At 38.3% G+C, this 131,274-nt stretch overlaps 9 protein-coding genes and 3 pseudogenes across 9 annotated transcripts; 3 read left to right on the top strand and 9 right to left on the bottom strand.

Annotated features, from left to right (window-relative positions):
- Positions 8,887 to 10,497, top strand: LOC102171084 (olfactory receptor 5D18). The gene is given in 2 exon segments (XM_013969859.2): positions 8,887 to 10,007; positions 10,010 to 10,497. Coding segments are annotated over 2 exon segments (939 nt in total). The 5' UTR covers positions 8,887 to 9,439; the 3' UTR covers positions 10,381 to 10,497.
- LOC102171357 (olfactory receptor 5D13-like) lies at positions 18,369 to 19,317 on the top strand. The gene is given in 2 exon segments (XM_013969848.2): positions 18,369 to 18,481; positions 18,483 to 19,317. Coding segments are annotated over 2 exon segments (948 nt in total).
- Positions 25,387 to 26,318, top strand: LOC102171632 (annotated as a pseudogene).
- On the bottom strand, positions 34,200 to 35,144 carry LOC102190875 (olfactory receptor 5W2-like). The gene has a single exon (XM_005701884.2). It carries the CDS (start codon positions 35,142 to 35,144, stop codon positions 34,200 to 34,202), a length of 945 nt encoding a protein of 314 aa, XP_005701941.2.
- LOC108637623 (olfactory receptor 5W2-like) lies at positions 47,568 to 48,497 on the bottom strand. Its single transcript, XM_018058950.1, has one exon. It carries the CDS (start codon positions 48,495 to 48,497, stop codon positions 47,568 to 47,570), a length of 930 nt encoding a protein of 309 aa, XP_017914439.1.
- On the bottom strand, positions 54,132 to 55,067 carry LOC102185741 (olfactory receptor 5W2-like). Its single transcript, XM_018058949.1, has one exon. It carries the CDS (start codon positions 55,062 to 55,064, stop codon positions 54,132 to 54,134), a length of 933 nt encoding a protein of 310 aa, XP_017914438.1. The 5' UTR covers positions 55,065 to 55,067.
- Positions 70,128 to 71,048, bottom strand: LOC102174139 (olfactory receptor 5W2-like). Its single transcript, XM_018058887.1, has one exon. It carries the CDS (start codon positions 71,046 to 71,048, stop codon positions 70,128 to 70,130), a length of 921 nt encoding a protein of 306 aa, XP_017914376.1.
- LOC102173320 (olfactory receptor 5W2-like) lies at positions 80,936 to 81,865 on the bottom strand. The gene has a single exon (XM_005690235.2). It carries the CDS (start codon positions 81,863 to 81,865, stop codon positions 80,936 to 80,938), a length of 930 nt encoding a protein of 309 aa, XP_005690292.2.
- LOC102174411 lies at positions 87,548 to 88,583 on the bottom strand (annotated as a pseudogene).
- Positions 107,285 to 108,223, bottom strand: LOC102174678 (annotated as a pseudogene).
- On the bottom strand, positions 113,298 to 114,266 carry LOC102174954 (olfactory receptor 10AG1-like). The gene has a single exon (XM_005690237.2). It carries the CDS (start codon positions 114,258 to 114,260, stop codon positions 113,298 to 113,300), a length of 963 nt encoding a protein of 320 aa, XP_005690294.2. The 5' UTR covers positions 114,261 to 114,266.
- On the bottom strand, positions 123,652 to 124,620 carry LOC102175227 (olfactory receptor 10AG1-like). Its single transcript, XM_013969901.2, is given in 1 exon segment — positions 123,652 to 124,620. A coding segment is annotated over 1 exon segment (951 nt). The 5' UTR covers positions 124,603 to 124,620.

Raw genomic sequence — 131,274 nt, 5'->3', positions numbered from 1 at the left:
GAGAAAAAGTTAAATGTATTTCTAGGGAGAATATGATGATTACTCAGTGATAAAGCCCAAGTTAAGAACTGCTCTATTTTCTCTTCTTCTGACAATTACTCGTTCATGTCTCAGGTTTGCACTCATGATCCAAAGGAAAAGAAATGCTCTTCGTCAATAATGAAGTATGAAAAACTTATAATGAGATTAACAGAGATGCTTCTGAGTAACTGGACCTAATCATGAAATCTACCTCATTCAGTTTAATAAGCCTTTCTTATATTCCTTTGAAGTACCTGCCATTACCACATATTCTTTTTTTAATATAAATTTATTTATTTTAATTGGAGGTTAATATTCTTAATTACGGCACCTTTGAAGTAAATCTCACTATCCATTAGAGCAACTTCTGACATCTTCTCTTCTGTGTAAGTGGATCCTGTTTATCCTTGACCATTTCATTTTCATACAAACTTCAGTGTTTATTGTGTTCATTCTTTTAAAAGCCTGAGGCTCTTTGGGGCTCTAAAATATACGCCACTTGTTCTTTAGCTCTGCAGGTTAGAGCATCTTGGCTGTAGCCGTGCCTCTCTGCTTCATTCATCTATGCTCCTCCATAACCATTTCACATTTCTGAGATTATGATGAGATCATATTAGCTGGTTTTAATTTTACCATTGTTTTAATTTATTCATCTTTATTTTTGGCTGTGCTGCCACAGCATGTGAGATCCTAGTTTCTCAACCAGGGATCAAGTCCGTGCTCCCTGCAGTGGGAGCAAAGAATCTAACCCCTGGACCCCAGGGAAATCCACATTGGTTTTATTAATGTGGCTTGGCCATTTTATTTATTTCTCATTATTATTACTATGATTGATTTGGTTTCTAGGGAAGAGAGAGACGACAAAGAATGTTATGTTTTTGCGTTTGACATATTGAGTTAAAATAATCCACATTTTATCTCTTTCTTTACTGATTAGGGGAAAAATTGGCATTGATAAAATTCTACAGGCATGGCATATATTATATTGTGAAGAATCTATATTAAGAAGTTACAAATCTTAATGAAATAAACACACACCTTGCAAAAACAGCATTCGTATTATACAATAAAAATAGAAAGTGTAAGTACAGTCTTATCTGTTAGTGTAATGGGGGTCTGTCTGTGCTCAGTCGTGTCTGACTCTTTGTGACCCCACAGACCTTGGCCTGCCAGGCTTCTCTGTCAGTGGTTTTCCTGGCAAGAAGACTGGAGTGGGGCCACACCCTTCCCGGGAAATCCCCCAACCTGGGATCAGACTCCTGTCTCTGCATCTTCTGTACTGCTGGTGGATTCTTTACCACTGAGTCACTGGGGAGCCCAAAGAAATGGAATTTGTTTCCAAAATCTTCCTCACAAAGAAATCCTATGCCTGTTTTTTATGTTGGTGAATTTCTCCAAACATTTGAGAAATATTGTCAATCATGCACAAGTCTTTCTAGGGAATAGATTAAGAGGATACTTAAGAGTGCATATATTCACTTAGATTTTAGCAATCTGTTTCAAAGAAAGCTATTATGAGAATAAATTTATAGATCAATTTTCTCATGAGGTTAATTAATGAATATTCAAGACAAAATATTAACACATGGATTTTAGTCCAGAAACTGAAAAGTGGTTTAGTAGTCATGAATTAATAACCATAAATCAACATATGAAAATAAAAGGGAAGATACATAATTCCATGCAAATTACAGTTCTAGAAAAATAATTTGGTTAAATGCAAAACTTATTCCCTCTGAAGGTGATTTTTCTCACTACATTTAATAAAATTGTATTAGCTACAGAAACTTTAAGTAATCCTCGTATTAGCTATTGAAATTACTGTGATTAATTTTAAAATTCTTTGGCTGTAATACTATGTATATATCTAAATTCACATCTCTCAAGAATGTACAAATTCAAAGGAAGTTCCTAGAGTTTTAATTGAAAAGTTCATACTTCCTGGATGGCTGTGACAAATTTTCTAGCATCCATGTCCTGAATAGAAATTAACCTCTTCCTGATAAGAGTATGAGTTTCTCTGGTGATCATATGGCAAGAATCTACCTGCAATGCACAAGACCAGGGTTCTGTCCCTAGGTTGGGAAGATCCCCCAGAGAAGGAATGTCACTATTCCAGTAGTCTTGCCTGGAGAATTCCATGGACAGAACAGCCTGGCAGAATACAGTCCATGAGGCCTCAGAGACTCAGATGACTGAGTGACTAACATTTTCACTTTCTTGTTAGAGTATAGAATGTCAGAAACAGGTTATCATGTGAAAATATGACGTTGACCAGTATGATGAATACCAGAAACGGCTTTCTTTTGGTGTAATGAAGGTATTCAGGGGTTACAACTTATCTATCAATAGTTTCTGATAATCCTTATGCTTGCAGGAGACCTGTGTTCAATCCCTGGGTCGGGAAGATGCCCTGGAGAAGGAAATGGTAACCACTTCAGTATTCTTGCCTGGAGAACTCCATGGACAGAGGACCCTGCAGCTACAGCCCTTGGGATGCAAAGAGTCGGACACCACTGAGAGACAACACACACGCATACGTGTTTGCATGAATAAGTCTTGGGAATTACACTTTTAGTCATTTCTATTGCTGACCATGAGAACACAGTGATGCAATTGATGTTTTAATATACTCATTTGTGCAGGACTACTGCATTCTGTTAGTACTTTTCATATTTTGTCGTAGATTCCTTAGGACTTTCTGTATACAGAATCTAGCTGGCAAATAAAGACAGTTTTACTTTCTACTTTTCAGTAATTATAATTTTCTTCCTTATTCAACAAAAATCTAAAATAAGATGTGAATTAAAGTGGTTAAGGACATTATTTTCCTGGCTGTTATATACAGAGTTGGGAGAAAATCAAGTTATTTTACTTTATATAGGATTTTTTTCTATTTCTGTTTCTATACTAGACATAATATTAGCTAGAGGTATTTTTGTAGATGTTTATCAGGTTGAAGGAATTTTCTTACATGTCTTGTTTACTGCTATATAGGTAATCATTTTTTTTTCTTTCCATCTGAGTCATTGTTTATTTTCCTATCATATACTGTGATATTTTATTTTCTAATGTTTCATTCAGTGTTTCTATGATGAGGTACATTAGTTATCTTGATCTATGTTTTTTGTTTGTTTGTTTGTTTACAACATCTTTGTCTGGTGTTGATGGTTGTTGATTAGTTACTAAGTGTCTCTGACTCTTTTGCAATCCATGGACAGTAGCCTGCCAAGCCTCCTCTATCATGGGATTCTCCAGGCAAGAATGCTGGAGTGGATTATCATTTCCTTCTACAGGGGATTTTCCTGATACAGGGACAGAACATGTGACCTCTGCCTACAGATAGATTCTTTACCTCTGAACCACCAGGGAAACCCATGAAACACCAGAGATGTCCAAAAACTCAGAAAACAATCTGAAATATTGGTGGTGGCCCCCTCCTCACTGTCAGAGATACCCACACGCTTTCTTTCCTGGCGTGCCTCTCTGCCTTGCCTTCGATCTTAACTAAACAGTTTCTCTGTGTGCTCTCCCACTTGTTTTGCTATGTCTCTAAAAATAAACTTTGTACCTTTCATTTACAATTTTTGCCTCCTTGAGAAATGCATTTTTTACTGGGGGACAATATATATACATATACGTATACGTATATGTATATGTATATGTGTAATGTATGTATACTTATGGCTGCCAGTAACCCGACATCTCAGCTATCAGTTTTTAAACTATGGAGTTCACACATTCTAAACTAATCAATCATTTTCAGGTTTTGTACATTGCTGATTGAATTGTCTTTGCCTCTTCAATCCAAATCCTGAGCTCCTGAAGGTCAGGAAGGAGGCCAAAGAATTCGATCATTGTCCTTGCACAACTCTGGGTCCTAGATATTTGTAGCTGAAAAGCCAAATCCAGAAATCTTTGGTTTCTATCAGTAGAGGTTTCTTAGAACCTCAGTCAGAAGCACCTGGGAAATCAGTTGAACTCACGGATATTTGGCAGAGAAACCCAGGAATGTTCATTTTAAACAAGTCTCTTGGAATATTCTTATGTACATGGATGTTTGGGAATTAGAGAGCTGTCACATACAAATAAACACAATCCTAAGTACATTGTTTCACACAAGGTATAGGCAAGATAGTAACAGCATCAATCATGTTATCAAGTTTAAAATAACATTTCCAGTTATATTTCTTCCTCTAGCTCCCCCTCCTCCTTCTTGTCTGAATCATCCTTCTGGAGCAAAATTCTAATCAAATCCTTCCTTCACCAACGCCTTCCCAGTTGTGAGACTATAAAACCCATGATCATAAACTTATCCTTTAAGAATCTTTATGGCCCAGTTGCAATCAAATGACATAACGTTTTAAACTAAGAGCACAAACTCTGGGGGCCAGACTAGACTGAATTCAAATCCCAATGCCTCCAGTTTGAGTATGAGCTATATTTATGGGATGAAGAAAAAGTGTTGCATCTGTCTCTTATTGCTCTGTTTATTCAAATATCCATGCACTTTTTTTTGGTGCCATTTATTACTTAAATGCTTGACAGAATTTACCATTTAATAGTATGGGACTGCGGAGAAGGCAATGGCATCCCACTCCAGTACTCTTGCCTAGAAAATCCCATGGATGGAGGAGCCTGGTAGGCTGCAGTCCATAGGGTCACTATAAGTCGGACACGACTGAGCAGCTTCACTTTCACTTTTCACTTTCATGCATTGGAAAAGGAAATGGCAACCCACTCCAGTGCTCTTGCGTGGAGAATCCCAGGAACGGGGGAGCCTGGTGGGCTGCCGTCTATGAGGTCACACAGAGTCGGACACGACTGAAGTGACTTAGCAGCAGCAGCAGCAGTATGGGACTTGAGGTTCTCCTTGTAGAAGATTTTTAACTGAAAACGGCAATTTCATAAGAAGATAGAAGCTATTCATATTTTGCATTTCATCTTTGGTAAGTTTATTTGTTATGGTTCAAATGATTTTTCTACATCAACTAGGTAGTTAAACTTTTTGGAAGAAAATTATACATAATACTCCCTAATATTTTTCTACATTGACAGCATCTGTAATGAAATCCCATTTTTTTCTTGAGCAGCAATTGTGTTATGATCTATTATGTTTAATCAATTTATCTAACAGATGATTGATTTATGTATCATTTTAAACATCAGAATTTTAGTTTTGCTCAATCTCTTATTTCTATTTCACTGTCCATTTTTCTATTTTGTTGATCACCATTCTCATCTTTCCTCCTATTTATTGTGAGATTAAAAACTATGTTTGCTTTTTTATCTTAAGATGAAATCACAGATCATCAGATTTCTTCTCTTAAGTAAAACATTCAAGCAAGTAGGTGTTATTTTAAATAGAATGAGGTATTAATAGAGTACAAAAATGTTGACCTTATGAGTGACAAGTAGAACTCTAAACTAGTCCTTAAGATTCCCCACCATTTGATGTACACATATCTTCAACTAGCCATTCAATTACACATTAATCTGGGAGCTGCTGGCAAATAATTTTAAATTATAACTAGTTTTAAATCAGTTGATCATAATAAAAGAAGACTCTCCTGATTGGTGGGTCTCATATAATCTGATGATTTGTTAAAAATACTTGAATCCCTCTTTAAAGAGATGTATGAATTATAAGAGGGTTTTGAAAGAGAGATTTGAAGTGTGAGAGTGACTTGAGCAGAGAAAACAAAGCAGATACCCAGGAGTGGATTCTAAGAGCTGTGAATAACCCCAAACAGATGTCAAGCAAACAAGACCGCATTTCTACAACTCAAGGAACTGCATTATTCCAACAACATGAATGAGCCTGGTAGGGAACCAGTTTCTAGATGAGAAACTTGACACTTTGATTTCAGCCTTGCGATAACTTGAATAGAGGGACCAGGTGTATTGTGCCTAACTTCGGGCGTACAAAATTGTGAATTAATAAATGAGTGTTTTTCAAGCCACGGAATCTGCAGCAGTTTATTATGATGAAATAGACCATTCATATACCACATAATTGATAGGTTTTTTATCAATTACATTATCAAAAAATGTATATTCAACAAGCTTTCATAAAATGGATACATTGGGATATAATAACTGAAAATGCCATAATATCATATTTCTATTCAGCGTGATATTGAATGTGTTTTTTACAAAAATGTAGATGTCCAAATAAGAAAAGCTTAGAGGAAAGACTGAAATAAACATAACACAGAAACAGCACTGTGCTTAGTCTATTGAACAGTAATTGTGATTTTCTTTCTGAATTTTGGAATTCACATCTTCCATGACTAAATATAAATATAAACAGATTGATTGCTAGTGTTATTTTTCTGAAGATAAGAAGATAAACATGCTCAAGCTTCCTATATGATTTAATGATTTAAAATAAACTATACTCTAAATGAGGAGGATCGGGATTTTCTTTAAATTGTCTTGTTTGTAGCTCATGGAAAACACCGCCAATCAAAATTGTCTGGGGTGTGAATCCCCAAAGTCACTCAGGTAGACATAAATATACAGCATGATCCCTAAGTTTAATTTAGAAGTATACATGGCTTACCCTTGGGAGTGTCTCTATTTTTTAATGAGAAAAAAAATGTAATTTTCTTGATGACTTTACTGAAATATACTTTGGAAGAGGTTACAATACTCTTATTACAAGCTACAACAATTTTAATTAAATGTAAGTATTTTTGTTAAATACTTTTCAAGATTCTTATTTAAAGAAGTCGTTCAGTAAATCAATCTATAAAGACTACATGGCTTCTGGTGAGTTGTTTAAATTAAGTGATTTACTTTAATTCTGATGTGGGAAACTCTGAAATTAAGAATATTTTTGGCAGAGAAACACCTATGCAACCCTAGTAGCAATGAAATGGTATTCATTTAATTCATTTAAGGGGAAGAATACAAGATATTGAACTTGCTTTCTTATATCTTTAAGACTCATGGGATGCATTTAGTTTTGAACTTTGCTTGTATAGCTGAATGATGTCCTTCGGTGGACATTCAAGTAGTAGTATTTGTTTGCAACTAAAAATAAAAAATTAGGGAAATATTAAAAATAAATCTATAAAACTGTAGAGAAATATGCCAGACTTTGCATTAAATTCTTTGAGTTTAAAATCACGCAGATGAAAGCAAGTTGGAGCAATACAGCAAACTTGAGTTCTGAGTTAAACCCCAAAGTAGTCCTGAAATACATTGCCTGGGATTTGATATTAAAAGGTAATAATGCTTTTATATACCAAAATGTGTGTATTTTGTGCACCAAAATCAAAATTGCTGCAGTGAGTGAAATGAAAGAAGTAGCTATCAAGCAGTCTAGATAATGCAGGGATACTGTGCGTGCTAAGTCGCTTCAGTCCTTTCTGACTCTTTATAAACAACCCTATGGACTGTAGCCCGCCAGGCTCCTCTGTCCACGGGATTCTCCAAGCAAGAACACCAGAGTGGGTTGCCATACACTCTTCCAGGGGATTTTCCCAATCCAGGGATAGAGCCCGTGTCTCTTATGTCTGCTGCACTGGTAGTTTAGTTCTTTTAGAGATCACAGAAATCCAGACAGAAGACGTTCAGATTGCAGGTAATCTGTATGGAGATGATTTTGAATATGGTAAGCATTTGAGCATGATTTTAAACTAAGATTGAATGAAAAGTAGTCCTGAAGGATGGTTGTAGTTAGGCTAAATAAAGACAGCTGCTGAATAGATATGTGGTAGGTAGCAATAAAGATGGGAGTGTATTTTGAAGAATATGTTCATTTTGTCCTAATTATATTTTTCACAGCCTCCACCTTGGATGGAAAGGAAATCATAAGAGATACAGACAAGGACAGGGAAAAATGGACAGAAACAAACTTATGCCTTGATGGCTCAAGACAGTAATGGAAATGTGCAGCTAAGAAGGAAACATTAGAAAAGAATTAAGAAAAAGGTTTCCTCTGTGTATGCATTTTTTCTTCTTCTTAGTCACTATTTGCACCATTTCAGACTTCATAAAATTATAGGTGGTGCTACATTGTAGAATATTTTGAGGTTATATATTTCAAATTCAAAGTAAACATGAAAAACAGCATTAGAAATAGAAGAGAAGAAACTAAATTTGGTGGGGGCCATTTATTACATGTGAAATTAAAGTCTTAAATGTTTTAGAAAATAATTAAAGTTGGACTTCCCTGATAGCTCAGCTGGGAAAGAATCCGCCTGCAATGCATGGGACCCCAGTTCGATTCCTGGGTGGGGAAGATCTTCTGGAGAAGGGATAGGCCACGAACTCCAGTGTTTCTGGTCTTCCCTTGTGACTCAGCTGGTAAAGAATCTACCTGTAATGTGGGAGACCTGGGTTCAGTCCCTGGGTTGGGAAGATCCCCTGGAGAAGGGAATGGCTACCCACTCCAGAATTCTAAACTAAATTTAGTGGGGGGCAATTATTACATGTGAAATTAAAGTCTTAAACATTTTAGAAAATAATTCACTAAGTTATATTTTATACATAATTGTATAGTAAAAAGAAATTCTTATAATAGAATTATATTCTAAAGGTAAGGTTTCAGAGAGCTTAACTTGTCAGAGACATGTTAATAAGTGACTGAGGTTAAATTTGAAGGCAAGCTGACTTGATTAAAGAGTCTAGATTGTTAACAAGACATCATTCATATTCTCTAGGAGATACAATATGTGACCTTTTACCAAGGTTTGGCCAGTTGGTGAAATCATAAACCTGAGGCTTCTCTGATGAGGTGGGTGCTGAATCTCTCAGTTGTGTGACTTGCGACTCCATGGATTGTCGCCCGCCAGGCTCCTCCGTCCACCAGTTTTCACCAGCAAAGATACTGGAGTGGGGTGCCAATTCTTTCCCCTGGGGATATTCCTGACCCAGGGATTGAACTCATGTCCCTTGCATCTCCTGCACCATCAGGAGGATTCTTTACCACCGCACTACCTGGGAAGCCTCTCTCTGATTGGAGAGCACTAAGGAAAAGTGAGAGAAAAACAGAGGACATCTTCAGCAGTTAGAATGGCCTGAACAAACAGAAGACTTTGCAAGTGCAATCAGCAAGTTCAATTAAGCAAAGCTAAAGAAAGAAATTATCCATGCGGAGAAAAGGGCGACAGCTGAGAAGGTTGAGAAAATTCAAACCAGGACATTTTCTGAGTCACCGTGACACTCAGTTCTTCCCAGTTCATCCTCTCCTTGCCCCTACATCAGAAGCTGACTTGCACTCTCCACACCTGTAGACACACGGTATATTTGGGCTCCAACTGCGCCTTATTCGCATTCCTGGGAAATCCAAGACTTCACCACTGCAAGCCAGTCCCCTGTCCAGGCTGGGAGGAAAATACCCTCTGTTTCTGTCATGTCTGGTTGCCTAGGGTGAGCTCTCTGGCTTTCTCTGGAAGAAGCTGTAGTGATGGATGAAAGAAATCAGAGTGCTGGAATCACCTTCGTCCTCTTGGGCTTCTCCGAATACCCGCAGCTCCAGGTGCCCCTCTTCCTGGCCTTCTTCACCGCCTACACCGTCTCTGTGGTGGGGAACCTGGGTATGATTGTGATCATCAGAAGCAACCCCAAGCTTCACACCCCCATGTACTTCTTTCTCAGCCATCTCTCCTTTCTTGATTTTTGTTACTCTTCTATAACCACACCTAAACTCTTAGAGATCTTGCTTGTGGACAGAAGGACTATCTCCTATGTGGGTTGCATGATGCAATTCTTCTTTGGTTGCACACTTGCGATTACGGAGATGTTCATGCTAGCCGTGATGGCCTATGACCGGTTTGTAGCTGTTTGTAACCCCCTGCTCTACACAGTTGCTATGTCTCCTAAGCTCTGCAGCCTCCTGGTCGCTGGAACCTACACGTGGGGTGGATCGTGTTCCTGGACGATCACCTGTTCTCTTTCGGAGCCGTCCTTCTGCGGTTCTAACGGCATACATCACTTTGGCTGTGAGTACTCTGCCATTGTCTCTGCCTCTTGCTCTCTCACTTCAGGCAGATGACACGTTTTATCATTTCTACTCTCAGTGAAGTGTGTAGCCTCCTGATTATCCTCGCCTCCTATATTTTCATAATTGTCACAATCATCAAGATGCCTTCAGCTGGTGGACTCCGAAAAGCCTTCTCCACCTGTGCCTCCCACCTGACCACCATCACCATTTTCCATGGGGTCATCCTTCTTCTCTACTGTGTACCCAACTCCAGAAGCTCATGGCTCTTCATCAAAGTAGCCACTGTGCTTTACACAATAGTGATCCCCATGCTAAATCCCCTTATCTACAGTCTTAGAAATAATGATGTGAAGGAGACCATCAGAAAATTAGTCAAAGCCAAAATGTTTTCTCACCCCATGTAATTTTGAGTGAGAAGAGAGATAGAGGAAAGCAGTTTCTTAAATGTGCTTTATACAGTGTGTTGAAGGTTATTACATTTTTCTTCCAATGTGTGCTTATCCCAGTGTCCTACTCTTTGTGACCCCTTCTCTGTGCACGGGGAATCTCCAGGCAAGAATACTGGAGTGGGTTGCCATGCCCTCCTCCAGGGGATCTTCCCAAGCCAGCAATGGAACTCACGTCTCCCGAAGTGTAAGTTGATTCTTTAGTGACTGAGACACAATGGGATACAATCTCTTGAGAAAATTATATATCATATGAATATAATGTGATTTTTAAACTGCACTCTGATTTTAAAATGTCACCTTCAGTTTAAAAGAAAAAATATATGCTTATGCCTCACTTTCAGAGTGTTATAGGCAAAATAATGACTGTCTCACAGTGTCCAGGGCTTCCCTGGTGCCTCAGATGGTAGAGAATCTGCCTGCAATACGGGAGACCTGGGTTCTTTCCCTGGGTAGGGAAGATCCCCTCGAGGAGGGCATGACAACCCACTCCAGTATTCTTGCCTGGAAAATCCCCAAGGACAGAGGAGCCTGGTGGGCTACAGTCCACGGGGTCTCAAAGAGTCGGGTAAGACTGAGTGGCTAAGCACAGCGCAGCAGAAGGCTGTCCACATCCTGAATCCTCAGAATTTGCAAATGATTTCTGTTCCATGTCTTCTTTCTTTCTTTCTTTTTTCTCTCTTCCTTTCCTTTCTCTTTTTCTCAAATTATGGAATGTGATAGATAGGTAGACAAGTAATTTTGTATAATCATCCTGTATGTTACTTTCTCCAAGAAATTAAAGACTCATCAGCTCTTTGCAGCATCTCTGTGAGCATGTTTCTAGTCACTGTGACTCTTGATGCCTCTAGGAACAGACTCCATTGCAGTGTTCAAAGATTTTTCTTTTAAACAGAGAATAGGTTACGAGAGTTAAAACTTAACTTTTATCACTTTTGAAATTTGTATTATTAAAATTTTAGAGTGTATTCCCTTATGTGTGGCTTATTTGGCTCAGCATTTTGTTTCAAAAGAATTTTTAAGTGATTGACTGTAACAGTAGTTCCCTTTTTGGTGCTGAAGAATGTTCTACAAAATACATATATTGATATGATAATATGTTTATTCATACTACTACTACAAATGGAGTTTGGCTATTTCCTCTTCTCTATTGAAGTATTATTTAGTTACAGTGCTATAATAATTTTAGATGCACAGCATAGTGATTCGTTTATGCTTTTAGATTAGACACTATTAAACCTTAGTGGCTCAGTGGGTAAAGAACCTGCCTGCAAGCAGGTGATGCCAGAGATATGGGTTTGATTCCTGGGTGGGGAATATCCCCTGGAGGAGGGCACGGCAACCCAGTCCCACGGGCAGAGGAGCCTGGTGGGCTGGAGTCCATGGGGTCGCAAAGAGCTGGACACAACTGAAGTGACTGAGCACAGCGCAGCATTCAAAGGATACCAGGCATAACTCCCGGCGCTGGGCAGCAGCAGCCTGAAGCTTATCCGTTTTATGCAGAGCATTTTGTCGACTTTATACTCCTAAATCCCCCTCCTCCTTTCCTCTACAAAGTCTGCATATAACAATTGTTGGAGAGAATTAGAGTAAAGGGAAACGCTGTGCATTGTGGGAGAGAATGTAACTTGGTATAACCAACTGCATACTGTATGGAAAGCAGGATGGAGTTTTACACACACACACACGCACACACACACACACACACACACACGGTAAAAACAGAACTACCATATGAGCCAGCAGTTTCACTCCTGGTTATTTCACCTTTTTTGTCTTTAACGTAAACGCTGCATGAACATTCTTATACAAGTACGTGCTGCATTGCACGTGAGCACTCACGGTGTGAGGTGTGCCCTATCTCTGAATGTTCTGGATCAAAGGGCGCTTGTTTCTGATCTTTTGCTAGATGCCATCAAACAATATTCCAAAATGGATGGATTAGTTTAAATTCCAACTATATTGTATGTGGGTTCTAATTATTGTCCATTCTTGAAACGTTTTATACTGTCATAGCAGACATTTTAATATTTTCAGGTTGGTGGGTGAGTAGGGGTACTTCATTTTGGTGATGAATTCAATTCCACTTTACTAATGTGGTTGAATTCCTATAATTTAGTTACTAGTCATTGGACTTGTCTTACTTCTTTGTGAAGGGCCTATACAGGGTTTTTTTTTAACCTATTTTTCTATTAGGTTATTAATATTTTATTATGAAAAATGTATTTTATTATGCATTCTAAATAAAAGTCCTTTGATGTGTACCATGAATATTTTCTCCTAGATTGTGGCGTGTCTATTCATTCGGTTGGCGATGTCTTTAGGGGAACACATTTCCTTATGTTTAATGAATTAATGAATCAATGTTTAACAAACCATTTCTTTACACAGTGAAGTGCTTCTAATGTCTTATTTAAGATCCACTTCTTACCCAAAATAATAAAGATATTCATGTTTTATGTGCTAAATTATCACAAATTTCATACAGTATTATATTTTATATTCTACTCCCTCTATTTTCAATTCGGGGTTTTATTTTCTCTTTTTACATTGATTTTTTTAAAAATATAAATTTATTTATTTTAATTGGAGGTTAATTACTTTACAATTTATTTCAGACTGAGAGTAAATTTTGATGGGGCATGACTATAAGCTAATTTTATATTTTGACTTATTGGCATATATTTACCCCAGAAATACTTATTGAAAAATTTACTCATTTTAACACTGTTCTGTGGTGCCAGAATATTCATAAAGTAAACATCAGTATATCTATAGTTCTGTTTCTAGACTTTCTGTATGCTTCTAGGTGTTTTATAATCAGAACTACCCTTAACTAATAGGCTTTGATACCAAGTTGAGCAACTCTTAAGAAGTTACTCTTAATCTTGCAAAGTGTTTAAGATATTCTTTATCTTTACCTTTTAAAACAACCTTTAGAATTATTCTTGTCTGGGTTTAGTGTAGAAATACAGTAGAATTGTAGGTCGATGTGCAGAGAGTGGTGTTTGCAGCCTCAGGTCTCCAAACCATAGCATGCTACACGATCATGTTTACTTAGATCTACTTCATGTTTTACAATATAAGATACATCATATTTTCATAAAGTTCTTACATATTTTTAAAATTAATCTCAATTTGTGATTATTTTTCACACTATTTAAATGTCATTTGTAAGATGTGTATTATTTCTCAATTAGGATTCAATGCATTTTGGCAACTCTAGAAATATCTTTTAATAATTTTATAATTTATTTGTAGATTATTTTGGATTTTCAACATGCATATCATACAATCTCTAATCAAACGTTTTCTGGATATGTTGTTCCAATGTTATTCTTTTTATTTTTTTCTTGTATTTGGTTAACTAGCTGAAAACTTTAGTATAATTTTGAATAAACAGTAAAAGTGGGTATCCTTGACATCCTCATCTAAAAAGGAAAGTATTAATACTTAACATTTCATGCTTAAAATGTTAAGCAAAGTTATCTCATATATTTTTGATATGTGTCTGTTTGTTATATTTTGTTTTTTAATGAGTGACTGTTGAATTTATCAAGCTAATTTTCCTCATTTTAACTCCTTTAATATTTTTATGTGGTAAGTTATATTTTTAAAAAATTTTGTTTGTAAAATTTTAAAAAATATAAATTTATTTATTTTAATTGGAGGTTAATTACTTTACAATATTGTATTGGTTTTGCCATACATCAACATGAATCTGCCACAGGTATACACGTGTTCCCCATCCTGAAACCCCCTTCCTCCTCCCTCCCCATACCATCGCTATGGGTCATCCCAGTGCACCAGCCCCAAGCATCCAGTATCATGCATCGAACCTGGACTGGCGATTCGTTTCACATATGATATTATACATGTTTCAATTCCATTCTCCCAAATCATCCCACCCTTTCCCTCTCCCACAGAGTCCAAAAGACTGTTCTATACATCTGTGTCTCTTTTGCTGTCTCGCATAGAGGGTTATCATTACCATCTTTCTAAATTCCATATATATGTGTTAGTATACTGTATTGGTGTTTTTCTTTCTGGCTTACTTCACTCTGTATAATAGGCTCCAGTTTCATCCACCTCATTAGAACTGATTCAACTGTATTCTTTTTAATGGCTGAGTAATACTCCATTGTATATATGTACCTCGGCTTTCTTATCCATTCGTCTGCTGATGGACATCTAGGTTGCTTCCATGTCCTGGCTATTATAAATAATGCTGTGATGAACATTGGGGTTCTAATCAAAATATGTGTTTTATCCTGAAAAATTACTATAAGTATTATATATTTACCTTTCCTTAGTTGATTGGTTTAATGTGTCAACATTTAATGTATATTTTAAAATTCTATGATCATTAGTAATGTTGTTCTGTCATTTTCTTTTATTGTCTTTTACTTGTTAGTTTTCTCCGTCAAGATTATATTTGTCTCAAAACAAAAATGGTAAGAGTGTCTTCTTATTCAATTCAGTGAGTATTATGTAGAAATGAAAAACAGAGTGTGGTAGGGAGATACACAAGGGCAGTATTCATATCAAAAACACCTGTAAGTTAACTGCTATTCAGTTCAGTTCAGTCGCTCAGTTGTGTTCGACTCTGCGACCTGAAGGACTGCAGCACGCCAGGCCTCCCTGTCCATCACCAACTCCAGGAGCCTACTCAAACTCATGTCCATTGCTTCAGTGATGCATTCCAACTATTTCATCCTCTGTCGTCCCCTTCTCCTCCCACCCTCAATCTTTCCCAGGATCAGGGTCTTTTCTAATTAATCAGCTCTTTGCATGAGGTGGTCAAAGTATTGGTGTTTCAGCTTCAACACCAGTCCTTCCAATGAGTATTCAGAACTGATTTCCTTTAGGATGGACTGGTTGAATCTCCTTGCACACCAAGGGACTCACAAGAGTCTTCTCCAGCACCACAGTTCAAAAGCATCAATTCTTTGGTGCTCAGCTTTCTTCATAGTTCAGCTCTCACATCCATACATGACTACTGGAAAATCTATAGCTTTGACTAGACCAATCTTTGTTGGCAAAGTAATATCTCTGCTTTTTAATATACTGTCTAGGTTGTTCATAACTTTTCTTCCAAGGAAGAAAGGTCTTTTAATTTCCTGGCTGCAGTCACCATTTGCGGTGACTTTGGAGCCCTCCCTCCCCCCCAAAAAATCTGCCACTGTTTGCACTGTTTCCCCATCTATTTGCAGTGAAGCGATGGGACCGGATGCCATGATCTTAGTTTTCTGAACGGTGAGCTTTCATGTTTATTCAGTGAATACCTATATTTCAAAAGTTCAATATCAAACAAGTAGTTGATGGGATAAATGTGGTGGTGTAATTATCTTTAATGATTTAGAAGAAAATGCATCCACTAAAATGACACAAGAGACAGTGTTTCACCTAATTAAATGGTTTCTGGTCCACTGAGTAATACTCCAATTACAATTCTATGTACTTCATATAATCATGGTTATGGGGGGAAATATAAGACCCAGGGTTTGGCAGAATTTAGACTGTGAATTCAGCTTTAAAATTTTTCTTTGTATTTTTTGATATTTCTAATGTCCCTAGAAATAAAACACCATTTTCCTGGCATGCACATTGAAATATACTGCCATTTTTGCAAGCCTAAATTCTTCTAATATCTTAAAGAACATTTGAATGCTGAGAAGAAATATACCTGAGATTCATTAATCCTAAAAAGAAATTCTCAGTAATTAATCAAGAACATCTGGTTTCAGGTCAGTTCATGTTTCTTTCTGTATCTTTCAAATTAAGTGGAAAAGATAGAGCTACAGCTCATATAGATTACTCCACAAACTATAGACGATCCCTTTCTATGATCAGAAACATTTTAATTTGCACTAATATGACATGAAGTGGTTTAGACAATTAAGATTTGTATTACTGAAACTGGCAGCAATGAGCAATAGGGAAATTGCAAAAATACATAGAATTCTGTAACTCCATACAGCTAGTTCCAGTTTGAGTATAAACCTACCATTAATCCACTGATTTTCTCCAAAAGCCTTTGAAATTGGTAAGGTTGAACACCAAATCAAATGTTCAGTCTCTTTTGTTATTGATGTGAGTATCCCATCAGTAAACGAAAACAGTGGTTCCAGTCTCCCTAATATACCAGGGAATTGGTAATACTTTCAAGTGTTGAAGGAAAGCCATTTATTAAAATAGTCTGAATAATAATGGGTATTTACAATGTATCTGCCCAGTCCCTCTTGCTATTGGAAAAAATATTCTGATGACATATTGTTTATGTCGGGTCGTTTGTAGTGGATATCAAGTAGGCCTTCATGGAGCTGCGTCTGTAGCCTGACACTCGATCTGGACAAAACTAAGATGAAGCAGACCATCCGTCTAATGTTACTGAAGTTTTATATCTGTATCTCGGGGCCATTAATATTAAGGAATGGCAGCTCTTGCTTCCCCAACTTCTCCATGTTTGCCTCATCATAACAGAGGTTTACTCATTGGTAGAGAAAATCTGTAATTTTCACTGTATCTTGAATGCATTTTGTATAAAATTATTGTTGGTGAATATAATTAATTATATATAATTATATATAATTTATAAATATAAATTAGATCCTTTTTTCTCATAACATTATATATACTTTATATTATATATTTATTTATATATTGGTGGCTGAGACAGTAAAGAATCTGTCTGCAGTAGACCTGGGTTTGATCTCTGAGTTGGGAAAATGCCCGGGAGAAGGGGATGGCAATCCACTCCAATATTCTTACCTGGACAATCACATGGACAGAGAAAGCCAGCGACTACAGTCCATGGTTTTTCAAAGAGTCAGACAGGAGAAATAACTAACACTCACTTATAATTTTAGATATATATCAAAAAGGTTTAGCTGCTAAGTCATAGTGGAGTGGGGTGCCGTCTCCTCCAGGGGGGCTTCCCGACCTAGGGATTGAGCTCAGGTCTCCTGCTTTGCAGGTGGTCTCCTTCACTGCGGGTGGACTATTTACTGACTCAGGCATCAGGGAGGTCCACAGCAATACTGAGGTGGGTTACCATTTTCTTCTCCAGGGAATCTTCCCCACCCAGGAATCGAACCTGTGTCTCCTACATTGAAAGTGGATTCTTTACCATTAAGCCACTGTGGAAGCCTTATACATTAAAATAGATGATCTAAAATCACATTTACAAATAATTAATATGTTAATTAGATTCAATTCAATGTTAAGCAAAATGTCAAAAACCCAAAAATCATCCCAGGAGGCAGTATAACCTTAATGGAGGTTTTGATGGAAGGTACAAGATTATTTCGAAATAAGATTCTATAATTAATTTAAGCACACGGTGGAAGGCATAGACTAGTTACAACTTAAGATTTATGCCAATTCACAGACTTTATGGGTGCTTAATTCTTTAATATGACTAGAATATAAAAAAACTTATACCAAGATTTATACGGCACCTTTTACACATCAGGTGATCTCCTTGATCCTTGATGTAACTCTTAGAACCATAACACAGTACTCTGCTTCTTTTTGGCATCTCAAAATTTTGTGATTTACAATTTCCTTTGTGTTCCAAATTTATATTTTAGTTGTATATTAACAATACTAACCAAGGGCTAAATTTTAAACGATAGGATGAATAGTCTGTATTTTAGTGGTTCTCATAATTTATCATGCATCAGAAATCACCTGGAGGGCTGGATAAATCACAAACTGTGGGCTCCATTCCAGAGTCTTTGATTCAGGATGTTGGAGACAGGGCTTGAGCATTTGCATCCCTGACGTATTCTTAGGTGTCCCTGCTGCTGGTGGTTTGAGGACCATACCCGGAGAATATATACCAACTCCACGGAGACATAGGAGGCTGCTGCCTTCTCTGTTTCTCTTTTCTATTCATTTCTATTTTTCAGGAATAATGTTCGGTCCTTTGTTCAACAGGAATCATGCTGCTATCAGAAGGAAACCAGAGTTTCGTACCCACATTTATTCTCCTGGGTTTTTCAGAATATCCAGAACTCCAGGTCCCGCTCTTCCTTGTTTTCTTGTCTGTCTACAGTCACTGTGGTGGGGAATTTAGGCATGATCATAATCATCAAGGTCAATTCAAAACTCCACAGGATCATGTACTTTTTCCTTAGTCACTTGTCCTTTGTCGATTTCTGTTTTTCTACTGTAGGTACACCCAAACTGTTGGAGAATTTGGTTGTGGAGGACAGAACCATCTCTTTCTCTGGCTGCATTGCCCAATTTTGTTTCACTTGCCTGTTTGGTGTAGCAGAAACGTTCATGTTAGCAGCAATGGCCTATGACCGCTTTGTGGCCGTCTGCAGCCCCTTGCTCTATACCACTGTGATGTCTCCGAAGCGCTGTGCTCTCTTGGTGGCTGGCTCTTACTCATGGGGTGTAGCGTGCTCCGTGACACTCACGTATTTCCCTCTTGCATTATCCTACTGCAAGTCTAGCACCATAAATAATTTTATCTGTGACCACTCTGTAATTGTTTCTGTCTCCTGCTCAGATCCCTATATCACTCAGATGTTATGTTCTATTATTGCCATATTCAATGAGGCGAGCAGCCTGGTGATTATTCTGATGTCCTATATATTCATTTTTATCACTGTCATGGGGATGCCTTCTGCAAGTGGGCGCTGGAAAACCTTCTCCACCTGTGCTTCCCACCTGACAGCCATCAGCTTCTTCCATGGAACCATCCTTTTCCTTTTCTGCATTCCTAACCCCAAAACTTCTTGGCTCACAGTCAAAGTGACTTCTGTGTTTTACACAGTAATGATTCCTATGCTGAACCCCTTGATCTACAGCTTGAGGAACAAAGAAGTAAAAAATACATTCACAAGAATAATTTTCACAAAACCGCTTTGTTACTATGCATAATATTTTAAAATTCATTATTTCTGAAAAAATAAATGATATCCTATGCTACAGATTGTTCAGTTCTTGCGGTGCAATTGATGATTCAAATCTTTTGATAAATATGCTTTAGGTTAATATATCTATGGCAGGATAGCAGTTTATTGATAATTATTGAGTTTTACATACATCAATGTTTAGTAAAATAGCTATAAACCATATGTAAACCAAAATTAAAAAAAGTGACTGCTTTTTGTAGTATTTGTAAGTCATTTTTGAGTGAATTCACATGTATTAAAAGTTTATGGGTATATGATGAAATAAACTATTTTTTTCTGCCTTGGCCTGTTGGCATGTACATCATAAGAAAAATGATTAAGGAGAAGGTTCAAGCTTCAGACAAATGCATAAACCTGTTTATGACTTCCTCTTCAAAACACAAGTCTGAGAAAATTAAAGACTGGAGGGCAACATGGACTCGAGGAACTAATCAATCCAACACAGAGTAACAATAAAATATGAGTAACCAACCGACAATGCAATTATTCTAGTCATGCAATGACCAAGTGTTGTCTTAGACTAAAGTGTTTAGGCATGCATGACAGCAATCTGTCCTTCACTATATCCCAGAGTTTGCTCATACTCATGTCCATTAAGTCAGTGAAGCTATCCAACTATCTCATCCTCTGTTGCCCACTTCTCTGCCTGCCCTCAACCTTTCCCAGCATCAGGGTCTTTTCCAGTGAGTCAGCTCTTCTCATTTGGTGGCCAAAGTGTTGGAGCTTCAGCTTCAGCTTCAGCCTCAGTCCTTCCAATGAGAACTCAGGGTTGATCTCCCGTAGGACTGACCTGGTTTGATCTCCTTGCTGTTCAATGGACTCTTAAGAGTTTTCTCAAGCACCACAATTTGAAAGCAACAATTCAGCCCTCAGCCTTCTTTATGGTCCAACACTCACATCTATACATGACTACCGGAAAAACCGTAACTTGGACTATATGGACCTTTGTCAACAAAGCGATGCGTCTGCTTTTTAATACACTGTCTACGATCATCATAGCTTTCTTTTCAAGGAATCATAGATGAATGAATCATAGATGCAAACATAAAAATGAAATCTAAAAAAATGTTTAGCATAAAACAGAAAAGATCTTTCAAAAGCTAGGATGATAATTTTTTGAATGAACATAAAAAGGATGGATCTTTAAAAAACAATAAAAGGAGCTTCATTGCCATTAAAAAATGTTTGGTAAAAGTTTCTTAAGCATAAATGACACCATTAATAAGGTGAAAATACAAGCCATAGATTGTGAGTAGGTATTTGCAGAACTAATATTTGATAAATGATTTCAATGTAAAACATACAGAGGAAGTCTTTATACTCAATACAAGAAAAAAGCCTACTTAAGGTTTCGATGAACCATCTGAGCACACATTTGACAATACAGAACACACAAATACACACATGAAAAAATAGTAAGTACAGCTAGTCATCAATGGCATTCTTATTAAAATTAAAGCTTAAACCACAAGGAGAAACTACTGTACTCCATTTAGAATAGCTAAAATGAATAAGGGTTTCAAATACTGCTGAAAATGTGGGGCAAGTTAAATGCTTATGCATTTCAGATAAGACTACAGGGTTAAATAACTTTGAAAATAGTGTAACAGTATCTTGTGAAGTTACATAAGGACTTCCCAGATTATTATGCTATAGAAACTGTGATAGCAGTTTAAGCCTCCAAGTTGGTGGCAATTTGTTGTGCAGCATGGAAAACTAATATTCAACAAGGTTGCTAGCTCTGGGTGTAGATATCGGCTCCAAAGCTAGTCTAGGGGACAGAGGTGTCAGCAATGGGGGGAAGATGCATTGTGGAACTCAAGCCTATCTCAGTGAAAGAATAACCATGCAGACTTGTGGGATTTTGGATCAAGCCATACTATGTACAATACTACTATGCCTGGTGGGAAACAGTCTTTGGCGTGTTACGCCTTCCTGGTAGAGTCTGGCAAGTGTTAGTCAGGTTGTCAGGAGCCTAGGGAAAGCATTTGTTGCTGCTGTCTAGTCACTAAATTGTGTCCAAATCTTGTGCATATCCATGGACTGCAGCCCACCAGGCTTCTCTGTCCAAAAGATTTCCCAGGCAAGAATACTGTAGTGGGTGGCCGTTTTCTCTACCAAGGGTTATTTCCAACTCCAAGCAGGGATAGAACCTATGTCTCTCCCACTGCAGATGATTTTCTTTTTTTTTCTTCCCACCGAGCCACCAGGCAAGACAGTGGATCTAATTGTGTGATATTTCAGTATGGTAGAACCAGTGGATTGATTGACACTCAGAGGTTTTAGAGATTTAAACATGTTTCCAAAAATGCCTTTTCCATTTATGAGACTATTATTTAATTGTATTAATATAAGCTTGAAAGTGTGGATTGCTTATATGTATTGCTTATAAGAAAACACAGTTTAGTTTCAGTAAAGAACATCACTGTTTTTGAAGACAATAATATTTATTTAGGTTAAGCAATAAAATCAGAGACCAAGTTATATTGTTTATACATCTCAAAACACATGCACTTCATACACAGAATGGGAAAGAAAAATCACACTGGAAATATATATGACAGCAGTTAATATCTCTGAACAGTTTCATTTTAGCTTATTTATCTTTTGTTTGGGGTTTTATTATAGTCACCAAGTTTTCTTATTCAGTTCATATACTTTTTTATAATTATTTTTAAAGAAATTAATGAAATGGGCTCTTTGAGGTGCCATCTCCAGTGATTCAGAAGGAACTACCTTCTTGCAAATTGCCACATGAAAAAAGCATTCAAGCTAGTTTATTCATGTGTGATATAAAAATAAATACCTCAAGAAATGCTCTCTGGGGCCTAAATCCCTGAGGTCCTGGAAGCATACACAAGCCCTACGTTTTGTTCATAGGAGTCAGATTCAGCTTCCACATCTCTCTCCCCCTCTCTCTGTTTCTTCCTTTCTCTGAGTTTCTCTGGATGTTAAGAAAGAAGTATATTCTGATCACATTAAAATTTTGTGGGCTCCTCCTATATTGGTTCACTCCTTAAGGTTTTACATGATGTTTGAATTCTGAGTGGAAATGCCCCTGGAGACAATTAATAGTAGAAACAGAATCTTCAGGTGAGTTGGTTTCAGGTGGGATGATCTGTCTTGTTTCTTTCCCCTCCTTTGGGGAACACTGAGATCCTGAAACCTCTAAAGCAGTGGACACTGTCAGTCTCCGTGCGGTAATGTCTCCCAAGTCCGTTTTCCCGAAGGCTGAGTTTTGATCTCCTCCCCCTTCACTGGGGTATCATCCTGGATTTTGCTTTGAGAATATCCACACTGTGCTTTGCAGAGTAGTCACAATGAACTTTTTAAAAAGAATATTATAATTCCTCAACACCTCAAAATTGACTCGAAAGAAGATAAGAATCATCTGTATAAAATAACAATGAACCCCATAGTATACAATTCCATTTTTCTGACAGTAATGTGTGCAGGTATGTCAAGGGTGTGAAAACATGGCTGAAGTGAAAAGGAAACGTGTCCTCGTGACAGTAATTTGCATGAAATGCTTTATATACTGTTCAAGTGCTGCCTCAGTGTGTAAGAAAAAAGGAAATTGCAGGCATTATCTTCTGAGAATACTGACTTGATTAAAGAGGGTTGAAAATTGAATATAGCTAGGATAAGGGTTTAGGTAAAATGGAGCAGAGAAATTTAGATTTGATAAATTAGTTAATGGGGAGAAATTAAAGTTTTTAAGAGTCAGAAACTGTCATAGCAGCCACAGTAATCAAGAAAAGAAGAAAGTGATTTTCTCACAGTGCAGGTTAGCAGCAGCACAGAGCAGCTGGCTGAGCCTCGGTGACCACAAGATTTAAAAGGGATGATTCATAAGAGTCAGATAATGATGAGAAAACACAGGGGGAACAGAGACAGTTATTGAAGGACAGTGATTGATGAGTTAGCATGAACAGGGCCAAGAGGAAATTGAGAAAAAGAACTGAGCTACTCTTTGACCTCACAAACTGTTCCTGCAGCTCTGTTGCTGCCACCTTTGAACCTGGACCTGTTTCTTAGATTGTTTAAAATAACAGGTGTTTAAAAATAATACCAGTTATTCAGAGTATTAAGAATAAAAATGGATGAGGGTGGGAAAACCTATATATTTTGAATTGCACAACTGTCAGACTTTGTGCTAATTATATTAATGTCATCTCCTAACTTAATACTTATACACCTATAAAATATATATTATCATGTCATTATTATTGATAAAGAAGCTGAGGCTCATAAAATCTGAGTGATTCACCAAAGATCATACGGTAAATGCCAAAGCTTGGAGCTGAATTTAAATCTATGTTTCCAACTCCTTGCTTCTTTCACTGTGCCAGGCTGTCTGTCACTAACTCTCTTCCACTTCCCACCCATTCCCTTTTCTCCATATAGGAAAAACATTTTTTTTGAGTGTCAAAAGTACCATGAAGCTATTAAGAAATAATGAGTTATTTCTCCCTTCACAGGGTCAGACAAAACTAAAATTGCATCTGTGTTTATGAGATTCAAACTAATAGTCCCTTTATTAATGAATATTTCAGATGTGTGCTTGTTATTGGTTAAACTTATTTTAAAATCTTTGCTAAATAAATATACTTCTGTTGTTATAAACTGCTTACCAGTACAAGATGCTTTTGGTTTCTCAAAATAATGTATACAAATAATGACTGTATGACTGAAAGCAAGATTATCACCTGTAGTTTTAATCAAACTCAATATTCCAGTCACCAGAAGTTTTGAGGGTGATAATGTAACCTCTTGTGTTTATTGCTGTATTCTCTGATTTTCTTGAGAAACAGTATAGAATGTGAAAAAGTTGAGCAAAACATAGTTTAAGTTTCTCTGTAATTCAGCTATTCTATAAGCCTTGAATGCTATAAGATTCCTAATAAATTTATTACATTAAAAATATTGATAGCAGGTTAAGATATATTGATCAAAGAATTTAAAAGGCTATACTGAGAACATCAGTGAGAAGCTGAGAGACATCAGTGGCTCTGTGTGAGATAAAATGATAAACGTCACAAATAGGAAAGAAACAAAAGGGAGGGTGCAATTATAATATAGCTTCCTGACTTTACCAGGTCGCTGCGTTGAACCCAAGGCCAGTAATTTTAGCATCCAACTGCAATCACTGGAAAACTTGAAGATAGAGCTTTATTTTCTTCAATGTCCATTTATGCTTTCCAAGGTGTGAAAATTCTTGTGGTGACTCATGACCTCTGCCTTTTCAATGATCTTCAGTTTGAACATAACGACAGAAGTACTACGGCCTCTAACAACATTACGCCTCCTGCTTTACAAAATAAATCTGAGCGCCATGTTTTCCTTTACTGTTCTGTTACTCCCACTAAACAACACAGACCTTCAGAATGGTGGGACTGTGAAAAACATGTTTTTATACAACACTATAGAAAATATTTCTCTCTCACTCTACACTAAATTCAATGTCTGTCACTCATGACCAACTTCAAACCTAACTCATCACTAGCACGCTGTGTTAATTCAAACAAGTGTCTTAACTCAGATATGCTTCCATTTCCCTTTGTAAAATATGAGAATGCTTGTTTTGAAATTCAAAGTCTTTTTTTTCAAAGTCTTATTTAGTGGTCAAAACTGCTACTGCCAAGTCGCTTCAGTCGTGGGCCGACTCTGTTCGACCCCGTAGACGGCAGCCCACTAGGCTCCGCCGTCCCTAGGATTCTCCAGGCAAGAACACTGGAGTGGGGTGCCATTTCCTTCTCCAATGCATGGAAGTGAAAAGTGAAAGTGAAGTCGCTCAGTCGTGCCCGACTCTTAGCAACCCCATGGAGTGCAGCCTACCAGGCTCCTCCGTCCATGGGATTTTCCAGGCAAGAGTACTGGAGTGGGGGGCCATTGCCTTCTCTGAAGTGGTCAAAACTAAGGTGCTAATATTTTAACACAATGTCTGCTGCACGATAAATGAGATATCCATGCACTGTCACCATTATCATTGTTATCTTATTATCGCTGTCTCAGATTTTCTCCAACAAGAATTATGTGGTTTGCTGAAGGAAATCAGAGTGCCGGAGCCATCTTCACCCTTTGGGCTTCTCAGAATATCCCGACCTCCAGGTTCCCTTGTTCCTGGTTTTCCTCACCGTCTATGCAGTCACCGTGGTGGGGAACCTGGGCATGGTCACCATCATCAGGATCAGTCCCAAACTCCACAGCCCCATGTGCTTTTTTCTCAGTCACTTGTCCTTGGTTGATTTCTGCTGTTCCACCCAAACTCTTGGAGAATTTGGTTGTGGGAGACAGAACCCTCTCGTTCCCGGGCTGCATCATGCAATTGTTCTCAGCTTGTATGTTTGTAGTGGCAGAGGCATTCATGTTGGCAGTGATGGCCTGTGACTGATTTGTGGCCATTTCTAAGCCTATGCTCTACACAGCAGTCATGTCCCCAAAGCTCTGTGCATCCTTAGTGGCCTGTCCCTACATGTGGGGTGTAGTCTCCTCCCTGACACTCAGCTGTCGTCTCCAGACATTATCCTTCTGTGGGTCTAACATCACAAATAATTTCCCCTGTGAGCACTCTGCCATTGTCTCTGTCGCCCGCTCTGACCCCTTCATCAGCCAAGTGATCTCTTTTGCCATCTCCATATTCAATGAGGTGAGCAGCCTGGCAATTATCCTCACTACGTATATTTCCATTTTTGGGCACTATCATAAAATGCCCTCTGCTGGGGGACGCCAAAAAGCCTTCTCTACTTGTGCCTCCCATCTGACCACCATCACCATGCTCCACGGGACAATCCTGTTCCTTTATTTTGTACCCAGGCCCCAAAACTCATGGCTCACGGTCAAGTATGTTCTGTGTTTTATATAGTAGTGAGTCCCATGCTGAACCCTCTGATCTATAGCCTCAGGAACAAAGATGTGAAAGAGAGTGTCAGGAAATTAATGGATCACTTAATACAATTTGGTTGAAGATCTGTATGTCCAAAAGAAATATGATCTATTACATAGTGTTGATTAAATCTTCTTGTAGAGATGATGACTCAAATTATGTAGTCAACTCACTAGATCGTAAATTTAGAGCCATAAATTGGCTATTTGATCTCTTAGTTTTTGTTCAGTTCAATGCCAAATAAAACAGCTGTATATCATGTGTAAAATGATGTGTGTTGTGGGTGTATGAAAAGTGAAACTGTGAGTTGTTCAGTCATGTTTTACTCTTTACCACCCCATGGACTGTAGCCTGCCAGGTTCTTCTGTCCGTGGAAGTCTCCAGGAAAGAATAATGGAGCGGGTAGCCATTGCCTTCTCCAGGGGATCTTCCTCACCCAGGGATTAAACCTGGGTTTCCTGCATTTCAGGGAGCTTCTTCAACTTCTGAGCCAACATGGAAGCGCTGTGGGTGAAGAGTGTCTCCCAAATATCCATGTCACCCAGCACTCAGAATGTCACCTTATTTGGAAATAAGAGCTTTGCAGATGTAATTAAAGTAAGAGTCAAGATGAGCTTAAAGTGAACCCCAAATCCAATGAGAGTGTCCTCATAAGAGACGGAAAAAGATACACAGAGACACAGGGAAGGAGGGTGTGTGACTTCCGCTTCTCTCTCTTTCCTCCTAAACCACACACAACTCTTAAACAACAACAACAACTAATTTTTAGTATTGTTGTACATAACTTCTTCCTGGCTGTTTGTAAACCTGCACTTTACACAGCTGTTGTGCCCCAGAAGCTGTGTTCCATCCTTCTGGCTGGTGCTACAGCTGAGCATAGACTGCTTCTCACACTCATCCTTTCAGTCGTACTCCCTGCTGTGAGTCCATCTTAGTAAACATATTCTGTATGAGTATTCTGCTGCCCTTTTGGATCTTGTTTTGCTTTAGCCAATTCAACGAACTAAGAAAGTTCACAGCCATCATTTCCTAGCTTTCCCTTCTGTCATTATTTTAAAGATATTTTCCACCTGTGGGCATCGCAGAGTCCTGTCTACCTGTGCCTTCCACACATCCTCCTCCTTTCTCTCTATAGCACATGTGTGCTGTGTGCTAAGTCACTTCACTCATGTCTGGCTCTTTGAGACCCTGGACTGTAGCCTGCCAGGCTCCTCTGCCCATGGGATTCTCCAGGCAAGAATACTGGAGTTGGTTGCCAAGCCTTCCTCCAGGGCATCTCCCAGATGCAGGGACTGAACCAGAATTGCTTATGTCTCCTGCAGGTCCCTTATCACTAGCGCCAACTGGGAAGCCCTCTATAGTATGCTCAGTTCCAAATGCTCATAAGTGATTGTTCAAGTAGAGTCTGTTTTATACCATGCCAATCCTCACACTGAACTCAGTGACATACCGTATACATATTGCCACATTCACTGACATAATAGCTTGAAATGGAGAAAGATGAAACACCTTGTAAGGAAGTTAATTGGCTCCAAAATATTTTAGTGCTCAATCTACTGTTAATAAATATATTTCTATTAAATCATGTATGTGCCTATTCAAATACCACCTACCAAGAAAAGTCTTTTCTGAAAATCTAATATAATGAGATAATCACTCTTTACCCCATTAATGATAATTTTTTTGTAGGAACAGATGATATGTTAAATACACGCAATAATTTATTTGCCTCATTTCCTTCTCCCTCTATACACTCCAAGAGAGTAGAAATTTCTGGTATTATTATTGGATCTTATATCTCTAATGCCTAGAAATTTACCTAGAAAACACATTTGGCCTTCAATGAATACTTGCTGGATGAATAAAAATGAAAATTTCTTACTAAATTCATAACATTTACTACTGTGCTCATCTAGGTAAGAGAGCTTCCCTGGTGGTTCAGATAGTAAAGAATCTCCCTGCAATGCAGGAGACCCAGGTTCAATCCCTGGGTCAGGAAGATGCCCTGGAGAAGGAATGGCAACCCACTCCATATTCTTGTCTGGAGAATCCCAGGGACAGTAGCCTAGCTACAGTCCACGGGGTCACAAAGAGATGGACACGACTAGGTGACTAACTCTTCACCTGGGTAAGACTTTAGATGACGTCTCCTTAATGAATATAGTTGTCACATGAGATTTAGAAAGCTAAAATAGCATACATAATACACTCAATGACTTAAATGAGTGCTTCTATTGCTCAGTACTCTAACTTGAAGTATATTTCTTTGTCTAATTTTAAGTCTTTAGCTGTAGCTGCACATTCTATAAACATTTGACTCTCCTGCAGTTTTCAGAACCACAAAATGACACTTCCATTATCAAAAGGGTATCTCACAAATAGTCCTCGAATGTAGTTTATTAACACTGGTCATGTTCAATCTAGAGATCTTGCCCTTTCTAAGCTAATACCGATTTCAGAAAACCTGAAGTTTATTCAAATTTCTCCAAGCCAGGCTTCAACAGTATATGAATCGTGAACTTCCAGATGTTCAAGCTGGTTTTAGAAAAGGCAGAGGAACCAGAGATCAAATTGCCAACATCCGCTGGATCATCAAAAAGGAAGAGAGTTTCAGAAAAATATCTATTTCTGCTTTATTGACAATGCCAAAGCCTTTGACTGTGTGGATCACAATAAACTGTGAGAAATTCTGAAGGAGATGGGAATACCAAACCACTGGACCTGCCTCTTGAGAAATCTGTATGCAGGTCAGGAAGTAACAGTTAGAACTGGACATGGAACAACAGACTGGTTCCAAATAGGAAAAGGAGTACATCAAGGCTGTATATTGTCACCCTGCTTATTTAACTTATATGCAGAGTACATCATGAGAAACGCTGGGCTGGAGGAAGAACAAGCTGGAATCAAGATTGCTCGGAGAAATGTCAATAACCTCAGTTAGCAGACGACATCACCCTTATGGCAGAAAGTGAAGAAGAACTAAAGAGCCTCTTGATGAAAGTGATAGAGGAGAGTGAAAAAGTTGGCTTAAAGGTTAACATTCAGAAAACTAAAATTATGGCATCTGGTCCCATCACTTCATGGGAAATAGATGGGAAAACAGTGGAAACAGTGGCTGACTTAAATTTTTTGGGCTCCAAAATAACTGCAGATTGTGATTGCAGCCATGAAATTAAAAGATGCTTACTCCTTGAAAGGAAAGTTATGACCAACTTAGACAGCATATTAAAAAGCAGAGGCATTACTTTGTCAACGAAGGTCCATCTAGTCAAGGCTATGGTTTTTGCAGTAGTCATGTATGGATGTGAGAGTTGGGCTGTAAAGAAAGTTGAGGGCCAAAAAATTGATCCTTTTGAATTGTGGTGTTGGAGAAGACTCTTGAGAGTCCCTGGACTGCAAGGAGATCCAACTAGTCCATCCTAAAGATCAGTCCTGTGTGTTCATTGGAAGGACAGATGTTGAAGCTGAAACTCTAATACTTTGGCCATCTAATGTGAAGAGCTGACTCATTTGAAAAGACCCTGATGCTGGGAAAGATTGAGGGCAGAAGGAGAAGGGGACGACAGAGGATGAGATGGTTGGATGGCATCACCAACTCGACGGACATTGATTTGGGTAAACTCCAGGAGTTGGTGATGGACAGGGAGGCCTGGCGCTCTGTGGTTCATGGGGTCGCACAGAGTTGGACACGACTGAGCGACTGAACTGAACTGAAACTGAGGGTGTTTGTGTCACTCAAGAGCTTTACTACCATTATCTGCTTCTCTAGTCACATATTTGAACATTGGAATTTGTCCTTGCTTACTTCACTGTGATTATTTTCCAAAACCACTTTTTCCATCAGGCACTTCTCTATTTCCAGGGATAGCAGATCTCTTAGGGTTTCACTCTGTTGAGAAGCACTTAAATTCTTGTCTTGTTCCTTATCTTTGAGGGAAAGATTTTACCTTTTCACTATTTAATGTCATGTAAGCTGAGTTTGTCATATATATCCTTTATTTATGTTGAGATAGGTTCCCTCTCTAACTGGTTTACTGAGAATTTCATCATGAAAAAAATTTGAATTTTGTCATTTGTTTTCTGCATTTATTGAGATGATTAATTACTTTCACTTGTGTTTGTTAATGTGGTATATCACACTAATTGATTTGCACATGTTGAACTGTCCTTGCATGCTTGGAATAAACAACACTTGATCATAGTGTATGATCTTTTCAATGCAGTTTTGAAGTTGGTTTTCCAACAGAAGTTTTTGCATTCATGTTCATCAGGAATATTGACTCTTAATTCTTATTCCTTGTTGTGTTTTGTCTGGTATTAAGATCAAGGTAATGCTGGGTTCATAACACGAGTTTGGAAGTACTGCCTATGCTTCTATTTTTATATTTTGGAAAAATTTAAAAATTATTAATTCTTCAAATGTTAGAGTTCACCAATGAAGCCATGTGGTCCTGGACTTATCTTGTGGGGGAGCTTTGGATAACTGATTCTTTCTCCTTATTAGTATTTTTTCTATTCAGATTTTCTATTTTTTCATCATTCAGTCTTTGTAGGGTGTTATGCTTTAGGAATTTAACAATTTCTTCTAAGTCATTTGATTTCTTTCTTGGCAGGGGGGAAGGGATGTATATTGTTCATAGTAGTTTCTTATGATCCTTGGTTTTTCTGCAGTATCAATGGTCATATCCCTTCTGCCATTTATAGTATTATTTATTTGAGACTTCTCCCTTATCTTGATAAATTTAGCTATTTTTTCCTCCATTTTGCTTACCTTTTCAAAAGTACAGCCTTTATGTTGATTGACTTTTTCTATTTCATTTGTTTTAACTCTGATCTTTGTCATTTCTTTTCTTTTACTAACTTTTGACTTAGCATGTTCTGCGTTTCTAGTTCCTTGGGGTATAAAAGGTCTTTTATTAAAAAAAAAGCTTTTTTTTTTTTTCTTCTTCTTCTTAATGTAAGCATTTTTTCACTGCAAACTTTTCTCTTAAAGCTGTGTTTATTGTAATTTGTTATTGTCCTCTAATTTTGGTCATGATATTTTATTTCCATTTGTCTCAGGATATTTTAAAATTCTTTTCTGATTTCTTCTCTAAACTACTGGTTGTTCAGGGATATGTTTAATCTCCATACATTTGTAAAAATTTTAAACTTATTTCTCTAACTGATTTCTAGTTTTACACTGTCGGGGTTGGGAAAGTGTTGGATATGGTTTAGATTTTCTGTGACATCCTTGAATGAAGGTTTTACTGTCTGCCAGAGTCAGTTGATCTGGAGACGTGTCAGCCCTTAAAGTGTTAGTCACTCAGTCATGTCAGACTCTTTGTGACCTCATGGACTGTAACGCACCAGGCACCTATGTCCACAGAATTCTCCAGGCAAGAATACTGAAGTGGGTAGCCATTCCCTTCTCCAAGGGATCTTCCTGACCCAGGGATTAAACCCAGGTCTCCCATATTCCAGGCAGATTCTTTACCATATCCCTAGGATAGTCAGAAAAGCTGAAGTATATCTATGTGTACAAGTTCCTTCCAGGGAGATACTGGTAAATTGAGGTTGGAAGCCCTCAGACAATTGAATAAGTCAATTTTAATTTTATAATTCCATTGATAGGACTTAAAATATTCTAGCCTTTAGTTCACATCCACTAGATCTCATAATAACAGCCAATTTGTAGATCAAAGGAATCTTTAGAAGCTCTGATACAGGGCAGTCAAATAGAGAGAGATTACTTAACCAGATTACACATTTATATTCCCTAAATTAGCAACAATTCACTGACACTCCATTTTTCTTGGACTATATAGCTCAAAAAATGATTTCTACCATGTTTCTGCTGATAACAGTTCTAAAATATTGTGTGTAAAATTGGAAAACATAGTACAGGAGAAAAGCCCTGAAGTCTTTTATTAAAAAACATTATTCATAAGTTCTTTCCAGTAGGATTCTGTGGAAGAGGTCAGTTTCTCACAAATGCCCCCTGTGGAAGCCAGAGAATCTTCTTGGGCTTTAATTTCATTCTGAAATGTTTTTGCACAAAGTCACTCTACAATGATAGCTAGAAAATCTAAGAAACAGTGGGTTTTTTTAACTTTTGCAACTGTAATAAACAAGTGCATGAATTTTACATGCTTCTTCAAATATATCTGTATTGTTTAGACATGCTGATTCAGTGCTTTAGCATCAGATTCTAGAGCAGAAACCCACAAAATAGATACACATTAAGAGTGTATCCAGATGAATGCTTTTTACTTCTAGTGTGATATGTATCTTCTTTATAGATCAGCACCCTAGTATTCACAACCATTTTATATTCTTTCTTAAAATTTATTATATATATATGCATTCAAGCCACATACCATATCTTCAGTTAATTTTTATTTTGTTAGTTATTGATGTCTAATGAACACTCACAAATGTTATCTACTCCCTTTATTCCTTCCTTTTTCTTTACTTTGTTCTCTCTCTCTCTCTTTCTCCACTTGTGTCCCAAACATTAGGTAAGTGCTTTGGATAATACAGACAGAATGTAGAATCCTTGAGCAAAGATTGTTCACAATCTCATACTGTAGGCCATGATTTCACAAACTGGACAATATTAAATAGAATGATTAAAGAAAATGGTTGTCTGTGAACTATAAAAAGGAACTTTTAATCAGAGCTAAGAATGGGAGGAGTTGATAGCTAATTATTAAGGAAAACTATACAATTTACCAAGGCACTTTATTTTTTGTTTATTTGTTTCTGCTAGGGAAATGTAATTTATTTATTTATTTATTTTTAAATATAAATTTATTTATTTTAATTAGAGGTTAATTGCTTTACAATATTGTATTGGTTTTGCCATACATCAACATGAATCCGCCGCAGGTATACACGTGTTCCCCATCCTGAACCTCCCTCCCTCCTCCCTCCTCATACCATCCCTCTGGGTCGTCTCAGTGCACCAGCCCCAAGCATCCAGCATCCTGCATCGAACCTGGACTGGCGATTCATTTCATATATGATATTATACATGTTTCAGTGCCATTCTCCCAAATCATCCCACCCTCTCCCTCTCCCACAGAGTCCAAACTGCTTTCAGTTTTGGGTTTCTTAATTCTAAAAAGGTGTGTGTACGTATGTGTCTGTGTGTTCAGTTGCATCCAGCTCTTTGTGACCCTAGGGACCACAGCCTGCCAGGCTCCTCAGTTCATGGAACTTTCCAAGCAAGAATACTGGAGCAAGCTGCCATTTCCTATTCCAGGGGATATGCCTGAGCCAAGGGTTAAGTCCGAGTCCCAGCATCTCTTGCACTGGCAGGCTGATTGTTTACCACTGAGGCACTGGGAATCCCCGGAAAAGGTACACAGCTGCTCAGCTCAAGACCTCTGTAAGTGTCAAATTATCTTCCTAGAATCATTTCCTTCCCAAAGTTTTGGATCTGACAATATCTCCTTTCAAGAAAACCTTTCTTCTGCACACTATGTTTTGACATTTGTTCCTAGATTTTTAACCCTACTTTTTTTTTGTTTTTGTTTTTAATTAATGAAAGTCTTAAACTTTACTATGAAATGTATGTGTGGTTAGTTAGTAAATGTTTCTTTATTCATCTAGATTATATGGTTCATTTTTATACAAACTAATGGGTTTTTAAAGAAATGTAAAGCACTTAGAGGCAGACAAAAAGAATTAAATAGTTGATAAATGTTAATACACTTGAAATAATAATGTTTGAATGAATGGATACATGCAAAACGTATGATAGAATTTGAAGAGCCAGGAAGTTTTACACAGGGTTTCACAGATAAGGTGAAGACATAAAATGAAGCATGACAAGTTTTGAAAACTGCAACAATTTCCTATGGCTGAACTTTAGTATAGATACTCATTTATTAAATAATTTGGTAAAATTATATTTCTCATGTATCATGCCATATAATTTTGCAAAAAAATAACTACTATATGTGTGTGCATGTGTGTTATATAAATCTTTGAAACCATCTTTTATTTTTTAGTTTTCCTAGGGCATCTTTCACATCCTTGTTCCGTAGGCTGTAAATCAGAGGATTTAACATGGGAATCATAAGGGTGTAAAACAATGAGGTCATTTTGTCTTGATCTAAAGAGTAGATTGAACTTGGCCTAAAGTACATAAAAAGCATAGTTCCCTGGAAAATTGCCACAGAAGTTAAGTGGGAGGCACAGGTGGAGAAAGCTTTGAACCTCCCCTTAGCAGAGTGGATCTTTGAGACTGCTAGGATGACATAAGAGTAAGAGACAAGAACTCCTGAAATTGAGCTCAATTCAATGAAGCCAAAAACAATAAATACTGTCCATTCATTGACCTGTGTATCAGAGCAAGAAAGAAGGTAGAGTGGAGGTAAGTCACAGAAGAAGTGGTTAATCTCATTTGACCCACAAAAGCATAAGTGGAATGCTAATGTCGTGTGGATCAAAGCATCTGTCATTCCCACCAGGTAAACCCCAGCCACGAGCAGGGAGCACACCCCACTGGACATGCTGACCGCATAGAGCAAGGGCCTGCTGATGGCCCTGTATCGATCATAGGCCATCACTGCCAGCAGGAGACACTCAGAATCTGCAAAGGTACAGGCAATCAAGAACTGTAGGGCACAGCCGTAGAACGGGATTGGTTTGTTCTTGGCCAAAAGGTCAACCAGCATCTTGGGCCCAATGGCTGTGGAATAGCAGAGGTCACAGAAGGAGAGGTGGCTGAGGAAAAAGTACATTGGCGTTTGCAGCTGGGGATCCATTCTAATCAAAATGATCATTCCAAGATTTCCCAGAAGATTAATGAGATAGACCATCAGCAACATGGCAAATAAGGTCACTTTCACTTCTAGATCACTGGTAATCCCCAAGAAAATGAATTCAGTCACAGAGGAGCAATTTTCTTTCTCCATTCTTTAATTTTTCTTATCTAAATTTTTGACAAAATGATCAGGAAAAGTATACATAAATGTACGGACATCTGCAAAATCTCTGTAAAGGAGAGCACAGTCTCTTTGTGTAAATGTCATTTTATACTCAGAAAATTACCCAGTCATGTCCCTACTTTTTAAAGGAACATTGGTACCTACCTGGAAAAATAAAAACAAACAAAAAACTATATTACACATTGAAAAAGTTTGATCTAAGTCTGCATGTCATTATGATGTATATAAAACTCTATGAGTTTTTCATTTTCCTAGGTTTTTGCTTTCTTACCTCTGGAGGTATAATTGGAAGAATTAATGTCTTATTTTATGTTCAAAATACCATAGAAGAGACACCAATGTTTGAGAGACCTGGCTGTCAGTTATAGGATTAAGCATTTTCCATCTCTGGAAATAGTCATTTGGGCACAAAAATTTGTTACCATTGTTATGTTTCTCAGAATACAGCTCAGCTAATGTTGATTTGAAATGATTGTCTATACATTCTAGAGCATATCAGCAACCATTCATAATGAAAATTACTATGTTACCGTCCTGGTCAGTTACCTTCAGCATCTGGTAGACATACAATAGACCTTATTGAGCTTTACTGTAGAAACGTGTTGCTCCTTCGCCACACTTCTCATTACTGATCTCTGCTTCGCCCTGGTGCCAGAGGATGGATCCCTTGACCAGCCAAAGAAGAACGACACAAAGAAGTAAAAACAACAGAATTTAACACACACATTTGGGTGTCTTTGATTTTAATTGACTTTTGTATTAAAAAGAAAATGAGATGCAGTGTAATGAACACTTCCGATGTGTCGAGTGTCCTCCTTATGTGTGTATCTGCTTGCGTCATGTCTGCATGTCTCTACTGATCTAAGAATTAGCATATGGGTGACAGGTTTTCTTTAAGTACATATTGGCATATGATTTACATGGAGTTAAGTTTCTAAATATTGCTATTTATAGTGTTCTGCCTATATTATTTTTGAAATAAAATTTTAAAAGCATATGTATATGCTTCCCCAGTGACAAAGAGTAAAGGCTTTCCTGTGAATCTAAATTAAAAGAAAATAATTAAACAATCATTTTATAGATGCTAGAGACAGATTCTTCCAATTCTGAGAAGAAAATATTTTCTGATTTTTTTAACTCATGAGTTTATTGTATTGAATTGGTAGGCATAAGTAATTAATTGATAAATTTCTCATTTTTTAATGCTAAGTTTTTCTCCTCTATTCTTAAATCTGGAGACTCAAGGACATACCTGGAATGAGCAGGTCTTTCTGTCCTTGCTGCTGCTGCTAAGTTGCTTCAGTCATGTCCGACTCTGCATGACCCCAGGTCCTTGCTACTGATGTCTAAAAAATAAACAGCTAACCTTTTATTTTGCCAGGTAGCATTTGGGACTTAAGTCTCTGAAGCATCCACCCTCTGGCTCAGTGTTTGCTAACATTTGGTTAATTATATTTTCTGCTCTGTATTTTCCCCTGTGAAAACAGTAACAATCTTTGCAAAAATTAACCTTCATTTCTTCACTATTGTCAACATATTGATCTGACAGTAAGAAAAATACAGATTATGTTAAGTCTAAGCTGCACAGTTACACTGAATCTAAACTCCTCTTACCTAGTCAAAGCAGAGATCCGATGAATTACAAGATTTCCCAACTTAGTAATTTACATCTTCCTATTATTCATCTGGTTTCTTCCTTTTTGAAATATTCACCTTCTCTATGTCATTTAGCAATATTTCTAGTAATGAATGTATATGAAGAAATGTCAAAGCAATGCATGAAAAGCCAATAGATTCAAATAATCAGTACCTAAAGTCAATTCTTTTTGATTAAGGCAATGATTTGATGTAGTTCGTGGGAATACTTGGATTCCACTAACAATCATTAAAAATGAAAAGTGGGGAAAATGCACTTATTTTATTCCTGCACTATATCTTTTTAGAACAAAGATTGACTCAGGTGTTAAAGCCTTTTTATGATTCACAATTTCCTCTCTTATTAAAGAGGCAAAAACAAGATATGTGTATTAAAGAGAATTGATGATGAATTTAAGTCCTCTTAGGCTTCAAATCACTGCAGATGATGACTACAGCCATGAAACTAAAAGATGCTTGTGACTTGCCTAGTGGCTAGATGGTAAAGCGTCTGTCTACAATGCAGGAGACCCGGGTTCAAGACTTGGATTGGGAAGGTTGCCTGGAGAAGGAAATGGCAATCCACTCCAGTACTATTGCCTGGAAAATCACATGGATAGAGGAGCCTGGTAGGCCTCAGTCTATGGGGTTGCAAAGAGTCGGACACAACTGAGCGACTTCACTTCACTGTGCCTTGGAAGAAAAGCTAGGACTAACCTTGGAAGGAAAGTTATGACCAACCTAGATAGCATATTCAAAAGCAGAGATATCACCTTGCCAAAAAGTCTGTCTATCAAGGCTATGGATTTTCCAGTGGTCGTGTAAGGATGTGACAGTTGGACTGTGAAGAAAGCTGAGTGCCAAAGAATTGATGCTTTTGAACTGTGGTGTTGGAGAAGACTCTTGAGAGTCTCTTGGATGGCAAGGAGATGCAACCAGTCCATTCTGAAGGAGATCAGTCCTGAATGATCATTGGAAAGACTTATGCTAAAGCTGCAGCTCCAGTTCCTTGGCCACCTCCTGCAAACAGTTGACTCATTGGAAAAGACCCTGATGCTGGGAGGGATTGGGGGCAGGAGGAGAAGGGGACCACAGAGAATGAGATGGCTGGAAGGCATCACGAACTCGATGGACGTGAGTTTGAGTGAACTCCGGGAGCTGGTGATGGACAGGAAGGCCTGGTGTGCTGAAATACATGAGATCACAAAGAGTTGGACATGACTCAAGTGACTTAACAGCAGCAGCAGCAGCAGGCATAAAATGTTTTATTTACAAATTTATTTTACCAAAACAGTAGCTATTGTTCTAGAGTCTTGAAATCATTACCTGGAAACCTTAACTGAGATGAGTAGGTCTTGGGCAGCTGAATAAGCAGATAGGCTTTTAGTTTACAAGGCACAGTTCAGTTCAGTAGCTCAGTCGTGTCTGACTCTTTGCAACCCCATGAATCTCAGCAGACCAGGCCTCCCTGTCCATCACCATCACCTGGAGTTCACTCAAACTCACCTCCATTGAGTCGGTGATGCGATCCAGCCATCTCATGCTCTGTCGTCCCCTTTTCCTCCTGCCCCCAATCCCTCCCAGCATCAGAGTCTTTTCCAATGTGTCAACTCTTCGCATGAGGTGGCCAAAGTACTGGAGTTTCAGCGTTAGTATCAGTCCTTCCAAAGAACACCCAGGGCTGATCTCCTTTAGAATGGACTGGCTGAATCTCTTTGCAGTCCAAGGGACTCTCAAGAGTCCTCTCCAACACCACAGTTCAAAAGCATCAATTCTTCAGTGCTCAGCTATCTTCACAGTACAACTATTGCATCCATACATGAACACTGGAAAAACCATAGCTTTGACTAGATGGACCTTTGTTGCCAAAGTAATGTCTCTGCTCTTGAATATGCTATCTAGGTTGGTCATAACTTGTCTTCCAAGGAGTAAGCCTCTTTTAATTTCATGGCTGAAGTCACCATCTGCAGTGATTTTGGAGCCCCGCACAATAAAGTCTGACACTGTTTCCACTGTTTCCCCATCTATTTCCCATGGAGTGATGGGATGGGATGCCATGATCTTCGTTTTCTGAATGTTGAGCTTTAAGCCAACTTTTTCCCTCTCCTCTTTCACTTTCAGCAAGAGGCTTTTTAGTTCCTCTTCACTTTCTGCTTTAAGGGTGGTGTCATCTGCATATCTGAGATTATTGATATATCTCCAGGCAATCTTGATTCCAGCTTGTGTTTCTTCCAGCCCAGCGTTTCTCATGATGTACTCTGCATATAAGTTAAATAAGCAGGGTGGGAATATACAGCCTTGATGTACTTCTTTGCCTATTTGGAACCAGTCTGTTGTTCCATGTCCAGTTCAAACTGTTGTTTCCTGATGTGCATATAAGTTTCTCAAGAGGCAGGTTAGGTGGTCTGGTATTCCCTTCTCTTTCAGAATTTTCCACAGTTTCTTGTGATCCACACAGTCAAAGGCTTTGCCATAGTCAATAAAGCAGAAATAGATGTTTTTCTGGAACTCTCTTGCTTTTCCCATGATCCAGCCTGTATGCAGGCCAGGAAGCAACAGTTAGAACTGGACATGGAACAACAGACTGGTTCCAAATAGGAAAAGGAGTACGTCAAGGCTGTATATTATCACCCTGCTCTTTTAACTTATATGCAGAGTACATCATGAGAAACGCTGGGCTGGAAGAAACACAAGCTAGAATCATGATTGCCAGGAGAAATATCAATAACCTCAGATATGCAGATGACACCACCCTTATGGCAAAAAGTGAAGAGGAACTAAAAAGCCTCTTGATGAAAGTGAAAGAGGAGAGTGAAAAAGTTGGCTTAAAGCTCAACATTCAGAAAACGAAGATCATGGCATCCCGTCCCATCACTCCATGGGAAATAGATGGGGAAACAGTGGAAACAGTGTCAGACTTTATTTTTGGGGGCTCCAAAATCACTGCAGATGTTGACTGCAGCCATGAAATTAAGAGACACTTACTCCTTGGGAGAACAGTTATGAGCAACCTAGATAGCATATCCAAAAGCAGAGACATTACTTTGCCGACTAAGGTCCGTCTAGTCAAGGCTGTGGTTTTTCCAGTAGTCATGTATGGATGTGAGAGTTGGACTGTGAAGAAGGCTGAGTGCCGAAGAATTGATGCTTTGAACTATGCTGTTGGAGGAGACTCTTGAGAGTCCCTTGGACTGCAAGGAGTTCCAACCAGTTCATTCTGAAGGAGATCAACCCTGGGATTTCTTTGGAAGGAATGATGCTTAAGCTGCAACTCCAGTACTTTGGCCACCTCATGCGAAGAGTTGACTCATTGGGAAAGACTTTGATGCTGGGAGGGATTGGGGGCATGAGGAGATGCGGACGACCGAGGATGAGATGGCTGGATGGCATCAGTGACTCGATGGACGTGAGTCTGAGTGAACTTGGGAGTTGGTGATGGACAGGGAGGCCTGGTGTGCTGCGATTCATGGGGTTGCAAAGAGTCGGACACGACTGTACGACTGAACTGAGCTGAACTGAACTGAGAGGATGTTAGCAATTTGATCTCTGGTTCCTCTGCCTTTTCTAAAACCAGCTTGAACGTCTGGAATTTCACAGTTCATGTATTGCTGAAGCCTGACTTGGGGAATTTTGAGCATTATTTTACTAGTGTTTGAGATGAGTTAGATATTTATCCAAATCTAACATTGTTTTTCTCATATTTACATTTTTTATTTCAGTGGCAAGGATGAAGGAAGAGGTCAAGATATATGACTATAATATTAACACATGACACAGTCATTGATAAATTTCATTTTGCCAATGATATTTACCATCACACATTGCGCTGGTTGTGTGAGAAGAATGCGGTGTTGAAAGATTAAATGGGTTGGCCAGTTTTCCCAGTACCACTTGTTAAAGGGATTGTCTTTACTCCATTGTATATTCTTACCTCCTTTGTGGAAGATAAGGTGTCCATATGTGTGTGGATTTATCTCTGGGCTTTCTGTTTTGTTCCATTGATCTATATTTCTGTCTTTGTGCCAGTACCATACTGTCTTGATGACTGTGGCTTTGTAGTAGAGCCTGAAGTCAGGCAGGTTGATTCCTCCAGTTCCATTCTTCTTTCTCAAGATTGCTTTTGCTATTCGAGGTTTTTTGTATTTACATACAAATTGTGAAATTATTTGTTCTAGCTCTGTGAAAAATACCTCTGGTAGTTTGATAGGGATTGTGTTGAATTGCTTTGGGTAGTATACTCATTTTCACTATATTAATTCTTCTGATCCATGAACATGGTACATTTCTCCATCTATTAGTGTCCTCTTTGATTTCTTTCATCAGTGTTTTATAGTTTTCTATATGTAGGTCTTTAGTTTCTTTAGGTAGATATATTCCTAAGTATTTTATTCTTTTTGTTGCAATGGTGAATGGAATTGTTTCCTTAATTTCTTTTTCTACTTTCTCTTTATTAGTGTATAGGAATGCAAGGGATTTCTGTGTGTTGATTTTACATCTTGCAACTTTACTATATTCATTGATTAGCTCTAGTAATTTTCTGGTAAAAGAATGAAATTAGATCACTTTCTAAAACCATACACAAAAATAAACTCAAAATGGATTAAAGATCTAAATGTAAGACCAGAAAGTATAAAACTCCTAGAGGAGAACATCAGCAAAGCACTCTCTGACATAAATCACAGCAGGATCCTCTATGATCCACCTCCCAGAATACTGGAAATAAAAGCAAAAATAAACAAATGGGATCTAATTAAAATTAAAAGTTTCTGCACAACAAAGGAAACTATAAGCAAGGTGAAAAGACAGCCTTCTGAATGGGAGAAAATAATAGCAATGAAGCAACTGACAAACAACTAATCTCAAAAATATACAAGCAACTTATGCAGCTCAATTCCAGAAAAATAAATGACTCAATCAAAAAATGGGCCAAAGAACTAAACAGGCATTTCTCCAAAGAAGACATAGGGTTGGCTAACAAACACATGAAAAGGTGCTCAATATCACTCATTATCAGAGAAATGCAAATCAAGACCACAATGAGGTACCATTTCACGCCAGTCAGAATGGCTGCAATCCAAAAGTCTACAAGCAATAATGCTGGAGAGGGTGTGGAGAAAAGGGAACCCTCTTATACTCTTGGTGGGAATGCAACTAGTACAGCCATTATGGAGAACAGTGTGGAGATTCCTTAAAAAAACAGAAATAGAACTGCCATATGACCCAGCAATCCCACTGCTGGGCATACACATTGAGGAAACCAGAATTGAAAGAGACACGTGTACCCCAATGTTCATCGCAGCACAGTTTATAATAGCCAGGACATGGAAACAACCTAGATGTCCATCAGCAGATGAATGGATAGAAAGCTGTGGCACATATACACAATGGAATATTACTCAGCCATTAGAAAGAATACATTTGAATCAGTTCTAATGAGGTGGATGAAACTGGAGCCAATTATACAGAGTGAAGTAAGCCAGAAAGAAAAACACCAATGTAGTGTACTAACACACATATATGGAATTTAGAAAGATGGTAATGATGACCCTGTATGTGAGACAGCAAAAGAGACCCAGATGTATAGAATGGACTTTTGGACTCTGAGGGAGAGGGAGAGTGTGGGATGATTTGGGAGAATGGCATTGAAACATGTATACTATCATGTAAGAAACGAATCGCCAGTCTATGTTTGATACAGGATACAGGATGCTTGGAGCTGGTGCATGGGGATGATCCAGAGAGATGATATGGGGTGGGAGATGGGAGGGGGGTTCAGGACTGGGAACTCATGTACACCCGTGGCAGATTCATGTCAATGTATGGCAAAACCAATACAGTATTGTAAAGTAAAATAAAGTAAAAAATAAAAATTAAAAAAATAAGATTAAATGGGAAAAGAATGAAGACTATTGAGATAGACAGGGTGTTAACATATATTAGTAAGCCAATAATTAATGGCATAACATTGAAACTATGGGCTTCCCTTGTGGCTCAGCTGGTAAAGAATTTGCCTGCAATGAGAGAGCCCTGGGTTTGATCTCTGGATTGGGAAGATCCCCTGGAGAAGGGAACAGCTACCCACTCCAGTATTCTGGCCTGGAGAATTCCATGGACTGTTTAGTCCATGAGGTGGCAAAGAGTCAGACACGACTGAATGCCTTTCACTCACTCATTGACACCATATTTTATCTGACTTTAATATATTCCAGCCAATGTTTTCTGCCATGTTACTCCTCATAAGCAACAGTTGAAAGAAGTTTGAGTAAAGCAATAAAATACACCAGAAATAGAAACCCATACATCTTTTATATTATAGAATAGCTATTTTATGGTGTTTTTACCATGATAACTCTTCTTAACATGCCATCAGTTCAGTTCAGTTCAGTCACTCAGTCGTGTCGGACTCTTTGCGACCCCATGAATCGCAGCATGCCAGGCCGCCCTGTCCAACACCAACTCCCTGAGTTCACTCAGACTCTCGTCCATCAAGTCAGTGATGTTATCCAGTCACCTCACCCTTTGTTGTCCCCTTCTCCTCCTGCCCCCAATCCCTCCCAGCATCAGAGTCTTTTCCAATGAGTCAACTCTTTGCATGAAGTGGCCAAAGTACTGGAGTTTCAGCTTAAGCATCATTCCTTTCAAAGAAATGCGAGGGTTGATCTCCTTCAGAATGGACTGGTTGGATCTCCTTGCAGTCCAAGGGACTCTCAAGAGTCTTCTCCAACACCACAGTTCAAAGGCATCAATTCTTTGGCACTCAGCCTTCTTCACAGTCCAACCCTCACATCCATACATGACCACAGGAAAAACCATAGCCTTGACTAGACAGCAAAGTAATGCCTCTGCTTTTGAATATGTTATCTAGATTGCTCATAACTTTTCTTCCAAGGAGTAAGCATCTTTTAATTTCATGGCTGCTATCACCATAGTGTTTTACAAATACCACCATGAAAAGCAAAGGAAATTCATACACTTTATTTTTTCATTCTGAAATATTTTTACATGAGGACATTTTATTTACAATGGCAGCTGGAAAATTTAAGACCATCTGAGGCTTTTAACTTTGCAATTTTAATGTGTAAATAAGAGTGTTCTTCAGTAGTTTATGGCATTTCAAATATATGATTGGATTGTAGCCTAGCTTTCTCAGCAAACTGATTCAGTGTTTTAGCCTTCAGGAAGCCATATCAAAGTCAGATGTAATAGTCAAATATCAAGAAGTTATAGCTTCTTACTTGTAGTACAATTAACAAATACATGTGTATTTATAAGAATATTATCTTAGTGTCCATAACAATTTTATGCACCTTCCAAAAAAACTGTTGTGTATATACATATAATATATATACACTGTTGTGAGATATGTGTCTATGTGTGTGTGTGCGTGCTAAGATACTTAACAAATCTTCAATGAATTTTGTGTTATTGAGACATAAGTAATAGTCAAAAAATGTTGCCGACTGTTTTTAGGTAAATTCATGTTTATTTATTTTATATCCCAGGCAAAATTCAGTGCTTGTTAACAAGGATGAAATGCTAGTTCTTTAGCAAAGAATGCTCACAAAAAGGATGATATAAAGCAATACCTTAAAAGTGATTGTTTGTAAACCATAGAGAGTTGGGCATTTAAACAGGGTTGAAGATGAAGAGGCAGGAAAGAAAATTATCTTGGAAGAAGTGCAGAAGAATTGATAGTTGATAACAACAGCACAATATTGTACTTTAACAAGTAGAGAGCTCTTCTGTATGTCTTAAAAATCTAATCTTCAGATATCTTATTTTTATCTAACTTTAACTTATATGCAGAGTACATCATGAGAAACGCTGGGTTGGAAGAAGCACAAGCTGGAATCAAGATTGCTGGGAGAAATATCAATAACCTCAGATATGCAGATGACACCACCCTTATGGCAGAAAGTGAAGAGGAACTAAAAAGCCTCTTGATGAGAGTGAAAGAGGAGAGTGAAAAAGTTGGCTTAAAGCTCAACATTGAGAAAACGAAGATCATGGCATCTGGTCCCATCATTTCATGGGAATTAGATGGGGAAACAGTGGAAATATTGTCACAAAACTTTATTTTGGGGGGCTTCAAAATCACTGCAGATGGTGATTGCAGCCATGAAATTAAAAGACGCTTACTCCTTGGAAGGAAAGTTATGAGCAACCTAGATAGCCTATTCCAAAGCAGAGACATTACTTTGCCAGCAAATGTCCGTCTAGTCAAGGTTTTGGCTTTTTCCGCTGGATCATGGAAAAAGCAAGAGAGTTCCAGAAAAACATCTATTTCTGCTTTATTGACTATGCCAAAGCCTTTGACTGTGTGGATCACAATAAACTCTGGAAAATGCTGAAAGAGATGGGAATACCAGACCACCTAACCTGCCTCTTGAGGAATCTGTATGCAGGTCAGGAATCAACAGTTAGAACTGGACATGGAACAACAGACTGGTTCCAAATAGGAAAAGGTGTACGTCAAGGCTGTATATTGTCACCCTGCTTATTTAACTTATATGCAGAGTACATCATGAGAAATGTTGGACTTGAAGAAACACAAGCTGGAATCAAGATTGCCGGGAGAAATATCAATCACCTCAGATATGCAGATGACACCACCCTTATGGCAGAAAGTGAAGAGGAGCTAAAAAGCCTCTTGATGAAAGTGAAAGAGGAGAGTGAAAAAGTTGGCTTAAAGCTCAACATTCAGAAAACGAAGATCATGGCATCTGGTCCCATCGCTTCATGGGAAATAGATGGGGAAACAGTGGAAACAGTGTCAGACATTATTTTGGGGGGCTCCAAAATCACCGCAGATGGTGATTGCAGCCATGAAATTAAAAGATGCTTACTCCTTGGAAGAAAAGTTATGACCAACCTAGATAGCATATTCAAAAGCAGGGACATTACTTCGCCAACTAAGGTCCATCTAGTCAAGGCTATGGTTTTTCCTGTGGTCATGTATGGATGTGAGAGTTGAACTGTGAAGAAGGCTGAGCGCTGAAGAATTGATGCTTTTGAACTGTGGTGTTGGAGAAGACTCTTGAGAGTCCCTTGGACTGCAAGGAGATCCAACCAGTCCATTCTGAAGGAGATCAGCCCTGGGATTTCTTTGGAGGGAATGATGCTGGAGCTGAAACTCCAGTACTTGGGCCACCTCATGTGAAGAGTTGACTCATTGGAAAAGACTCTGATGCTGGGAGGGAATGGGGGCAGTAAGAGAAGGGGACGACCGAGGATGGGATGGCTGGATGGCATCACAGACTCAATGGACGTGAGTCTGAGTGAAGTCTGGGAGATGGTGATGGACAGGGAGGCCTGGTGTGCTGCTATACATGGGATCGCAAAGAGTCAGACACGAATGAGCGACTGAACTGAAGTGAACTTATTCAAACGTAATGTGAACTTATTCAAATGTACACCATGTGTAATTATAAGTACAGAATGTGATAATGTATACATTGAGAAATGATTAGCACAATAAGGATTAACACAGGCTTCATCTCACAGTGGTACCATTTTGAGTGTGTGTATAGTGAGGACAGTTAAGATATACTTTTTTTTTGCAAATTTCTCAAGTTGTCATTATTGTTAACTAGATATACCATATGCATTTAGATCTCGCTAAATTATTCATCAAATAACAAAGTTTGTACTCTTTTTGCAATATCACCAATTTCCCCTACATTTCGGGCCCTAGCAACATTCAACTCAGTCTGTTTTTGTGAATTTCATCTTATTATTATTATTATTATTATATTTGGACTGTAGCACTCCTCTTGCCAGGATTTTAGTTCCTTGATCAGGGATCAAACTGGACCCAGTTCGTGAACGCATTGAGTTCTAATCACTGGGCTGTCAGGGAGTTTCTGAATTTGACCTTTTAGATTTTACACATATGTGAGATCATATAGTACTTGTCTTCCTCTCTATTAATATTTCGCATAACACATGACCTCACAGTTCTTCCATGTTGTAGAAAACATGACTTCTAAAAGACATAGACATGTACAACTCAGTTCAGTTCAGTTCAGTCACTCAGTTGTGTCCAACTCTTTGGGACCCCATGGACTGCAGCACGCCAGGCCTCCTTGTCCATCACCAATGCTGGAGTTTACTTAAACTCATGTCCATTGAGTCAGTAATGCCACTTTAAGATCTGAATAACTGTCAGATCCTCTGACTACAAACTTTTCATTTCCCAGATTGAATCTTTTTAAAATTTGACTGAAGATCTCTATCCAAAGTAGCTTTTCTTTTTGAATAGTTTTAGATACTTTTGTTTTGAAATTATAGCCCTTTATGTTTTATGTCATGATGAATTTGAGGCCAATGATGAATTACCTGACTGTTTTTTAAATTTGTTTTTAGTACTAACTTCCATAGTGCATAAACTATAAGATCTAGAATAATATATAAAAAGGCTACAGGCTCAAAGACCACTGAGCAAATACACAATAAATCTTAGTGTAATTGAAAGCAATGTTTGAATTAAACAATGAACAAAATTACTACAATGGAAAAGACAGAAAAGGTTTTCACAAAGACAAAGTGCTATACACACACACACGCACATAAATCCTTAGAGCATAATGAAACATGACATGTGTGGGGGAAACAGAATTAGGATTTAGTACAAATATCACTTTAATAATTTGAGAAATTATTATTCTCATGTATCCTATCATTTAATTTTAGTAAATCAACAAACAATATATGTATATGAATGCATAGGTGTACACAACTGCCTAATACAAAAAACTAAAACCATTTATTTTTCAATTTTTCCAGGGCCTGTTTTACATCCTTGTTCCTTAAGCTGTAAATCAGAGGGTTTAACATGGGAATCACAAGGGTGTAAAACAATGAGGCCATTTTGTCTTCATCTAGAGAGTAGGATGAACTAGGCCTGAAATACATGAAGAGCAGAGTTCCCTGGAAAATTGCCACAGCAGTTAGGTGGGAGGTGCAGGTGGAGAAAGCTTTGAACCTCCCTTCAGCAGAGTGGATCTTCAAGACTGCTAGGATGATATAACAATAAGAGACAAGGACTCCTGAAATGGAGCTTAATTCAATGAAGCCAAAAATCATGAATATCACTAACTCATTGACCTGTGTGTCTGAGCAAGATATCAACAGGAGAGGAGGAACATCACAAAAAAAGTGGTTAATCTCATTTGACCCACAGAAGCATAAATGGAATGCTAATGTCGTGTTTATCAAACCGTCTATCATTCCCACCAGGTAAACCCCGGCCATGAGCAGGGAGCGCACCCTGCTAGACATGCTGACCGCATAGAGCAAGGGGCTGCTGATGGCCTTGTACCGGTCATAGGCCATCACTGCCAGCAGGAGACACTCAGAATCGACAAAGAAACAGAAGACCAAGAATTGCAGAGCACAGCCATAGGAGCGGATTGATTTGTTCTTGGCAAACAGGTCCACCAGCATCTTAGGGCCGATGGCTGTGGAATAGCAGAGGTCACAGAAGGAGAGGTGGCTGAGGAAAAAGTACATGGGTGTGTGCAGCTGGGGATCCATCCTAATCAGGGTGATCATTCCCAGATTTGCCAGAAGATTGATGAGATAAACAAGGAGAAACATTGTAAATAGGATCACTTTGTTCTCAGCGTTATCAGTAAGTCCCAAGAAAATGAACTCAGTCACGGAGGAGCAATTCTCTCTTTCCATTCTTCTTAGATCTTGTGCAAACTTTTGAGAAAGTTATCAAGAAAATCACATATGGGTGTTTAATGCTTCTGCACAACAACAACAAAAATCATAAGGCAGAGCATGCTTATTTTTCCTTAATTGTCTTTTTATCCTTAGAAAATAATCCAGTCTTGTACCTACTCTTTAAAGAGGCATAACTGTCTATTCTGCAATAATAAAAGGCATATGAGGAAGACCTTTGAGGATGTTTCAAGTCAATCTAGTTGCCACTCATGAGGCTGCTACTTTCTACAAACTCTTCTCTGAGCCTTATTTTTCTCATATCAGAGAGAAGAGCTGGATGATTTTGCCTTTCTAAACTTCTTTAAAACCACATGGAAGAGACACCAGTGTTAGCAAGACCAGATTCTAAGACTTTGTACTGAGCTTTCCCTTTGTTTAAAAATATTCACTTGAATACAAAAAAGATTACTATTTTTTGTCTCTCAAAAAGACATGATTGGTTTAAGAATGTTCTTCTTAGTTTCAGAAACAGTGAGTACATCAATGACTAGTAATAACAAAAATCATTGTGTTACTGGTTTTAGCTTATCCTCTGCTTAGCATTTGGTGAGACATGAAATAAGTTATTACTGACCTGCTCCTAGAAACTTGCTACTGCTTTCCCATAATGCTCATTACCTCTTTGTGGAGAGGTTACCGTCTAGGATGACTCTCTTGACCAGTGGGAGAAAAGAGCTAAAAGGAAGTGAAAACAACAGAATGTACCACATATATTTGCATCACTTTAGATTTTAAATGACTTTCAATTTAATTGAATGTAAATTAGATAAGGGACAATAAATCCTTCTAAAATGCAAAGACTTTGCTCCCTCTGTTGTGTTTATGTGAATGCCTGTGTATATTATTTAATGTAAGTGAAAGCAATGGACTTTTTCTTTAGACCTAAGTAAATATAGTACCTGGTCTACATGGAGGTGAATTTGTAAATGTTTTTGTTTTTATTGTGATATCTACGCTATAAAAGAAAACACACCTTAATTTTTTTGTTTCTATAAAACAAAACACACTTTAAATTCATGTACAGTTGCTCATTGAAAAAAGAGCAAAGACTTTTATGTGAGCCAGCATGAAAATAAAATTACATGATGAATGTTAACAAGTTCAGAGAGATTCTTCCAAGTTTGTGAAGAAAATATTATTTGCCATTAAGTGCAGATTTTAGTGAGTAGGTAGGCATAAAGTCCTTCATTTACAAACTTTTATTTTCCCCCCAGTTTAAATATTTTCTCTGCTTTTTCTTCAGTTAGGATCTGGAAACGTACCTGGAAAGAGCAGGTCTTGGGTAGCTGAACAGTAATGAGCATTTGGTCTTTTATTTCACCAGGTATATTGGGACTTAAATCCCTGTGCTATGGCCCTTAGGCTTTAGTGTTATTCAAACACTTCATTAATTATATTTCTGCTTCCGTATATTCCCCTGGCAGAGGAAGACATGGCTAGATAGCATCACTGACTCAATGGACGTTAATTTGAGCAAACTCTGGAAGATAGTGGAGGACAGAGGAGCCTGGTGCGCTGCCATCCCTGAGGGTGCAGAGTCAGACAGACTTTGAAACAGGACAACCAGCACAACATTCCCCTGTGAATTCAGAAACAATTTAGCAGAAGCGGAGTTTTTCTGCTTCATTATTGTGTCCAAATTGCTCTCTGGAAGGAAGGGTACAGCAAATGGTGTGTATGGTGCGTGTCAGCTACCCGAAAACTACCTCCTCCTTCTCGAGTCAAAGAGGAAACTTAGTGAAATTCTGAAAGATGCCCCTTCATCCAGCTCTTTTTGATTGTTCATTGTGTTTTTGAACACAAAATATTCTCCTTCACTACCTGATGTCAGAATATTACACTTTGATCACATTTTCTTTTATCTTGAAATATAATCCTATGTCATAAAATCATCCTTCTAATGTATACAGTTCTTTGATTTTTAGTGCACTTTCAAATTTGTTCACTCATTACTACAATCTACTTCCAGAACATCTCCATCAGCCCCAGAAGAAATCTACACCTTCTAGCTCTCACTCTCCTTTTCTCCCTCTCGAGCCTGGCAACTGCTAATCTACTTTCTGATCCTGTGTGGTTTCCTATTATTGGCCTTGCGTATAAAGAGAATCATGCTGTGTCTGTGTGCTTCTTGTCAGGTTTATTTTCTTGGGTAAAATATTTACAAGTTTCATCCATGTTGTTACATGTGTTAGAATTTTGTTTCATTATGTGGCTGAATAGCATTTCATGTTAAGGATATAATATACTTTGGCGATCCATTTTTCGGAAGGATGAACACTGGCTTGTTTCTACTGTTCAGCTGATATGACTAATGACACTGTAAACATTCCTGTCAATCCCTTTCAAGATAGCCCTCATTACCAAATATCAGCTTTTCCCTATTCTCCAGCCACCTATCATCCAAGGACGTTTCACTGATTTTGTGACTTCATCACATCAAAGCAGGAGGCTTAAATCCAAAGCCTGAAAACATTAGAGAACTCTTGAATTCAGGGAACATTAAGCAATAGGAGCCCATCTAATGCCTTCATACCTACACCGAAACCAAGCTCCACCCAAGGGCCACCAAATTCCAAAACAAGACATACCACGCAAATTCTCCAACAACACAGGAACACTCCCCTGAGCTTCAATATACAGGCAGCTCAAAATTATCCCAAAACCTTTGATGTCTCGTAACCCATTACGGGTCACTCCACTGCACTCCAGAGAGAAGAAACCCAGCTCCACCCACCAAAACTCCAACACAAGCCTCCCTAACCAGGAAACCTTGACATCGTCTAAATAGTGCACTCTTTTCTGAATTATGTTTATTTTATTTATTTAAGGTTTTTTTTTTTTTTAATTATATTAAAGGCCACAGGAATGAAATCAATGGTTGCTTTGTACTTCCTAAACTATATGGTGCTAGGATTTGTAAAGGTAGTGGTTTCTAAATATTTATTGTTATGCATTTTTCACTATCAAATGAAGAACAGAGAACAATTACAAGGATAAAAACATACTTGCTTTGGGAATTTTTTATGTATATAGAACACATGAGTGAAGATGTCTCATTTTAAAAATTGTGCATGGTGACGATTTTTTCTAAATCAACGGAGTTCTATTCAGTTCAGTTCAGTTCAGTTCAGTCGCTCAGTTGTGTCCGACTCTTTGCGACCCCATGAATTGCAGTACGCCAGGCCTCCCTGTCCATCACCAACTCCTGGAGTTCACTCAGATTCATGTCCATAGAGTCGGTGATGCCATCCAGCCATCTCATCCTCTGTCGTCCCCTTCTCCTCCTGCCCCCTCAATCCCTCCCAGCATCAGTCTTTTCCAATGTGTCCACTCTTCGCATGAGGTGGCCAAAGTATTGGAGTTTCAACTTTAGCATCATTCCTTCCAAAGAACACCCAGGACTGATCTCCTTTAGAATGGACTGGTTGGATCTCCTTGCAGTCCAAGGGACCCTCAAGAGTCTTCTCCAACACCACAGTTCAAAAGCATCAATTCTTTGGTGCTCAGCTTTCTTCACAGTCCAACTCTCATATCCATACATGACTACTGGAAAAACCATAGCCTTGACTAATGTCTCTGCTTTTGAATATGCTATCTAGGTTGGTCATAACTTTTCTTCCAAGGAGTAAGTGTCTTTTAATTTCATGGCTGCAATCACCATCTGCAGTGATTTTGGAGCCCCCCAAAATAAAGTCTGACACTGTTTCCACTGTTTCCCCATCTATTTCCCATGAAGTGATGGGACCAGATGCCATAATCCTAGTTTTCTGAATGTTGAGCTTTAAGCCAACTTTTTCACTCTCCTCTTTCACTTTCATCAAGAGGCTTTTTAGTTCCTCTTCACTTTCTGCCATAAGGGTGGTGTCATCTGCATATCTGAGATTACTGATATTTCTCCTGGCAATCTTGATTCCACCTTGTGCTTCATCCAGCCCAGCGTTTCTCATGATGTACTCTGCATATAAGTTCAATAAGCAGGGTGACAATATACAGCCTTGACGTACTCCTTTTCCTATTTGGAACCAGTCTGTTGCTCCATGTCCAGTTGTAATATTTTTCTTAAAATAATTTGTTTTCTATTATTTATATTAGTTATATATAAAATTGGAAAAAACATCTTGGACATTACACTTTTATGTCCTCCTTAGGCCCTCCCAAACAGATAGCAATTGAATTCTCTATACTCCTCAAACATGGTCTTCCATCTTGGTATCTGGTGTGACTGGGCTGCTTCCTAAGGTCACAGAAAGTAAAATAATGCCTTAAGTAGATGCTTGTTTGTGGAATTCAAAGAGACAAAGAAAGATGTTTAACAATGGTGGAAAATGAGGGAAAAGGAAAGGCAATCATCTTAGGTGATATGACACAGTGCTGATAGCTGATAATGGCAGCGCAGGAATGCAGTTTACCAAGGCTTTCCCCATTGCTCTTTGTAACCTAATTTCCAACTTCCTTTCTTCTTTTTTCCCCTGATTTATTCAGATATAACTGTCAAATAGTATTTGCATTCATTAGATAAACAAAGTGATGATTTGATATATGTATACATTGTGAAAAGATTACCACACTAAAATTGGTTAACACATTCACACCTCACATAGTTACCATTGTAGTGTGTGTATAGTGAGACCATTTAAGATCCACTTTTGTAGCTAATTTCAGGCTTATAATATGGCATGGTTAACTAGAGTCACCATGGATATTAGATCCCCAGAACTTATTCGTCAAATGTAATAACAAAAGCTTTGCACACTTTGAACAGCATCCCCTATTTCTCCCACCTTCCAACTCCTAGCAACCAATAATCTTCTTTCTGTTTCTATGAGTTCTTTCTACCTTTTTAGATCCCACATGTACATGAGGTCATACAGTACTAATTTTCCCCGACTGACATAGTTTACTTAGATTAACATCCTTGGAATATCCCATGTTGCAGAAAACATGACTTCTTTGCCGCTAAAGACAGGGGATTCTCTACTTCAAGACTTGTCCAATGGTCACATCCTCTGACTGCTATCTGTTCATCACCCAAAATGGATCTTTCTTAGATATGAGATGGAATATCTTTATCCAAAGATGCTTTTACTTTATACTAGTTTTATAGAGTTTGCTTTTGGATTTACAGCACTCAATTTTTTATTCCATGATGATTTTAAGTCTAATTATGACTTACTTGACTGTTTAGTTCATTATTGTCTAATATTAGCACCAACTTAAGTTCATTAAAATCTAAAAAAAAAGTACTATATAAAATATAAAGCACCTAAGTGGTGGAAGATTGCTCAATACATGCATAATGTCTTAGTGAAATTGAAATAATGTTTGAATGGAAAATTACTCCAGAATTAGCACAGCTAGAAATGTCAAAAGGTTTTTCAAAAATAGCAAGTGCCTTATAGAAACTCTGGCCACATACTAAGCATAACATTTGAGGGGAACTGCAATATCTCTTAAGAGCGGGGTTTAATACAAATAATTGTTCATTTAGGAATCTGGAAAAATTATGTTTCTCGTGTATCATGCCATATAATTTTAATTAAGCAATTACTATATGTGTATAGCCATATGTAGAGATATATAATAAAATATTTAAAAATATAGTTTATTTTTCAATTTTTCTAGGGCCTCTTTTACATCATTGTTCCGCAAACTATAAATCAGAGGGTTTAACATGGGAATCACAAGGGTGTAAAACAATGAGGTCATTTTGTCTTGATCTAGAGAGTAGGAAGAGCTTGGTCGGAAATTCATGAAGAGCAGAGTTCCCTGGAAAATGGCCACCGCAGTTAGGTGGAAAGTGCAGGTGGAGAAAGCTTTGGACCTCCCCTCAGCAGAGTGGATTTTCAAGACTGAAAGGATGATATAACAATAAGAGACAAGGACTCCTGAAATTGTACTCAGCTCAATGAAACCAAAAACAATAAACAACACCAACTCATTGACCTGTATATCAGAGCAGGAAAGGAGGAAAAGTGGAGGTAAATCACAGAAGAAATGGTTAATCACATTTGACCCACAGAAACATAAGCGGAATGCTAATGTCGTGTGTATCAGAGCATCTGCCATTGCCTCCAGGTAAACCCCAGCCACGAGCAGGGAGCGCACCCTCCTGGACATGCTGACTGCATAGAGCAAGGGGCTGCTGATGGCCCTGTACTGGTCATAGGCCATCACTGCCAGCAGGAGACACTCCGAATCGGCAAAGATACAGAAGACCAAGAATTGCAGAGCGCAGCCACAGAAAGAGATTGACTTGTTCTTGGCAAATAGGTCCACCAGCATCTTAGGGCCGATGGCTGTGGAATAGCAGAGGTCACAGAAGGAGAGGTGGCTGAGGAAAAAGTACATGGGGGTGTGCAGCTGGGGATCCATCCTAATCAGGGTGATCATTCCCAGATTTGCCAGAAGATTGATGAGATAAACAAGGAGAAACATTGTAAATAGGATCACTTTGTTCTCAGTGTTCTCAGTAATTCCTAAGAAAATGAACTCAGTCAAGGAGGAGCAATTCTCTCTACTCATTCTTCTTTGTTCTTGTCTAAAGTTTTAGCAAGTGATCAAGAAAATGACACCTGGATGTGTAACACTTCTGCACATCTGCAAAATATAAAATAGAGCATGATTTTTTTCTATACCTTTATATTTAGAAAATAATTCATGTCAGGTGTATGTATACTTGAAGAGGGATATCTATATATTAAGCAGTAATAAAAATTATCTGGAATTAAGCTTTGAGAAATAGTGATGTAAATTTAGATATCATTCATGAGGTATACTCCTTTCCACAAGCTCTTCTCTGAGCATTATTTTCCTTATCTCAGTGGGTAGATATCAACAAATTCCACTCTCCTTATCTCTTCAAAATAATTTGTAAGAGACACCAGTGATAGAGAAGCCAGGTTTAAGATATGAGACTAAGCATTTTCTATTCTTGAAAATATTCACTTGAATACGAAAAATGATTAGAAAAGATAATTACAAAATTTATGTTTCTCAAAAACACATGATCAATTTAAGAGTCTTTAACTTAGTTCCAGAAACAATGAGTATAACACTGTCTAGCAGTAATAAAAAAATTATTATGGTACAGATTTTAGTTTATGTTGTGTTTAGTATTTGGAGATACATGAATTAAGTACTATTTACCTTTTTGCTAGAAATTTATAATTGCTTTTCCACAATGCTCATTATCTCTTTTTGTAATAGTTGTAGTCAAGGGATGAATCTATTGACCAGTGGAAGAAAAAAGTTAAAAAGAAATAAAAGCAACAGAATGTACCACATACATTTGCATCACTTCAGATTTTAAATCTCCTTTCTGGATTCAACTTATGATAGGAACATATTTCTATCTCAATTTGTAAACACTGGACCGTTCAGAGACGGCTTAGTTATTTCAGCACCAAAGTATCAAATCAGTAGTTTAAAACAAGATTCAGCATAGCAGTTGGCAAAAGTAATTTGGAGGTAAATGGAGTCCACAAGTGAGAAAACAATAAAAAAGTGTAGGAACAACAACATGCCATAAAAAAGAAATCTGAAGAAAAAGCCAAATGCTCTTTCTGGCTCATCAACAAGGATTTGTAGGGACTTCCCAGAGGAAGGTGCACTGTCTGGGGCTGTGGGAGGCCGGGGAGAGAATTAATTAGGCCTGACCTTGAGGCTAAGTCACCAAGTTGCCTTTCCCCTGTAAAACAGCATCATTCCTGTGGTTAGGAGAAGGCCTGGCCTGCAGGCCTGCCAAGGTGAAGGCAGTGCTGAAGGAAACAGGGGAAAGGTTTAGCACCGGGATGGTTTTGTAAGAACAGAGGGTGATGTGGGTGACCAGCTGTCCCAGTTTGTCTGGGATTAAGGTTTCCTGAGTGCAGAGCTGTCACTGAGCCTGGACCAGCAAGGCATATGTCTATTCATTGCCAGGTGCCTCATGTTCTTTCCCCTGAAATCTCAGATCCTGTTTCCCCATATGAGCTTTCATAAGTATATCGGCAAATGTTACGCAACTCCCCCAAGTGCAGGCATAGCTTGTGTTGTTGGGCTTCACTTCACTGTGCTTCTTGCATGTTGTGTGTTTCACAGATTGAAGGACTGTGGCACTCCTTCACTGAGCAAGTCTACTGGCGCCATTTTTCCAACAGCATTTGCTCACTTTGTGTCTTTGGCTCACATGTTGGTAATGCTCACAATATTTCAACCTTTTTCATTATTACTATGTTTGTTACGGTGATCAGTGATCTTTGATGTTACTGTGGTGATTGTTCTGGTCTTTTTTAGCAATAAAGTGATTTAAAAAATCTCCTTTAATTTAATAAAATATAAATGAAAAGAGTGACAATAAATACTTCTAAAATACATAGACTTCTCTCTGTGTTATATGTGTGTATTTATGTGAGTGAATGTGTATATGTATATTTACTGTATCTGAGAAGAGAATATAAGTAATAGACTTTTCCTTTAGTTCAGTTCAGTCACTCAGTCATATCTGACGCTTTGAGACCCCCAGGGCATATGGTTCATGTGGAGATGAGTTTGTACATGTTTTTATTTTTACTGTGGTACCTACACTATTTTTTCAATAAAATAATATATACCTTAAATTGTTTTTTAATACTTAAGAAATGATAAAAAGAGTGAAGGTGTTCCCATGAACCAAGAACAAAATGAAATAAATTAAAAATAATTATGTGTGGATATTAACAAGTTCAGACTCATTCAGTTCTGAGAAGAAAATATTATTACTAGCCATTAAGTGAAGATTTTAGAGACTAGGAGGCATAAAATATTCCATTTACAAAACTTTTTCTCAAAAAGTTGTGTTTTCTCCTATATTCCTTAAGTTAGGATCTAGAAACCTACCTGAGATGAGCAAGGCTTGAGTAGCTGAACAACAACCAGGGTGTGTTAGTCACTCAGTCATGTCCAGCTCTTTGTGACCCCGTGTGACCCTCTCTGTCTCCTCTGTCCATGGACTTCTCCAGGCAAGAATACTGGAGTGGGTTGCTCTTCCCTTCTCCCAGGGATCTTCCCCATCCAGGGATCACACCTCGGTCTCTTGTACTGCAAGCAGGCGCTTTACCATCTGAGCCACCAGGGAAGACCCACAGGCAGGTGGCCTTTTATTTTACCAGGTACATTAGGTCTTAAATCCCAGCGCTACTGCCCTTATGCTTTGATGTTATATAAACAACTCCATTAATTATATTTCTGTTTCTCTATATTCCCTTGAGAATTCAAAACAACTTAGTACCAGCTGAGTTTTTGTGCTTCACTGTTGTTACCAAATCGCTCTGTGTTAGGAAGAAAACTGCAAATTTTAGGACTGCTTAACAGTTACCCTGAAACCATCTCCTCCTTCTCTCCTAAAATAGGAAACCTAAGGAAACTCAAAAAAGGTCCCTCCCTCCACCACTCCTAACTTCTTTGCATTTTCATTGCTTTGAAACATTCTCTTTCCTGCCTCATTTAGGGGTGTGACTGCGCTCCTACTGCATTTTCTTTTATATTGAAATATGATGCTCGTATCACATACACCACAAAATTCACCCTTTTAAAGTAGACAGGTTTTTTTTAAAGTTTTATTGTGTTTTCAAGGCTTTTCAGTCATCACTACTATCTACCTCCAGAACACTTTCATCAGTTCAGTAAGAAGCCCACACCTATTAGCTCTCATTCCCTGTCCCTGCTGACCCCAGCCCTGGCAACCCCTAATCTATATTCTGACTCTGAGCAGTTTCTTAGTCTTGCATATAAACAGAATTATGCAATATGTATTGTATTTTTTCTTCTCTCAAGCTTCTTCTCTTCAGTGAAATATTATCAAGGCTCATCCATGTTGTTCATGTGTCAGAATCAGAATTCTGTTTCATTGAAGGACACAATAATATTTCCTTTTATGGATATTGCACACTTACTGACCCATTGTTCAGTTGGATAAATGTTGGGTTGTTTCCACTCTCTATCTGTCATGGATAATGATGCTATGTTATTCTTGCCAATGCTACCTTTCAAGGCAGCCATCATCACCAAACATTTTCTTACTCCCATCTTCCAACCACATACCAAAGGATATTTCATAGATTTTATGCCTCCCTCACATTCTCTAAACTATGCACTTTTTTTCTGGGTTATGTTAATTTGTTCTTGTAAGAATCTCTGCTAAATTTAAGACCTCGTAAATTAGAGCACTGATTATTTTGTATTTTCTAAACTGAATGGCACAAGGATTTGAAAAGGTAGCACTTGCTAAACATTTGCCATTAAGTATTTATGACTATAAGGGTAGAAAACAATGTGCCGTGCTCAGTTGCTCGATCATGTGCAACTGTTCACAACCCCCTGGACCATAATCAGCCAGGATCCTCTGTCCATGGAATTTTCCCAGCAAGAAAACTGGCACTCCTCCAGTCTATCTTCCCAACCCAAGGGTGGGACCTGTGTCTCCTGCATCTCCTGCTCTGGCTGCAGATTCTTTATCACTGAGCCACCTGCGAAAACAATGTAAAAATAGTAGCATACTTGCTTTGAAAATTTTTCTACAGATATAGCTCAATTATACAAAAAAAGGGCTCAGTGACCTGGATAACCACGATGGTGTAGACACAAACTTAAAGCCAGACATCCTAGAGTGTGAAGCCAAGTGGGCCTTGGAAAGCAGTACTATGAACAAAGCTAGTGGAGGTGATGGAATTATAGCTGAGTTATTTCAAATCTTAAGAAGATGCTGTTAAAGTGCTGCATTCAATATGCCAGCAAACTTGGAAAACTCACAAGACTGGAAAAGGTCAGATTTCATTCCAATCTGAAAGAAGAGCAATGGCAAAGAATGCTCAGACTACCATGCAATTGTGCTCATTACACATGCTTGCCAAGGAAATGCTCAAAATCCTTCAAGCTAGGCTTCAACAGACATGAGGTAAGAGCTTCCAGATGTACAAGCTGGCTTTAGAAAGGGCAGAGGAACCAGAGATCAAATTGCCAACATCAGTTATTCCAGAAAAAAAAAAATTTACTTCTGCTTCATTGACTGTGCAAAAGCCTTTGTGTGGATCACAAAGAACTGTGGGAAATTCTTAAAGAGATGCAAATACCAGACCACATTACCTGCCTCCTGATAAACCTGTATGCAGTCAAGAAACAACAGTCAGAACTGGACTTACATCAAGGTTGTATATTGTCACCATGTTTATTTAGCTTCTATATGCAGAGACCATCATGCAAAATTCCAGATAGGATGAAGCCCAAGCTGGAATCAAGATTGCCTTAAGAAATATCAACATCCTCAGGTATGCAGATGATACCACTCTAATGGCAGAAATGAAGACGAACTAAAGAGTCTCTTGATGAACGTGAAAGAAGAGAGTGAAAACGATGTCTTAACACTCAACATTCAAAAAAAAAAAAGATTACAGCATCTGGTCCCATCACTTCATGGCAAATAGATGAGGAAAAAGTGGAAGCAGTGATAGATTTTATTTTCTTGGGTTTCAAAATCCCTATGGACATTGAAATTAAAAGATGCTTGCTCCTTGGAAGGAAAGCTATGACAAACCTAGAGTGTGTATTAAAAAGCAGAGATACCACTTTGCTGACAAAGACCCAAACAGCTAAAGCTATGGTTTTCCCAGTAGTCATGGAAGGTTGCGAGAGTAGGACCATAAAGAAGGCTGAGGGCTGAAGAATGGATGCTTTCAAATTGTGGTGCTGGAAAAGACTCTTGAAAGTCCCTTAGGAGCAAAGGGATCAAATCAGTCAATCCTGAAAGAAATCAACCCTGAATATTCATTGCAAAGACTGATGCTGATGCTGAAGCTCCAATATTTTGGCCATCTGCTATGAAGAGGCAACTCACTGGAAAAGACCTTGATGCTTGGAAAGATTGAGGGCAGGAGGAGAAGGGGGTTACAGTGTATGAGATTGTTGGATGGCATCACTGACTCATTGGACATGAGTTTAAGCAAACTCAGAGAGATACTGGAGGACAGGAGAGCCTGGCATGCTACAGCTCATGGGGTCACAAAGAGTCCAACATGACTTGGCAACTGAACAATAATAACAATATTGGAAAGTGAGGAAAATGTTTGAAAATCATGTATGTATATATCCGACAAAGGACTTGATTCCAAACTTTATGAAAATCTCTCATAAATGATAAAAATCAAATTAATAAAATTTATACAAAGGATTGGCTAGATAATCTCACCAAGAAGATGTATAAATAGCAAGGTCATGTATAACAGTTTGCTCAGCATCTTTACTTGCTAGGGACATGACAGTAAAGTAAATTATGATCATACCTAATTTTCTGTTTTATCTGAATTTTCATTTGGTATTTAACAGGAACAAAGATTATATTTTTATTTGTTTGGGTTACATTACTATTTGTTTGTTTCCTGCTTTTGTGTGTGTGTTTTATCTGTAAACCTAAGAAACTCATCAAGCTAAATTTTGTATCATTAGCACATTTTTAATTTGGGAAGAAAGATTTATAGGGACAATTGTTGATTCATTGTTAATGTGTTGCCATTCTTGGTGTGATCAACCCAATACTCAAATATAGCTGAGTCCCTTCACTGTTCACCTGAAACTATCACAACATTGTTAAATGGCTGTACCCCAATACAAAACAAAAAGATTAAAAAATAAAAGAACTATGGCATGAAAAAAATCAAATATCTAATGTATTACTGTGGAGATATTGTTGAGACAAAGCTCAAACCACATAGCTAATTGCCAATAATTTTCCACTGGTTAAAATCAAGAAATTGATGCATTTATGTCACAAAAGAATTTCAGTGTCATTATTAACCTCTCTGGCACATATTTGCTGTATGTAGAATTGTCCTTGATTACCTAATTCTATTTCTATCCAAATTAATTTTCCCTCAGGTACTTTCTGATCTTCTGGGATTCAAAAATCCCTTGAGATGCATTTTATTCCCCCAGAACCTGACTTTAGCTTTGTAACAGCTCCTAAAAACCATGTAGACTATTGTGGCTTCAGTCTGGTCCCATCTAGCCTCTTTAAACTGAATTTGGATAGCTACATTACAATTGTAAGTTGGATAAACTAAAGTATTTCCCAAAGGGATCTATGTCTCATTAAAAATGGAGACCTTAAATAACTGGAAAACATGTCTTAAGGAGAAAATATATTCCTCTGGTACAAACAAGTGAGAGAAAAGCAATCTATACTTAGGGTTTCTCTAGTGCCCCTGGTGACAGTGCAATTGTGTGTAGGTAGATGTCTACCCAGAAGGTCACTTTTTCAGGACACAGTTGTATGTTCCTCACACTTGGAGTATTGAGATGCAGAGTTCACTGCATGATCGGGCACCAAAGTTTATTATGTCCCACTGTTGGTGGGAGTAAGACTAGGAGAACCTGTGAACGGATACAGACTGTGCTGTTCTGTAAACAGAGCAACGCTCTAGTAGCATAAAGGTTAATTATGCTCTGAGATGATCTACGAAACAATGCACCACATCATTTTCACAAATATATCAACACTTATTTGCACAGAAAATTGTTAGATAAAAAGTTAACAACCTGCAGTGAGCATACTTTGTTTATGGAAATTTCTTTTTAGAGTATGATACACATAAAGAAAACATTCTTCTATAAAAATATACCACAAGAAAATTTTCAATAATGAAAAGATGCTAATCCCAGAACACCAAAGATAAAACGTGCCTAATGTCTCAGAAACTGTCATCCCACATCTGTCACAAATTGATGTCCAATACAGTGCTTTGTGTTTCCCTGATGGCTCATTGGTAAAGAATCTGCCTGCAATGCAGGAGACACGGGTTCTATCCCTGGGTCAGGAAGATCACCTGAGAAGAGGAAATGGCAACCAACTCCAGTATTCTTGTCTAAGAAATCCCATAAATAGAGGAGCCTTGTGGATCTATGGGGTTGCAAAAGAGTCAGACAAGACTTAGCAACTAAACTACCACCACCACCACAATAATTTAGTTTTAATATTTTGAGTTATATATTAGTATAATCATAGGTTTTATATTTTCATTTCTCACTTCTTCCACTCAATATTTTTTTCATGAAATTTCTCTACACTTTTGTGTCTCAAGGCAGTTCATTCATCCTCATTGTTGTGTAATCTTCCTAGGTATAAACTTACCATACAGTAATTTATTTAATCAAGAGCAGGCGTCAGTATACTTGACCAATAAGTTTTCATTGGAACTGAACATACCATTTATTTATATGCTATTCATGGTTGCTTTCATGATTCAGAGAAAACCTGAGGGTTGTGACGAAGTTTATGAACTGTGACCTCTAAAATGTACATTATTTAACACTACTGAAAAGTTTGTTAGGTCTTTAATGTGTTGAAGAAAATTGAGTTTAAGAAGAAAAGCTGAAGAAAATTTTAGTTCTATATTATTATAAATAAACCAGTGAAGAATAATTTGTGTATATCTTTTGGTTGGCATAGTCACTCATTTATTTTGGGCAACATTCAAAGAATTGCATTTTTTGAGTTGTATGACATGTACATGTCCAGCTATATTAGACCCCCCTTAGAGTTTTACAAGACTTCCCTGGTGGCTCAGATGGTAAAGTGTCTGTCTACAATGTGAGAGACCTGGGTTCGATCCCTGGGTTGGGAAGATTCCCTGGAGAAGGAAATGGCAACCCACTCCAGTACTCTTGTCTTGAAAATCCCATGGACGGAGGAGCTTGGTGCAGGCTACTATCCATGGGGTCGCAAAGAGTCGGGCATGACTGAGCGACTTCAATTTTACAAAGTGTAGCAATAAGTTTTATTCAACTGTTAATGTGTCAAAGTCACGGTTGTTCCACATCCTTACCAAGAGTTTCTAATTCAAATATTTGCATCTTGCAATCTTTTAGGTTGATTAATTTGATCAAACCAGTCAATCCTAAGGAAATCAACCCTGGATATTTATTGGAAGAACTGGTGCTGAAAACAAAGCTCCAATACTTTGACCACCTGATATGAAGGGCTGACTCATTGGAAAAGACCCTGATGGTGGGAAAGGTTGAGGGCAGGAGGAGAAGGGGGTGACAGAGGATGAGATGGTTGGATGGCATCACTGTCTCAGTGGACATGAGCTTGAGCAAACTCTGGGAGATCGTGAAAGACAGGGACACCTGGTGCTACAGTTCATGGGGTCACAGATAATTGGACGATTTAGTGACTGAACAATGAAGAAAATCTTTAGATGGATCATAATACTGTTTTTATTTACTGTTATCTTTTAATTTGTTTTACTTACTGGAGTGCCGGGGTCCAGCCCCAGTGGATCCAGGGAACTCGAAGCAGGGACAGCGTTGGCGTGGAAAGACTTATTTGTTTATTGATATATGATTAGATTAAGAAACAATAGTATAGTAGGAAAATTAAGTGGAGAAAGAGGGCTGAATAACTTGGATTACGTGGAAGACCAATAAAGTTCCAGACAAGAAATTTGCACCATCTATGTTGGGCCACTGGCGCTCGCTTGAATATCTAAGGGTGCCCTGCCTTAGGCTCCCTTTCGTGCGGGTCTTAACAGCCAGAGCAAGTAAGTAGAGTTGGCGAGCCTCCGCACCCCAGATGGGAATTCAGCCTGAAATTAAAGTAAAGAGCAGAGGAAGGGAAAGGGAGAAAAGGAGAGAGAGAGAGAGAGAGAGACACGGGGGAAACCAGTCCAGCGACTGGCTCCTTCCTCTATTGTTCAGAAGGCTTTTATACTTTTGATACAACATGGAGATCAATGGGTAACACAAAGTTATGTAGCATTAGCAGTCCAGACTCTTATCAAAACCAGGCTTTTCTCTCTGCATACCTAGTTGTATACACAAGTCTTAGGTAATTTACATCATCTTCCAGCCAAAAGGGCCAATTAACATTTTACAGCCTTTTTTCTGATAAGGGTTTGTCAACCAGAAGACTTATTTGTGTTGATCTTCCCAAAGTCTCCTGCCACTCTCAGAAAGCACTAAATAAAGTTACATTCTTACATAGCAGGGACACAAGAGGAGTGCAGTGATATACAACAAAGAGAAAAGTAATTAACTCGAAAGTCTAGTGTTGCTAACATCAAAACTACTATATATCTTTTTCCATATCCCGTTAACATTGATTAACATCCTCCCAGGTGCCTAAAAGATAAAGAATATGGAGGCCTGGCGGCAACCATTGAGTCAACAGTGAAAACCCGTCACCAATATGATTTTTAACTCTTTAGAAAAGGCTCTGTATCTTTAAGATGCTTTTAAGCTTTGTGCCTCTCAAGGTTGGGGGCTGCAAGCAATTCACAAGCTGTAAGAGGTCGGGGAACCTGTTAGGCAAGCTAGAGAGCAATCAGAGGAGGTTTAACTGAAACATCCCTTTTAAATGCAGAAAGCCCTGAATTGACTTTTTTTCCAGAGAATATCAGAAGAGTGGAAAAGCAGAGTACAAAGGCAGGCAGATTTTTGGTTTTGGGGGTACATGCTCAGGAAATGCCAGGGGGATCTCCTGAAGTCTGATCACGACCTTGCGTATGTGAGCTTCCTTCCTCATGACCTTGTCATGGGTGGGATTCCTCACACTGGCTTCTGGCACTGGAGGGCTACTAAATTTGGATATCCACTTCTGTAAGGAGTCTATATGATTCTGAATTTGAATAACAAGCCACACCAAAGAGCCATGATTAAAAGCTTATGGCTTCCTGAAACTCATTCTATCCTCAAAGCTTCATGTCATCATTATTGCAGGTTAATACAGCCTAGATTAATAGTATAATTTTTTCCCTTGAAATTAAATGACTTTTTAAAAAACATTTTCCAAATTTCTAGTACTTTTCAATAGTAGGCATGGATTGAAACATCAGCAGAGTCATATTTTATAGACAAAGAGTGTATGTATCAGCTGGAGAGAACATTACAGGTAATCTAGTTGAAGTCTTGTTTTACACAGGGGGCTCAGAGGCATTGAAAAGAAGTTTTGCTTTAGAGTTGCACTGCTACCTGAATCATAGCACATTTCTAGAGAGAGATATTTAGGGACATTAAATGTTGCTGCCTCTGTATTTAACACAGAACTTTGTGCTTATCGAATTGCTGAACACTCATACTGCTCTATTTTCGCAAATATAGTTGTAGAGCCAGTGACCCACATGTATCTCTCTATTTTCTGCATTGGACATATGCTCAAATCTATCATTGTTGCATCATATTTGTACTTAAGTATTTCAGTGACAGATGGTTCTTTCATGGCTCAACACTTACAGAATCTACCTGCGATTCAGGAGACATAGGAGTTGTGGGTTTGATCCCTGGGCCTGGAAGATGTCCTGGAGAAGGAAATGATAACTCTCTGCAGTATTCTTGCCTGAGAATTCCATGGACAGAGGAGCCTGGCAGGTTCCATGGGGCCACAAAGAGTCAGACATGACTGAGCAACTAAGCACACACACACATTTCAGTTGCAAAGATGAAGGGGTCAAACTACAGGAACTTGACTATAGTATTAGTCTACCAACGGGGTTTCCAGGTGAACAGTGGTAAAGAATATGCCTATCAATGCAGGAGACACAAGAGACACAGGTTCAACTCCTAGGTGGGGAAGATCCCCTGGAGGAGGAAATGGCAACCCACTCCAGTATTCTTAGCAGGAAAGTTCTGTGAACAGATGGGCCTGGCAGGGTACAGTTCATGGTGCCACAAGAGTTGGACACAACTGAGGGACTGAATACACAAACACAAATTAGCCTACTACACACTGTCATTGATAACACTGTTGTTGTACAATGATACTTTTTATTAGTCATTGGTGGATGTATGAGATGGAAGTGATGTAAGAAGGGGAGTGAAGTGATGAGATTGAAGCAGATAGGCTAGAACACATCAATGTCTTTAGTGCAGATTTCTTATTTTGCAAAATCTCAAGATAGAAGAGTTATTATACATTCTTATACTTTTTTTTAATTTTAGATTTTGATTCCTAAAATAATTTTCCCATAATTGGTTATTCAACCATGCAAGGAGAAGGCAATGGCAATCCACTCCAGTACTCTTGCTTGGAGAATCCCAGGGATGGAGGGGCCTGGTGGGCTGCCATCTATGGGGTCGCACAGAGTTGGACACGACTGAAGCGACTTAGCAGCAGCAGCAGCAGCAACCATGCAAATTCTGGGAGAGGCAGAATCAGTCAATCAGTTCCATTTTTGGCCTTCCATTTAATGGGCTTGTTTTTTTTTTTTTTTTTCTTCTTTTTTATATGCCACACAAGTAGATCTAATAAAATGAGCCAATTTTAGGTGAAATTAGTCTTTAGATACTATAATAAATTTCCATTATATTGATGAAAGTTGGTTATTCATAGCAATCTATTGACAGTCTATTCTGCTTGGAATTTAATACATTTCAAAGTTTTTCTGCCATATTTCTGCTCATAAGCAGCAATTCCAAAAGAGTTAGCATGAATTGATAAAATACGTTAGAGATGGACTTTTGAAGCTTTTCTCTAAAACAAGAATTTTCTGGAGGTTTTTAATCTACCATGAGATCTTTGCCTAAAATGCCATAATCTCTAACAAAGGCCTCCCTGAGTATCAGAGGCATTTCTTAGACTTTACTTATATCTAGAATATTTTCACACAGGAAATTTTCTAGGGCAGTGTGAACACCTGAAACCTCAGTGGCTTTTAGCTTTATCATTTTAATAGGTAATTAAGAATGTCTTTCAGTCTTGCAAGGTTTTTCAAATACATGACCACATCCACACTTTCTCAACAAATAGATTTAGCTTTAGCCTTCAAGAAACAAAAACAAAAACAGATGAAATAGTCAAATATCAAGAGCCTATATAGCTCTTTGTATCTGTATGTGTGTGTGCTCAGTCATGTCCTACGCTTTATGACCCCATGAACTGTAGTCTGCCAGAATCCTCTCTCCATGGAATTTTCCAGGTAAGAATACTGGGGCAGGTTGCCATTTCCTCCTCCAGGGCATCTCCCGATCCAGGGATTGAACTTGCATCTCTTGCATTGGCAGGTAGATTCTTGGCCATTGTACCACCTAGTGTAATTAATATGCACGTCTTCATCGTGCCATTATTTTAGTATCCACACGGTGTGACGGACCTTCCCCTAAATCTGTTGTGTATACAATATATATACTGCAATATATGTATATATTTATACTATTCCTCTGGTAATTTTTTATTATGTGTTTGTTTATTTTCCTTTTGTGACCCAGACAACATGGAGTGTTTTGGATAACAGTATGGAATGCTCAGTCCTTCAACAAAGAATGCTCACACATAGGATGAAATAAAATAACACTTAAATAGATGACTGTTCATCACAAAAAGACAGAGACGTCAAAACAGGCATGAGAAGAGGAAACAACGGAAGGAAATTATCATGGAGAAAGTGATGAAATTGATAGTTGATAAATATTTTTAAAAAACCAAACACTAAGTTGATGGCATCCAGCCCCATCACTGCCTGGTGAACAGAAGGGGAAAATGTGGACGCGGTGACAGATTTCCTCTTCTTGGGCAAATCACTGTGGAGGGCGGCTGCAGCCATGATAGCAGAAGGCAATTGCTTCTTGGCAGGAAAGCACTGACAAGCCCAGACAGTGTGTTGAAAAGCAGAGACATTACTCTGCCGACAAAGGTCCATATGGTCAAGGATATGGTCTTCCCAGTGGTCTCATATGGTTGTGGGAGCTGGACCGTAGAGAAAGCAGAGTGACGAAGAATTGAAACCCTGGGACTGTGGTGCTGGAGAAGACTCCTGAAGGTCCCTTGGACAACAAGGAGACCAAACCTGTCAATCTTAAGTGAGATCAACCCTGAATATTCACTAGAAGGACTGATGCTGAAGCTGAAGCTCCAATATTTTGGTCATTTGATGCGAACAGATCACTCATTGGAAAAATCCCTGATGCTGGGAAAGATTGAGAGCAGAAGGAAAAGAGGGCATCAGAGGATGAGATGGCTGGATGGCATCACCGATGCAATGAATGTGAACTTGTGCAAACTCTGGGAGATGGCCAGGGACAGGGAGGCCCGGTGTGCTACAGACCACGGGGTTGCAAAGAGTCGGACATGACTGAGCGACTGAAAAACAATAAAGACAGCATGACGAAACTAATGTCTTGTCCATTGGTCTTTATATTGATACTACTGTCCTGTCCATTGGTCCTTAACGAAACTACTGTCCTGTCCATCGGTCCTTATAACGATACTACTGTCCTGTCCATCGGTCTTTATACCGATACTACTGTCCTGTCCATCTGTCTTTATACCGATACTACTGTCCTGTCCATCTGTCTTTATACCGATACTACTGTCCTGTCCATCGGTCTTGATACTACTGTCCTGTCCATTGGTCCTTATACCAATACTACTGTCCTGTCCATTGGTCTTTAAACCGATACTACTGTCCTGTCCATTGGTCCTTATAACGATACTACTCTTCTGTCTATTGGTCCTTATAGCCTTCTTTCCTTCCTTTTATCCAAGCTTTATTCAGTTAAAATTCACAAATAGCACGTATAAGGTATTCAAAATGAAGATCTGATATATGTATGTGTTGTGAAATGGTCACCACCGTATGGTTAGTAAACAGTTCATTAATTCATAGAGTTAACATTTAGAGTGTATGTATGATAAGGATCATTAAGATCTACTCTCCTGGGAAATTTCAAGTTTATAACATAGAATTATTACCTAGAGTCATAATATACATTAGATCCCCAGAACTTATTCACTAAATAATAGTAAGTTTGGCCATTATTACTCATTTCGCCCACCTTTGAGACTCTGGAAAAAAACACAAGTCTATGCTCTAATTCTATAAGTTTGAACTTTTAAGATTCAACATATATGTGAAGCTATACAGTATTTATCTTTATCTGTTTGCCTATTTTAGTCAGCATAATACATTTATGGTTCTTCCATATGTGGTAAACAAAGCTTCTTGAATTCTAAATGACACAGTCTTGTCCCTCTCAAGACACATCTAATTGTCAGATCCTCTGCCCACTATCATTTTATCTCCCAAGTAGAATAATTATTAGATCTAAGCCTGAATATATCTATCAAAAGATACACTAGTTTTAGATTTTATTTTGGATTTTAAATCCTCATTTTTTTATTTCATAGATTTTGAGATTTCTTAAAAGTTATATAGCTATTTAATCAATTAATGCTTCTTATTAGATTAGCTTATATTTATTTGTGTAGAAAGTACAGTGTATACCATAGAACATAAAGAGACTCAAAGATTTCTCAGGAAATACAATAATTCTTAAGGTAGCCAAAATATTATTCAAACGAAAGAATAAAGCAGCAATATTTGACAAAATTAGAAAATTCTGGAAAGTTTTCAACAAAGGGAAAGCACCATATGTAAACTCTTGATACATGAATCGAAGTATGGAATATTTCAGAACTAAAATATTTTCTAAAACTTAGACTTTATAACAACAAATTCTCATTTGAACTGTTTAAGACAACTGTTTCTGTTGCATTGCTCAGTATAAGTTTATATTAAAAAACACACAACAATGTGTGTGTACTTGTGACTAGGAGAGTGTGTGAAATAAAAACCTTTAAAATCACATTTAAAGTTTCAGTTTTTCCAGGGCCTGTTTCACATCCTTGTTCCTTAGGCTGTAAATCAGAGGGTTTAACATGGGAATCACAAGGGTGTAAAACAATGAGGACCTTTGGTCTTCATCGAGAGAGTAGGATGAACTCGGCCTGAAATACATGAAGAGCAGAGTTCCCTGGAAAATTGCCACGGCAGTTAAGTGGGAGGTGCAGGTGGAGAAAGCTTTGAACCTCCCTTCGGCAGAGTGGATCTTCAAGACTGCTAGGATGATATAACAATAAGAGACAAAGACTCCTGAAATGGAGGTCAGTTCAACACAGCCAAAAAAAATGAATAATGTCAATTCATTGACCCGTGTATCAGAGCATGAAAGGGAGAGAAGTGGAGGTAAGTCACAAAAAAAGTGATTAATCACATTTGACCCACAGAAGCATAAGCGGAATGCTATTGTCGTGTGTATCAAAGTATCTGTCATTCCCAACAGGTAAACCCCCGCCATGAGCAGGGAACACACCCTGCTGGACATGCTGACCGCATAGAGCAAGGGGCTGCTGACGGCCTTGTACCGGTCATAGGCCATCACTGCCAGCAGGAGACACTCACAGTCTATAAAGTTAGAGAAGACCAAAAATTGCAGAGCACAGCCATAGAAGGAGATTGAGCTGTTTTTGGCTAAAAGGTCCACCAGCATCTTGGGGCCAATAGCTGTGGAATAGCAGAGATCACAGAAGGAGAGGTGGCTGAGGAAAAAGTACATGGGTGTGTGCAGCTGGGGATCCATCCTAATGAGGGTGATCATTCCGAGATTTGCGAGAAGGTTAATGAGATAGACAATAACAAACATGGTGAATAAGATCATCTTGACTCCAGGCTTCTCCGTGATTCCCCACAATATGAACTCAGTGAAGGAGGAGCAGTTTCCTCTTTGCATTCTTCTGTCTTCTGGTGTAAAGTCTTGAGGAAATGATCAAGAAAATGAAACACGTAAGGGAACCACTTCGGGGTGTTCACAAATATCTGCAGGGGAGAACACAATTTATTTCTGCAATGGTCTTTTTTTTTTTTTTTTTCTTTAACATTCTAAGCCTGATGTCTCTAAGATCAGTGTTTTCTGCACACTATTTTGAAGATGTGATGAGACATCAGTTCATTCAAATATCCCTCTTGATACAAGGAAGGTAGTGCTCAGAGGAACTGAAGAGTTCATGACAGCAACCAGTCGATCCCTAAAGGAAATTGGAAGGACCCACTGTTGCTGCAGCTGAAGCTCCAATACTTTGGCCACCTGTTGCAAAGAACCAACTCGTTAGAAAAATGCTAATGCTGGGAAAGATTGAAGGCAGAAGAAGAGGCAGTAGAAGATGAGATGGTTAGATAGCATCACCAGCTCAATTGACATAGATTTGAACAAACTCCAAGAGACAGTGAGGGACAAGGAAGCCTAGAGTGCTGCAGTCCATGGGGTCACAGAGAGTCAGACATGACTTAGTGACTGGACAACAACGTAGGCAGTGACATACTTCAGCAATTACATCTAGATTTGCACAGGTTTCTCAACTGCCCATCTCAGATACTTTTATTATTACCAGACTGATAGCAATACCTCTTTAAAGAGTGCACATTGATCAAGACATTTTCTGAGTGTGTACCTCCATGCATGCTCTGTCGCTAAACTCTGTTTGACTCGTTGCGTTCTCATAGACTGCAGCCTTCCAGGCTCCCTATCCATGGGATTTTCCAGGCATGATTCTTATCCCATGGAGAAGGAAGCCTGGTGGGCTGCAGTTCATGAGGTCGCAACGAGTGAGACAGAACGTAGCAACAGATCATACACTCAGAAAATGACTAAGTCAGTGGGCATTCTTTAAAGAGGTATTGCCATCTACTTGATAATAATAAAAAATACCCGAGATAGATAGTTTTGAAACTTCTGTCTATTTCTAGATGTTGTTCCTAACTAAACTACTGCCATAAGCTCTTTAATTTCTCTGAGCACTGTATTCTTTGTATCGAGAAGGATATTTAGATGAATTGACATCTCGTTACATCACCAAAGCAGTGCGAAAAAAACACCGATGCTGGAGACAGCAGGCTGAGAGTATATAAATAATCATTCACTATGCTGAAAAAATTCCTTGGATACAAAATTTTATTTTCATTATCATGTTGCACATAAAACATAATTTAAAATATTTATTATTAGTTTACAATCTATAGCATGCACTGATAGCAATGAAAATAATTGTTATTGATCCTAGTCTTTAGTATTTAGTGAGACATGAAATAAGTAACACTGAAATTTTTCTCTAAAAATTCATCACTGCTTTGCCACATGACTTATTACCTACTTACAGAGTTTCTGCTGCCAAAGGAGGAGGCTCTTGAACAAAGAAAAATGCTAAAATGAAGTGAAGACCACAGAATCTAACACCTACTGTTGCATCTCTTTGGATTTTAACGGACTTTTATATTATGAGTGGAAATAGGTTTAGGGACAATAAGTGCTTCTGCGATACGTAGGTTTCTCTGTCTAGGATGAACGCATTATGGGTCTGTCATATGTTTGCACGCAGGTTACAAGTCTCTGATGTAGATAAGAACAGTGAGTGGGTAAGGAATTTTTTCTTTTGATCTTAGCAGCTATGGGGCTTCACATGAAGATGAATATGCACATTTTAACTTTTAAATTCACTCATACATTATATTTTAAATAAAAGAGAACAAACCCACCAAGCCCCCTTTAAATTCACCTATATGCTACTCTGATTAGAAAAGGAGTAATATCTTTCCTATAAACCAGAATAAAAATAAATTAATAGTTATATTATGAATATTAACAAGTACAGAATCTGCCAGTTCTAAGAAGAAAATATTGTTCCTGAACATTAAATTACAGAATGTATTCAACTGAGTAAACAGGTATTAAAATGTTGTATTTATAAATTGATTTTCCCCCAAATGGGAATGTTTTTGTCCTATGTTCTTTAAATCAGGACCTCAAAACCTACCTGAGATGAGCTGGTCTTAGGTAGCTGAACAAGCAGATAGCATTTTATTTTACCAGGTACATTGGGATTTAAATCCCTGGGCCACTGCCTTTGGGTGTTGGTATTGTACAAACATGCCATTAATTATGTTTCTGCTTCTGCGTTTTGGCTCATGAGTCAGGGACAATTTTAGCACAGGATGACTTTGTACACATCAGTTATTTAGTGACCTTGTCACTAAATTAATCTAGCACAAGGGGGGCTTCCCTCGTAGATCAGTCGGTAAAGGATATGCCTGCAATGCAGGAGACCCGGATTTGATTCCTGGGTCAGGAAGATCCCTGGAGAAGGAAATGGCAACCCACTCCAGTACTCTTGCCTGGAAAATCCCATGAATAGAGGAGCCTGGCGGGCTACAGTCCATGGGGTCCCAAGGGTTGTACAAGACTTAGTGACTAAACCACCACCACCAAGGATGAAGCAGTGTGAGAGAATACAGAGAGAAATTTCATCATAATATATGATGAAAATGTTGAAAAACCATACATTTGTATATATAACAATTTGTATCCAAAATATATGAACGTTCATCAATAGTAAAAAAAAAAAAAACAAAAAACAAAAAGTGAGCAAAAAAAAAAATTGAACAAATGCTCTCAACAAGATGATAAATCAGCAAGACGTTAATGCTTAAGAATTTCATTCTTATGTGAATCAGTAGGTATTAAGGCAGTGACATGGAGAAGGCAATGGTACCCCACTCCAGCACTCTTGTCTGGAAAATCCCATGGATGGAGGAGACTGGTAGGCTGCAGTCCTTGGGGTCGTGAAGAGTCAGACATGACTGAGCGACTTCACTTTCACTTTTCCTTTCATGCATTGGAGAAGGAAATGGCAACCCACTCCAGTGTTCTTGCCTGGAGAATCCCAGGGACTGCAGAGACTGTCTATGGGGTCACACAGAGTCGGACACGATTAAAGTGACTTAGCAGCAGCAGCAGCAGCAGCAGCAGCAAGGCAGTGGCAATAAAGCCACAATAAGATAACATGACCTGAAGGTTAGTGGACTGAAATTAAATACTGATCATAACTAATTTTCTCTTTCATCTGAATTATCATTTGTGAAATACACAGGCTTTCTTATCAGTTTGGGTGTTTTCTCAGTTCTTTCCATTTTTTTGTTTGTTTTTCTACTTTTTTCCTTATAAATCTGAGAAATTATTTATGCTAAAATTCATAAGTGTAATACATATATAATTTTGTAAAAGTGATTCTCAATTTTTTAAAATGCCTTTTATATGTCATTGTCACTCTTGCCTATGAGGAGCTCAACACTAAAACGTCACCTGTAACCTGGGGAGATATCATTGAGGCAAATCTCAAACCACAATATGATTGCTAGTAATTTCCCACTAAAATTAAGAAGGGCTCCCAGGTAGCTCAGTGGCAAAGAATCCAACTACCAATGCAGGAGACTCAGGAAACATATGTTCAATCCCTGGGTCAGGAAGATCCCCAGAGGAGGAAATGGCACCCCATTCCAGTATTCTTGCCTGGAAAATTCCAAGGACAGAGGAGCCTGGCAGGCTACAATCCAGGGGTTGCAAAGAGTCGGACATGACTGAGCAGGCACAAACACACACACACACATACACACAAAACCACGAAACTGATTATGTTTCAAAAGCATTTTGATATCATTATTTACTGCTCTGTTACACATATAGTGTATGTACAGTTGTTCTCAATCCCCTAATTCTACTCCTATCCAAATTAATTTTTCCCTCAGGTATATCCCTATCTTCAGGGATGCAAAAATCCCTTGGGTTACATTTCGTTCAGCCAGAAGCAAGTGTTAATTTTTAACAGGCCTCCTCCTCAAAAACATGTGGACTAACATCATTTCTACCTTCCCCCACATAACAATTTAAACCTGAGTTTGGGCAGCTACATTACAAATTGCAAGGTGGGTATCCTAAAATATCTCCCAATGGGATTGGTGCTTCATTAAAAATGGAGATTTTTAAATAATCAAAAAACATCCTAAGGAAAATTGTATGCTTCAGATCCAAGTGAGGAAAAAACAATTGTTTTTTCGTGTTCTGCTGAAACAAAAACAATTTTATGTTGGCAAATACTACCCAAAGATGATCTTCTTTTAGAATATAATGGTCAGTTCCTCAAACCTTGAGTAGTATGACACAGAGCGCATTGCGTGGTCTGGTATTAAAGTATATTTCAGCTCCCCGCTGCTGTGAGAGTGACCAGGAAAGTCAGTGGGACGAACGCAGTACTGTTCTACAAGAAAGGCAGCGCTTTCAGTGATATAAAGATCAATAAGGTACTGAGATACTCTGGTAATTATACTCTACATCAATTTCATAAGTCTATATGAATAATCATTTTATATAAAAGAATTTTAGACTTAAATATAAATATTAATATTTTTATAATCTCATAGAAAAAATAAAGACAATGATTTTAAAGTATAATATACATACAGCAAAAATTTCCATCTAAAAATGTAGGCTTCAAAAATCTTTCAAAAATGGAAAGATTCCTGCACCCAGAACCAAATCCAAAAAAAAAAAAAAAAAATTACTAGATTCTCAGAAACTGTCCCTACATCCATCAGAAATTGATTTTCCATATGATATGTGAGTTTGTATATTTTTAAGGTATAAAGTAATGAGATCATACAGCTTTTACACTTCTATGTTTGGCTTTTTTTACTTAAGATTATGTTTGTGAAGTTTTCCCATGCTCTTGTATGAGGGTGTGGTTATTCATTTTCATTGCTGTGTACTTTTCCAGCATACAAACTTATCATAAAGTCATTTGTCTAATCTAAAGCAGGAGTCAATGAACTTGACCTGTGAAGTTTTATTGGAGCTGTGACTCACCATTTATTCATGTTTTATGGATGGCTGCTTTTGTGGTAGAGGACAAAACAGTTCAGATGTACCAAGATTTTATCATCTACAAACCCTAAAATATACATTATTAAGTACTTTCAGAAAAGTATGTCATCTTGATCTAATGTATTAAAAGATATGAGTTGCTTTTGGTGTTACACTACTGTAATTAATACAATGGTGAACATTTCTATGAATGCCTTTTGGGTGCATATTCATTCTATATGCTTGGACATGCTTCTATGAGTGATATTTTTGGACATTTATTTGTTCAGCTATAGGAGACTCAGACATAGAATTTTGCCAAGTGCAGTGTCAAATCTCAATCTACTGTCAATGCATAAAAACCATGGTTGTTTCACATCCTCAACAATAGTAAATACTTGTTTACTATTTGGTGCGTAAACAAGTACTTTTGCCATTTGGTAAACTCTTAACATTTTGTTTCACTTCCATTTACTTCAGCACTAATAAAGCCAGATATCTATCCACTTCTATCAGCCTTGAGCCAAGAGCTACTCCAGAATTCGTGACCTCCAGAGGAGAGGATTTTGATCTGGAGTTAGAGGAGGCTTGATCACTTGAAGGTTTTGTGTAATAAAGTTTTACTGAAGTATAAATGGATAGAGGAAGGTCGGACATAGACATCAGAAGGGGGCAGAAGGAGTGCCCCCCTTGCTAGCTTTTAGCAAGGAGTTATATATCTGTTAAAGAATCACCTAAAAACAGAGAGTTGCATCAGGCCCCTCTCCCACAACACGCATTTTGAGACAGCTTGGGGCACAAGGTGAGTCATCCCCGGCCATGAAACAATTGACATGAACCTTAAAGAAAGGCAGATTTCCAAGCAAATACATAGTTTCATTAACATAGCTTAAGAGAACATTCCCATGAGTAAGAGATTTGGATTTGTTGAGCCATTATCAGTTCAAGGTTTGAGAAAAGTTAAGTCCAGGCTGAACCAGGGGTCTTCCTGACAACACAAAATTTAAAACAAACCTTCTTTGAATTTTTTGTAGAGAAGGAACAAACAAAACAAATGAAAAACATCTGCCGCTTGCAGCTTATTTCCTCTCCTTGGGGATCCCTCGCCTTCCTGCCTGTGACCTTCTCATAAGGAGTCCATGAGATGTTGAGCTTGGATAACAGGGCATGTAACACAGCTGTTTTTAAAAGTTTTTGGCCGACTAAAACTCACACTGTCTTAATGGCTTCATGTAACTGACATTTCAGGTTGAGTGAGTGAGTGAAAGTCACTCAGTCGTGTCCCACTCTTTGCAACCCCATGTACTATAAAGTCCGTGGAATTCTCCAGGCAGAATATTGGAGTGGGTAGCCTTTCCCTTCTCCAAGGGATCTTCCCAACCCAGGGATCAAACCCAGGTCTTGCGCATTTCAGGCAGATTCTTTACCAGCTGAGAGACAACGGAAACCCTAAAATACTGGGATAGGTAGCCTATCTCTTCTCCAGGGGAATCTTCCCGACCCGGGAATTGAACTGGGGTCTCCTGCACTGCAAGCTGAGATACCCAGCCTATATGTTCAGATCAATTCTTTGACTGAATGTGAAGTGACTCTTTTTGGTTTTTTTTTCATATTCTTTCCACTGATATGGATGGATTTACACTACAGTAAAGCCATATTTTATAGAGGTAGATCATACCGCCTGAAAAGAGCTTTAGAGGTAATATAGCTTAAATCCCTCTTCTTCACAGGGTGATCTGAGGGATAGAAAGCAAGTGTGAGGTATTTAGAGTGGTGCTCCTGCCTGGTTTACAGCATGGTTCTAATGAAAGAGAAAGACATCCAGGGTGGTTAAAGATTTCTGCTTCTAGCTTTAACCCAGATCCTCCTACTTACTGGTGTGTTGAACATTACTGCTTTTCTATTTGTAACGAGTATACTTGTACAGCCTGTAACAAGTATGAGTCTGTCTGTCCTCTGCCTTAGACATTTGCTAAATCTAACATTGCTTTGCCATGATTCAGTTCAGTTCAGTCTCAGTTGTGTCTGACTATTTGCGACCCCATGGACTGCAGCACGCCAGGCTTCCCTGTCCATCCCCAACTCCCAGAGCTTGCTCAAACTCATGCCATTGAGTTGGTGATTGCCATGTTTATGTTAAAGTATTTCAGTGGCAAGGATGAAGAAAGAGGTCAAGATATAGGAATTTGACTGTAATATTAAAACATTACATATGTCATTGATAAATTGTATTTGCACAATGGTATTTTCCATGAGTCATTGGTGCATGTATGAGGATAATGTGATGTGAAGACATTAAAATGGTAAAGAATGAAGAATACTGAAGTTGACAGGCTAGAATACAGTTTTTGAAGTATTGTTCCCTTTTTTTTCACAGATTACTGTTAAGAAAGAAGAATCATTTTGCCCAAATCCCTATCTGAAATTCCTGTTTAGAAATTATCTAAAAAAAAGTAATTCCATAATTTCTCATTAATTTCTTCAATTTGAGGAGAGGAAGCCTACAATTAACTGAATCAGTCAGTTCTATTTTTGGAATTCCATTTAATGGGCTTAAATATTCTTCTATTTAAAAATTCCTCACTATATACAATAAAATGGGCTAGTATTCATGTTGAATAAGTCTTTAGATGGTGACATAAAACTTATCATATATATGAAGATGGATTAATTAGATCCATGTTTATTAATCGCTGAATTAATGGCAGCCCACTGACTCCCTATTTTAACTATATTTCTGACTATATTTGCTGCCATTTTGCTGCTCATCAGCAACAAGTCAAAAGAAGTCTGAGTGAATTGAGGAAGTATGCCAGGAGTACACATATTTAAGTCTTTTCTATTATGGAGGAATTATCCCAATTTTTTCACTATGAAAATTTTTCTTAACATGGCATAGTGCTTTACAAGTACCACCCTGAACAACAGGGGAATTATGTAGGCTTTATTTTTCCATTCTGAAATATTGTCACTTAAGGTCATTTTACAATGGCAGCAAGAAAATTGAAGACCATAAGAGGCTTTTAATCTTATAATTGCAATGGATAAATATGTCTCTTTCAGTACATTATGGTGTTTTAAATACATGGTCACATCCTAGCTTTCTCAACAAACTAATTTAGTGCTTTAGACTTCAGGACACCAGATCAAAAGCAGATGAAATAGTCACATAGCAAGAACTTAGAGCTTATTCTTTCTAGTGAAATTAATAAGCATGTCTTTATAGTATATTGTCTTAATGTCCAAAACCATTTTATGGACCTTCAAAACAAACATGTGCATATGTGTTCAATATGTTAACTATATTCTGATATACATTTTTAAGCTACTTATCAAACCCTTGTTTTACTACTGACATATAATTAGCAGTGAAAAAGTGTTGTATTCTATTTTTAGTTTATTATACTTTCGTTTATTTGATCTTCCAGACAACATGCAGTGCTTTGTTTATATAATGCAATGCTCAGTCTTTAGCAAAGAACTCTGATAAACAGGGTGACATAAAGTAATCTTTTAAATAGCTGTTTTTTTTGTGAACACAAAGAGACAAAGAGGGGTATTTGCATGCAATGTGGGAGACCTGGGTTTGATCCCTGGGTCGGGAAGTTCCCCTGGAGAAGGAAATGGCAACCCACTCCAGTATCCTTGCCTGGAGAATCCCATGGATGAGCCTGGTGGGCTACAGTCCATGGGGTCACAAACAGTCGGACACAACTGAGCGAGCTCACTTTACTTCAAGAGTAAGGAAAATGGGAAGGAAATTGATGTGCAGAGAGTCACAGAAGAATCGATAGCTGATAATGAAGCACAATTATGTACTTTACCATGATTCTGTCCACTGTGCCTTAACTTCTTTTACCTTTTTTTTTAAACTGTATTCAGATAAAATTGACAAATAACATGCTTATGATATAGGGCATGAAGATTTAATATATATGTACATTGTGAAATAATTACTACAATAAAGTTAGTTAACACAGTCATCAATTTACATAGCTATCACTTTGAGTGTGCATACCATGGAAACCCTTAAGAACTCCTCTCTCAGCAAATTTCAGTCTTGCAATACACAACTGTTAACTAGAGCCACAGTGCACATTAGACCCCCAGAACTTACCCATCGAGCAACAGGAGGTCTGTAAACTTTGACCAACATCACCCATTGCTCCCACCTTTCAGCCCGTAGCAGCAGCCACTCTACTCTCTATTTCTATGTGCTTGACCAGTTGGATTCCATGTGTTGGTGAGACCGTACAGTACTTGTCTTCCTCTGTATGAATTATTCCATTAGCATTCCCCCCTCACGGTTCTTCCCTGTTGTAGCCAAGATGACTTCTTCTAACAGGCATGGACTCGTACACTTCAAGATCAGAGGAACTGTCAGATCCTCTGCCTGCTATGTTTTCATCTCCCAAATTGAATCCTTTTCTGATTTGACTGAATATCCAAAGATGCCTTTCCTTTAGACTGGTTTTAGATATTTTTACTTTTGAATAATAGACCACTATGTGTTATCACATGATGAATTTCAGGCTTTTTATGAATTACTTGACTGTTTAGTTAATACATTATTAATGCTAGCTTATATTTAGTAGTATTTAAACTACAAGATGTATTGTACATAAAGAACTGAAAGGCTCAAAGATCAGTGAACAAAATGCACTGTATATCTTTAGTGTAATTTAAATAGTGCTTGACTAAAAACTGAACAAAATTCACATATTGGAAAAGTCAGTAAAGTTTTCCCCAGAAACTACTACCATGTACAAATTCTGGAAATATAAAGAAACATGACAGGTGGGGAAATAGAAATATACTTCAAATAAAAATTATGTTTCTCATGTAACCTACCATTTAATTTTAATAAATCAACAATCACCATATATGTATGGATGGAGGTGTATGTGTGCACATACACAAAATTTAAATTTTTAAAACCATTTATCCTTCAATTTTTTCAGAGTCTGTTTCACATCTTTATTCCTTAGACTATAAATCAGAGGATTCAACATGGGAATCACAAGGGTGTAAAACAAAGAGGTCATTTTGTCTTCATCTAGAGAGTAGGATGAACTCGGCCTGAAATACATGAAGAGCATTGTTCCCTGGAAAATTGCCACAGAAGTTAGGTGAGAGATGCAAGTAGAGAAAGCTTTGAACCCCCTTTTGGCAGAGTGGATCTTCAAGACTGATAGGATAATATAACAATAAGAGACAAGAACTCCTGAAATTGTACTCAGTTCAATGAAGCCAAAAGCAGTAAATATCAGTAACTCATTGACCTGTGTGTCTGAGCAAGATAGCAATAGGAGAGGAGCAACATCACAGAAAAAGTGGTTAATCTCATTTGACCCACAGAAACATAAGCGGAATGCTAATGTCGTGTGTATCAGAGCATCTGCTATACTCACGAGGTAAACCCCCGCCATGAGCAGGGAGCACACCCTGCTGGACATGCTGACTGCATAGAGCAAGGGGCTGCTGATGGCCTTGTACCGGTCATAGGCCATCACTGCCAGCAGGAGACACTCACAATCTATAAAGGTATAGAGCACCAGTAATTGCAGGGCACAGCCATGGAAGGGAATTGGTTTGTTCTTAGCCAATAGGTCCACCAGCATCTTGGGGCCAACTGCTGTGGAAATGCTGAGGTCACAGAAGGAGAGGTGGCTGAGGAAAAAGTACATGGGTGTGTGCAGCTGGGGATCCATCCTAATCAGGGTGATCATTCCCAGATTTGCCAGAAGAGTAACAAGATAAACAAGGAGAAACATGGTAAATAGAATCACTTTGGTCTTGGTGTCATCAGTAATTCCCCAGAAAATGAATTCAGTTAAGGAGGAGCAATTCCCTGTGTCCATTCTTGTTCTTGTGTAAACTTTTGGAGAAAATGATCAAGAAAACGACATTTGCAAGCGTAACACTTTCCGGCATCTACAAAATGTCAAAAGACAATATTTTTTTCTTTAAGTGTATTTTTATACTTAGAAAATTATTCAGTCATTCACCCACTCTTTAAAGAGGCATGGCTCTCTATTCTGCAATAATAAGAAAGTCTCTAAGAAAGACCTTTGACAAATGGGATGTAAATCTAGATGTCATTTATGAGGTTATTTTTAATTTCTATAAGCTCTTTTCTGAGTGTTAGTTTCTTCATTCTAGGGAGCAGATTTAGAGAAATTTAACTCTTTACCTCTTGAGGAAAACCTAGAAGAGAGAGACACCAGTGTTAGAGAGACCAGACTGTAAGACATAGGACTGAGCATTTATGAGGGCTGACAATAGTCATTTAGATACAAAAAATGATAACGATTTTAATGGTTCTCAAAAAAGCATGATTGGTTTCAGAGCATTTGATTTAGTTCCAGAAACAGTGAGCATATCAATGACTAGCAATAAAACATAATTATATTCTTGGCTTTAGTTTACGTTATGATCAGTATTTGCTTGGACATGGATTAAGTGTTACTGATCTGATTTTCTAGAAATTCATTCTTGCTTCCCCACAATGCTCATTACCTCTTTGTGGAGTGGCAGTTGTCAAAAGGTGAATCTCTTTTAATGAGTGGGAAAAAAAGAGCTAAAAGGAAGTGAAAACAACAGAATTTATTGCCTGATTCACATCATTTTAGATTTTAAATGGCCCGTTAGTTATTAAAGTGGAAATAAGATGAGGGACAATAATGTTTCTAAAATGCATAGACTTTCCTCTTTGTTATATGTGTCTGTGTGTATACATTTTAATGTTTATAAGAATAGAATGGAAGCAATGAACTTTTTCTCCCCTCAGAGCTAAGTAAATATGGCATGTGGTTCACATGGAGATGAATTTGTACATGTTTTTATTCTTACTGTAATACCTACTCTAGTTTAATAAAGCAAAACATACTTTAAATTAATGTATACACTTTTCCAATGATAAAAAGAGTAAATATTTCCTGTGAAGAAAAAGCAAAATAAAATAAATAAACAGTTGCATTGTGGATATTAACAAGTTCAGTTTCTTGTGATTCTGAGATAGAAATATTTCTAGCCATTGAATTCAGATTTTCATGAGTAGGCAGGCACACAATGGTTCATTTACAATTTTTTTTTCCTCAAAATGTTACGTATTTTCTTCTATATTATTTAAATTAGGAACTGGAAACCTACCTGAGATGAGCAGGTCTTGACTAGCTGAACAACAAGCAGATGGCCTCTTATTTTACCAGGTACATTGGGACTTAAATCCCTGCGCTACTGCCCCTCTGCTTTGATCTTATGCAAACATTTCCTTAATTGTACTTCTGCTTCTGTATTTTCCCCTGAGAATTCAGAAGCCACTTAGCACAGGCTGAATTTTCATACTTCACTATTGTCACTAAATTGATCTGTGGCAAAAAGAAAACTGCAAATTTTTTTGCATGATGTGCTTCACAGTCATCCTGAAATGGTTTCGTCCTTCTTTAGCTAAAGAGTAAACCTACTGAAACTCAAAAGACCTCCCTTCATTATTTCCGTTTAGTTAGATTTGTTCATAGTGTTTAAGAGCCTCCTGCACATCTCATTTAAGGATATGACCACACTTGGTCCATGTTTTCTTTTTTTGCTGAAATGTAATGTGTACATCCTAAAATTCACCCTTCTAATGTATACTGTTCTTTGTCTTTACTATATATTTAAGGTTCTTAGCTTATCGCCAGTATTTACTTCCACAACATTTTCATTATTACAATAAGATAGCCATATTTATTCGTTGTCACTTTCCCTTCCTTCCTCCCTGAGCCCTGGCAACTACTACTTTACTTTCTGATTCTTTGTGCTTTCCAATTCTCGGCCTCCTTTTAAACAGAAATATGTAACATGCTTTTATTTATTTTTGTTGTTATTCTTTTCATCAGCCTTCTTGTCATCACTGAAATATATTCAAGGTTCATCTATATTGCATATTTATCCTTCTTTGAATTTTTGCCATACTTCATCTGTTTTGACAAAATTAGCAGAAATATTGTAAGTCACTTCTGGGTGTTGTCTTGAAGAAGACAGTATTATAAAGCCATGAATTACTATCACAGCTAGCCATCTGATTAAACAGTGTGGCACATTCTGAGATTACACGAACTAAAAGGGGAGAATTTGGGTTCATCTTTCTAGATATTCTCATCTAATGTCAATTATTAAAATACTTGCAACCTAGCCAGTCTTTTCACTGAATATTCCATGCAACCTCAGTAAACATGAGAAAGAACAAAATAAGGAGTCAGTGGTCATTCTCTTAAGTTAGTTTTGAAATACTGTTTATGTAGGAAGAGATAATTAGAACAGCGTGCAAAAATAAATCAGAGAAACAAGCTTTTGAATATATATAAATGCATGTATATTCAAAGATTGAGGAAAAGTGTTTGAAAACTATCTATCTATCTATATGTGTGTATATATGTGTGTGTACATATCTATACTATCTATCTATCTATATGTGTGTATATATGTGTGTGTACATATCTATATGTGTGTATATATGTGTGTGTATATATACACACATATATATATATATTTATCTGACAAAGAACTTGTAGCTAAAGTATATGAACAGTCCTCACAGACAGTAAGACAACAAAAAATCTAATAAAAATTGAACAAATAATTTGAACAAATTTGTTAGGGAATGTTTAGCAGGAGGATTCCTACGTGCTGTTTCTCATAAATCCTCTGTTCCTTAGTTTCTCTTGTCAGAAACCAGTGGAGCAGCAAGCTGCTCCAAGGACTGAGGTCATGATATGAGAGAGGCTTGAGTCTCTTTCAGTAAACATTCTCTTTATGACAAGACTGCTTCGTCTTGATCCTCTTTCTTGAGATGTGGATTGTCTCCTGACCTTGTGCCCATTTCTAATCCCTTGTTCCCTTGGTAACAGAGGCTGTACATTTGCTTTTCTGATCTTTATCATTGTCAAAAGAAAATTCTTGTACAAAAGCCTATATATCCTCACAGAAAGATCATTAAAGCACCTTGGCTCCATCAGCGCTTGGATCCCTGTGTCTTTCTTTCTTTCTCTCTCTCTCTCCCCCTCCCTTCAGCTCTCTCACTTTCTTATCTTTGACTCTGGACCACCAGGTTCCAGTCCACTAAAGGACCGCAACACTAATTAAGTCTCATCAAGAAGATATCCACAAAGAAACTCACTTCAGACCTAGAGACACACACAGACTGAAAATGAGGGGATATAAGAAAATATTCCACATGCAAATGAAAATCAAGGAAGGCTGGAAAAGCAATATTCATAGCAGACAAGATAGACTTTAAAATACAGAATGTTAAAAGAGACAAGGAAAGACACTACACAATGGCCAAGGGATAAATCCATGAATAAGACACAACAATTGTAAATATATATGCACCCAACACAGGAACACTTCAATATACAAGGCAAATGCTAACATCTATAAAAGGGGAAATTGGCAGTAACACAACAATAGTGGGGAACTTCAACACTCAAATTACACCAATGGATGGATCACCCAGGCAGAAAATTAATAAGTAAACCGATTCTTAAATAACACAATAGACCAGATAGCTTTGATATTTGTAGGACATTCCATCTGAAAGAAGCAGAATACACATTCATCTCAAGTAAACATGGAACATTTTCCACAATAGATCATATCATGGATCAAAAACCAAGACTTGGTAAACTTTTAAATTTTAAAATAATAACAAGCAACTGTTTCCAACGACAATATGAGAAATCCATTACAAGATAAAGCTGTAAAAAACACAAACATATGGAAGCTAAACTATATGTGACTAAACAGCCAATATCACTAAAGAAAACAAAGAGGAAATAAAAAAATACTTAGAGACAAATGACAAAAAAAAAAAAAAAAAAAGACAATCCAAAACCTAAGGTGCTCAGCTCAGCTAAAACAGTTCTAAGAAGGCAGCCTATTGCAATACAATCTTACCTCAGGAAACAAGAAAAATCACAAATAAACAACCTTACATTACATCTAAAGCAACTAGAGAAAGAATAAACAAAACCCGAAGTTAATAGAAGGAACCAAAACATAAGGATCAGAGCATAAATAAATGAAAAACATAAAATCATAACAAAGCTCAGTGAAACTAAAAGCTGGTTCTTTGAGAATGTAAAGTTGATAAACCTTCAGTCAGACTCATAAAGAGAAGCAAAGAGAAGACTCAAGTCAATAAAATTAGAAATGAAAGATGAGAAGTAACAACTGACATTACAGATATTTTCCATCAGTCATCAGTGATGTGTAAGAGGGATGTGCTATGGAAAGAAGAAGGAAAGTTAGTGATGAGGACTGAAGTAGGCAGCCTAGAATACATCAGAGTCTTTTGACATGCTGTTCCCTATTTTTGTGGAATTTCAAGAATTTTCGTGGAATAGAAGAGTATCTCCATGCCATTGCCAACACTTGGATTTGAATTGTGAATTTCCTAAAAAAACACTCAGTTCTTAAGTTATCCAATTCCAGATGAGCAAGCCTATTTTAATCAAATGTTGTCTGCTGCAATACTATTTTTGACTTCCATTTAATTGGCTTTTTTTTCATATTTATTAGATTCAATACAATGGACAAATATGTAGGTCACATCAGTCTTTAGATGCTGTAATATACATCTGACATTTGAATGGAGACAAATTAACTAGATTACATGTTTATTTACTGCACAATACCTGCCAATCCACTGATGCCCTGTTTGCCTTAGACTTTAATTTTCAGACAATATTTTCAGTTAGGCTGCCTTTTATGAGCAACACTTTCAAAAGAATTCAGTGGATTGATAAAATATGGTAGAAATAGAAACCTATACATCTTTTATATAAAATAAGACTTTCATAAGTTTGTAGCTTTTTTTCACAATGAAAAGTTTTCCTAACATGCCATAATGTTTCACAAATGCCCTTAAATCTTTTATCCCATGATGATTTTGTGGCTCATTTATTACTAAACTGCTTAGCTCATTAATGTCTACTACTAGTATCAGCTTAAATTCATTAGTATAGACTCTATAAGATGTACTATAAAATATAAAAAACCTGAGTTCTGAAAGATCGCTCAGTAAATCTTTGATTTACTTTATGACAAAACCTTTAAGACATTGCATAATGTTTTAGTGAGACTGAAAAAATGTTTGAATGACAAGTGAACCAAAAATTAGCATAAGTAGAAAAGTCAAAAGGTTTTTCAAAAACAGTAAGTGCCATATATAAACCCTGCCCACATACTGAGCATGATATCTGATGAAATCTGCAATATTTCTTAACAGTGAAGCTGTGCTTAGTCAAACAGTCATGTCTGACTCTTTGCGACCCCATGGATTGTAGCCCACCAGGCTCTTCTCTCTATAGAGATTCTCCAGGCAAGAATACTGGAGTGGGTTGCCATTTCCTCTTCCAGCCTTAACAGTGGACTTTAATACAAATTATTATTCACTTAGGAACTTGAGAAAATTGTTTCTCACGTGTCATGCCATAAAATTTTAATTCCAAAATTACTATATATGTGTGGTTGTGTCCACATATGGATAGTACAAATGTTTAAAAATATAGTTTAGCTTTTGATTTTACTGAGGCCTCTTTTACATCCTTGTTCCATAGGCTAAATATCAGAGGGCTTAGCAGGGGAATCACACGAGTGTAAAACAAAGAGGTCATTTTGTCTTCATCTAGACAGTAGGATGAACTTGGCCTGAAATACATAAAGAGCAGAGTTCCCTGGAAAATCGACACTGCAGTTAAGTGGAAGGTGCAGGTGGTAAAATCTTTGACTTTCCCCTCAGCAGAGTGGATCTTCAAGACTGAAAGGATGATATAAAAATAAGAGCAAGGACTCCTGAAATAGTACTCAGTTAAATAAAACTCAAAGCAGTGAATATCACTAACTCATTGACCTGTGTATCTGAGCAGGACAGGGGAAAAAAAAAAAAGGAGGTAAACCACAGAAAAAAAGGTTAATCACATCTGACCCACAGAAACATAAATGGAATGGTAATGGTGTGTGAATCTGAGAAACTGTTATCCCCACCAGGAAAACCCCAGACATGAGCAGGGAGCAGATCCTGCTGGACATGCTCACTGAATAGAGCAAAGGATTGCTGATGGCCTTGTCCCAGTCACAGGCCATCACTGACAACAAGAAACACTCAGAATCAGCAAAGATACAGAAGACCAAGAATTGCAGAGCACAGCCATAGAAAGAGATTGACTTGTTCTTGGCAAATCGGTCCACCATCATCTTGGGGCTGATAGCTGTGGAACAGCAGAGGTCACAGAAGGAGAGGTGGCTGAGGAAAAAGTACATGGGTGTGTGCAGCTAGGGATCCATCCTAATGAGGGTGATCATTCCCAGATTTGCCAGAAGATTGATGAGATAAACAAAGAGAACCATGGTAAATAGGATCAATTTGTTCACAGTGTTATCAGTAATTCCCAAGAAAATGAACTCAGTCACGGAGGAGCAATTGTCTGTCCATCCTTCTTTGTTCTTGTCTAAACTCTTAGAAAAATATTTAAAAAACCCAAATAACAAAGATACATGGACAGGTAACACTTCTGCACATCCACAAAATATCATAAGGCAGAACACGTTTCTTTCTATAGTTGTGTTTTTGTATTCAGAAAATCATCCAGTCATGTGCTCACTCTTTAAAGAGGCAAACTATCTATCGGGGCTTCTCTCACTGGTTCAGACAATAAAGAATCTGCCTGCAACATGGGAGACCCAGGTTTGATCCCCAAGTCAGGAAGATCCCTTGGAGAAGGGAATGGCTACTCACTCCAGTATTCTTGCCTGAAGAATTCCATGGACAGAGGAGCCTGGTGGGCTACAGTTCTTGGGGTCACAAAGAGTCCAACATGACTGAGTGACTAACACTGTTCAGCTATCTATTACCCAATAAAACACCTAGAATAGACTGTTGAGAAACTGAACCAAATATATTATGTCATTTATGAGGCATGTTACTTCCTACAAGGTTATGTCAGAGTCTGACTTCTTTTTATCTCAATGGATACATTTGAATTAATTTACCTCTGTTTTCCTCTTCAAAATAATATGAACAAGACTCTAACGTATTAGAGATGTTGAGCTGTAAGGCAGGGCTAAGGATTCTCTACACTTGAAAGTATTTACACGGAAACAAACTGGGATTACAGTTTTAATGTTTCTTACTACATGATTGGTTTAAGGATATTTGTACTAATTCCTGAAATAATGACCATGTCACTGACTAATAACAATGATCACTATTTTGTTACTGGTTTTATGTTGTGTTTAATAGTGAGACATCTAAGTATTATCAACCTTTATTTCTAGTAATTCATTATTGATTTGTCACAATATTCATTACACCTTTGCAGAGATAGTTGTCAAAAATCAAGTCACTTGCTGAGTGAAAGAAAAGATCTAAAAGGAATTGAAAAAATAGAACACATTTGCATCTGTTTGGATTTTAAATGAGCTCTAATATTATAAAATGGAAATGAGATGAGAGACAATAAATTCTTCTGAGATAGACACATACCCTCTCTTATGTGTGTGTCCTGTGTGTGTGTCATGTTGATTTGCCTATTTTTTTTTAAATTGGAGTAAAATTACTTTACAGTGTTATGTTGGTTTCTGCCATACAGCAATGCAACTCAGCCACAATTATAAATATATTACCTCCCTCTTGACTTGTATATGTGTTTGATGCATATGAGAATTAAGTGAATGAGTGAGTGAGTGAAGTCGCTCAGTTGTGTCTGACTCCTTGTGACCCCATGGACTGTAGCCTATCAGGCTCCTCCCTCCATGGGATTCTCCAGGCAAGAGTACTGGAGTGGGTTGCCATTTCCTTCTCCAGGGAATCTTCCCCTACCCAGGGATCAAACCCAGGTCTCCATCATTCCAGGCAGATGCTTTAAACTCTGAGCCACCAGGGAAGCCCCATATATGAGAATAGAATGCACTTAATGAACTTTTCCCTTAAGCCTAAATAGATATGACATTTTTTCACATGATAATTAATTTGCAAGTTTTTATTTTTTACTGTGATAGTTGTATTATTTTTTTAAACAAAATGAAACAAACCTTCAATTCACATATGCACTTATCCAATGATAAAAGGAATAAAAGTTTTTTTAATGTGAGCCACCAAGAAAATAAAATCATTAAGAAATTATGCTGTGGTTATTAACAAGTTCAGGAAGATGGATCCCAATCAGAGAAATCGATGTCATTTCTGGCAAATAAAGGCAGAGTTAATTTAATTGAGTAAGTAGACATATAATTTCTGTCCTTTTTCGAGCCCATCTTTGCATGAAATGTTCCCTTGGTATCTCTAATTTTCTTGAAGAGATCTCTAGTCTTTCCCATTCTGTTCTTTCCCTCTATTTCTTTGCATTGATTGCTGAAGAAGGCTTCCTTATCTCTTCTTGTTATTCTTTGGAACTCTGCATTTAGATGCCTATATCTTTCCTTTTCTCCTTTGCTTTTCACCTCTCTCCTTTTCACAGCTATTTGTCAGGCCTCCCCAGACAGCCATTGTGCTCTTTTTGCATTTCTTTTTCTTGGGGATGGTCTTCATCCCTGTCTGCTGTACAATGTCACAAACCTCATTCCATACTTCATCAGGCACTCTATCTATCAGATCTAGGCCCCTTAAATCTATTTCTCACTTCCACTGTATAATCATAAGGGATTTGATTTAGGTCATACCTGAATGTTCTAGCGGTTTTCCCTACTTTCTTCAATTTAAGTCTGAATTTGGTAATAAGGAGTTCATGATCTGAGCCACAGTCAGCTTCCAGTATTGTTTTTGTTGACTGTATAGAGTTTCTCCATCTTTGGCTGCAAAGAATATAATCAATCTGATTTTGGTGTTGACCATCTGGTGATGCCCATGTGTAGAGTTTTCTCTTGTGTTATTGGAAGAGGGTGTTTGCTATGACCAGTGCATTTTCTTGGCAAAACTCTATTAGTCTTTGCCCTGATTCATTCCACATTCCAAGGCCAAATTTGCCTGTTAATCCAGGTGTTTTTTGACTTCCTACTTTTGCATTCCAGTCCCCTATAATGAAAAGCACATCTTTTTTGGGTGTTAGTTCTAAAAGGTCTTGTAGGTCTTCATAAAACCGTTCAACTTCAGCTTCTTCAGCATTACTGGTTGGGGCATGGACTTGGATAACTGTGATATTGAATGGTTTGCCTTGGAGATGAACAGAGACCATTATGTCGTTTTTGAGATTGTATCCAAGTACTGCATTTTGGACTCTTTTGTTGACCATGATGGCTACTCCATTTCTTCTGAGGGATTCCTGCCCGCAGTAGTAGACATAATGGTCATCTGAGTTAAATTCACCCATTTCAGTCCATTTTATTTATTTATTTATTTATTTATTTAAATTTTAAAAGCTAACATTTATTAAACATTTGCTACATGTCGAGCATTGTTACAAGGCTCCGGAGCCCTTGAGACAACTTTACTTCCTAAGGCTTCTCAGGGACAGAAAATCCCTCCTTTAATGAAGAGCTAAGCCTTTCCCAAGCTGCTCCTGTAACCATAGCAGTAACCACACAAACATGTCCCCACAGTTTAAGTCCCCTGCCTGGGAGAGGAGGAGTTCGGTTAAGCATTTTACAGCTTAGTCAAGAGCGCTTTACAAGGTTGTATAAACAATTTCAATTATAACTGATGTTTCTCAGAGCATTTGTCTTCTTCTTTTTTTTTTTTTCCCACTGTAACATTATTTTTTTCAATAGATAAACATACCCAATAAAATAAGCCTATCAAATGGTTTGCTCCCCTTTAAGCTACTTCATGTATAATCTATATACAAAACTTTGGGAAAAAAAAGTGTAGGTGATTAGCATTTTGTAAACATGCCATGCAATTTTTTTATTATGTTTTTATTTTTATTTTTTTTTAAGTTTTAAAATCTTTAATTCTTACATGCGTTCCCAAACATGAACCCCCCTCCCACCTCCCTCCCCACAAGATCTTTCTGGGTCATCCCCATGCACCAGCCACAAGCATGCTGCACCCTACATCAGACATGGACTGGCGATTCAATTCTTACATGACAGTATACATGTTAGAATGCCATTCTCCCAAATCATCCCACCCTCTCCCTCTCCCTCTGAGTCCAAAAGTCCGTTATACACATCTGTGTCTTTTTTCCTGTCTTGCATACAGGGTCGTCATTGCCATCTTCCTAAATTCCATATATATGTGTTAGTATACTGTATTGGTGTTTTTCTTTCTGGCTTACTTCACTCTGTATAATTGGCTCCAGTTTCATCCATCTCATCAGAACTGATTCAAATGAATTCTTTTTAACGGCTGAGTAATACTCCATTGTGTATATGTACCACAGCTTTCTTATCCGTTCATCTGCTGATGGACATCTAGGTTGTTTCCATGTCCTGGCTATTATAAACAGTGCTGCGATGAACATTGGGGTACATGTGTCTCTTTCAATTCTGGTTTCCTCAGTGTGTATGCCCAGCAATGGGATTGCTGGGTCATAAGGTAGATCTATTTGCAATTTTTTAAGGAATCTCCACACTGTTCTCCATAGTGGCTGTACTAGTTTGCATTCCCACCAACAGTGTAGGAGGGTTCCCTTTTCTCCACACCCTCTCCAGCATTTATTGCTTGCAGATTTTTGGATCGCAGCCATTCTGACTGGTGTGAAGTGGTACCTCATTGTGGTTTTGATTTGCATTTCTCTAATAATGAGTGATGTTGAGCATCTTTCCATGTGTTTGTTAGCCATCCGTATGTCTTCTTTGGAGAAATGTCTATTTAGTTCTTTGGCCCATTTTTTGATTGGGTCGTTTATTTTTCTGGAATTGAGCTGCAGAAGTTGCTTGTATATTTTTGAGATTAGTTGTTTGTCAGTTGCTTCATTTGCTATTATTTTCTCCCATTCAGAAGGCTGTCTTTTCACCTTGCTTATATTTTCCTTTGTTGTGCAGAAGCTTTTAATTTTAATTAGATCCCATTCGTTTATTTTTGCTTTTATTTCCAGAATTCTGGGAGGTGGATCATAGAGGATCCTGCTATGATTTATGTCTGAGAGTGTTTTGCCTATGTTCTCCTCTAGGAGTTTTATAGTTTCTGATCTTACATTTAGATCTTTAATCCATTTTGAGTTTATTTTTGTGTGGGGTGTTAGAAAGTGATCTAGTTTCATTCTTTTACAAGTGGTTGACCAGTTTTCAGTTTGCTGATTCCTAGAATGTCGACGTTCACCCTTGCTATCTCGTTTGACCACTTCTAATTTGCCTTGATTCATGGACCTGACATTCCAGGTTCCTATGCAATATTTCTCTTTACAGTATCAGACCTTGCTTCTATCACCAGTCATATCCACAACTGGGTATTGTTTTTGCTTTGGCTCCATCCCTTCATTCTTTCTGTAATTATTTCTCCACTGATCTCCAGTAGCATATTGGGCACCTAATGACCTGGGGAGTTCCTCTTTTGGTATCCTATCATATTGTCTTTTCATACTGTTCATGGGGTTCTCAAGGCAAGAATACTGAAGTGGCTTGCCATTCCCTTCTCCAGTGGACCACGTTCTGTCAGACCTCTCCACCATGACCCGCCCGTCTTGGGTTGCCCCGCAGGCATGGCTTGGTTTCATTGAGTTAGACAAGGCTGTGGTCCTAGTGTGATTAGATTGACTAGTTTTCTGTGAGTATGGTTTCAGTGTGTCTGCATGCCGGGAGCCAGCATGACGAATCCCCCCTGTGACAAGGTCATGAGGAAGGAAGCCTGACAAAATGCAAGGACATGATTAGGCTTCAGGAGTTCCCCCTGGAATTTCCTCAGAACGTACCCCCAAAACCAAAAATCTTTTGCATTCTGCTCTTCTGATATTCTCTGGAAAGAGTCAAATCAGGGCTTTAGTCTTCTACATTTGAAAGGGATGTTTTAGTTAAACCCCCTCTGATAGCTCTCTAGCTTACCTAACAGGTCCCTCTGACCTCTCACAGCTTGTGAATTGCTTACAGCCCCCCAACAGCGAGAGGCACAAAGCTTAAAGCATCTTAAAGATACAGAGCCTTTTCTAAAGAGCTAAAAATCATATTGGTGATGGGTTTTCCGAAATCAGATTGATTATATTCTTTGCAGCCAAAGATGGAGAAGCTCTATACAGTCAACAAAAACAAGACCAGGAGCTGACTGTGGCTCAGATCATGAACTCCTTATTGCCAAATTCAGACTTAAATTGAAGAAAGTAGGGAAAACCGCTAGACCATTCAGGTATGACCTAAATCAAATCCCTTATGATTATACAGTGGAAGTGAGAAATAGATTTAAGGGTCTAGATCTGATAGATAGAATGCCTGATGAACTATGGACAGAGGTTCTTGACACTGTACAGGAGACAGGGCTCAAGACAATCCCCATGGAAAAGAAATGCAAAAAAGCACAATGGCTGTCTGGGGAGGCCTTACAAATAGCTGTGAAAAGTAGAGAGGCGAAACGCAAAGGAGAAAAGGAAAGATATAAGCATCTGAATGCAGGGTTCCAAAGAATAGCAAGAAGAGATAAGAAAGCCTTCTTCAGCAATCAGTGCAAAGAAATAGAGGGAAAGAACAGAATGGGAAAGACTAGAGATTTCTTCAAGAAAATTAGAGATACCAAGGGAACATTTCATGCAAAGATGGGCTCGATAAAGGACAGAAATTCTATGGACCTAACAGAAGCAGAAGATATTAAGAAGAAGTGGCAAGAATACACAGAAGAACTGTACAAAAAATATCTTCATGACCCAGATAATCACGATGGTGTGAACACTCATCTAGAGCCAGACATCTTGGAATGTGAAGTCAAGTGGGCCTTAGAAAGCATCACTACAAACAAAGCTAGTGGAGGTGATGGAATTCCAGTGCAGATGTTTCAAATTCTGAAAGATGATGCTGTGAGAGTGCTGCACTCAATATGCCAGCAAATTTGGAAAACTCAGCAGTGGCCACAAGACGGGAAAAGGTCAGTTTTCATTCCAATCCCAAAGAAAGGCAAAGCAAAAGAATGCTCAAACTACCACACAATTGCACTCATCTCACATGCTAGTAAAGTACTGCTCAAAAGTCTCCAAGCCAGGCTTCAGCAATACGTGAACTGTGAACTCCCTGATGTTCAAGCTGGTTTTAGAAAAGGCAGAGGAACCAGAGATCAAATTGCCAACATCTGCTTGATCATGGAAAAAGCAAGAGAGTTCCAAAAAACATCTATTTCTGCTTTATTGACTACGCCAAAGCCTTTGACTGTGTGGATCACAATAAACTGTGGAAAATTCTGAAAGAGATGGGAATACCAGATCACCTGACCTGCCTCTTGAGAAATCTGTATGCAGGTCAGGAAGCAACAGTTAGAACTGGACATGGAACAACAGACTGGTTCCAAATAGGAAAAGGAGTACATCAAGGCTGTATATTGTCACCCTGCTTATTTAACTTATATGCATAGTACATTGTGAGAAACACTGGACTGGAAGAAACACAAGCTGGAATCAAGATTGCCGGGAGAAATATCAATAACCTCAGATATGCAGATGACACCACCCTTATGGCAGAAAGTGAAGAGGAGCTAAAAAGCCTCTTGATGAAAATGAAAGAAGAGAGTGAAAAAGTTGGCTTACAGCTCAACATTCAGAAAATGAAGATCATGGCATCCAGTCCCATCAGTTCATGGGAAATAGATGGGGAAACAGTAGAAACAGTGGCTGACTTTATTTTTGGGGGGCTCCAAAATCACTGCAGATGAAGACTACAGCCGAGAAATTAAAAGACGCTTACTCCTTGGAAGAAAAGTTATGACCAACCTAGATAGTATATTCAAAAGCAGAGACATTAGTTTGCTGACTAAGGTCCGTCTAGTCAAGGCTATGGTTTTTCCAGTAGTCATGTATGGATGTGAGAGTTGGACTGAGAAGAAGGCTGAGTGCCGAAGAATTGATGCTCTTGAACTGTGGTGTTGGAGAAGACTCTTGAGAGTCCCATGGACTGCAAGGAGATCCACCTGTCCATTTTGAAGGAGATCAACCCTGGGATTTCTTTGGAAGGAATGATGCTCAAGCTGAAACTCCAGTACTTTGGCCACCTCGTGCGAAGAGTTGACTCATTGGAAAAGACTCTGATGTGGGAGGGATTGGGGGCAGGAGGAGAAGGGGATGACCCAGGATGAGATGGCTGCATGGCATCACGGACTCGATGGACGTGAGTCTGGATGAACTCCAGGAGTTGGTGATGGACAGGGAGGCCTGGCGTGCTGTGATCATGGGGTCGCAAAGAGTCGGACACGACTGAGCGACTGAACTGAACCGAACTGACGGTTTTTCACTGTTGACTCAATGATTGCTGCCAGTCCTCCATATTCTTTATCTTTTAGGCCCCAGGGAGGATGTTAATCAATGTAAATGGGATATGGAAAAAGATATATAATAGTTTTGATGTTAGCAATACTAGACTTTTGAGTTAATTATTTTTCTCTTTGTAATATATTACTGCACTCCTCTTGTGTCCTTGCTATGTAAGAATGTAACTTTATTTAGTGCTTTCTGAGAGTGGCACCAGACTTTAGGAAGAACAACACAAATAAGTCTTCTGGTTGATAAACCCTTATCAGAAAAAAGGCTCTAAAATGTTAATTGGCCCTTTTGGCCAAAAGATGATGTAAATTACCTAAGACCTGTGTATACAACTAGGTATGCAGAGAGAAAACCTGGTTTTGGTAAGAGTCTGCGCTGCTAACGCTGCATACCTTTTGTTACCCATTGATCTCTATGTATAATCAAAAAGTATAAAAGGCCCTCTGTACAATACAGGACAGGCCATTCGCTGGACTGGTTTCCCCCGTATCTCCTCTCTAAATTCTGGCTGAATTCCCATATGGGGCGTGGAGGCTCACCATGTCCACTTACTTGTCCCAGCTTTTAAGATCCATGTGAGGGGGAGCCCAAGGTAGGGCACCCCCCGATATTCAAGAGGACACTGGTGGCCTAACGTAGATGGTACAAGCTCCTTGTCCGGAACTTTATTGGCTTCCCATGTAATCCAAGTTATTCAGCCTTCTTTTTCCACTTATTTTTCCTACTACATTATTTCTCCCTAATCTAATCTCATACTTCTGTATTAATTAATAAATAAGTTCTCGCAACGCAATCCCTGCTTCAAATTCCCTGGACCCTGGCATCTGCCCTCTGATGCCCTCTTGCAACACCTACCATCTTACTTGGGTTTCTCTTACCTTGGACGTGGGGGTATCTCTTCATTGTTGCTCCAGCAAAGCACAGCTGCTGTTCCTTACCTTAGATGAGGGGGTATCTCCTTACCGCCACTGTTCCTGACCTTCAACATCGGCTAGCTTCTCTAGGCCCCCCTGTGCTTGCGCAGCCTCCACTCCTCGGGTTGCTCCTCCCGGCTGTGGGCCCTGGCCTCGGGCGAGGGTGGCTCCTTCCAGCTGCCGTCCCTAGCCTCGGGGTCAGGGGTGGCTCCTCAGGGTCACCACCCCTGGCCTCAGGCACGAGGTGGCTTCTCCCGGCCAACCCTGACCTTGGACACGGGTTAGCTCCTTCCGCCGCCGCCCTGACCTCGGACGCGTGCTGTCTCCTCTCGGCCACCTCTGACCTAGGACGCAGGGTGTCTCCTCCCAGCCGCCGCCCCTGACTCGGACACAGGGTAGCTCTTCCAGGCTGTTCCTGCGCCGTCGCAGCCTGTCACTCTAGGACGCTGCCCCTGACCTCAGACGTGGGTAGCTCCTCTCCGCCCGCGCTTAGTGCGCCGGCCCCCGCAGCCGCCCGCGCTTAGTGCGCCGGCCCCCGCAGCCGCCCGCGCTTAGTGCGCCGGCCCCCCGCAGCCGCCCGCGCTTAGTGCGCCGGCCCCCGCAGCCGCCCGCGCTTAGTGCGCCGGCCCCCCGCAGCCGCCCGCGCTTAGTGCGCCGGCCCCCGCAGCCGCCCGCGCTTAGTGCGCCGGCCCTCGCAGCCGCCCGCGCTGCCACCCTAGATAGAATATTCAAAAGCAGCGACATTACTTTGACTAAGGTCTGGCTAGTCAAGGCTATGGTTTTTCCTGTGGTCATGTATGGATGTGAGAGTTGGACTGTGAAGAAGGCTGAGCGCCGAAGAATTGATGCTTTTGAACTGTGTTGTTGGAGAAGACTCTTGAGAGTCCCTTGGACTGCTAGGAGATCCAACCAGTCCATTCTGAAGGAGATCAACCCTGGCATTTCTTTGGAAGGAATGATGCTAAAGCTGAAACTCCAGTACTTTGGCCATCTCGTGAGAAGAGTTGACTCGTTGGAAAAAACCCCGATGCTGAGGTGAAATGGCGGCAGGAGGAAATGGGGACGACCGAGGATGAGATGGCTGGATTGCATCACAGACTGGATGGACGTGAGTCTGAGTGAACTCCGGGAGTTGGTGATGGACAGGGAGGCCTGGCGTGCTGGGATTCATAGGGTCGCAAAGAGTCGGACACAACTGAGTGACTGAACTGAACTGAACTGAAGTAGGCATAAATGTTTCACTTACAAATACACTTTCTCTTTCTCAAAAAGTTATTTCCTCTTATATTCTTTAAGATAGGACCTGGAACCTATGTGAAATGAGCAGGTCTTGGGTAGCTAAATGATAATAAGCAGATGGTCTTTTATTTTACCAGGTATTTGGGGACTTAATGGAGAAGGAAATGGCAACCCACTCCAGTATTCTTGCCAGAATTCCAGAGTCGGAGGAGCCTGGTGGGCTGCCGTCTATGGGGTCACGCAGAGTCGGACATGACTGAAGCGACTTAGCAGTAGCATGGGGACTTAAATCCCTGAGTTACTGCTCCTAGGTTTTTTTATTTTTTATTTTTTTATTTTTAAATATTAATATTTATTTTAATTGGAGATTTTGATGTTAGCAAATATTTCATTAATCATGTTTCTGCTTCTGTGTATTCCCCTGTGAGTTCAGAAACAACTTTGCAAAGGCTGAGTTTTGAAGCCTCACTGTTGCTGCCTAACTGGCCTCTGGTGGAAGAGAAGAGCAATTAGTTTGTATGGTTTGATGCACAGTTACCCTGAAACGATCTCCTCCTTGTCCAGTCAAAGAGGAAACCTAAAGACACTCGAAAAGGTCCTCCCTCCATCATCCTCAGCTCCTTTGGATTGACCATGGTGTCTTTGAAACAGTCTCCTTCAATACTGTATTTAGACATATTGCTACACATTAACCATATTTTCTTTTTTAATGAAGTATGAAGCATATACCATAAAATTGATCTTTCTTATGTAAGTAGGCAGTTCTTGTTTTTATTTTTTTATTATATTTTCAATATTGTTCAATTATCTCCAGTGTCTAAATCCAGAATATTTTCATCACTTCAATGAGAAACCGTCACCTGCTACCTGTCAGTTCTCCTTCCTTAGCCCACAGCAACCACTAATTCTATGTGGTTTCCTATTATGGATGTCTCATACAAACAGAATCATGTGATACCTTTCTTTTTTCTTTTCTAATATGTTTTGTTCATTGGTTTATTTTATTTTCCTATCAGGCTTCTTTCCTTGAAGATAATGTTTTCAAGTTGCATCCATGTTGCTCTGCTTATCAGTATTTTGCTTCATCATTTTGGGACAATAATATTTCATTTTAAAGATACAGTACACTTTGTAGATCCACTCTTCAGTTAAGTGACTATCAGGTTTTTCCTACTTTTTATCTATTATGAATAATGATGCTGTAACATTAGTAACAATGCTGCCTTTCAAGGTAGCTTTCATCACCACGCATTGTCTTATTCTCATCCTACCACATTTCTTATAGGCATTTCATTGACTTTATGACTCCCTCACATTTCCTAAATAATGTACTTTTTCTTTCTTCAGTTCAGTCACTCAGTCGTGTCCAACTCTTTGTGACCCCATGAATCGCAGCATGCCAGGCCTCCCTCTCCATCACCAACTCCCGGAGTTCACTCAGACTCACGTCCATCAAGTCCGTGATGCCATCCAGCCATCTCATCCTCTGTCATCCCCTTCTCCTCCTGCCCCCAACCCCTCCCAGCATCAGAGTCTTTTCCAATGAGTCAACTCTTCTCATGAGGTGGCCAAAGTACTGGAGCTTCAGCTTTAGCATCATTCCTTCCAAAGAAATGCCAGGGTTGATCTCCTTCAGAATGGACTGGTTGGATCTCCTTGCAGTCCAAGGGACCCTCAAGAGTCTTCTCCAACACCACAGTTCAAAAGCATCAATTCTTCGGCACTCAGCCTTTTCTTTCTTAATTGCATTTTATGTATATAAGAATATTTATATTACATTTAAGACTTCAGGAATAAAATAAATAATTCTTTTTTTTTCATTCCCTAAAATTTTTAGTGCAAGAATTTGAAAAGTAATACTATCTAAATATTTATTTACTACTAACTATAGTACTAATATTTCTGTCTATTACAGTGGAGGCTGAGGAACAAAAAGTAAGAATGTAACTGTGTTCAGAATTTTCTGCTGATAAAGTTCATATATGCAAAGATGACTCATTTAAAAATTTTACACAAATGATTTTTCTGAATAAACAGAGTTCATTTTTTTTTTCATGGATATCACATTTATTGTGTGGAAGACGTTGTGTTAACATATTGGTACATTACTTTTGACCACTAAATAAAACTTCAATTTCAAAACAAGCACTCTCATATTTTACAAAAGGAAATAGAAGCATATATGAGTTAAGAAAAAAGTTATTTATTTGCTGCTATCTACATTCATTATATGAGACAGAAGTCTCAATATTCAGTTCATTTCAGTCGCTCACTCATGTCCAGCTCTTTGGGACCTCATGAATAGCAGCATGCCAGGCCTCCCTGTCCATCACCAACTCCTGGAGTTCACTCAGACTCACGTCCATTGAGTCTCAATATTACATCTCCCAAATTCTCCCTTCTAGACAGTAATGGAACTGTTTCAGTCAGTCAGTTCAGTGGCTCAATCATGTCTGACTCTATGCTACCCCATGGACTGCAGAATGCCATACTTCCCTGTCCATCACCCACTCTGGGAGCTTGCTCAAACTCATGTCCATTGAGTCAGTGACTTTTGTGCCCAAGAAAATAAAGTCTGTCACTGTTTCCATTGATTCTCCATCTATTTACCATGAAGTGATGGGACCAGATGACATCATCTACTCAATGGACATGAGTTTGAGTAAGCTCTGGGAGTTTGTGATGGGCAGGGAAGCCTGGCATCCTACAGTCCATGGGTTTGCAAAGAGTTGGACATGACTAAGCATCTAAACTGAACTGAACTGACTTGGTGATGCCATCCAACCATCTCATTCTCTGTCATCCCCTTCTACTCCGGCTTTCAGTTATTCCCAGCATCAGGGTCTTTTCCGATGACAATCATAGTAATTGGACACTCATTTTCCAATGAGTCATAGTCCTGGTATCCTTGGAAGTAGCCCAGTTATACCAGATATGAAGATATTAGAGCAAACTTTAAGTATGAAGTTTCTTGGACTGCAATGAGAGCAAAGCAGTCAATCCTAAAGGAAATCAGTCCTGAATATTCATTGAAAGGGCTGATGCTGAAGCTGAAACTCCAATACTTTGGTCACCTGATGCAAAGAACTGACTTTTTAGAAAAGACGCTGATGCCAGGAAAGGTTGAATGCAGGATGAGAAGGGGATGACAGAGGATGAGATGGTTGGATGGCGACCCACTGGACATGAGCAAGCTCTGGGAGATGATGAAGGACAGGGAGGCCAGTCCATGGGGTCACAAAGGGTTGGACACGACTAAGTGACTTAACAACAACAAATCCTTCATTATAAATATGTACTGCATCTTCTTTATCCATTCATCTGTTAACAGACATTTAGGTTACTTCTATGTCTTGGCTATTGTAAACAGCACTGCAGTGAATATTGGGGTACACAAATCTTTTCAAACTACAGTTTTCTCAGAATATATGCCCTGGCTTGGGATGGTTGGGTCATGTGCTAGCTCCATTTTTAAGCTTTTAAAGGGCCTTCATATTGTTCCCCATAGTGGCTGTCCCAATTTACATTCCCCCCAACAGTGTAGGAGGTTTTTCTATTCTCCACACCCTCTCCTGACCTGCCTCTTGAGAGGTCTGTATGCGGGTCAGGAAGCAGCAGTTAGAACTGGACATGGAACAACAGATGGGTTACAAATAGGAAAAGAGTACGTCAAGGCTGTATATTGTCACCCTGCTTAATTAACTTATATGCAGAATACATCATGCAAAATGGTAGGCTGGATGAAGCATAAGTTGGAATCAAGATTGACGGGATAAATAACAATAACTTCAGATATGTATATGACACCACACTTATGGCAGAAAGGGAAGAAGAACTAAAAAGCTTGTTGATGAAAGTGAAAGAGGAGAGTGAAAAAGTTGGCTTAAAGCTCAACATTCAGGAAACAAAGATCACGGTATCTGGTCCCATCACTTCATGGCAAATAGATGGGGGTACAGTGGAAACAGTGGCAGACTTTATTTTTTAGGCTCCAAAATCACTGCAGATGGTGACTGCAGCCTTGAAATTAAAAGACGCTTACTCCTTGGAAGAAAAGTTATGAGCAACCTTGATAGCATATTCAAAAGCAGAGACATTACTTTGCCAACAAAGGTCCATCTAGACAAGGCTATGGTTTTTCCAGTAGTCATGTATGGATTTAGAGTTGGACTAGAAAGAAAGCTGAGCACTGAAGAATTGATGCTTTTGAACTATGGTATCAGAGAACAATCTTGAGAGTCCCTTAGACTGCAAGGAGATCCAACCAGTCCATCCTAAAGGAAATGAGTCCTGAATATTCATTGGAAGGACAATGTTGAAGCTGAAACTCCAATACTTTGGCCACCTGATGCGAAGAGCTGACTCATTTGAAAAGACCCTGATGCTGGGAAGGATTGCGGGCAGGAGGAGAAGGGGACAACCGAGGATAAGATGGTTGGATGGCATCACCGACTCAATGTACATGAGTTTGAGAAAGCTCCGGGAATTGGGGATAGGCAGGGATGCCTGGCGTGCTGTAGTCCATGGGGTCACAAAGAGTCGGACATGACTGACTGAATGAACTGAACTGAACTGACACCCTCTCCAGCATTTATTGTTTGTAGGCTTTTTGATGATGGCCATTTTAACCAGTGTGAGATAATATCCCTTTGTGGTTTTAGTTTGCTTTTCTTTAATGATTCATGTGTTGAGAATCTTTTCTTGTGCCTCTTGGCTACCTATATGTTTTGTTTGGAGAAATGTCTATTCAGATCTTCTGTGGATGTTTTGTTTGGGTTGTTTGTTTTGTATACTGAACTACATGAGCTGTTTATACATTTTGGAATTAATGCCTAGTTGCTCACATCATTTACAAATATTGTCTCCCATTCTATGGGTTGTCCTGTCATTGTGTTTATGGTATCCTTTGTTGTACAGAAGTTTTTGCTTTTGTTTTAGTTTAATTAGGTCCATTGGTTTATTTTTGTTTTTATTTCTGTTGCCTTAGGAGGTGGATACAAATAAAAAATATTGCTGCAATGAGTGTCAAAGACTGTTATGCCTATGTTTTCCTCTAAGAGTTTGGTAATACCTCACCTTATATTTATGTCTTTAATTCACTTTGCATTTATCTTTGTGTACAGTGTTAGAGAACCATCTAATTTTGTTCATTTACATGGGCTGTACACTTTTCCCAGCACCACTTATTGAAGAGACTGCCTTTTCTCTTTTGATAGTCTTGCCTCCGCTGGATTTATAGTCCTAAATTTTTATTTCAGAGTCATTTTGAGGCTTCTTATGAGTTACTTGACTGCAGTTAATTAATGCTTGCTATTAGCTCTAGCTTATACTCATTAATATAGAAAAGGTAATGTGTATCATAGAATATAAGGGATCTAAATAGTCAAAGGTCTCTCAGTAAATATACAATAAATATTAATGTAATTGAAATAATATTTGAATGAAAGAATTAACCATCATTTCAGTTCAGTGGCTCAGTCATGTCTGACTCTTTGCGACCCCATGAATTGAAGCACGCCAGGCCTCCCTGTCCATCACCAACTCCCAGAGTTCACTCAAACTCACGTCCATTGAGTCAGTGATGCCATCCAGCCATCTCATCCTCTGTCATCCCCTTCTCTTCCTGCCCCTCATCCCACCCAGCATCAGAGTCTTTTCCAATGAGTCAACTCTTCGCATTAGGTGGCCAAAGTACTGGGATTTCAGCTTCAGCATCATTCCTTCCAAAGAAATCCCAGGGATGATCTCCTTCAGAGTGGACTGGTTGGATCTCCTTGCAGTCCAAGGGACTCTCAAGAGTCTTCTCCAACACCACACTTCAAAAGCATCAATTCTTCAGTGCTCAGCTTTCTTCACAGTCCAACTCTCACATCCATATGTGACCACAGGAAAAACCATAGCTTTGACTAGATGGACCTTTGTTGGCAAAGTAATGTCTTTGCTTTTGAATATGCTGTCTAGGTTGCTCATAACTTTCCTTCTAAGGAGTAAGCGTCTTTTAATTTCATGGCTGCAATCACCATCTTCAGTGATTTTGGAGCCCAGAAAAATAAAGTCTGACACCGTTTCTACTGTTTTCCCATCTATTTCCCATGAACTGATGGGACCAGATGCCATGATCTTCGTTTCTTCTGAGTGCTGAGCTTTAAGCCAAATTTTTCACTCTCCTCTTTCACTTTCATCAAGAGGCTTTTGAGTTCCTTTTCACTTTCTGCTTTAAGGGTGGTGTCATCTGCATATCTGAGGTGATTGATATTTCTCCCGGCAATCTTGATTCCAGCTTGTACTTCTTCCAGGCCAGCATTTCTCATGATGTATTCTGCATATAAGTTAAATAAGCAGGATGACAATATACAGCTTTGACGTACTCTTTTTCCTATTTGGAACCAGTCTGTTGTTCCATGTCCAGTCCTAACTTGCTTCCTGACCTGCATACAGATTTCTCAAGAGGCAGGTCAGGTGGTCTGATATTCCCATCTCTTTCAGAATTTTCCCCAGTTTATTATTCAGCTGTTAAAAAGAGTGAAATGATTCCATTTGCAAGAACATGGATGGACCTAGAGATTGTCATACTGAGTGTGGTCCGACATAGAAAAAGAAATATCATATTATATCATTTACTTGCAGAATCTGAAAAAAAAGAAAAAGTGAGATTTACACACTGCTGTATTTAAAATGGATGTCCAAGAAGGGCCTGCCTATTGCAGAGGGAGTGCTGCTCAATGTTATGTAACAATGTAAATGGGGAATTGTTTGAAACAGAAAAGGTACATGTATATGTATAATTGAATCACTTATTTTACACATGAAATGTGAACTTAGGGGACAGCACTATTTCCATGGTGCTGTGATTCCTGCTTTCTTAAATTTCAAAAAGAAAACTACTATTTTCTCCATCTAGATTGTCATCTTTGTCATCTCTATTATAATCATCGTCTTAGATTACATTACAGACTATATATAAAAGTGTATAAACATAGTAAACATTTAATTAGAAGGAATATATACATATAGACACTATGATAAAATGCATAAGTAACTAAACCTAGTAGATCATATTTACTACCTAGATGGTAAAGGAAGCAAATGGACTGAGAAGTGAAGCATAACTAGCTTCAAAACAGGAGCTAGCATCACCTATATACATGTGTACAGTTATAACTAAAACAACAAAAGAGCATAATTGTCAAAAGAATTGCCAGCGGACGTATTCTCTAAATGAGTTGCTGATTGTGCTTATGTGCGTGTGTGTGCTCAGCTGTACCTGACTCTTTGTGACCGCCTAGACTGTAGCCCACCAAGCTCCTCTGTTCGTGGAATTTTACAAGCAAGAAGATTGGAGTGAGTTGCTCTTTCCTATCCCAGGGGAACTTCCTAACCCAGGGATCGAACTCGTGTCTCTTGCGTCTCCTGCTGGCAGGCAGATTCTTTACTACCATGCCATCTGAATGGAATTGGGAGGATACCTGTCAATGATTCTATTGACAGATGCTCATTTTCCTGATGAATATCAGTTCAAGGGTTTAAAAATTATACCACTTAGAGAAGGCTCAAAAATTTAGAGGATGAGGCAAGGCACACTAATGTAAATGCAATTGTGAAAGCTTTGTGTAATTCTGAAAATAACTTCTAACATTTTCTTCACATTAAAATCACATATATTTCATTTTTAAAATATGAATTAGCATAGGGGTAGTTTGGTAGTTTGATGAAAAAGATGAAATAATTCAAAGCAGATTATTTTGGGGCCAAAATTGCTATACAGAATATAGAAATATGTACAAAGTAAAAGTGTTGAGACAAACAGGGAGATTCTTCTGTAATGTGCAGTTAGGAAGAGCACTCAATACATGAACATTCTTCTTTTGGTATGATGACTGAAGTAATTCCTCCTGAGGGTATAGTGGGCTAAATAAACACACTCCTAGTGTCTACTGATTCTTTGAAGTGTCTAGATTTTGCCAGGGCGCTCTGACATAGGGCATGGTAATACGCATTCACTTGTTCAACTCTTCCTTCAAATAGTCATTATTTACCTGCTACTGGTCAGTTTCCATGCAATTGAATCAAAAAGTGCCAACAATAAGAGTGGAAAAATATAAAGAATCTTGCATGTTTTAAGGTATATTTAAGCCAAAAGTTTTAACAATTTGAATTTTGTGTTTTTTTTTATAAAGTATGTAACAAACATTACTCTTTATTCACAATAGAGGATTATTTAGGCATGAAATACTGAAGATCCTTTCACTAATTAGCCGGCCAGGCTCCTTCGTCTGTGGGGATTCTCCAGGCAGGAATACTGGAGTGGGTCGCCATTCCCTCCTCCAGGGGATTTTCCCAATCCAGGGATCAGACCCAGGTCTCCTGCACTGCAGGCAGGTTTTTTACCTTCTGAGCCACCAGGGAAGCCCAATAAATATTTAAGCACTGTCAACAGTGGATTATTTTAAATTATCTAAAGTATTTTATAAGCTAGAAATGGTTAAGTTTTTAAGGGAAATTATAGATATTGAAAACCTTTCTCTGATAACTATGTGGCAAACAGTTAAAACATTTATAAATATACTTATCACACTATACTTTTATTGTTTTCAGTCACTGAGTGCAGTCCAACTCTTCGTAACCGCATGGACTGAAGCACGCCAGGCTTCCCTGTCCTTCACTATCTCCTAGAGTTTGCTCAAGCTGTTGTCCATTGAATCAGTGATGCCATTTAACATCTTGTCCTCTGTGGTTCCCATCTCCTCCTGCCTTCAATTTACATGTTAAGTAACAATTGTCTCAATGCTGCAATCACATCCTTGTTCCCAAGGCTGTGTATCATGGGATTTAACACCGGAGTCACCATGGTGTAGAACAAGGAGAGCCGTCGGTCAGTTCCTGCAGAGTGACTGGATTTGGACCTTAAGTAGGTAATGGCACAGATAGAAAAAAGCACAACAAACAAGTGAGAAGAACGTGTGGAGAAGGCTTTGGCTCTTCTGGCTGTTGGCAGCCTCAGAATAGTGCAGATGATTCTACTGCAAGAGGCAAGTATTAACATAAAAAGCACCGCAGCAGCCAGCAGAACTACTGCCTAGACTGACAGCTCGTGTGTAAAAGTGTCTCCGCGGGCCAGCTTCACAATGCGGGGTGTGTCACAGAAGTGGTTAATCTGGCTCCAACGACAGAAATGCAGAGTGAAGATCCAGCACGTTTGCCCTATCTGCACTGGGATTCCACTGACCCAGGAGCCCACAGCCAGCTGGAGGCACGTCTTTGGGGTCATGACCAGGGGATAGTGCAGAGGGTCACAGATGGCCACACAGCGGTCATAGGCCATCACGGCCAGGAGGAAGCACTCAGTGGTTCTGAGGCTAAGGAAGAAGCACATTTGGGCAGACAGGCCAGCATAGAAATGCTTCTGTCCTGAGTCCAAAGGTTCACCAGAATCCTAGGAACGGGGACAGACATGTAACAGATTTCCAGGGAGGAAAAATTTGCCGAGAAAAAAATACATGGGTTTCTGCAGAACTGGGTCAAGCCAAGTTATTATTAAGAGACTATTTCCAGCTAAAATAGTGATGTAAATTATGGAGAACATTCCAAAGGGTAACCCTTGGAGGTTGGGAAGGTCAGAAGACCCCAGGAGAACAAATTGTATGACTGTGTATATGCTGTCTTCTGCTTCCATCTCTTCATATCTCATCTGTGGGAATGATTCAATCTGAAGTACCATTATTTCATTTTTTGACTTTTGTTTCCTTATGTATAAACAGGATTTCATGTCCTCTTATTTTTCCAGTTCCCTAAAGAAACAAAACCTATTACTAATAAGACCTGTGAAAGTGTAGTGAAGTATATTCTTCATTAATATTAAATATATTTTTAAGAAAATATATTTCTAATTTTATTGAAGAGATCTCTAGTCTTTCCCATTCTATTGTTTTCCTCTATTTCTTTACATTGATCACTGAGGAAGACTTTCTTTTGTTTTAATTTAAATTTATTTATTTTAATTGGAGGCTAATTACTTTACAATATTGTAGTGGTTTTGCCAAACATCAACATGAATCCGCCATGGGTGTACACGTGTTCCCCATCCTTATCTCTCTTTGCTGTTCTTTGGAATTCTGCATTCAAATGGGTATATCTTTCCATTTCTCCTTTGCTTTTCGCCTCTCTTCTTTTCACAGCTATTTGTAAGGTCTCCTCAGACAGCCATTTTGCTTTTTTTGCATTTCTTTTTCTTGGGGATGGTCTTGATTCCTGTCTCCTGTAAAATGTCATGAACCTCCATCCGTAGTTCATCAGGCACTCTATCAGATCTAGTCCCTTAAATCTATTTCTCACTTCCACTGTATAGTCATAAGGGATTTGATTTAGGTCATACCTGAATGGTCTAGTGGTTTTCCCTACTTTATTCAGTTTAAGTCTGAATTTGGCAATAAGGAGCTCATGATCTGAGCCACAGTCAGCTCTCAGTCTTGTTTTTGCCGACTGTATAGAGCTTCCCCATTTTGGCTGCAAAGAATATAATCAATCTGATTTCAGTGTTGACCGTATGGTGATGTCCATATGTAGAGTCTTCTCTTGTGTTGTTGGAAGAGGGTGTTTGCTATGACCAGTGCATTCTCTTGGCAAAACTCTATTAGCCTTTGCCTTACTTCATTCTGTACTCCAAGGCCAAATTTGCCTGTTACTCCAGGTGTTTCTTGACTTCCTACTTTTGCATTCCAGTCATGCATAATGAAAAGGACATCTTTTTTGGGTGTTAGTTCTAGAAGGTCTTGTAGTTCTTCACAGAACCATTCAAATTCAGCTTGTTCAGCATTATTGTTCGGGGCATAGACTTGGATTACCATGATATTGAATGGTTTGCCTTGGAAATGAACAGAGATCATTCTGTCATTTTTGAGATTGCATCCAAGTACTGGATTTCGGACTCTTTTGTTGACTATGATGGCTATTCCATTTCTTCTAGATATTCAGTGGTTTGCTAATGTTTACATATACTTTCAGTATGGAAATCCAATATATGAGGCAGTTATTAATTGATTCTCTGTTTTGTCAAGTATGTTGGCTGTCACAGAATAATGACCCTCAAAGACACATTTTATAAGGAAGGCTGAGTGCCAAAGAATTGATGCTTTTAAACTGGGGTGTTGGAGAAGACTCTTGAGAGCCCCTTGGACTGCAAGAAGATCAAACCAGTCAATGCTAAAGGAAATCAGTCCTGAATATTCATTGGAGGGACTGATGCTGAAGCTAAAGCTCCAATACTTTGGCCACCTGATGCGAAGAGCCGACTCTTTAGAAAAGACCCTGATGCTGGGAAAGATTGGAGGCAGGAGGACAAGGGTACGACAGAGGATGAGATGGTTGGATGGCATCACCAATTCTATGGACATGAGTTTGAACAAGCTCCAGGAGATGGTGAAGGACAGGGAAGCCTGGCGTGCTGCAGTCTGTAGACTCACAAAAAGTCGGACACAACTGAGCGACTGAATAGCAACAAGAACAACAACAACAAAAATATATAAATAAGTAACAACCTTGTGTGTACCTGCTAAGTCACTTCAGTTGTGTCTGGTTGTGCCACCCTATGGACTGTAGATAGCCAGGCCCCTCTATCCGTGGGATTTTCCTGGCAAGAATACTGGAATGGGTTGCCATGCCCTTCTCCAAGATACTTCCCAATCCAGGGATCAACCCACGTCTCCTGAAGCTCCTGCAGTTCAGTCAGATTCTTCAGTCAGCCACTGGGGAAGGCCGTATATGACAAGTAATCATGATAAATACAATTAGTTCAGTGAATCCACCTAGAAAACTTTGCATCTGTGTTATTGCATGCGCATACACAGACTCTTTTTATCTGTGTATCTATCATCTATCTAAATGCTTTAAACACAAAATATAAATGTAAAGATATAAATATGTATATCTTTTGTGTGTAAAGCTTATTATGGTAAATCTCAATCATCTTCCTTTTTGAAATTTCAACATCTCTCTAAAAGTTTGTTTCATAATTTATATTTTTTCAAACTCTTCCCTTAGACCATATGTTCACTTTCTCTTTATCTTCCAATTCTATTATTCTATTTCCATATATGTTCTCTGTACTAATTATATGATAGTGAAGTAAGCTTACATGCTTTCATGTCACAGCTAAAGAAATAGTTTATCGATATAAAGGTTACGTATAGCAAAACACTATTCCAAGGAGCAATTGTACATATGATACCTATATAAATATAAATACACAGATACTGTTAAAAGAAGGAAAGAAAGAGAAGATGTCTTCCAATATTTCCTGAATATTCTTTTCCAGCAGAGAATCCAAGCTATTAATACAATCCAGATGCACAATGAGGCATATTTACTTTTCACTTTCCCCGAATCAGGCTATTAATCTCGGAAAGACTTTGCACATATTATTGACCTTCCCATCCTTCCTTGTCACTTGACTTCAGTCCACATAACCAATATTATCCTAAGGTACACACACAGACACACACAGACAAGCATGCATACCTACATAAATGAGTATCTGTTTTCGTGTTTCTAAATAATAAAATTGTGTGTGCTTAGTTTCTCAGAATTATAAGTGACTTGTTCTGGGAATAGTACAATGCAAAATAGTAATGAAAGATTATTTTGCTAATAAAGATATTTATAATTTACAAAGCACTGGTAGTATTTGCACACATTCATTGTGTTTGAAAAACAAGTGATAAAGATACAGATTTTTGGCAAGCTATTACCACTGAATGTGGTAACTAGTTTAGATATGGTTTGTTAGTTGCCAAGCCAAAGTGAAAATAATTTTTGAAGCTGTCCACTGACATTTTTAGCTTGTGAAACTTCAGTATCTACCCAAAAAAGTCAGATGCTCCAAGATATCACTCTTATTTCCCTTTCTCTACAAAGGAGAGAGATCATCATATCTGCTCAATATATCAATATTTTTAAATGTTGCCTCTCCATTAGTTATCTCTTCTCTCCAAAAAAAAAATTTTTTTAATTAGGCAGGAGGGAGAGAAAAAAGAGAGGATTTCTTAATTTCTGTCTCAATCTTTTCAACATATGATAGTTTCAGGATTTATCCAAATTCTGCCTAGAAATTTTCCTAGAATTTTGTTGTTGCTGTTATTACAGTTCTCTTTCTTTTAACCTCTCCTGTATTCAATTGTTTCCATTAGATTTTACTGGGTTATGATGGCTGTATTATCTGAGGATCTTGGTGATTCATTGTTTGCTTGGTTCTCAATAAGAGTTGGTTTTTCCTTCTTCACTTTATCATCAGAATTGGTCACACATCATCTGGTTGTTTTCTCCCAAGGAGAATGTGGTACTGCACCTCCCTATCCATCTGGAAATAGCCAGGTCCATATAAATGTGACAAAACTGACATTTATTTTTATGAGAATAAACTTTAAAAGCAACGATTCAAGCTTCATCATATTTTTTAACTTTGAGTAATGGTGACAGGTCATATTTCTGTGATCTGTTGCTCGTCTATATAAAGGACTATTACATATACATGGAATTTTGAAAAATATTTAAATACAGAAATAGCACACACAACTAATAATTGTGATTTTCCTTGTCCAGAATGAATGCAAATATATTGTTTGTTATTTTGATTACCTGAATAGCACAAGCTTATTGTAAATCCCATGGATGGAGGAGCCTGGTAGGCTGCAGTCCACGGGGTCGCTAAGAGTCGACATGACTGAGCGACTTCACTTTCACTTTTCACTTTCACGCATTGGAGAAGGAAACGGCAACTCACCCCAGCGTTCTTGCCTAGAGAATCCCAGAGACAGAGGAGCCTAGTGGGCTGCCTTCTATGGGGTCGCACAGAGTCGGACACGACTGAAGTGACTTAGCAGCAGCAGCAGCAGCAGCATGTAATACAGTGCAGAATTTCAATAAAACGAAGGGAAAAATAGAATGATTTACTCTGTGATTTCCATAGTTAACAACGATGATTACTTTAGTATTGACAGTTTCTAATATGTGTATATATGCAAGGTTTAATGTGTACAATACTTGTGCTTTTATAGCAGATACTTACTTTCACAAAAACTTAAATCCTTTCCCTTTTCCCCTAACTTTCCTATCCCCATTATAATCTCTGGGAAAATACATTAAAAACCCATGACTTATGAATATTCCCATCACTTTTTCCAAGCTCATCTTATTATATATAAAGATTTCAATAATATCTTTTGTTTTATCCACTCAACAAATCATATTATGAATTTAAGCTGATATACACATAAATGATGCCTAATAATTACTAATATCATTGTGAAACATCATTTATTAAACTACATTCCAAAAGAGAGGTACTTTTCACTCTAAGATATTATTTCTCTGTAAAATAACTGCTAGGCCAAACTATACATAATATTTTAATTAATGCCCATTACTAACTTAGTTTAAAAAATTTGTGTAACAACTCTATGGAACTGAATAATAGGCTTTCCAATAAGTGATATAACTGAGTCTGTATTACAACTGGGCCTATTATAGCAATTCTTGTCTAAAGTTCTTACTACAAGAGAACATTTCACAATAAGGTTAGGGAATTCCCAAGTGAATGATTCGCTATTTGTTGACCCATACACAACTGTAAAACTGGAGACAGAAAGGTTTCTCAGTATTACAAGTAATTTTTATTTTGGTAATAACTACCACTTTATAGACAAATAAATTGAGTTTAAGATAAATATCTATTGAAAGTTTATAACACATATATAAGAAATCAAGTTGTGAAATACAAGTCACTTTTTCAAGGAACTAAGGTATTTGCATGGCCATTTTCTCAGTGCCATCATGACATCCTTGTTCCTTAGACTGTATATCATGGGGTTGAACACAGGCGTCACAATCGTGTAGAAGAGAGAAAGCACTTTGTCAGTTCCTGCTGAGCCTTGGGTCTTGGGTCTTAAATATGTGACAAGGCCTGATCCGAAGAACAATGCCGCAACCATAAGATGAGAGGAGCAGGTGGAAAAGGCTTTGCCCAGACTAGTGGCTGATGGCAATTTAAGGATTGTGGAGATGATTTTGCCATAAGAGACAAGTATCAACAGAAATGGAACCAAAACAAATAGCACAGCAACTGTGAAGACCAACATTTCATTCAGAAAAGTGTCCCCACAGGCCAGCTTGAGTATGGGAGGGACGTCACAGAAGAAGTGATTGATGAGGTTAGAACCACAGAAGGGCAGAGAGAAAATCTGGCCTGTCTGGCCTATTTGGACTGGGATTCCACTGATCCAGGAGCCAGCCACTAGCTGGATACACACCTTGTAGTTCATGACTAGAGGATAGTGCAGAGGGCTACAGATGGCCACATAGCGATCATAGGCCATCACGGCCAGAAGGAAGCACTCGGTGGCCCCAAGTATAAGAATGAAGCACATTTGTGTGGCACAAGCAACTAGAGAAATCTTTCTTCTTTGTGTCCAAAGACTCGTGAGCATTCTGGGGAGTGTAACAGACACATAGCAGATTTCCAAAAGGGAAAAATTGCCAAGGAAAAAATACATGGGGGTCTGGAGACCAGAGTCTAGTTTTATTATCAGAAATATGATGCCATTGCCCATCAAGATAATTATATAGATGAGTAAGAACAGTCCAAATAAAAACCTCTGGAGATGAGGAACATCAGCAAAGTCCAGGAGAACAAATTCCATCAATTTAGTGAGATTACCTTCTGGTCCTTTTTCTTGGTGTTCCATCTGTGAGAAAGGGTAAATGTATTACCTGTTTTTTATTTTTACCATCAGGGATCAGTGCCTGTTTTATAAATTGTATCAGGATATCCAGGTTGATTTTCATGATCAGTGCAATTGTTTCTAATTTAAGAATTTTATTATTTCTTCTTTCCCTTTTCTCAGTTTATAATCCATGCGTTATCACCATATACTCTCCCTTGAAATATCTTTCAAGGCATTATTTCTGAGTACAGTCCAAAGTCAAAAAAGTTAAGAGTGTTAGTCGTCCAGTCGTGTCTGACTCTCTGATCCCATGGACTGTAGCCCGTCGGACTCCTCTGTCCATGAGATTTCCTAGGCAAGAATACCAGAGTGGATTGTCCTTCCCTTCTCCAGGGGATCCTCCCAACCTAGGGATCAAACCCAGGTCTCCGACATTGCAGGCGGATTCTTTATCATCTGAGCCACCAGGGAAGCCCCAAATGCCCTGATCAGCACAGACATTGGACAAACTGATAGTTACTGAAGATAGACCCACAGTGTTGCGATGTGATCTCAGTCGGAAATACTTACATTATTTTGTGGCCATGTTTCACAGTTTGTGGGATCTTAGTACCCCAACCAGAGATTGAACCTCAGGCTCACAGCAGTGAAAGTACAGAGTCCTAATCATTGGGCTGCTAGGGAATTCCCTCAAATATTTACATTTTTTGACAATTTTATTGTATTTCTCTATGACTTTACATACTTCAGTAGAACTATTAATATAACAGAAATTATCTTCCTTATATATTTTCAGCTACATATTTCAACTCTTTATTTCCCTCCCATCACTTTATGATCTTGATCATACTTGTTCTTATATACAATTCACATTTTTAGGCAGTTTACAAAAAATATGAGAGAATATTTTATTGTATTGTGCATAGGGGAATAAAATACATATATTTCAGTAAGATGATATGTGGGGGCTATCAGAGGGTTTTGTTCTGGGAAAGTTGTGTGGGAATAGATACAGAGAGAAACAATTAAGAGGATCACTTTGGGAAAAGAGGGGTCACCTGGAATGTGTTCACTAGCTGTGTAAGGTAATTTTTGTTATGCTTTACCCCATGTTCTGTGTGTATCTCTGATGTCTTTGTTGTTCCTCAAATAATAATAACAATAATAATAATTCAGATAACAGTTTCTAAACTCACTTTTCTTGAGCTAGCATATTGAGATTTAGCAATGATGGATACATTGCTCATTTGGATTGCAAATCAGTGCCTATTTTTTAAATCATACCTAAGTCTGAATCCTAACTCCATTATTTATCATCTGTTATATTAAGTAATTGTTTAAATTTTCTGTTTGCTTTCTTATTTGAGATAATTAAATATGATGTTATTGATAAAATTACCCACCACTTTTAATATGTATAAGTCATGGTCCTATAATTATAATTATTAATATGGTATAATGTTCTTAGATCTTTAGTTGCCAGGGTTGTACCACACTCCTTAGAAAAACTGTTTTTGGTAGAGTTATTGAGTTACTCATTGATGATTACTTTTTCCCACTTTTTCCTTTCATCAGAGTAGGGTACGGTCTTACCTAAACAAGGAATAAGGCTCCTCTAGTACAGAATCTAAGAGCACACACTCAGTTTCAGGACTGATTCTGCATTGCACCATTGTTAAAATCACTGCCTCCTTAAATATTACACTCCAGGCATCACTTGACTCAACATGAGTCCCAGCCCTGCTTCTCATTTCCCAACCGTTTATGTTTCAAGTTTTTCCCTGCAAGCATAATCTAAATATAGTGTCATGGACAAAAAATACAATCCTGACAAGATGGCCTGCAGTTGAATTATGGCTTCACCTGCCAGCTGGGTGACAATGCGGATTGCTTAAACTTCCTGTGCCCTAGTTCAGTTGGTTGCAAAACTGAGTTAACAGTTGTGCCAACAGTTAGGATTGCTACATGAATTAATTCATTGGATACAATAAAGCAACTTGAAGTTGTTTTGGCATTCATAGAAAGTCTATTTGAAAGCTAGCTATTATTGTTTTCATTAAAAGCTAAATTTTATTCTTCTAAATTTCACTCTCTGCTTTAACAGTATGGAAAACTGCTCTCTAATTTACCTTGGCTTGGTATCACACAGTTAATGTGGGAATGAAATAAGATATTAAAGCAATCATCACAGTGTTATAAAAATCCCAGACTTTTAGATGTGAATTCTCCATGGATTTTCTGCCAATGATTTAATATTATCACCTCCACTCTGTAGATCTAATAAGCAGAGCACACATGACTTTGTAGCACGTAGTGTAGCAATTTGGCTCATCCCTTTCATACACTGCTTTTCTTTCCCACTGTTTCATGATCTAGGATCTAAGGACTGAGATCTAGGAAAGTAGTTCTAGTTTTCCTGCTTAGAAGCAATATAGATCTTAGAAAATGCTTGTTTACTTAATATATTGTTTATAATTTTTTTCTGAAATTGAGTGAAGGAAGAGACACTTTTAATTTAAAATTGTCAACTTAAAAGAGAGGAAAAATTAATACACAAAAGAATAGAATTGCAATCTTTATCATTTTTATGAACAAAAGCTTTTAGTATTTCACTCATTACCTGCATAAACTTATTTCCAGTGCTATATAAAATATAATTTCTAATTGTACAGATGTGACATTTTGGTAATGAAATCTTGTATAACATGAAATAGGTAAGATTTGAGTTTGAATTTCTCAAGAGTAAAACAAGATATACTTCAAGGATGTTTGTATATTTGATAAAAATTGGTAACTCAATCCTTGAAAATAATTTAAAAACACTGTTGAAACTAAAGCTATCTTTATTATTTTATAAATCCTGAATTCTATAATTTTTTTCAAAATAATTGTTCTTTGACTTCCAATGGTTAAAACTTTACTTTATGTATTACTTTATTTTAAATCTCTTATTATAATATCAAACTGAATAGACATATGTAACCTTTTTTGTTACAATATGTGGGTTCAAATGAAGTTTTCTTTAATATTATCTATACCTAGACTTAAGCTATTACATTTTTTGGCATTTGAAGTGACTTAATACCATTATTTATTATAATTATTTGATTGTAAATTTTATTTAATAGAATAAGAAATATATAGAAGTTGCTTTAATGAACAAAAATATTTGCTACCAAATATTAATAATTTACACATTAAAAACCTGTGTACATGATCAATTTTAAATTTAAAATAAGAAGTAAGCCTTACTATCATTTTCATATTTACCTTTCTTACTTGAAATATTGCTGATTTTTCTCACTAGAGAGGCTTTGAATATTTACTGGAAGTGGAATTACTTGTTTCATCAAAGTATTCAACTGGCCTTTAAATATTCTGTTCTTTCTAATGATAGAGTACTCTTAAATAAAAGTAGTTATCTCTACCCAAGGGATCTCTGCCACCTGGCGCATTTAAATTTCTAATTAAAATCATCACTTTTTGAATTCTCTGATTTGTTGTATTTTTTTAAAAAAATTTCCCCAGAAAGCTCTCACTCTACTCAGAATATTTTTTTCTTCAGCCTCTCTAGGGAGCAGAGGACACAGTGCATTTTATTTCTCAGATGTGAACAGGGTGCTAAGTATTATTATTTGTGGGCTTCCCAGGCAGTAGGGTTAGTAAACAATTGGCCTGTCTAAATATGGCTTTTTAGCTTAACAAAAAGGATATGTACAGTATGATTATGATTCGGTTTGCTTAAAAATATGCTTAATACATGTTGTATGTAATTACAATTTTATTCATTTCTATAACTTCTTGGTTTTCCTATGTGTGAAATTATCATAATTACATACAATTCTTTGATGTTAATACTTGGATCTGAAGTTCTGTGTCTCTATAGGAGGTTTTCTGAGAGACGGTATTCTTGTATTTAAGGGCTTCCCTGGTGGTGCAGAGGTTAAAGCATCTGCCTGCAATGTGGGAGACCTGGGTTCGATCCCTGGGTCAGGAAGATCCCCTGGAGAAGGAAATGGCAACCCACTCCAGTGTTCTTGCCTGGAGAATCTCATGGACAGAGGAGCTTGGTGGGAGCTTGGTGGGCTAGAGTCCACGGGTAGCAAAGAGTAGGACATGACTGAGTGACTTCACTTTCACTGTAACGATAGTGTATTTAAACCTTTTATATTGAAAAATTTTACTCTGAATAGCAGCATTTCTTTTTTTAATATAAATTTATTTATTTTAATTGGAAGCTAATTACTTTATAATATTGTATTGGTTTTGCCATACAGCAACATGAATCCACCACAGGGATACCTGTGTTCCCCATCCTGAACCCTCCTCCATCCTCCCTCCCCAAGCAGCATTACTTAGTCCAGGAAGTTCAACTGATTAATGTTTACATTATGACTAATAATTTTCTCAAAATGACTTTTCTTGCACCAACGTCATGAAGTTAATAAACATTATCTTGAAAAAGACTCATTATGCATTTTTACTTAAGTTTACAAATTATCTGAGATTACATTTTAAAATACATTTTGTGAAGTGAGGGTCAAGCTCTCTTTTTTGTACCATTATATATATATATTTAAATTCATATAATTTATTAAAAAACCATCTTTTCTACATTTTCTGCTGTATGAACTTTTGCTTATTCAAGTGTGCCCATGTTCTATAGTCAATCAACAAGTATTCTCTAAAGCTTTCCATATGCAGTAATCTTTGCTAGCTGAAATCTTTTGGTTTTAAGTAAATTATAACAATATAGAGGGAGAAAAACTAGGATATACATTATGAATTTTGGATAAAAATATTGGGAGGCCAATTGCTAGATAAAATATACTATATTGTTTTAGTATTTTTGCCACCTGATGCACAGAGCCAACTCAATGTAAAAGACCCTGATGTTAGTAAAGATGAAGGCAAAAAGGAGAAGGAGACAGCAGAGGATGAGATGGTTGGATATTAATAGTGTCACTGACTCAATGGACATGAATCTGAGCAAATTCCAAGACATAGTGGAGGACTGAGGAGCCTGACATGCTATATGGTCCATGAAGACACAAAGAGTAGGACATGAATTACCAACTGAACAACAACAAATCAAATAAGCAGTGAATTTTTCCTGACAGAGACTAGTCCTTTAAATATGAGATCAGCAAAAAAATTTATTTCTTATATAATACAAACACTAGGGAGATAATCCTGATATCAGAAAGTCAAGAATAAAATGGCAGGATCACAAGGACAATCAATTTATACTAATGCAGGAAGCAAAATTCCGTATAATGTCTGATTAAGACAAGAGCAGAACTAAGTGGGGGAAAAGATCACTAGCTCAAAGCAGTGGCTAAGACTTTAAACATTAAGGCAGTCATTTTCTCAAGGCTACCATGACCGCCTTATTCCTCAGAGTATATATAATGGGGTTAAACATCAGGGTAACATGGTTTAGAAAGAAGAGAGGAAAAGTCTTTCCTGTAAAAATATTTGGAATCATGTCATGAATATGTAATGGTTCTGGGTTCACAAAATAAAGGCACAACTATGGGGCTTCCCAGGTGGCGCCAATGGTAAAGAACCTACCTGCCAAGGCAGGAGACATAAGAGACGCAGATTCGATCCCTGTGTAGGGAAGATCCCCAGGAGAAGGGCACAGCAACCCATTCCAGGGTTCTTGCCTGGAGAATCCCATGGACAGAGGAGCCTGGTGGGCTACGGTCTACAAAGTTGCAGAGAGTCAGACGATACCGAAGCAACTTAGCACACACGTGTGTTGTGAGTCGCACAGGTGGAGAAAACTTTGGTTGCTGATGGCAAACATGGGATGGAGAAGTGATTTTACTCTAGGAGCCAGGTATCAGCTGAAGAGGGATCATGACCAACAGTATCCTAATGGCACAACCATAGAGACTGACACCTCATTCAGAAAAGCATCGCCACAGCCCAGCTTGTAGGGTGATCCAAAACAGGACAGAGGGAAAAGCTGGCAAGTCTGCCTTATCCTGATGGCAACACCACTGATTCAAGAGCCAAGAGTCACTAGTGGAATCCAGAGCTCCTGGTTTATAACTAGAGGAAGCTGTGAAAGTTACAGTTGGCCACATGGCAGTCACAGGTCAGAACTGTCAAGACCAAGCATTCTATGTGGCCAGGAACAGGAATAAAAGATATCTTTGTAGTGCATGCTGTATATATCCATATATATATATATATATATATATATATATATACATTCTGATTGAAGGTTTATGGATATTCTAGAAAGAGGGACAGATACATAACAGATTTCCAGGAAGGAAAAGTTAACTGAGGAAAATACACATGGGAATTTGAGAGCCTGGTCAACACTGATTACGAGAATATTGATGTTGCTTCTCACCAGGATAATCACATAAAAAAGAAAATATCAAAAAGAAACATTCAGACACTGGGAATACAGAAAAATCCACAGAGGACTAATGCTATCGCTGAAGTGAGATACACTTCTGGGTTGTGTGTGTGTTTCCTGTTCTCTCTGTGCAGAGAGTGAAATCAGTCATTTTTCTACTTTTGCATCAGTTCAGTTCAGTTCAGTTGCTCAGTCGTGTCCGACTCTTTGTGACCCCATGAATCGCAGCGCGCCAGGTCTCCCTGTCCATCACCAGCTCCTGGAGTTCACTCAGACTCACGTCCATCGAGTCCGTGATGCCATCCAGCCATCTCATCCTCGGTCGTCCCCTTCTCCTCCTGCCCCCAATTCCTCCCAGCATCAGTCTTTTCCAGTGAGTCAACTCTTCGCATGAGGTGGCCAAAGTACTGAAGCTTCAGCTTTAGCGTCATTCCTTCCAAAGAAATCCCGGGACTGATCTCAAGCTTTATCTAAATATATATTTGTTGTTGTTGCTCAGTCTTCCAGCTGTGTCCAACTCTTCACATCCCTGTGGACTGCATCACTCCAGGCCGCCCTGTCTCTCACCATCTTCTGGAGTTCGCCTAAGTTTATGTCCACTGAATCCATGATGCCATCCAGCCATCTCATCTTCTGATGCCCTCTTCTCCTTCTACCTGCAATCTTTCCAAACATCAGGGTCTTTTCTAATGAGTTGGTTGTTTGAATCAGGTGGCCAAAGTATTGGAACTTCAGCTTCAGCTGAAGCGCAGTCCTTCCAATGAATATTGAAATATATACATTTATATTATATAAAAAATATATTATACATATGAAAAAGTGCCTATGTACATATATAACCATTTCATAATCTTAAATTTATCTCTATTTGTAACTATTAGTTATCTTAGTTGTTTTTTTTAAAGAAATGATAAAATATTATATATTCTGATTCTGTTTAGTTCACAAAACATGCGTTATTTATTTCAAATATCAAAGATTATTTGGCTGATATTAAAGTTACCCTGTTAGCTACTAAATATTCTGTAAAATGTTAGGAGGTAATAAGAAAAGCAGATATGCAGCAATTTTCTTCCATATGTATTTTTTATTTTCTGAATTAAATTTATGATTTTTCTGATGTGAACATTAGTCTCTTTGTAATAAAACCATACTCCCAAAAGTATAAATATATAAGTCAGACATTATCTGAACTTCCTTCACTGCGAAGAACCCCATTCTCTCCTCTAATACACATCCAGATACTGCTGACATATATACACACCAACTACAAAGATGCCTATGTGAAGTGTTATATGAATATATGGATGCTATCTCCCTTTGTTTTACAAAAATAGAGTTATGTTTTATACATGTATTTATGTACTTACATGCTTGAAAAGCTTGAGATTTCCTCACTGGCGTGGCTCTAAAACATTATCTTGAGAGACTACAGCATCACATCAGAACGGGCGCCCGTGTCTACTGTGTTCCAAATGAGAACAGCTTCCTTTTGCTTTGCTAGTGTTCTCTTTTGCAGTACTGAAAAAGCTTTTAACATCTTGGACAAGCACAGGTAGCCATCATTCTTGGGCAAATATTGTTAGGAGGTTTCATTGATATAGTTTTTAAAGTTAAAAATAATCCTACATTAAAAAAAAATCACTGTTCTTAAGTGATACAGAATTCATTCCAGATGATTAGAATAAAAACACCTTAATAAAATGACTGCTTACACAGTGTGCTTGCACACAGATCGTTTGTAGATCTATTGTAACAAATTATCACAAATTGGGTGGTTTAAGTAACAAAAGTTGACTTTCTCACATCTTTAAAAGCCAGTGTCCCAAATCACAGTGCTGGCAAGGTTTCCCTCCACAGGCTCTGAAGCGACAGTCCTCCTCCCAGCTTCCGGTGGTCCCCGACCTTTGCTTCCTGGCTTTGTCATGTGCCGCTCCCGGCTGCTTCCTCCATCTTCACGTGATATTCTTCTAGGTGTCGCTGCACCTCTAGTCTTCACTTAACCTCTCTTCCCCGCTTATAAGAACTAAGAACACTGATCATAGGACATAGTGCCCTTCCCTTAAATTAAGATAATCGTATTTGAAAGTCCTTAACTGAATTACATCTGCAAAGGCTTTTATTTTCCTAATAAATTCAGGTTTGCAGATTATAATCCGACACATATTTAGAGGGATCAACATTCAACCCAATGCCATTTATAGTTTAAATTCCCAATATTCCTAATACTAAGGAGACACCACAAAAGTAAAACATGAAGCTATCAGCAGGAGGAAATGGGGTCACCAGAGAAGAGTCAGCATTGAGGTAACAAAGGATCCTTTCAGGGTTTATACTCTGAAAGGGATATGGACAGTTGCAAAACAGAGAAAGAAGGGGAAAAATGCCAGAAAATGCTAAGATTCCGCTACTCCCACCAACTTGGATGTGGTCGTTGTTTGCTCATTGTCTAAATCCAATCCTAAGTACAGAAAAGGACAGGGAATATGTCTGAAGGAATGGGAAGTTTCAAGCAAATTTCTTACAGGGCATGACCCTGATCATTAGTTATATAGCAGTTAACTATCATTTTATTGCTCAGGAAATCTCTCAACTCACCCTTTCCTAGTGAAAGGAAAGATAGGTCTTCAGAATAGATCATTGCCATGGAGATAATGCATACTTTGATAACCCAGAAAGCCTTAACTCTTTGACACTAAGGTCCTTTCGCATAATGTGAGATGGCAAAGATGATATTAACTATCAGCTCAGAGGTTAAAGCATCTGCCTGCAATGCGGGAGACCTGGGTTCAATCCCTGGGTCAGGAAGATCCCCTGGAGAAGTAAATGGCAACCCACTCCAGTACTCTTGCCTGGAGAATCCCATGGACAGAGGAGCTTGGTGGGCTACAGTCCACGGGGTCACAAAGAGTCGGACATGACTGAGAGACTTCACTTCTTCATAGGAAGATATAAATAATACTGGATGACATTTTCTGATGTATTTACATGAGAAACAGAAACAAATTGCTTCCATAATTTCAAGCCTTCGAGTCAAGTTGATAATTTACTTAGTAGTTTTCTCAGTGCTACGGTGATATATTTGTTCCTCAGTGTATATATAATGGGATTCAACGTTGGGATCAAAACTGTGTAGAAAAGAGAGATCAGCTTCCCAGTTTCTTCAGATTGATTTGGTGTGGGCTGTAAATAGGTGGTAGAGGCTGTGCCGTAGAATAAGACCACCACTGTGAGGTGAGACGAGCAAGTGGAGAAGGCTTTAGCCCTTCCTCTGGCAGATCGCAATTTCAGAATGTTGAAGATGATTTTGCCATAGGAGACAACAATCAACAGAAATGGGACCATGATGAACACAACTGCAACTACATAGACTGCTATCTCGTTCACAAATGTGTCCCCACAAGCAAGCTTGTACACTGGGGGGAGGTCACAGAAAAAATGATTAATTATGGTAGACCCACAAAAGGGCAGAGAGAAAACCTGCCATGTTTGCCCAATTACAACAGGAACTCCACTGACCCAGGAGGCAGTGACCATCTGGACACAGACCTGGGGGCTCATGATTAGACAATAGTGAAGAGGGTTACAAATGGCCACGTAGCGGTCGTAGGCCATCACGGCCAGGAGGAGACACTCTAAACCTCCAAACAGAAGGACCAAACACATTTGTGTAGCACAGGCAATGAAAGAATTGTGTCCTTTCTGGTTCAGGAGGTCCGTGAGCATTCTTGGTATAGTGACAGTTACGTAACAGATTTCTAAAATGGAAAAGTGGTTGAGGAAAAAGTACATGGGGGTCTAGAGAGTAGGGTCAATTCTTGTTATCAGTACAATGACACTATTGCACAACAGGATGGTCAGGTAGAGGACTAAAAATATCCCAAAAAGAATCCATTGGAAATTGGGACTATCAGAAAACCCCAAGAGGATAAATTCCATCATTGTAGTGATGTTTGATTTTTCTGTTCTTAATTTGTGCTCCATCTGTAGATATGGTAAATTCAATATGGTTAATTCATTAATGCTTTTGACCAACATTTCCCTTCTGTTAACTGAATTAGTTGCATGAACTTATTTACATAATCCCTTCAATTATTGCTGCCTTTGCCTTCCTCAGTTTCTAAGAAATGAGATTTGAAACCTCAGCAGTTAAAATCAATTAGAGAAATAAAATCTTCATCTTTTATACTTGGATGTAGTGATACCAGAGGGCTTCCCTGGTATTTCAGCAGTAAAAGAATTTGCCTGAAATACAGGGGATACAGGAGATATGGGTTTGATCCATGGGTAAGGAAGATCCCTTGGAGGAGGGGATGGCAACTCACTCCAATATTCTTGCCTAGAGAATTCCATAGACAGAGAAGCCTGGTCGACTATGGCCCATGGGATTACAAAGAGTCAGACATGACGGAAGTGACTGGGCAGCAGCAGTAATGATACCAGAAACAATAAGATATATTCATTATTATTTAGAGCTTATTGTGCAGCAATAGTATTAAATTATTTCACCCCTTTTAAGGGTGAAATTAGATATGACACAGGCTTGAAATTGTTTTCCTTTGGGTCATCAATATCTTTTTCTGTACCTATTGACTTATTCCATCTCCTTTCAATTCAAAGATTTTCACTTAAAAATTTGCCTAATTCTTACTTAAAACATTTTAAGCCTTCTCATTTCTACTTCAACGAGAGCTGACTTTCTTAAACTTATCCCTTGTTACTGGGGGAACAAATATGTGAATTGTATTGTTCTCTTCTGTGTACATCGTCCATCAGTTATGCTACACATGGAAAGCATTAGTTACATCATGGGGTCCAATAATGTTCCCTGTTAACACCCATTGTACATTGCATTGCAAATATCAATTAATCTTTAACTCAGTCCATAAATACGACCCATTCCTCATGATATTTGGGGTTCCCCATTAGCTCAGTTGGTAAAGAATCTACTTGCAATGCAGGAGACCCTGGTTTGATTCCCGGGTCAGGAAAATCCACTGGAGAAGGGATAAGCTGCCCACTCCAGTATTCTGGGGCTTCTCTTGTTACTCAGCTGGTAAAGAATCTGCCTGCAAAGTGGGAGACCTGGGTTTGATCCCCACGTTGGGAAGATCACCTGGAGAAGGGAAAGGCTACCCACTCCAGTATTCTAGCCTGAAGAATTATATGGACTGTATAGTCCATGGGGTCACAAAGAGTTGGACACAACTGAGTGACTTTCATTTTCATGATATTTTAATATAGTTTCTTCTTAACATATGTGATTCTCTGATCCATTGTCATCTACTTCTCTTACAAGTGCATAAAATATGTCCTATATAATTCCATTGTAATTTTATCAAATAAATGTAACTTTACTTAAACCCTATGATTATTTATTTTAGGAATTCAAGTAGCAAAAGCATATGAGTGGGACTAACACACACACACACACACACACACACACACAGGCCCATTATCTTGCTTCATTTCTGGTTCATGTAATCACATATCAGGCACTCAACACTTTGACAATTCTCATAACAGTTCATTAATGTTTGTTCCCTAACTGTGTTTTCATATTTCATTAAATCTACTATATCTGTTCCCATCTTCCAGCCCCACAAACTATTGTTTTTTTGCATTAATAGTTTGATAAATAAAATTGAGTCAACAAATATTCTCTCATATTTCTCTATTTCCACTAGAATTAAGTTTCAAAATTACCTTAAGTGAAAATTTTATTAAAAATACTATTATTATTGTTATTTCACTTATATCTACTTTTATTTTATCATTAAAAAATTAAGAAATTCATTGGTTAATATATTAACTAATTTTCAGATAAAGGTCTCAGAATTTCATATTTTTCTGTTTTATCCTTTGTATCTTAAACCTCAAATTCAGAACTATTTTAAATAAAACCATCTATCATCTTACCTTCATGGATTTACATGAAGTTATCTATGAGAATATGGATGTTTTTACCCTGTAAACTTTTATAATTCTTTAGAGTCAGGAAGTCACTGTCATTCTGGAGTAGTCCTCAAAGATCAGCTGCTCTGAAATAGGAAGTAGTCATACTCACCCTGGGGGATATTTTCTCTTGAGTATCAGTTTAATTTTTAGAAGACTGCTCCTGTTTGCTGATCATCTGGGTTTATGTTTTAAAACTACTTTTTCTGTAGATGACTTGTCTTCTGCAACTCCTTCTTGGCTTCAAGTTTCCCCTCTGTGGGGGTAGAAACTTAGCAGAGAAATGACACTTAATTTAAAACTTTCAATTTATTGCATTTCAGACCATTAGTAATGGCTGTAAATTTGCCTTCCTTAATTTTATTCCCATAATTCATCCAGATCTCATCTTTCACATCTTTAGAAAAATGTGTCACTTATTAATACACAAACGTGGTGTGTTTGTTCCTTCCAATCCATTGCAGGGAAGGTTAGATCCCTTTTCAGAATTGGAACACTCTGTTCCTAGATTAACTTTGGTGGAAATTAAAGTACTTTGTATCTGCTGACAAAAATCTGGGTAGGTTTATTCATGTTAGGTTAGCTAGTCGGTCATCAGCATAGGTATCTACCAGATTCAAAATGAAAGGCACCTTAAAAATAGCCTGGAGCCTGTTAGGCAGAGTGAAGTAAGTCAGAAAGAGAAAGACAAATAGCATATATTAACACACACACGCACACACACACACACACACAAACACACGTGCTCGAGAAAACTGATACAGAAAAACCTATTTGCAAGGCAGGAATATAGATGCAGACAGGGAGAACAGACCTGTGGAGACAGCGAGGGAAGGAGAGGGTGGGGCGAACTGAGAGATTAACATTGAGACATAAACTGTCACATGTAAAACAGATAGCTAGTGGGAAGTTGCTACATATATAAATCACAGGGAGCTCAGTCTGATGCTCTGTGACAACCTGCAGGGGGTGGGGAGGGGGAGGGAGGCTAGACAGACGGGATACATGTAGGCTTATGACTGATTTACTTTGTTGTACAGCAGCACCAACACAATCCTGTAAAGCAATTACCCTCCAATTATTAACTTAAAAAAATAAACATTTAAACACAATTATTTAAGACAGAAAAACAAAAAGAAACCTCTCCTGTCAAAATGTTTTTTCTATTTCAGCTGCTTCCAGGCAGCTATGCAGGTAAAATTGTCAGGAATGAGGTTACAAGGCCAATATCCACTTCCGCTTATAAGCACATTTTTTTCTTTCTGTTTAGAGATTCTTTGACAATTTGAAAACCCTATCAGTGTTTCTAAAGTTTCATTTCATTTTTTGTATTTTAAATTTGCTTATCTTTATTGCAGCATGTTCCTCATAAATTGGGCCTAGGTACTGTTTTTTAAGATTGACATGGTATCCATGTCATTTAATGTCATGCTTATTTACAAATGAGAATTGCACTCATGATTTATTTCAACTAAGTTTTGCTTACAGAATGGAACAAATCGAATGTCCATCACCCATGTGAGTAAACTGATCTAATCCCTAATTCTATCATTAGGATAGTGACATGAATATTTCTCTGTTCAATTTTATATCACCATCACCTGAAAACAAATCTACAGTTTGAGACAATATCTCAAATATATCAGTGTAACAAAATAAAGAAACATCTTGCAATCATATTACAGCACACCTTTGCAGTCAGTGTTGAAGAAACCCTGGTTGTTTCCATCTAAGAGTCCCGCTGTTCCTACTTCTGCTCTGTAGTTTCCTACTGGATCTTCAGCACGCAGAAACCTGAGACGCCAAGACAGACAGAACATAAGGAAACAAAGTCACTATTCAGAGCCTCTATGCATAATAAACACATCACTTCTACCCATATGCCATTGTAGAAACTAATCACCTGATCCAATGTAGTTCTGAGAAGGTTAGGGAGTGATGTTCACTGTATGTCAATAAAACAGATGTATTTGAAGAGCATAAAGCCAGACTCTGCCACAGTCCTCACTTTTGGTCACCAAAAAAAGGGGTATTATAGCATGCTGCAACATGTATACCTTTAGACTGAAGACTTAGCATGACACATAATGGGATAAGTATTTATGGTACATAGTTATGCATATTAATTTGTTTTATAGATATATTTGAGCCTAACAACACAATGTTATTATTATTTCCATTAGGCTTTGATGCTTAAATTAGCAATAGTATTGAGGCATAATCTGCATAACCCAAAGCAAGACCTTTAAAATTCAAAGTGATTATTTGAGATATACTTGACTTACAGCATTATATTAACTTCTGCTGTTCAACATAAATATATCTTAAATAATCATCATAATGTCTAGTTAATATCCACCACCACCCAAATTTATGCATTTTTTTCTTGTGATGTGAATTTTTTAAAATTTATCTTAGCAACTTTCAAATGTACAAATTTATTTAACTATAGTCACCAAGCTCTATTATATTTTCTTGGGCACCAAAGTCGATGTGAGTGGTGAGCAGCCATGAAATTAAAAGGTGTTTGTCCCTTGGAAGAAAAGCTATGACTAACCTAGAGAATGTATTAAAAATCAGAGACATTAGTTTGCTGACAAAGCTATGGTTTTTCCAGTAGTCATGTATGGGTATGAGAGTTAGAAAATAAAGAAGGCTGAGCACCAAAGAATTGATGCTTTCAAACTGTGGTGTTGGAGAAGACTTTTGAGGGTCCCCTATACTGCAAGGAGATCAAACTGGTTAATCCTAAAGGAAATCAACCCTGAATATTCATTGGAAAGACTGGTGCTAAAGCTGAATTCTAATAAATTGGTCACCTCACGCATCACTGGGACATGAGTCTGAGTAAGCTATGGGAGTTGGTGTTGGACAGGTAAGCCTGGCATGCTGCAGTCCATGGGGTCGCTAAGAGTCGGATATGACTGAGCAACTGAACTGAACTGAAATATTTTTTTTTATCCAATGCTCCTTATTAACTTTTAGCTGTAACTGTAGAGTTTGCAAAATAAATACCTGCCTAATATAATCTATCATTAAATTAATTATATACTTTAATATGAAAAATGTTAAGATCCTGAAGAGAAAATATTCCTATTTGTACAATTTTATCTTTGTTTTGTATTATTGCCTTCAGTTCAGTTCAGTTCAGTTGCTCAGTCATGTCCGACTCTTTGCGACCCCATGAATTGCAGTGCACCAGGACTCTCTGTCCATTACCATCTCCCGGAGTTCTCTCAGATTCACATCCATCGAGTCCGTGATTCCATCCAGCCATCTCGTCCTGGGTCGTCCCCTTCTCCTCCTGCCCCCAATCCCTCCCAGCATCAGAGTCTTTTCCAATGAGTCAACTCTTCGCATGAGGTAACCAAAGTACTGGAGCTTCAGCTTTAGCATTATTCCTTCCAAAGAAATCCCAGGGTTGATCTTCTTCAGAATGGACTGGTTGGATCTTCTTGCAGTCCAAGGATGCTCAAGAGCTTCGCCAACACCACAGTTCAAAAGCATAAATTCTTCGGTGCTCAGCCTTCTTCACAGTCCAACTCTCACATCCATACATGATCGCAGAAAACCCATAGCCTTGACTAGACGGACCTTAGTCGGCAAAGTAATGTCTCTGCTTTTGAATATACTATCTAGATTGGTCATAACTTTCTTCCAAGGAGTAAGTGACTTTTAATTTCATGGCTGCAGTCACCATCTTCAGTATTTTGTAGCCCCCAAAAATAAAGTCTAACACTGTTTCTACTGTTTCCCCATCTATTTCCCATGAAGTGATGGGACCAGATGCCATGATCTTCGTTTTCTGAATGTTGAGCTTTAAGCAACTTTTTCACTCTCCTCTTTCACTTTCATCAAGAGATTTTTAGCTCCTCTTCACATTCTGCCATAAGGGTGGTGTCATCTGCATATCTGAGGTTATTGATAATTCTCCCGACAATCTTGATTCCAGCTTGAGTTTCTTCCAGTCCAGCGTTTCTCATGATGTACTCTGCATATAAGTTAAATAAGCAGGGTGACAATATACAGCCTTGATGTACTCCTTTTCCTATTTGGAACCAGTCTGTTGTTCCATGTCCAGTTCTAACTGTTGCTTCCTGACCTGCATACAGATTTCTCAAGAGGCAGGTCAGGTGGTCTGGTATTGCCATCTCTTTCAGAATTTTCCACCGTTTGTTGTGATCCACACAGTCAAAGGCGTTTGCATAGTCAATAAAGCAGAAATAGATGTTTTCTGGAACTCTCTTGCTTCTTCCATGTTCCAGCGGATGTTGGCAATTTGATCTCTGGGTCCTCTGCCTTTTCTAAAACCAGCTTGAACATAAGGGAGTTCACAGTTCTCGTATTGCTTAAGCCTGGCTTGGAGAATTTTGGGCTTACTTTAGAATTACTTTACTAGCATGTGAGATGAGTGCAATTGTGCGGTAGTTTGAGCATTCTTTGGCATTGCCTTTTCTTGGGATTGGAATGAAAACTGATCTTTTCCAGTCCTGTGGCCACTCCTGAGATTTCCAAATTTGCTGGCATATTGAGTGCAGCACTTTCACAAAATCATCTTTCAGGATTTGAAACAGCTCCACTGGAATTCCATCACCTTCACTAGCTTTGTTCATAGTGATGCTTTCTAAGGCCCACTTGACTTCACATTCCAAGATGTCTGGCTCTAGATTAGTGATCACATCATCATGATTATCTTGTCGT

This window comes from Capra hircus, chromosome 15 (genome assembly GCF_001704415.2).
Source record: "Capra hircus breed San Clemente chromosome 15, ASM170441v1, whole genome shotgun sequence".
NCBI lineage: Eukaryota > Metazoa > Chordata > Mammalia > Artiodactyla > Bovidae > Capra > Capra hircus.
The sequence above is the reverse complement of the archived record's forward strand: the minus strand, read 5'-3'. Positions and strand labels throughout refer to the sequence as shown.

Bases quoted from the DNA above. Each gene is read 5' to 3' on its own strand.
- LOC102190875 (XM_005701884.2), bottom strand. From the start codon at position 35,144: ATGGAGAAAGAAAATTGCTCCTCTGTGACTGAATTCATTTTCTTGGGG.
- LOC108637623 (XM_018058950.1), bottom strand. From the start codon at position 48,497: ATGGAAAGAGAGAATTGCTCCTCCGTGACTGAGTTCATTTTCTTGGGA.
- LOC102185741 (XM_018058949.1), bottom strand. From the start codon at position 55,064: ATGAGTAGAGAGAATTGCTCCTCCTTGACTGAGTTCATTTTCTTAGGA.
- LOC102174139 (XM_018058887.1), bottom strand. From the start codon at position 71,048: ATGCAAAGAGGAAACTGCTCCTCCTTCACTGAGTTCATATTGTGGGGA.
- LOC102173320 (XM_005690235.2), bottom strand. From the start codon at position 81,865: ATGGACACAGGGAATTGCTCCTCCTTAACTGAATTCATTTTCTGGGGA.
- LOC102174954 (XM_005690237.2), bottom strand. From the start codon at position 114,260: ATGGAACACCAAGAAAAAGGACCAGAAGGTAATCTCACTAAATTGATG.